The 144,179-nt window shown below is 43.4% G+C and overlaps 2 protein-coding genes across 3 annotated transcripts; both read right to left on the bottom strand.

Moving 5' to 3' along the window:
• Positions 1-6,664: 6,664 nt before the first annotated feature.
• LARP1B (La ribonucleoprotein 1B) lies at positions 6,665-43,392 on the bottom strand. Of its 2 annotated transcripts, none has more exons than XM_073641565.1 (19): positions 42,444-43,392; positions 39,407-39,459; positions 39,026-39,085; positions 35,924-36,044; positions 28,962-29,096; positions 24,396-24,515; positions 24,134-24,293; positions 23,912-24,056; positions 22,574-22,748; positions 21,484-21,650; positions 19,898-20,248; positions 18,762-18,888; positions 18,084-18,220; positions 17,067-17,173; positions 14,700-14,860; positions 11,875-12,019; positions 8,717-8,826; positions 8,368-8,495; positions 6,665-8,176 (listed from the first exon to the last, which is right to left on the bottom strand). In XM_073641565.1, the coding sequence occupies exons 1-19, from the start codon at positions 42,727-42,729 to the stop codon at positions 8,003-8,005; spliced, it is 2,862 nt and encodes a 953-aa protein (XP_073497666.1). In that variant the 5' UTR covers positions 42,730-43,392; the 3' UTR covers positions 6,665-8,002. The 2 variants fall into 2 exon arrangements, with proteins under 2 accessions (XP_073497666.1, XP_073497674.1); XM_073641573.1 differs by having other exon boundaries at positions 43,327-43,345.
• Positions 43,393-58,422: 15,030 nt separating this feature from the next.
• On the bottom strand, positions 58,423-114,940 carry ABHD18 (abhydrolase domain containing 18). The gene is made up of 13 exons (XM_073641554.1): positions 114,804-114,940; positions 99,364-99,470; positions 96,918-97,002; positions 96,357-96,457; positions 93,338-93,416; positions 91,855-91,922; positions 91,028-91,045; positions 84,855-84,993; positions 81,302-81,391; positions 77,319-77,420; positions 71,430-71,763; positions 66,659-66,821; positions 58,423-59,788 (listed from the first exon to the last, which is right to left on the bottom strand). The coding sequence occupies exons 2-13, from the start codon at positions 99,453-99,455 to the stop codon at positions 59,737-59,739; spliced, it is 1,323 nt and encodes a 440-aa protein (XP_073497655.1). The 5' UTR covers positions 99,456-99,470; positions 114,804-114,940; the 3' UTR covers positions 58,423-59,736.
• Positions 114,941-144,179: the final 29,239 nt, after the last annotated feature.

Raw genomic sequence — 144,179 nt, 5'->3', positions numbered from 1 at the left:
TACATTTTAGAGGGGACTTGTACTTGCACAGACAATAAAGACATTACAGAATAACACAACAGCTACCAAGAGGAGTGAGGGCCCTGCTCATAAGCTTACAATCTGAGGAAATGGAGGAGACACAAAAAGATGAATGGTAAAGAGTCCTTGTATGGTCTAGCTATCAATATAATAATGAGGGTATTCAAATAACGCTCCATGAACTGGTTACCAGCCAGTATATGTACAAATACATCCACAGAGGGCTAATTTAGGTGTATGGAGGATGTGTGAAAAGATGCTACGAGGGTCCTGATCTTGAAGAAAATTGTGTATGGGCAAAGCAGGAATAGTTAAGTGAGGTGAGGCAATAGGCCAGTCTAACGAAATACATTTTTAGGCCACGCTTAAAACTGGGGGTATTGGGCATTCATCGAATTGTCCTGGGTAGTGCATTCCAGAGAATTGGCGCAGCATGCAAGAGGCCTTGGAGACTGGGGTGGGAGGTTCAGATTATTGAGCATGCAAGTTTTAGGTCATTAGCAGAACAGGTAGGGTGGTAGACTGAGAAGAGGGAGGAGATGTAGGGTGGTGCTGAAGCACGGAGGGCTTTGTGTTTGAGAGTGATACTTTTATATTGGCCTCTGTAGCAGATGGGCAATGACTGGCACAGGGTAGAGGCATCGGTGTAGCGGTTGGAAAGGAATATGATCCTGGCTGCTGCATTCAGGACAGATTGGAGAGGGGAGAATTTACTAATCGGTCTCCCTCTTACTAAAAAGTTGCAATAGTCCAGACAAGAATGATTAAGAGCTACAGTGAGAGTTTTTGCCAAGTCACAGGTAAGAAAAGGTCGAATTCTAGAGATGTTTTTGAGGTGTAGGTGACATGAGTGGGCAATGATCAGATGTGAGGAGTGAAGGAAAGATCTGAGTCAAATAAGACACTATTATGATTAGTTCGGAGATACACAGAGGAGACAGATTATGGACGGCTTTGTAGTTTGAACTGAATTTGTTGGGGAATTGGGAGGCGATGGATTTGCAGAGGGTAGAAGCAGAAGAGAAAAGGTAGATTAGTCATGCAGCAGAGTTAAGGACGGACTGGAGAGGTGCGAGTGTGTTCGCTGGGAGGCCACAGAGGAGGATATTGCAGTAGTCGAGGCAGGAGATAAGGGCATGCACTAACATTTTAGTAGATTCAGGGTTGAGGAAAGGACAGATTCTAGAAATATTTTTTGAGTTTGAGGTGGAAAGAGCTTGGATGTGCGGTTTGAAGGGCAGAGGCAAGTTTTACGCCGAGGCAGCGGACTTCCAGTACTGCAAAAAGTGTGATGTAATTTATTGTGATAAATCAGGTGGGGGAGCTAAGTGAAATGGAGGAAAAATTCTGTCAGTTTTTTCCATACTAAGCTTAAGGAAGCATGATGAGGAGGATATAGCTGCTAGACACTCTGGGATTCTGGACAGCAGAGAGGTGATATCTGGGCTAAAGAGGTAGATCAGAGTATCATCAGCGTATAGGTGCTACTGGAAGCCACCTATATGCTGAGTGAGTGAGATGAGAGATTGGAGGGAATTTCAGCATGGACATGCTGTTCAAGATTACAGGTAAATGGGAGCAGCGATATGGAGCGATAACTGCACGTAAAGCTCGGGTCAAGGATTCTCTTAAGGATAGGTGTGATTGTGGCATGTTTTAAAGCAGAAGGGAAGGTACCACAAGTTAGCAATAGGTTGAAAAGATAGGTTAGGGCCAGGAGAAGCGTAGTGGTGAGGTTGACGACGAGGTGGGATGGGGTCAAGTGCACAAGTGGTGAGGTGCTCTTTGCAGAGGAGATGTGTAAGCTCTCCTTCTGTGATGGTGGGGGAACTAGGAACTAATTAATTTACATGGATGTGCATGTGCTATCTGAAAACATACTCACCTGAATTAAGTCTAGAGCAGAGTTCCAATTAGCCTATTAAAAAGTTGTCCATTTTGATTCCTAAATTCGGGTTCCATATGTGGTCTGAACAGTGGCTTGCGAAAGTATTCACCCCCTTGGCTTTTCACCTATTTTGTTACATTACAACCTGTGTTTAAATATTTTTGTAATGCGATTTGTGTGTGATACATCAGCATTAAATAGTCTAAGTTGGTGAAGTGAGAAAAATATAGGCCTAAATTACATTTATGGCATCAAATAACTAAAAATTGACATGTGCATATGTATTCAGCCCTTTTGCAATGAAGCCCCTAAAAATTTCTGGTGCAAGCAATTACCTTCATAAGTCACATGCTTAGTGAAAGGAAGTCCAACTGTGTGCAATCAAAGTGTCACATGGTCTGTCAGTATAGAGACACCTTTTCTGAAAGGCCACAGAGACTGCAACACCATTTAACCATTAAGGCACCACTAACCAAACACCACAATGAAGACCAAGGAGATCTCCAAACAAGTCATGGACAAAGTTGTTGAAAAGTGCAAGTTAGGGTTGTGTTATAAAAAAATATCCCAATCTCTGATGATCCCCTGGAGCACCATCAAATCCATTATCAAAGAGATTAATCAGAGAGGCAGCACAGAGACCAAAGGTAACCATGATCTGTCCACAATAAGCCGTATACGCCATAGAGGAGGCCTTTATGGAAGAGTGGGCAGAAAAAAGCCTTTACTTACAAAAATTGTAAGGCTTGTTTTGTGTTTGCCAAAAGACACGTGGGAGACTCCCCAAATGTATGGAGAATGGTGCTGTAATCAGAGGAGACCAAAATTGAACTTTTTGGCCACCAAGGTAAATGCTATGTCTGGAGTCAAACCAACACCGCTCATCACCCCAAGTGAAACATGATGGTGGCAACATCATGCTGTAGGGCTGTTTTCAGGGGAAGATGGATGGTGCAAAATAGAGGGATATTAGTGAGCAAAACCTGTTTCAGTCTGTCAGTGATTTGAGACCGAGATGGAGGTTCACCTTCCAACAAGACAATGACCCAAAGCATACTGCTAAAGCAACACTCGAATGGTTTAAGGGGAAACGTGTAAATGTTTTGGAGTGGCCTAGACAAAACCCAGACCTTAATCCAACTGAGAATCTGTGGTCAGTCTTGAAGATTGCAGTTCACCAAAGGAAACCATATAACTTGAATCAGCTGGAGCTGTTTAGCCTTGAGGAATGTGCAAAAATCCCAGTCGCAAGATGTGGAAAGCTCAGAGACAGCTGAAAGTCACTGGATAATTTCCGCAAAAGGAGACTCTAAAGTACGGACTTTAGGGGGGTGAATAGTTATGCACAGTGAAGTCTTCAGTTATTTTGTCCCATTTGATGTTTGCTTCACAACAAAAAGAAAACTAAATGTTCACAGTTGTAGGCATGTTCCTTACATGAACTGATGCAAACCCTCAAAAAAAAAAAAAAAAAAAAAAAAAAAAGACATTCCAGGCTGGGAGGCAGCAAAAACTTTCGCAAGCCACTGTCTTTACCATCCATCTTTGAAAAGATGCAAACAAAATTTGCAACTTCTTGCCAGCTCTGCTGAAGTGGGTAGATCAGAGATATGATGAGGCATGTCAACACCTGCTCAATTCATAAAAAAAAAGTGGCTATAAAGGAAGGACAGGAGTAAATTTTCTGGTTAGGTGCTGATGCAGGAATAAGATGCAGCAAATGCATTAAGACTGGCATACAAAATTCCAGCCGTAGTCAGATTTTTGGTTTACATATACACAAGTGTAATGTGGATCCATACAACAGCAGAGTTGTACAGCATGTTAACATTGAGGCCGCAGCTACTGTGTAGCCATATCACATCAATTTGCCAGCTTTTAAGTGAGACTTGCAGAGGGACTGCTGAAGCTTCTGCTTTGGATCTTAAGTGGATTGAAGAGGTACAGAGATGGCAGATTTGCAGCACTTTACAACATTCACATACAGTTTTCAAACACCAGTCTTTGTGGAAATGTGTATTAAAATCACAACATGCTGTGCACAAAATCATAATAGATTCCCTTTAAATGTGTCAGGTCATTTTTGCCTACCCTACTAAGAGGATCCTGAAATAGGGCTTGGGCAGCCCTTTCAGGATATGCATAATTTATTCATGTACGTTGACCCATTGTGCTGCTGCAAGCCCCTGAAAATTTATTGTTATGCGCCAGCAAGTCAAGCGCATGTTAATAACAAATGAATATTCACCCCTTCCACAACCCATAATCCCACCCATAATCAGTGTTTGCAGTTTTGAGTTAATGATATGTCCGTGCCTCAGGGTGGGACTGTAGGATGGATCTTTCCTTGGTGCTCTAGGCCAGATCAGCAAGATAAGACCTGCCCACAGGCCGCCCCGAAGCACAAGTATGTTCCTCATCATAGAGACAGCTAGACACGGAGACAGATAGGGTGGGTCTGTGGACAGGTCTTTTCTTGCGGATCTGGTTCAGAGTACCAAGGAAAGACCCTGCCTACAGTCCCACCCGAAAGCACAGAGACCTATCATTAACTCAAAACTGCAAGCACTGATTACACAAGACGAATTTCTTCACCTTAGGTATTATATTAATCAGTGCAGCAGCCACAACATGACACAGCAGGATTTTGCCAAGTAAACTACAGGCAGACAGGTGCGCTTTAAGGACGGACTGGAGAGGTGCGAGCGTGTTCACTGGGAGGCCACAGAGGAGGATATTGCAGCTGTTGAGACGGGAGATGATGAGGGCATGCACAAACATTTTAGTAGATTCAGGGTTGAGGAAAGGATGGATTCTGGAAATATCTTTTTTTTTTGAGTTGGAGGTGGCGAGCGGTTGGATGTGGGGTTTAGAAGGCAGAGGCAGCGGACTTCCAGTACTGCGAAAAGTGTGATGTCATTTATTGTGATAGATCAGGTAGGGGAGTTAGGTGAAATGAAGGAAAAATAAGTTCAGTTTTGTCCATACTAAGCTTAAGGAAGCATGATGAGGAGGATATGGCTGCTAGACACTCTAGGATTCTTAACAGCACAGAGATGTGACATCTGGGCAGGAGAGGTAGATCTGAATATCAGAGTATAGGTGGCTTCTAGTAACACCCATACACAGAGTGAGCTAAATGAGAGATAGCATGTTCATGCTGAACTTTGCTCCTGTTCAAGGATGTTAGAGGTGAACAGGAGCAGCGATATGGGTTGAGAGGTCGGGTCAAAGATTCTCTTCAGGATAGGTGTGATCGTGGCATGTTTTAAAGCCGAAGGAAAGGTGCCAGAAGTTAGTAATAGGTTGAAAAGATAGGTTAGGGCCAGGATAAGCATAGTGGTGAGGTTTGCAAGGAGGTGGGATTGGGTCAAGTGCACAAGTGGTGAGGTGCGCTTTGGAGAGATGTGCAAGTTCTCCTTCTGTGATGGTGGGGGGAAATAGGAACTAATCCATTTACTTAGATTGATTTATGTGCATGTGCTATCCAAAAACATATGTCACCTGAAGATTTTACCAAGTTGCCAACACTGAGTTTTTTGTTCATTTGTTTCACCATGGGTCAGCGGTTCTTCCTGGAGTGGCAACACAATATTGTGAACGATTCCATTATCAAACACAATGAGGCAATAACCTTTTTCTTTTCTACAGTTAGGTAGGTGGAGGGTTTGTTGCCTAAATACAAAATGACTCCTAAAAAGGCAGATCGCTCAGAATGGATTAAAGAATCATTCCAGAATGGGTTTTCAAAGGGACTACTCCATCTGGTGATCCAGTCTCCTCTTTAAAAAGGGGGAAGTGCTGGCCCAAGAAAAAATAAATAAAACTACACACCCCTAGTTGAATGAAGTCCTAGAGAAACTTCTGCAAATGGCAAAAGCTGTGAAAAGCAAAGTTATAGGTTAAGTTTGCATGATTTAAGTTCAGGCTAAAAATGTACTACGTGATTTATGCCACAAACTTCAAATCATTCAATATAAATTACATTCCTATAAGATGTAAATGTTTTGTTAAAACACTATTTACTAGCACTGTACAGTAATTGATGCAGACTTCGTGCAAATGCAAACTTTCCCCAGGGTAGTTTCTTGCAACAAATACTATTCAAACACTATAATGCCACCCAGCAAATTGTAAGCCGCCCCAGTGTCTAAAATGCAAATTAAGAAGGGGACGATTTGATTTTGGTGCAAACTTCTGCAGTAAAGTTTGAGAAATTTGGTGCATTTTTTTTTTGCTTCACAGTCTAAGTTGCTAAGTTGACAAGCAGTTTTCGTCTACAGTGTAATGTGACTGATCAATGGTTCAAGCTGTTTTTTAAAAAGTGTTAGAGTAATTCAGTACATAACCACTAAAGGGAAAACTCAGGTTAACACTATTAATGGTTTGAAAGCCAGTGTTATTCCAACTTTTAGCCACATGTCAAGATAAGTATAAGAAAATTACTGAAAGTGCAAAAAAAAAAAAAAAATGGGGAAGTCAGTGCTGCATCACATGTTTTGTGATTTTTAGTCTTGTGCTAGCTGCTATAAATAAAGGGCATGGGTCAGAGTATTAGGACATCTAATCTCAAGTTGTAGGACATCACAAGCTACGCAATACAATTTCCACAACTCTAAACACTGATGACACCTCATGGCTAGTCAAACATTTAGGATGGTATTATGCATAAATAAGCAAACGAGTTGCATAAAAATATATATATTTTTTATTTATAAAAAAAATGCCACAATCACATTTAATACCAGACCAAACCCATCTATGCTTTAATCATTTCTACACATACAGTTAGTGCAGAAATGCATTTCCTTATTATATGCAAGATAAAGCAGGAGGATAAAATGTGAAGAAATACTCTGTGCACCAACTGTATTTATTCACTTAAGACCGTGAGATAAAAGGCATCTGTAAGAGCTCCAGGAAGAACGGGAAATAAACAGTTGGCTTTGCTCAGATACTTGCAGTCTGCTATATCCTACTGCTTCCAAAATAAATGTCTACCTTTGATCACAAGTCATTAATAGACCCAACAGTGTGGGAATTCATTTCTTAGTTGTACCAGTCCGGCCTTTGGAATATGGAGCTGTGCATTAGACAAACTGCTCAAACATTGACTTGATAACATGGATCGTGATGACACAAACCTCTAGCTGGAGCTTAGTTTACGCATAAGATCTCATTATTGGGTGTACTATATTGCCAGCTTACATCACGTTCCCCTTTATAGAAAAAGGAGTAAACCAATATAAAGAAAAAAAAAAAAAAAAAACACACACATGAACCGGATATATGTATATTAAAAAAGAGAAAGTAAAAGTTGTAAAATCACAAGATTTTTATTAAAAAAAGGCAAAGGAATATCCCAGTCAAAAAGAACCACATGTGCAGTCTGCATATAAAAGCCCTAGAATTAGACCAATTTTTTATTACTGAAAAGAATATCAAGCAATATACTGCACATGAAATCTGCTTAGAAAACATTGTCATGGTACATGATTGTCATTTGCAATGCCATTAATTGCCTTAATGTGAACATAATTTACAATTAACCCATGCTGAAAACCACATCATCTTCCCAATGTATTGCCATAATTAGCCTATAGAAATTTGGTTTATTCAGCTTTTTATTCCCATATCATAGCACCTGGATTTCTAAATCTAACGACAATTGGGAAGTTAGGATGGAAATGAAAAGTCATGGATTGAGGTCCTATTATAATGCAGAAAATGTCTGTATTCCTTCAAGTTCTGTACGGTATGGATATCCCCAAATGGTGAGGACAGCACAAGTATGGCTACTTTAAAAGGTTCCTAAGCACTTGTTAGAAACAATCGGCATCCTGTGACTTGCATGTGCACAAAGAATGCAGAAACCATTTGTGCCTTCTCATGTATAAAACACTCAGCTTGCAATCCAATCATACCACACATAAAATCTTATTGCTTGCCCCGATCATGCCAATCAAGCTTTCACAAGTCAGAAGCACCTCTAGCTAAGATACTGCTTTTTTTTGCTTGTGTTTTTTTAAATCTGACGTAGTTTGCAAAGTTAATTTGTCCAGATTCATTTCTTCGATGACCTTACCCCAGCTGTTAAACGTTTGCTTTGTTGCGGTAATCAGTAGGACCCTGAGAATGCATAGCAGCTGAGTGCTTCGTGACAGCACCTGTTCTTGAAGACCCTAAACGGGGTCTGCGACGGCTCGTCTCTTCATTTCCAGAATTTGATGGACGCCTGCGTAGTCCACATTTTTCAGCGATTGGTGGCTGTAAAAACATAGAAGATTCAAATGAAAACATGAGCAGATTCATGACAAGTTAGTCTAGATCTGAAACACAGAATTAGTTATCTGAGCAGCAGAAGTAATTGTCAATTCTGGACACATTTTTATGTTATCAAGTCTATGAGCTGTACATTGATGGATACACCAACAATAAGAAGCTTTTCAGTCACTAACATCAATTCTGAAGTCTTCCAGTCTCTTGAACTTGCTCAGATGATTCTGTAACGTTGGGTTGACAGACATATTCTTAATTTGAGCATACTTGAGGAAAGCCCAAAATTTCTCTAACCCATACAGCTGACCTGATTAAAGAGGATAACAATTAGTTACCATTGTACTGGGCAAGCATTTCTGAATAAAATTATGCCTTAGTAATGAATTATTAATCCAGAATATGGTTTATCATTTTAGATTTTCTGGATATGTAAAGTTCAGATTTTAATATATCTTATGCACAAATCGTGTTCTATGTAATGACATGTCAAACCCATTGTAGATTGGTCAATATAAAATTTTAGATTACCCGTTTCATAGTCTTTCAGAGTCTCGTCTTGAAAATCTTTGAATATATCTGGTCTGAGTTTCTTTTCCAGTCCGTAGCTATAAAATCTGAACAGGCATTCCAGACCATACCTGTATGCAGGAGAAGACTTAGGATCTTTGTATCAAGTGCTCAACACAATCAGTTTTCACAAAAGCTGCAGGCAAATGCCAGCACTTTACGGCTCCATGTCACCAGGGCAATTAGAAAGTAACAATCATGGCAATCAGGTTTTTGAACACACTGCTATTATTTTGAACACTACTTACTGTACATACGAGTTAAGCAAAAAATCTTTATACTAGTTTTTATTTCATTTCCATGCATTGGGAACATTGCACACTGTTTTCTAATTCAAAACATGGAGAGAAGTGTACATAATTCTTAACTACTTTACAGAAAATACCCCAAACTCAGAATATGTACTTATTAGGTTTAGTGATTCACAGGAATGCCAACTCCTCAAATCTAGTTGTATACCCACAATTTTTTAGAAATGCTTCACATCTATGTTGAAGCAGGTAATGGAGAAACAAATGGGTTAATTCTGCACTGCCATGTAGAAAGTATGAGGGATGCCAATCCGAGTGCAAGTGGTTGTCCTGAAGAAGTTTGTACACTTCAAAACACGTTGACTAAATAAACCACTTGCACTCGGATTGGCATCCCTCATACTTTCTACATGGCAGCGCAGAACTAACCCATTTGTTTCTCCATTACCTGCATTTCATCCCCTTGTGGGTCTGCAGCAGCCTAAGCGTTATTAGTGGTTGTGTGCACACAACCACACCAGGTGAGCACCATCAAATTATTCTTTCAATATGGTTACCCAGATAAGACCCTATTTTTGCACGTTGTGTCTTTCCTGTCCCTTTACTCACATCTATGTTGCATAGAGTCAACCAACTTCTGGAACCTGTCAACTGTTATTTCAGCCTAGGATGGTTTGACTATATCCTAAAATTGTTTGGCATTTGTTGGCTTTGCCTCAGAAACGGCATTTTTGATGTCCCCCCCCCACAAGTGTTCTATCAGATTAAGGTCCGGGGATTGGTCTGGCCACTACATAACCTCAATTTTGTTGGACTGGAAACAAGATTTTGCTCGTTTACTGGTGTGTTTAGGGTTGTTTTGTTGAAACATGATTGACCTCACTAATTGAACTCCACACTGCTATTATTTTGAACACATCTTTTAATAAATTATGCAATTACACAGACTCAAAAACATGTAGATCATGAATGCCAAGTTGGTTTTCTCAGAATCTACTGCACCAACTGGTTAATCGTTTGTTTTTGGTATAAATTATATTACCACATGTCAGTGATTAATCTGGTTATATTGGACTGCTATTATTTTGAACACTGCTGTATATATCCCACCAAGGACAACATCTGCAAGGAGTTTGTATGTTCTCCCCGTGTCTGCGTAGGTTTCCTCCCACACTCCAAAGACATACTGATAGGGAATCTAGATTGTGAGCCCCGATGGGGACAGCGACGATAATGTATGTAAAGCGCTGCTGAATATGTTAGCGCTATATAAACATAAAGATTATTATTTCTGTACACAAATTAGTAGATGGGACCCAACAACCAGTGTGACATGGCTGTAGTGTTGTGCTCATAGAAGAATGGTTTGCAGGTGTAGTGTTGCCTGCCCCCTCTAACTGCACTGCAGGCTGGAGGGTCCCATGTTTCATGTCAGCACCATGTCTGCACACTGTGGTGGAAGCTGGGTACATGAAGTTGGCTACCTGCTGAAGTGAATGCATAGTATGCACACTGTTGTCCATCTAAGGGTCAGCAAATTTATAGGTCTTTAAAATAGAGAGCCATTGTATCCCTTTCATTGTTATTGGGTAATTAAAGGAACAAAAAAAAAAAAAAAGCTAGGGGTGTGTTTTGGGCTTCACAGCTCAATATGTGCAATGAACAAGCAGAATGTTGTAGGTCATTCAGGAATTCCAGGTTTATTAAAAAGATGTCTGCAAACTCCCCCCAAAAAATTGAATTTGCCACTGAAATGAATGGGATGGGTGATCTGAAGGGATTGTCCGGTCAATTGAAAAAAAGTTAATACCTAAAGTGGCTTGCCTACATCCTTTCTAGTGTTCATGTGATGCTTTCTGTTGCATTTTATGGTTTTCAGATATTTGTAGACTTCTACAGCCTAGCAGCAGCACCTCCTGTTTGGAAGCAGTTTTCTGACTAAACAAATTACTGGTATCCATTGCAGTTCCCATCCGCCCTCCAACTCTCAACATTGCCTGCTCTAGATTTTGGAACCATACCCATTAGCCCTCACTGCAGGAATTCCCAACGCCAGTAATGGATGTTTCCACATACCTCCCCATATCACTGCTGCAGTCCCTGCCCCCGACTTACCAATGCCAGGAGAGCTGCAGCCAGGTGATTACATAACGCAGCTCTTGGGCAGAGCCAGCATGATGGCGAGAATAATACCTCCCAAGTGTCAGGAGAGGTGCAGTGACAGGATAATGACAGTTAAGGGGGGTGGGGAGGAAGAGAGAAGGTCTGATGGGAGTCTGATAATTGAAGGACAATATTGAGGAGGCAAGACCAAAAGGGTGTGGCTTGGAACACTGGATGGAAGGAAGCCAAGCCCCTTAGGTCACATCACGGCATGAGTGGCAGCAGCTTTCTCCTATGCCTATGTAAACTAGAACTACTGAATTTTCGGCCCTTAAAAAAAAAAAAAAAAGGGCAAAAAAGTGATGAAAATGCACTTAAAACATTGTTTTCCAAATTGCAGATATCAGTAAAACATTTTTCGTTCTGTGTATGATTTGTGTGCACACTGAATATATTTGAAGAGTCGTTGACTACTAATCTTCATACTAAAAATCAGGCCTGGTGCGGTGTAAAGATCCTCATGTACTGAACCACCAGCGCTCTTGAACACACAGACAACTGAAGCCAATCTGTGACCATTGTCAGCTGTAGTCTTGGACAGCACAAGTCAGAAGAAACCAGATGGAATGTCAAGGCGACCAGCGGCCACTGACTAGCTCGCACTGACATACTAATATATACATTTTTAGGTGCAACTAGTATGGGATCATAGTACCAAGCTGTAAAGTGGTGGTAGTGTTAAGGGTACAGGATTGCACTGCTAACCTGTAGTTCACTCTGGCTTCTTCCACAGCAAGCTGTCTAAATTCCTCGTACATTTTTTTGTTGAAGTGATCTCGGAGAAAGAAAGACCAAAAACGGAATAGAGTGTTCATCTCTGGGGATTGACCAATTCCCAGTCTTTTTCTTTCTGATAAACAAGAGGCAGATATAAGTTTAGACCTGGTTACAGACGTGACGATTTGAGATCTGATCCATCCTTTATCATCAATAGATAGAAATAAGCCTTGCAGGCCAACTGTTAACATAATTACTCAAAGACTAGAAATTTTGCCTAATGTGAAAAATGTTATGATTTTTCTTTGGAGAACAAACAATATTTACAAATATTGGTTTGTTAATCTTATCGGAAGAATAATAATCTTATATGGAAGCTGTGCTACATACATACGAATACACCACCATTCCAGATTTCTGTAGAGGAGATTTAGGATAATGTGCAGAGCATAACCATGCAAAAAGTTCATATACCTTTTATCACCACTAGAGGGTGATAAAGTTGCGGTCAGGACTAGTGATTCTTCAATGAATGCGGCTTGTGTATCAGGGAAGCAAGAAGTCGCATATCTAGGCAAAACTCAGCAAGAACGTAAAATATCTGCAAATTATTGACTTGATGTGTCCTTATCGATTCTGTGTTGCAAAACACTTACTGCACTTTTGAGTAGAATAAGCAATAGAGGGGGTAGAACAAAAAAAGCAGTACAGTGACATCGCATTTGACCCTTATGTTATCAATAGTGTCCAACAGATCCAGAAGGCTTTAATTTATGTGAGCAGAGCCTTATGTAAAATTGGAAGATTTATTGTTGTAATGAAATCTCTGTCCAGGATTAAACACAAGGTAAAAACATTTAAAAGTGAACCTGTCAGCAGGACTTAGCCCTATAATCTAAAGGCATGGCTATAATGGCGCTGATTAATCTGATACCTGATGTGAAGGGATCCGCTCAGTGGCTGCTGAATACTCACTTTATGAAGCTTTCAGAAAATGACAGTTTCATAAGGTGAGTATTCTGCAGCCAATGAGCGGATCCCTTCACATCAGGTATCAGATTAATCAGCATCACAGCCCCATTATAGCCATGCCTTTATTTTATAGGGCTAAATCTTGCTGACAGGTTCTCTTTAAAAAGAAGTTATCCAGGACTATAATTTTTTTTTTTTCTCATTGGGTTAAGAATAGTGTTGAGCGAGTATGTTCTGTTCAGAGTATGCTCGGGCCGAGCTCCGAGTATTTACAGCTGCTCGGTGATCAGGTTAAATCGCTCCCGTGTGCATGATTTGCAACTGTTTCACAGCTTTATTACATGTGAGGAATGTTTAACAGTTGCAAATCATGCACACGGGAGCGATTCAAACGTATCACCGAGCAGCTATAAATACTCGGAGCTCGGCCCGAGCATACTCGACGAAAGGGTTAATAGAACATACTCGCTCAACACTAGTTAAGAACTGACAGGAGTCAGCAACTACCTGCCTGATCGGCCCGGCACCTGCTGCTTCATTTAACCTAAATTCTAAAGCAGCTCTTAAGCCAAGTGCCCAAGATGCAGAAATGCTGCTGATTTTTTCTGCATCTCCCTGGCAGGAAAAACACATGCGGATTTTACATGCGTTTTTCCTGCCAGGTAGAAGCATTTGTCAAGCGTTTTTACATGAATTTCTGCATGCAGGTTATCAAGCACTTTTCCAAGCGATTTTAGCATCACTTGGAAAAGTGCTTGACATCTTGGTCACACTATATAAATCCATGCATGGCATGGATTTATATAGTGTGACCAAGTTAATAGTTAAAAAAAAAAAAAAAAAAAAATAGAATAAAAATGGTAAAAAAGACAAAGAAAAAAAAAAAAACCATACTCACCTGATGGCCCCCGGTCTCCTCCTCCGGTGTGTCCAGTCTCTTGTACGGCTCACGGTGGTGTAAAAGGACCTTCCATGACGTCATTTAGTCATGCGACAGGTCACGCAGCCGCCAACGTCAGCGGTCGCGTGACCTGTCCCATGACTAAATGACGCCATGGAAGGTCTTTTTACACCACTGCGAGCCGCCATGGAGCCAGGACGCACCGTACAGGAGACCGGGGGCCATCAGAAGGCAAGTATAATGTATATTTTTTATTTTAAATTCTTTAAACAAGTACTATGGTACCCGAGTCTGGATGAGAGAGTCTCCTCTTCTCCAGACCCAGGTACCATCCGCACATTGAATCACTTAATACCCGCATGTGCACATGTAGTCATGCGGATATTAAGCGATTCAATGCAAGTCAATGGCGGCAATTATGCCGCGTGTCCGCAAAATTAATGGACATGCTGCAGATTTTACCGCAATGATAATCCGCAGCAGAAATTTACGCAGCATGTGCACAGCACATGCTGATCATTGGGGACCATGGGGCACATATTACCAAGCGTTTTCGCTGCGGAAATTCTGTGGCAAAAACGCTTGAAAAACACGTAGTGGGCACGCAGCCTTACTCTTCTGAGCATGACTGCCAACGTCCTGCCTGCTGTCAGTCACGCCCCATGAACAGAACAGAAGCGAAGCAGCTCTGAGCTGGCAAAAACCTATAAATAAATTCCAGATGACCCCCTTTAAATATTACACAACCTATATTATAAATGAACAAGTGCATATCTTATGCTTCATATGACATTATTTTACATTCATTAGTAATATTTCTCTTTATCCAATTTTTCTAAAGCAATGACTTGGATGAATATCTGACTGTTCTAGAGTAGAGTAGTTATCAGTTTATTAAGGTGTATCACAGCCATTTAGCCAAAGACTAGTCAGTGCTCACCATTCAAGCATCTCCGCCGATATTTATGGTATGCTTGCTGCGTAAACCCATTTTCTTTTAAGAGTTCATGAGAAGGGTGCTGGAACTTGGGTAGAGCATGAGAGGTACACCCAAAGCTGCCTACAAGTACTGTCGCATCGAAGGGGGAAGCACAGGAACGGCTAGAAAGGAATTAGACACCATTATGGAAATCCTCAGCCCAATACAGAACTTTACATTTTAGGGTATGTGCCCACGGTCAGGAGCCGCTGCAGCACTGAAGCTGTGGAGTAGCCGCGCAGCTTCCACCCTCATTTTATGCAAATTAGTGGCGCAATTTTTACTTTTTTTCCCCCCACATGCAGACTTTCCTTATCAATGTTAATCTATGGGGAAAGTCCAGATGCGGACCCGCAAGAGAAATTGATATGTTGCAAGTCTAAAAGACACGCCACATGTCAGCTTCCGCAGGTGATCCACAGGTGTAAAGGGACGCAGAGTGGACATGGGATTTCTAGAAATCCCATCCACTAAGTTGCAACATCAGGATACTGTGGGTTTGATGCTGCGTAAACACGTAGCTTCAAACCTGCAGCGGCTCCTGATCGTGGGCACATACCCTCAAAAGATAATCTGTCACCAGGTCAAAAGGGTCCAGTTTTTGCTTATGTTATTTCCACAGTCCCTCTTAAGTATACTGTATTTCTTGAACCATATGGCAGATTTAAAGGAAGGTGGCCATTTTTTATGGTCTTTACGCGGGGGCATAGCTCACAGCATTCTCTGCGGCATGTCTGAAGGCTGCTCTGCATTATTACCCCGTGAGCAATGCCACATTAGTAAAGACTATAAAACTTATTTCATTCCTGCTGCTAAGTGCTAAGATCAAAATCTGGCCATGTAACCCACTTTAAAACAAATATTAACTCACAAATGTAGCCAAGGTCAGGGTCTGTTCAGTGAGCCATGTAAATAAGCCCCATCACTAGAGGAGCTGGACAGGATTTGCACCTTGAACTTGAGTCTTACAATAATTTGCTGTAGAACAAGCCTGTCTCTTTCAGACGTGAATATAGTTTAACACTTCGGTGCAGATACAGGGGCAAAGCAGTGGAGCACTTGTCAGCCCCTTCCCCAAGTAGATTCTCAGGGACCACATTGCTTGGGCTGCCAGCTGTGTTTTGACGGCCACCGGCCCTTTAGTTTCTTGCTCTGTGAGCACACGAACGCAGTGTTCACTACAGAACACTGAGGCACGAGCAATGGAAGATTACGTCCTGACACCAGTGCCAGCATCGGGACGTACTTTATGGGTAGAGTGAGCATGCGATTTGTATGGCCCCCAAATGATGGTATAAATATCCAAATGGCCCTTAGAAAAAAAAGTTGCTCACCCCTGCTTTAAGGGCACAGTGACAGGAAGTCTGCAAAGATGAGCACTGGGAATGAAGTCTCCTCATGAGACCTGTATGGTCTGCAGTCTGACAATTGTTGGCACCAATGAGGAGATACTGGGAGTTTTTGCATGTTTACGTGATACAAGTGTATGAGGCTGACCTGAAACTGATTGATCACTGTACTAAGCTTGGCGATTTATTCCTGTAATAACAGTGGTCTTGGCACTGAATTCATGTACTGACAGTGGTTGTGATCATGCAGCAATCTATACCATGCTTCATGTTAATCTCAAAATGTTTTCAGGATTTTTCAGTTAATGTTGAGGATTTGTTCAAGTTTCTGCTACAAAAACTCAGTATAAGCAAGTTCTGGAGTGTTCACACCTTTAGAGCAGCAACTCTCCAAATCCTTATCAAATAATCAAATATTGGTTCTGATTATGTATTAATGTACCGACAGTGGTTCTGTTCATGCATTCATGCAAGTACCCCTTTAACTTTTCTTGCAGCTCTTCATATGGTCATTCTGAATGGCTTTTGGTATATTAAAAAAAAAAAAAAAAAAAAAAAAAAAAAAAAAAAAAAAAAAAAAAAAAAAATTGTGCATCCCAGCTATAGAAACATTAAGAAGTCTTGCAATGCTTACCCTTCTATAGAGAGATAGTCACCTTCGGCTTGTATTTTTCACTTTTAGCTTAGCAGTAAGAACTAAGTGTAGAATGTAACAATTTATAGCTCTGGGAAAGAACAGCATGTTGCACTGATGTGTTGCTGTAAAATACTCCCCATATCACTGTAGAAAGCAAGAGTGTCCCATGACAAATCATTTGTCAAAGAAATGCATAAAATGGGAGTTTCCTGCCGTACTGTGAGTGTACTGAAAGGTGTAGTCTGTGGTGACAGCCCTTTAAGCATGACCAGATCAAACGGACATTCTGTTGAAAAAGCTAAAAAACATAAAATGTCAGTTCTAAGTCAAATCATACTTTACCTGACAGACGAGGTTGTCGCTTTGTGTTCCCTAGAATCCATTACCCAACCAACATGAGATTCAAGAGGTGGATTTGAACTGTAACGGGTCTTCCTCTTTCTTGGAGTCTACAAAAAAAAAAAAAAAAAGAGGAAAAAAAAAAAAAAAAAAAAGTCAAATTATGCGAGATCTAGCTTATTAAGAAGTGTCAACCAAAATGACTGTTCAAACCAAGCCCTTGGTGCACTTTTGATGTGGCTTAGCAGTTCAGGGAACCACCCATTTATCTCCACATTCCTGTGACCCCTGTAAAGCCCGAGTTGTCAAAGTAGAGGTGGTGAAGACAGAAAACGAGTAGGTGAGAAGGTGCACTGAACAGGTAGGCCAGACCAGGGGTGCATAGAGTGCCACTGCTAGCTTTGAACAATCATTTTGTGCTGAGAAGACTCCCTTTAAAGCTGATGCCTAGTACTCGTGTATGCTCTATATATTGGTTTTACATGATTTGCAATAGGTTATCTGGCTTTTTATTTGGTCTTCCCCCTCTGAAATGGTTCATCGAGTGAAGAATAAAATTTCACAAGATGCCTTTGAAATAGAGTGGAGTCTAAATACATTTTAATTGCTCCAACCAAATAGTAGCAATGATGGCTTTAGAGGACAGCAGTTCTGAGTCACTGATCTCAGGGAATGCCATGTTATGCAGATTCAGGCCGTTTCCCTGGCTACTAATGAGTGCCTTTGTTTATTTGGTTTCTTCTTTGAAATTGCAAAGCAATGTTTTATTGTTGTATTACTTTGGACCATTAATTAAAAAATCCTGAGGATATAACTTTGGTACATTTCCATTTATTTCTGAAGATATTGTACTGTCTATGAAAAAAAATTAAGGGGTGCCAATAATGGTGAGCAGCACTGTATGTGCAAAGCCACAATTCAATTATGACTGCTACATTTACATAGCCCACAAGCTTTGCAAGTCACGAAAGTTCAGGTGTTTCATGGAACCGTAGTATAATGGATTTTAGTGCATTTTACCTGGACATCAATAGATTTGGCATCCTTCACAACAGGGTAAAACCTTGGGGTTTTAGTGGGATCTTGAAGACGTGGTGTACGTGGGGTCTTTGGTCTTGTAGCAGGATGGGACACTGGAGATTCTGGACCCGCTGTAGCTAGAGAAGTACAGTGCTATTTGATCAAAATACATATGCCAGAAGTTCATAAAATCTCTACAATAGATACCAATAACAATTGTAAAGAATGAAAAAAAAAAAAAAAACACCACTGGTGATTTTGTTAACCATTTTTAGTGTTAAGCCTGAACAACATTAAGGATCAGTGGTTTTGGTGCATAATGCCAAAACTTTACATAACACTTCAGCAAATTGCGCTTTTTAACAAGTTATGTGTGGATTTTCATTTTTTTAAAGATCTAGGCTTTCAACTTGTGACTGAACCTATAGTGTTTTTTCATTAATGGGATGAAAGTCTGGCTTGGCCTTCTGATCAGGATACATTAATGTATGGCAACAGTAATAATGCATGAACACGTGACCATCATAGGACCAAGGCAGAGTACTGGTAAGTGCAGTCAGTGTTTAACTGCTTACTTTCAGAGAAGTATCCATTTCAATAAAAATAAATAATCTGCTAGGGTTGTATTATAGTGATGTGAGAAAATCAGATTAAAAATAATGCAGGCAATTCCATTACCTTCTAGAAAAATAGGTATATTCGGTGGAGAATGAAAAACCTCTGGATCAGTCGGAATTTCTGGAGCAAGACTGTCAAATTCTTCTTTACTGATGAAATGAAGTTTCCTGAAATGCTCCATTTCCTGCTGAATTTTGAAAAATTACAAGAACATTAGATCTATGCTGTACAAGTTACTGAGACAAGATGTTGAATTCTGTAGGGTTTGCATACATTAGCATGCATTACAGCCACAGACTGTTGCAGCTGCATAATTAATACTATAAGTAGACTTGGCCATATTCTATAGTATGCATTGGAGGATGTGGCCACCTTCAAGGATGAGCCACTGATCCAACTGGATCATATGAGGCATAGGCGCAAAGATCAGCAAGTGTTAGCCTTGTTGTCAGTTGAGCCCATGAACTGATCAAACCATATGCAACGTCCCTCACATTTTACACATGTAGCAATAGTGAAATTCCTGTATATAATGCTTGCAGAGTGCATTCTAATGTCAGCTGAACCCACCACTATCAGCAAGTTCAGCTGACAGTGTAATGTTTATGGGGCACAGGAAAACTGATTGTCGGGGAAGATGTCGATACTTTTGATCTTATGTCTAATGGTGGCTTATCTCCAGGAGACCACGTCTGGCGATAGCTCTCAGAGAACACAAGAGCACTGACCAAGCAAGCGCCCTGACAGCAATCTAATGTGTATGGCCAGCTACTTTTAGTATGAGCAGTTTATTGTCACAAAACTAAAGGCCCCAATGTCTTACCCCACCTGTTCCGTTAAAGGCCCACCACCCCTCATGGATTGAATATATAAACATCAGCGTTCCCTGCATCCGTAGGGCATAAGATGGCAGCAATCTTGTGATTTAGTCAAGTATACGCTTTCTCACCTTGGGGAATCCACTTCTGTGCGGTCCCTGTGAAAGCACTGGACACATTCAGCTACTGTTAAGCAGAAGTTGTTCCAGAAAGGGAAAGTCAAGGGAGAATTCCCATGGTAAATCACTTCACTGCTGCCACATTATGTCCTATAATTGCAGAGACTGTATAATCTGCATACGGGGAAATATATGGTTAGCAAGTGTTCTGCTTTCAAATGCTTTGCTCCTTACGATAACTCAAAATCCTGTTCAATACCTTTTTTACTAGATTATCACTTTGCCCATCATCTATCGTCCATAGATCTTGTTCATAGTAATATAGACCATCATTTATAACCTTGGCTAGTTCAGAGGTTATCTTGGCTCGAGAAACATGATTTCCAGTGCGATCTCCTCCAGGGTGCTTTTTGACAGGAGGGGTCTGTGTTACAATGAGGATTTTATTAATGTCCTGATCATCAATTTCAAAGTCTGAATCATCAGACCAATCTGTGAAGTTGTTCTTGCGACCCTGTAGAGGCTCCATCTCCTCGTCAAACACAAAGTCAAGTTCTTCTTGCTCAACTTCTTTAATTTGAGGTTTGGTCGACACTTGAGGACATTCCACCTGCATACAACAGTAGAAAACTCATGACTAAAGAGCTCTACTACAGAACATTGCTTCACAAGAAAAATTATTAAATATTGTAATAAAAAGGAAAAAATATGTAAAAACTAAAAAGGGCACCGCAGTGGACAATTATTTAATAACTATTAAGACAAGTGATTGCATAAGGCTAAGTGCCCACGATGCAGAAATGCTGCATATTTTTTACGCTTCTCCCTGGCAGGAAAAACACATGCGGATTTTAAATGCGGTTTTCCCGCCAGGTAGAAGCGTTTGTGAAGAGTCTTTGCATGCATTTCTGCATGCGGGTTATCAAGCACTTTTCCAAGCGATTTTAGCATCACTTGGAAAAGTGCTTTTGTGACCAAGTTAGTTAAAAAAAAAAAAAATAATAATAATAATAAATGAATAAGAATGGTGAAAAATAAAAAAAAAAATAAAGTTTATACTCCCCTTCCGATGTCTTCCCGGTGTTTTGTCTGCTCCGTCCGGTGTCTTGCACTGCTTGCGGGGGTGTGAAGGACCTGCGGTGACGTCATTGAGCCATGTGATGGGTCACATGACTCAGTGACGTCATGGCAGGTCCTTCACATCAACGCGAACATTGCAAGACACCGGACGGAGCAGACAAAACACCGGGAAGACATCGGAAGGGGAGTATAAACTTTATTTTTTTTTTTAAATTCTTTTTTTTACAGCTTCTATGGTACCCAGGTCTGGATGAGAGTCTTCTCTCCTCCAGACTTGGGTACCATCCGCACATTGAAAAGTGTGATATCCGCATGTGCAAATGCAGTGATGCGGATGTCACGCGGTCCAATGCAAGTCAATGGCGGCGATTACGCTGCGTGTCCACAAAATTAATGGGTATGCTGCGCATTTTTGAGCGCAGCATAAACGCTGCGGAAAAATCCGCAACATGGGCATTGAAAGTGCGGCTTGTCATTGAGTACCATGGGGGGCGGATTACCAAGCGTTTATGCTGCGGAAATTCCGCAGCATAAACGCTTGTAAAACGCTACGTGGGCACCCAGCCTAAAAAAAATAAGAATAAAAAAAATTTAAAAAAAAAAAAAGGTACACTGAGCAATGGAGCAAGTAAATTTCTCTGGAAACCATCTTTCGGTCACTGGTTCTATATACATAATTTTAATAATTTTAGAGCACAATATAAGCATTTCTAGATTTTACCCCAATGATAATGTCGCCCGAACAGCATGTACTTCGCAGCATACCTTTGGTTTTATTGGAGATGTTCGGTGTCTTCTCTTCACCTCAATCCATGGCTCAGACTCTAACTCTGGTAAACTTGCAGACAAGCCTTTTGACATGGTTAGTAAATTGCTTGACTCTGCATTCTGTAATAAAGGACTACCCTTCGTTGGAGAACTAGGAGCAGATCCTATTTAGGAATTAAAATGTTAAAATAAGCCTTCAGCATGTATACACATACAATAACTTGTATAATCTAGCACATATGCAGATACAGGAGTTTCCAAGTTCTGAAAAAAACTAAAATAAACAAAAAATTAGAGATTGTCCAGGACTTAATAGCCTATGCTAAGGCTAGGTCATCAGTTTATATATTAGATTTGTGGGGTCCAACAACCACCACCCCAACTGATCACCTGTTTGCATCTCCACTCCTATTGAACTAAATAGCCAAAGCTGCAGTTACCCAAAAACCAAACTACTCAATGTACAGGGCTGTGCTTTGTACAACGTGTACATCTTGAAGAGATAATTGCTGAATAGAGGGGTGCTTGCAAACAGACCCTAATCTGATATTGAATACCTATCCTAAAGTCCTGGACAACCTATTTAAAATAATGTCCAATACATTTACTATAGCTCCCATACTCTGAGGACAAGGAGTATCTTTTGGACATTTATTTTTTTTAATTAAGCACAAACAGAAAACTGCCATTTGTTCCAGGTGCTTCTTACTAAGGGTTTGGTCACATTCTCTCTTGCCTAGAAAGAATTAAGTTTTTTAAAAAAATAAAAGGACTTTGGAAACCTGAAGAGGGTTGATATCTGCTCAAGACCCTGAACCGAGACACAAAAGGGGTTAATGAAGTGACTTGTTAATTCTTCAGGCTTATGCAGCTCTGAAGACGCTCTATACTTTACAATACAGGTCAATGTGAAGGCTCAAGAGACACACCAAGCACGCAGCCCTGTCCAGTGTATGGTCTAGTAAATATGAGGGTAGTATAAGAAATCATCGTTCTTCCTACAGCCCACAAGAGCAATGCTGAAGACGTCCTGATTTATAATATAGTCAGTGGTTTTTACCATAACTTTAAATACTAAAATGCATACCAGAGTGATGCGCCGGCATCTTTACAGGTATAAATTCAGGACAGTTGACGAGTTTAGAAAAGTCAGTTTGTCCAAGTTCTTTCGATGGCGTAGTAGGAATTGGCCACTTTTCTGGATCCACTTTTCGTCTTATTTTTTGGTTTATTACCTCCACTTCTGTACTGTTCTTTAATGCCTGAAACAAAAGATTAGCCAAGCTTCCTCAGAAATCTGTTAGTAATAAATTGTAATCTGTAAATCTCTTATGCAGGTCTGCGATTTCAGGAAATAAGCCATGCGGCCTAAGCAGTCTTTCATGTGTAAAAAAAAACCTCAAGCTGGTAGTTTCTCAATGATGTGTGAACACTTGCCTATTTGAGCAATGGACATGCTCATAGTGCTTCTAGTGATAAAAAGTGCCTCTAGACATTATTTACTTCTGTAAAGTTCAGCAGTTTGATTACTTAGAGGGGTTTCCCACAGACAAATTATATTATTATTCCAAGACTTATTAAAATGTATTAAGTTCTACAATTGGATGCATTAAAAAAAGAAAAAAAATATATATGTTTTTATGCCAAGAATCTCATATGTGCCCCTGCTGTGTACTGTGTAATGGCTGTGTCTGACCGTTCAGGAACATGGTTTTATCATACCACAGCTCCTGGGCAGGGGAGGAAGCAAAAAAATAAGAGTATACAGACATTACAACAGGGGATCACAGCTTCTGGTTTGTGAGGTAAAACAGGGTTTAAAGACAGGCAGGGAAAGGTTTTACCTCAAAGAATCAGCTGTGATCCCCTGCTGTCCTGTCTGTATACTCTTTTGCTTCCTTCCTTTTACTTTAAAAACTACATTTTTTTTAAAGTGCTTAGTTACCCTGCACAGGGCTGGGACCTCTACTACCTCATAGACCAGTGAGGAGCTTGAATGAAGCGGCAATTTAGCTGCCAAGCATGATAGGGGGGTGGGGGGAAAGGAAGTGTTCTTGTAGTTTATGGAGCTGTCCACATGTTCGTGATTTCTGCGGAGAGAGAGGTCTGCACCAAAACATGTCCGATTTTCATTCGGGTCAGGGATCAAACACTACAATGGTAGTCTAAAAATTAATATATATATATATATATATATATATATATATATATATATATATATATATATATATATATATATATATATATATATATATATATATATATATAAACAGTCTTGCACACACAAATAATGCAACATTGATGGTAGATACAAAATGGAGATGAAAAGCAGTCTTTTTTGCTTAGGAAAAAAACTCACATTACAGCTAAACATGCACTGAACATTAATAATGGTTGTGTGCTGACGATGACAAAAAGACAATACCTCACAAATAAGAGCAATATCTGTAGTCAAAGTCTGCACTCGATAAAAACCTGCAACCAGAGCAACAGGTAAAAATCCCTGTGAATCCATCTGCCTTCTGAGAAAGAAGTCCTTCTCCAGATTCTCTGAACTGAAGTAATATTCACTGAAAAGTAAAGCATTGGAATTAATTTCAATCCAAATCCTTATTCAACCATGGTTTACGCTAAAAATGTTACTTACATCTGACGTTTAAGATATTCCTTCAGCAACTTTTCATGAACTTGATATACTTGCATCCCCAATCCGTCATCATAACAGTACACCATGCTGGTAATATTTTCAGAAAGCCCAGCCTCAAAAGGCACAGAACCGGTGCTGAAGGGACGCATGCCATGGTGACCTTGATGGAAAAAAAGTTAAAGGAAAGAATCATTTTGCGTTTGATGGTTGTGTGTAATGTATATAACCATGGATGTACTAAACGCATGGCGAAATCACTGACCATTGCCCCTGCCTCGTCCTCTTCCTCTCGATCGGCCTCTAAAGCCATCTCTCATTCTGCTAGATTCCCTTTGGGTGCTCAGGACATCATCCTGGTCAAGTCTACTCTCTCGCTGCCAACCTGTAGAAAACCGTAATTGAAATGTCACAAAAGAAACATCTATAATAATAAAAAAATAAAATCTCTCTATATCTATCTATCTATACATACTAGTGACAACACATTAAACGAGCAACTCCATATTAAGCAATGTTATATCATAGACAAGATGTGCTCCTTCGTTAAAATGGTACTCAAAAACAAAAATTATAAATCTAATTTTCTGTACTTGTAAATATTAACCAAAAAGAGAACACCCAAAGAGTTCTACCAAAGTATATCAAGAACCACAAATCTCAAATACATGATCAGTGGTAAAACATCTGCAGCAAGTTACAGATGAATATCACTGAAACAACCACTTCAAAAAGAATGAGAATATACAAGGAATGAAGTCTTAAAAGGTTGGTACAAAAGGTCTAACAACTTTATTAGTGCAAAATATACACAAAATCTACAAATACAAAATGGTGAATGGTATGTGTAAGAGGGTAGAGAAAAAAAATAGCAGCACGGGCACAAAGACACCAAGACCCAAATGGCAATTATTAAAAATAGATGTAGATATATGACGAGAAGGGGAAAAGCAAGGGAAATAGTTATCAGACAGTGCTATGGAGCTCCATAATGCCCCATCTCCTAATGATATAGCACAAAGATTTGGGCTAAAGAACCACTCAATAGCCTTGTGCCCATTGGCTGTTCTGTGATCCCAAACGAAATCCCCAGGACTTCCCTTGAGAAAGCTGGACTTTTCCCGCGAAACGCGAATCGGGGAGGGAAGAGGAACGTGCCTCCCTTACCACCTGTCTGGGCGCAACTTCTATTCAGAGGTATAACCATTTGGCAATTTAAATATTCGTTGGGGATGCATGGGGATTTCGTTTGGGATCACAGAACAGCCACTGGGCACAAGGCTATTGAGAATGGTTCTGTAGCCCAAATCTTTGTGCCATGTCATTAGGAGATGGGGCATTATGGAGCTCCATAGCACTGTCTGATAACCATTTCCCTTGCTTTTCCCCTTCTCGTCATATATCAACATTTTTAATAATTGCCATTTGGGTCTTAGTCTTTTTGTGCCCGTGCTGCTATTTTTTTTTTATATCTCTACCCTCTTACACATACCATTCACCATTTTGTATTTGTAGATTTTATGTGTATATTTTGCACTAATAAAGTTGTTATACCTTTGTAACAACCTTTAAAGACTTCATTCCTTGTATATTCTCAAAGTATATCAAGGCAGCATGGCTGTGTCAATAAGGACAATACAAAATCAACTCAAATAGGTGTATACATAATTACAAAAAGCAATAAAGTTACATACAGGGTGGTCCAAAAGGAGAGAGCTTCCATTGTTGTCAAAAAGGCTCCAGGGCGCCCAAGAAAGACCAGAAAGCGCCAGGACCGTATCTTAAAACTATTTCAGCTGCAGGATCGGACTACCAGCAGTGCAGAGCTTGCTCAGGAATGGCAGCAGGCTGGTGTGAGTGCTTCTGCACGCACTGTGAGGCGGAGACTCTTTGAGCAAGGGCTGGTTTCAAGGAGGGCAGCAAAGAAGCCACTTCTCTCCAGAAAAAACATCAGGGACCGACTGATATTCTGCAAAAGGTACAGGAAGTGGACTGCTGAGGACTGGGGCAAAGTCATTTTCTCTGATGAATCCCCTTTTCGATTGTTTGGGACATCTGGAAAACAGCTTATTCGGAGAAGAAGAGGTGAGCGCTACCACCAGTCTTGTCTCATGCCAACTGTAAAGCATCCTGAAACCATTCATGTGTGGGGTTGCTTCTCAGCCAAGGGAATCGGCTCACTCACGGTCTTGCCTAAAAACACAGCCATGAATAAAGAATGGTACCAGAATGTCCTCCAAGAGCAACTTCTCCCAACCGTCCAAGAGCAGTTTGGCGCCCAACAATGCCTTTTCCAGCATGATGGAGCACCTTGCCATAAAGCAAAGGTGATAACTAAATGGCTCATGGAACAAAACAGAGATTTTGGGTCCATGGCCTGGAAACTCCCCAGATCTTAATCCCATTGAGAACTTGCGGTTAATCATCAAGAGACGGGTGGACAAACAAAAACCAACAAATTCTGGCAAAATGCAAGCATTGATTATGCAAGAATGGACTGCTATCAGTCAGGATTTGGTCCAAAAGTTGATTGAGAGCATGCCAGGGAGAATTACAGAGGTCTTGAAGAAGGGGCAACACTGCAAATATTGACTTGCTGCATTAACTCATTCTGTCAATATAACCTATTGGTACTCATAATATGATTGCAATTATATTTCTGTATGTGATATAAACATCAGACAAACACTAATAAAAACCAGAGGCCAGCAGATCATGTGAAAATATAATTTTGGGGTCATTCTCAAAACTTTTGGCCATGACTGTATATAGAAACAATAGATGATTATATAATGGAAAATGTAGACCTAGAGAAGATCATGCCGCTCCTCAGCTACCCTGCACTCCAACGCATGTTTGGAGTTTTAACAGTTTAGTCCAAGTTCCACTTTTACAGTGGCGACTATATAGTGTTTGGTAAAAATTAAACTCCTACAACACCCACCCCCTCCCCTCTCTCTATCGATTTCAAGGTCATATTTGGTGAAGTCCAAAGCTTCTAGCAAGGATCAAGACCTGAGGCATCCATAGAAGAAAAATCGAGTGATAAGCCCACCACACCCATGGCTTCTGAAAAACCTGTGTTTTGGAACGGATTGCGTGGGTCTCCTGCAGGCACACAATATTGAAGTGTTTTGTACGGAGGCATCTTATTGCTAAACGCCTCTTAACCTTATCACCAAGCTCCTACACAGTCAACAAAAAAGATTAACAAATTCATCCCTGTGCCAAGGAGCTTCTAATATGTCAGCCAAGGGAATAAATAAATGGAGCTTGCATCAGGATAAGAGTCACACCAAGACTGGCGGCCCTTACCCACACCACTGAGTGAAGTAAATACAACAGCAATTACATAAGAAATAGAGCTGTAGAGGGGGTGAGGGAAATCTCCACAACTGCAAGTGTCCGATCATATTCATGCTTTGCTGTGTGAACTGCAACTTTTTACACTATCAAAGCACTGCCCGGGAAGCAGAACCCAATAGCCAAGAAACTGGTCCATTGGCCCCTTGTTGGTTTAAGAAGCTGGAGCAGAGGCCATGTGTATGTAGATGAGTGGAATCAAGTGCAGAACCAATGGGAATCACCTCCCAATGGGCGCAACCTTAAGCTGTGGCTCCAGACCCTCAGGAAGGCCAAGACTCAACAGCGGTGGATTCAGGATGCATCGGGCCCAGAAGGTTTTATAGGGAACCCTAAAGCTGGGACAGTTCCCAGTTAGTAAAAATAAAAAAAAAGTATGGTTGGAGTGGATGGCATACACGCTTTCATGGGGCTCTGGGTGCCATCTTCTCAATGCCAGGCATTAACCGACCCCCCCCTTCCTTGAGTAGCGGAGGTTTATATTAATGCAGAAATGCTTGGATTATGCACTTAAAAATGCAACCAATTTGTATATCTATTCTTTCAGGCTCCCTATATAGAGAAAGTTGCACCCAAATTAGGAAAAAAAAGTACAGTGGGCACTGTACCCCACAGAAAAATGCAAGACGGGTTGGGGGGGGGGGGGGGGGGGGGATATATTTATCTCCAAGTATTCAAGTTTTAATTTTGTCAAATCTGACATACAGTCTAGAAATATGGGCCTTTTCACTTACTGCCAAAACTAAGGGGGAATGGCTTATAGGGTATTAATGCAGAGCAGTCAAAAGACACGGCCCTGGAGAATCTTGTGAGTCATGCCTCCTTGAAAAAGTCCAAAGAAATTTGCACTAAATTAAAAAGACCCATATCTCTGGGACCGTACGGTGGATTAAAAAAACAACTGAAAACACCACAGAAGCAGTGGGAATAAAAGCAAAAACTGGCCACTTTTGATCTGGTGACAGGCACTCATTTACATTACATGAATGTTGACAATGCCTGTCGACTTCAGCAGTACTGACCAACTGATGTGTATGGGAGACCTGACTTCTGCCTGAATATATTTTAATTTTTGGTAAGCAAATCAAGCAGTTTAAAAAAACGGATCAGTCTGAAATTCTCAGGAGATAAGCTGCTGCCAGTGGCCTTCTCTCTTCCGTTGAAAAACACACTCAGTTAGGCCGAGAACTTATGAACACTAGGATATTACAAATCGTAATTTTATTTTTTTATCTTTCCATTTTGACTACAAGAGCCTATAGCTACAGCTTGCCAAAAAAAGGAGGATATTCCAGCCTCCCTCAATAAGTGAAATCTAGCTGCCGCTTGGACACTCCCGAACTGGAAAACGGACTTCCAGGAGAAGTCAGTGCCTGGAGTTCAGCAACTGACACTAGGTGTCCAGTACAAACTCGAACTTTACAATTCAGGTTCGCTCATCTCTATTAAGTACGAAAAGTTTGCTCACCGTGAGAGTAATGTCCTCGCTTTGGTTTTTTGCTTGATTCGGGTTGAACCTGTGACACCAAGTGATCATTCTGGGTTTCCACATGGTCTGTTTTCTTGTCCACCAAGCACAAAGGAACCCATCTTTGTTTGGCAACTGAAGATAAAGTGGAACAAAATTAAAACAAATATTAGATATAGAATATATAACAATCTGTCCAGGAAGATATTTTTTTTTACCAAAATGTTATCACTAAACATGCAATATATGAGCAACGACTGGAGTGATTTTGGACAATGTTTATGTGCATTGATGCATTTGTAGGTTTCAGCAAGACATATCAATGCACCTGAACAACATTGTCCAAATAACGAAACTATAAAGAAAGTCCTATATATTCGTTTTACTAATGTGTCCTCAGCCACAAGCAATCATTTTAGCATAATACACAAAAATCACAGGTCATCGATCAATGGTAACTTCTATTGATCAGATGCTGAAGATTTAATAAAGTTCTGCTAAATGAAATAATTACTGACCAGATCTTCCATCACTGCTGATTTCTTGTTACCAAATAGTATAGCGCTTAAAAGGGGTTGCCCACTTTATATTACTGTTACGTGTGGGAAACAAGCTTTTCTGTCACTAATATATAAGTATTACAGGGACCTGTTGGTGCAGCCTCTGCTGCTGGTGAGGCAGCATGTGACCACATTTTTGTGGACTGGTTTGACGGTGCCATGTCACCTTGGCAGAGCCCCTAATGTGCCAGCACAGCAGACCCTCCCCATCCCCCCACTTTACAAACTGCATCTCTCAATTCATCTAAGCGTGCAGTGAGCATGTGGACACGAAATGTGCCTCACAGTTTTATATTTTTGGGCGATGAAGAATGAATAATTACGTTTTTATCATCAAAGTTTTGTTATAGCCCCAGATTTTACATTTTCGCATTGGGAAATGGCACACAATTTTACTGAATGTAGAAATACCCCATATGTGGCTGTCCAGTACTGCTTAGCCATATGTCAAGACTTGGGAGGCATGGAGCGCTAATATTCCTAGAATAGTATGCAGACTCCCTAAGTGCTAGAAGAGCAGAACTTTGGGAATTCATCTACAGGTGTAGTGAGGATTTTAACTCCATGGGTGTTTTCCAGAAACAAGCAGCAATGGAAAATGCAAATCTGCCATTGTAGTGGTGACCAGTGCATTATGCTCGTGCTTCTGGAGACATGCACCCGTAAATTAGGTGCGCTCTCATTGATACAGAAATGTCAAATATGTGGATGCTAACTGCGGTTTAGGCACACTGTGGGGCTCAAAAGGGAGGTGGACATTTGTATTTGGGAGCACGCAAGGAGCCATTTCACTTTTCCAGAGTCTTTGTGCTACCAGTAGCGCGAGAGCACCCCTATATTTCCGTTAACAGATGACGGACCTGAGTGGGGACTTGCTTTTTTTGTGGATTGAGTCAAAGTTTTTATTGGAAACATTTTACATCACATTTATCTGGCGCTCTACGCCATCTAAATCTCAGAGTGACATGATTCAGATGAAACACCCGAGGAATCCATTCCCTATAATGGAGGCAGCAGTTACTCTGGACTCAGTCTGGCCTCTTTTTAGCGGTGTCCTTTTCAGGCTTCACAAAACTGTGGCAGACGGCATTTATGCACACCTAATAAAAAGACGGACATCGCCAGACTGCGTCCACAGTGCCTCCATCTGCCTCATTATAGGGAATCTTCTGCTGGGGGGGGGGGGGTTCTGTCTGAATCAAGTATTTCAGAGATTTACATGGAAACCCCGATGTAAGCGCTCAACGCAAAGCGCAGGGCCTTACTGCAATCTTTGGGAGACAAAATGAACAAGTCAACAACAGGTGAAGAATTGGTTTTATTTTTTATGCCATTCCTTGTGCGGTACAAGTGATTGGCTGCTGCACATTAAAAAGACTTTTTGCCAAAACTAGTTTTTTGCATCCGCCATATTTTGAGAGCTATAATTTTTTCCATATTTCTGCTGACCGTCACAAAGGCTTGCTTTTTGCCAGACGAGTTAATGTTTTTATTGGTACCATTTTTTGATCGCTTTCTATTCTAATTTTTGGGAGGCAGCACAAATACCAACAATTCAGGATTTTTTATGCTGTTCTGAATATGGTAAAATTGATAAGGCAGCTTTTATTCTTTGAGTCAGTACAGAGATACCCCATTTATATTTTTGTGTGTTTTGGCGCTTTTACACAAAAAAACACATTATAGAATAATTATGCTTGCATCGCTTTAGTCCGAGAGCTGCAACTTATTTTTCGGCTGATTGAGTTGGATGGCGGCTCGTTGCAGACGTGGCAATGCCAAATGTGTACTTTAATTTTTAATAATATTTATTTATGGGTACAATATATTTTTTATTTTAAGATCATTATTTTGTGATTTTTTTTTAAATATTTTTACAACTTTTTTCAGTTATTGCAGCATTTAGGGGGTTAAAGTGAAGGGAGAGCTGTGGGCACCGCTCCTTGCACTGAGTGCCGGGTGTCAGCATCATTCTACAATTGAGAGGTCTTTCCTTATCAAATAGAATGATGAAATTTCATATGGGAACAAAACTTAAAGGGCTTTTCCCATGAACAAAGTAAATTTAAATTAAGAGATTTTAGAATAAAATTAGCACATAATCACAAATGGGGCATACTGGACTAATATGTTGTGTAAGAACAGTAAAAAGCATATGGCCCAATGGCTTAATTTAAATATGTAACAAAAGGATAAAAAAAAAAAAAAAAAAAATCAACCTTAAATAATAGAGAAGTATGATGCCAAGTGCCCCTGAAACACAATATGATACCCCCACATGCAAAGTATGATGCACCACACAGTCCTCGACAGTATAATAGGCCTCACACAGTCCTTGGTGTCGTGGGCCAAATACAGTCCTGCTCACCATTATTGGCACCCCTTCATTTTTTTTTTTTTTTTCATAGACTGTACAACATCTTCAGAAATAAAAGGAAATGTATTAGGTTATGTGCGCACGATCAGTATTTGCTTGCAGAAATTTCTGCACTTCAGCAAAAACGCTGTGGAAATTAGAGCGTTTTTTTGATGCGTTTTTTCCAATGCACTGTATAGGAAAAACGCAGGCAAAAAAAAGAGAAAGCATGGACACACTGCTTATTTAAATGCACATTAAATCCTGTCAGGAAAATTCCTGATCATGTGCATAGATCTTCCAAATTCTCATTGAAAATGCTGGGATAAGGTTTGCAATGCGTTTTTTTTTGGGACCAATTCCGCTCAGATTTACCACATCAAAAATGCACATACCCTTAATGTTATATCCTCAGGATTTTTCTCATTTGTGGTCCAAAAGTAATACAACAATAAAACATTCTTTGAAACGGCAACATGGAAGTAACAGAAGAAAACATGTGCAGCAATAAAGGCACCCCTAATTAATACTTCGTTGCACACTCTTTGGTATTGCTGACAGCCTCCAAACGTTTCTTGTAGCCATCTATAAGCTTCTGGCACTTCTCAGCTGGAATTTTCTCCCACTCTTCCTCTGCAGTTTGTTCAAGCTCTTGAATGTTTGCAGGGTTCTTTTTCCTTATGGCAGATTTCAGCTGACCCTAAAGATTTTCAATGGGATTCAGGTCAGGACTCATTGCTGGAAATTTTAAAACCATTCAGTTTTTCTTTTTCAACCATTCCTGTGTACTTTGGGTCATTATCTTGTTGGAGAACCCTTGATCTTCGACTCAAACCAAGTTTTCCTACACTGGTGGGACATTTCACTCTAAAAATCTCTTGAAAATCCTCTGATTTCATGATTCCTGTGATAAGGTCAAGGCCTCCAGTACCAGACGCAGCAAAGTTACCCCATAGCATTATGGATCCTCCACCATGCTTAACCACTTTACAGCCTGTGCCGTATTAGTACGCACAGGCTGTAATCCCCCGGTTCAGTGAGGGCTCTGGGGCTGAGCCCGCACTGAACCGGGCACATGTCAGCTGATTATTACAGCTGACATGTGCCCGCAACAGCCGCAGGTGGAATCACAATCCACCCGCGGCTGTTAACATGTTAAATGCCGCTGTCAATCTCTGACACCGGCACTTAACAGCGCCGCGTCGGAAGTGCGTCACTTACCCAGCCCATCGGTGACCCCGTCACGTGATCGCAGGTCACCGATGTCCAACTAACAAATGCAAACAGCAGTCTCTCTTCGATTACCAGCAGAATTGGTGCCCACAGTGAACCCGGATCAATGAGTATTAAGTGTCCTCAGGATAAAGTGACTAAGTGCAAAAAAAAAAAAAAAAGGCTACACGATATACCCTGCCTAGCAGAGGAGGTTGGCACCCTAGGTGAAGATGGCGATGTGGCGCCCCCGCTCCTCAGAGGCTCTCACTCACTGGCCCTGCTGCTACGTTGCATCACAGTCCGATGCAACCTCCTCATAGAAAGCAAAAAAAAAAAAAAAAAAAAATAGATAAAAAGGAAGACTTCTTAGATGATCATGGATGTAGATCCCATAAATAGCCTCAAAGGCAAGCCTCAATTCTTTTCCCCATAAACTGGTTCCTCAGGAGGCAAAAAGATGTGTGGTATGTCCACAGGCATATCTGTTACAGCCAGATCATGTCTCCGTATTGATAATGCAGTGAGTTGTCATGAGGGCAGGCATTGCCAAAAAGCTCTATTTTTGTTTAATCTGTCCACAGAACATTTTTCCAGAAGGATTGTGGTTTGTCAAGGTACTCTTTGGCAAAGATCAGTTGTTCCTTTTTGTCTTTTCTTCAGCAATTGTTTCTTCCTTGGCCTTCGCCCATAAAGCTCTGCTTGGTTTAGTGTGCGGCGTATGGTACTTGTTGAAACCATGACCCCAGACTGTTCCAGGTTGGCCTTCAGGTCTTGGACGGTGTTTGAGGGCCAGTTTTGGTCGTGGGCCAGAGTTTGACATGTGTGATTTACACCATCCAGTCTTTGATTGATAGCTCTGGTTTTATAGTGCCAGAGAAGGGAGGAGAAAGAGGGGGAGGGGGAAGCAGGTGGGAAAGTATATAAATGATTGGCCCCACTATGAAGCACTCAGCGACTGTCAGCACAGAATGATTGTTCAAACCAAGTCCAAAATAAAACGAGAAAAAAAAAAAAACACAGCGCAGTGGGGTTTCATCCAAGGGAGATAAAAAGGAGTTTAAAAGGTTACACTAACCTTATTTAGTTGTGTATATACAACATTTAAAATCACTTATAAATCCATCTGCTGCAGATCCAACGGGTCATCAGACTTTGTGGATAATCTGGGATGCTGGTTTCCCATATAATAAATCCAACTCCAGACCGAAAGTACATGTGGTTTTTCGTAAGTCACACGTTTCAAAGTACGACAGACTTCATCAGGACAAGAAAAGCCTGGTGGGAAGGTGTATTTAAAATGATTGGCTTCGCCATGAAGCACTGAGCAGCAGGACTTCGTTTGAACAGTCTATGCTGACAGTCCCTTTAAAACTTGTTAGTAACCGTCAGCTCTCGTCACTGATATTAGAGGCAGGTGCCGGCTGTGTAGACAGCCATCTACAAGGTATGATGCAGGGGATCTGACACTGCACGCAATAGTACATCCAATGTTGGGAAGGAGTTAAAGAGAACCTGTCACTAGAATTTACCCTTCTAAGCCGTCATGAAGCTGAATAAAATGATACCTGCAATCCAATGTTCTATTCCAGAGAAACATTTTTTCTTATACACAAGTGACCTGTTCAAGGTTATGGGCCGGTCACCAAATTCCCTGAGAATCAGCCTCTATAGCTTATTTTCAATAAAATGGGGCACTTCCGATGTAATTAACACAGAACAGTAGATCTGAACTTTGTCTTAAACACATTGCTGTATTGCAAAAGTATTGAAATACTGGCAGCCTGTGAGATGGAGGCTGAAGACGAGAGGAACCTGCAGATGTCAGTTAATTACACAGCTCTGCAGTGAGATCAGGAGAGCAGCCATTACACAACACACTGGTAAGGGCATGTGCACACAATCCGCTGCGTGTCTATGCAGCGCCAAACCCGCAGCGGCCAGATGTTACAGCATAGTGGATGGGATTTATAGAAATTCCATGTCCATTCCGATGCGCATCTCGGCACCTGCGGATCACCCGCAGAAATTGACATGCGGCGAGTCTTTCCAGACCGCAGCATGTCAATTTCTTTTGCGGGTCTGCATGCGGACTTTCCCCCCCATAGGCCTAACCTCTGAGGAAAGTCCAGAAATGGGGAAAAAAAAAATTACATAATGAGCGGAAGACGTGCGGCTATTCCGGAGCCTCGGGACAGTGAGCACATACCCAAACGCTCTTTTTTTTTATTAAAAATAAGCTCTGGAGACAGATTCCCATGCAGATCAGTGTCTGGCCCATAGTCCTGAACAGCTCATTTACATATAAGAAAAACATAAGATTTCTCTGGAATAAGACACCCAGATATCTGCGATCTGATATTTTATTCACCTTTCTAAGACCTACATGTCCAAATAGATGGCTTAGTAAATAGTATAGAGGCCAGAGCAAAGTACTGCAGTGCGCATGCGCTGGCGCTCTTTGGCCTTTTCCAGCGCACTGCAGTACTTTGTTCTTTCCTCGACCGGGCATAGTGAAGTACACCTGCACAGGAGCGCGATGCTGGACATTGTGTGGATGACGTAGGACAAGTCATCCACACAAAGCAGTGAAGGAGGACAGCAACTGCAAGAGGAGGCCTCGAATCAAGACCAGCAACATTCACCAGACCGGACCGCACTGCACTATAGGGGAGTATAATAAAAGTTCTATTTCTTGACTTGCAGATACTGGCCTTACCACATATGAGAGGAAAAAAAAAGTGACAGGTTCCCTTTAATTCTACGGATATTCCCTTTAATTATACTTAAGAGGGGTAAAATAATGGAGAATATATTTGAATTATGCTGAATACCTTTTTTCTTTGTTACAGGAGACTGAACGTCCAACTCACAGTTTTCTTTGCTTTCATCGCCATCAGTCCCCTTTACCTGATTAGGCGATATGTTTTGTGAGTTGAAGGATAAGTGTTGGCGCTAAAACAAAAAATGAAATTAGTAAAAGCAAAGACAAGTCTGGTCAGGAACATCGTTGTGTTTTTAAGTAAGATTCTTTTAATGGAATTTGGTTACAGCCAGGCTTGGACTGGCCCCATCGGAGAATCCGCCAGTGGGCCCCTGTGCAAGAGTGGGCCCCACCCTCTTATATGAGCAGTACTTGGCACTATATACTTGAATCACTATGTACAGACAGAGGCAGCATCTTATTCATTTAACAGTCTACCCAGTTAATTGTTATATAAATTTGTGATTGACGATAGGGTCACATTTGGATGTAACTGAAAAGTGGGGCTGTGACGACAGAACATTTCTTCTTAATTATGGCAGATGCAAATTAAGTACATCCAGAATGATTGACTATTGAATTTGGTGTTTCTTTCTAAGGTTGGTCAAGACACATGGACTTTTGTCAAGAGTCTGAATGTGGACTTTTCTTGTAAGTGGAGCTGATATTTGTTAATTGGTGAATGGCTGTTATTTACATCTTATTAGTGATGGGCTAACCCGAACAGTAAAGTTCGGGGGTCTGTACTGAACACCTACTGTTCGGGCATGTACTCCCTAACATGGACTTCACCAGAAAGTCTGTTACTGTTCAGGTTCGGCACCGGGTGTTCCTCGCCTTGTCATCTGCATGACAGCGCAAGAAACAGCTCTGATCGGTGGCAAGATTAATACCTCCTGTCAGACGACAGCGTGGGAATGGGGAGCCCAAACATCGGGTGTTTGCCTCGCTGTCATGCGCTGCCTCTGATTGGTGGTAAGATTAATACCACTGGTCAGAGGGCTGCGGTTCCCACGCTGTCAGGTGACAGTGTGAGCCCGCAGCTGTGACCAGAGGTAAAAAGTTTACCTCTGGTCACAGGTCGTCAGCAGATGGGCTACTATACCCATCAGCCTACGCCTGCTGTCGCAGATAACAGCGAGAGCAGGCGCAGCTGATGGGAATATTCATCTGCCAGCGCTATAAATTAAAAAAAAAATAAAAATAAAGTAAAAAAAAATACAGGGGAACCCCCCCCCCCCCCATTTTTGACAACCAGCCAAGCTAAAGTAGTCAGCTGGGGGCTGGTAAGGGGCCATGGACAATGGCCCCCCAGCCTAAAAATAGTCCGCAGCTGCCCCAGAAAAGGAACATTAAATACGTATCTGGCCAGCACCTAACCACCATCAGACGAAGCATTTCAGTGCGAAACACGCGTCGGGTGTGGTGGGTCCCTGGAGCTACTAAGTTAATTCATAGGCTCTTATGGTTATGTGGTTCCCTGCTGTATCTATTAATATCCATATATATTGTTGTCACTGTTAGGTATTGTTACCTCTATGTTAAATTATATGCTATGATAATATGTCAGGCGAAAATACTGTTTAGGCGATAGATATGGCATAGACATATGTTATTTAGAAGCATTTATGATTCCTCTGAGTATTTTTGCAACAGGGGCTTCATTGAATAATTAATAAGTAGCATATTATTGATGGTTATTGCCGCCCAGGTGTTCCCACCAATGGTTTTCTCACTTGCCTTGTGTGTGTTTTTACTGTGTTCTGTATCAAGAATAGAGGGGCCCCCACGCCGTTATTTATTTATTTTTTTTTACTTAAAAAATGATGAAAAATGGTGTGGGATCGCCCATGCTGGGGGCTGATATTACCTGCCAGGGAAGGGGCCATTAGTCAAAGATGTTCCCTGGCTATTAATAACAGCCCACAGCTGTTTGCTTAGAGTTTACTGGCTAGATTACAGGGGGACCCCCCCAAAAAAAAATTGGACATAGGATCCCCCTATAAAGTCTAACCAGCAATGGCTAGGCAGACAGCTGTGAGCTGATATTAATAGCCAGAGAAGGGGCCTTGGATGCTGCCCCCTCTGAGTCTAAAGACATAAGCTCTCAGCGGGGCCAAATCTGTCACTTAGCCGCGCTGTTCCTACTTGTCCTGTGGCAGTGGCAAGTGGGGTAATAGGGATGGGGTTCATGTCAGCCTTGTATTGGCAGCTGACGAAGCCCAGGTTAGCAACGAAAAGGGGTCTATAAGACACCCGCATTACTAACCTCCATAGTCAAATTGGGGGAAAAAACAAAACAAAACTCTAACACCCAGAATAAAGTACTTTATTTTAAATAATGACAGACTCCTTATTGATAGTCAATTTACCAAAAACCCAATGTCTCCTGTAAAAAAAATAAATAAAAAACCATACTCCTCACCTGTCCAAAGTTCTATCCCACGCCGTAATCCATGTCTGGGAAAAATATTTCCAACCTGGACAGTGCAAAGATGCGACAGTCCTGGCTGAAAACCACAGAGGAATGAGCTGCTGCGAGCTCAGCCTCAGTGACTAGCGGTGATGTCAGAGTGCACCGCCGGTCATGGAGGCTGTGTTCCCAGTCGGGACGGTCACATCTTGGCACCGTCCAGGTTGAAAAATATTTATCCCAGACATGGATTACGGCGTGGGACAGAACTTCGGGCAGGTGAGGGATATATATATTATTTTTTATTTTGTTACAGAAGACAAGGGAATCTGGGATTAGGTGTTAGGTGAGTATAACTGTTTGTTATTTTTAAATTAAAAAAAGTGTGTGCGTGTTTTATTTCAAATAAGAGACTTTATTCTGGATGTGTATTTATTTACAATATATAGTAATGGAGAGGCGTCTTATAGACTCTGTAATTTTGCACCACCTTGTGTACTTGCTGGGACTGTTCTATATGTTATTCTCTGTTTGGTGCTTCAATAAAGTATTACCACACTGTTTCACCCTCACTGTGTTGTCCGAGTAGTATACTGCCCACGGGAGACCCGGTGTCTCCACAGGGGCCCTGGAGTACGTTACTGGTGGGCCCTCGGCACCCCAGTTCGACACTGATTACAGTGGTCTTTTTGAGTGCCCCATTCCCAAGAAGCCTACCAAGGCTGTTAGAAAAACTTAAGGTCATAATTTAATGCTTACCACAGGACTGGCAGTCTCACTTGGAGTTGGCCAATTTGCGAGATCACTGAAATCACTAGCCTTCATGAAGAGAAAAATAAAATAATTAAAAATAATCTTTGTGCTAGAAACGTTATGGAACTCATCATTTTAAGAAAATAAAGTGACAAGAAAATATAGTCCATGCAAATAAACAGCTTTGCACAGAATCCCTTTTCTTTTTTTTTTATCTATTTTTTAAAGTTTTATTCCACACCATCTTTAAGTCCATGCTTGCTGTCATTGTAGTCAACATTTTTGTTTTCAACTTAAAGGGAAGGGGATGTTCTGCTTTAGAAAATTGTATTTTGTGAGAAACGATATTCTAAATAAAATTTAAAAAAATAAAAATAAAAGATGTACCTTCTGAGAAGCAGGTTTTCGAGCCTGGACAATTCTTGCTGAGCACTGCAAACCTGAAAACAAATGAGAACCACTTACGGCATATATACACACACACAAATAGTTGTTGACCTGGAGCAACCACCTCTATTAAATGCAAATATGATTTATTATGTTCTGTCTATAGCTTTATGCAAAGTGGACCATACATACATATAGTGGCATTAATTCCAGAGTACTTTACAGACATCACTGTCCCCATCGGGGATCACAATCTAAATCAGTAGGTCTTCAGAGTGTGGGAGGAAACCCACGCAAACACGGGGAGAACGTACTAACGTCAACATCTCCTACAGATGTTGTCCCTTGTAGGGTTTGAATCCAGGAACCTAGTACTACAAAGCAACAGTGCTAACCACTGAGCACCATGGGGTACTATATAATAGCACAGTTCTTCAACATGGCATTGGAAATGGACAGTGTTGTCGCTCACTGCTTTGGAAGAGACTCACTGGCAAATACAGCAAGTATAATAGGAACACGGGATGAAACTTACAGTCATTACATAAACTGACATTTTACTGGCATTCTAATATTACAGAGTTATACTCCGTTACCACAAGAAAATTATGAACTCCTCAATAGGCTCTAATCTCACCCATGAGATGTATAATCCTAGCTATATACCTAAGGCCTCATTCGTACCTTTTATTCCTCCCATGGATACAACACGTATCCATTATAAAGGGCTGTTCACATGTCCATGTTTTCAACTGACCGTCTGTCCGTTTAAAACACATGGAGACAAGTCCATTTTTTCCAGAAGCACAGAGGAAGAGGGCCAATACAAGTCTATGGGTCTGTGAAAAATACGTATAGCATCAGTTTGTCATCTATGTGCCGTCCGTGTTTAACGCTGCAAAGTACAAGAGAAGCCTTGTCTCTTTATCTATCTGTGAAAAAACACTGATGACACTCATGTCCAACATTCACAACACAGACGGACGTGTTTAAACACGGAAATGTGAATGAGGCCCAAGACTAGGATTGCCACAATGTGGCCAACCATACAAGTTCACAGCACACCAATATGTAGCAGATCTCTTCTGGCTGTCAAATACTGGTCACTGCAGAGGCATAGTGACCACACCGATGCCACCACTGTGCTGTCAACTCTATGTAACCTCCGAGGACCAAGCATCCTCAACTCCACGCTGATAAATTTTAGGTTGAGCGCAGGCTGTGACCAACTGTCTGCAGAATAAGTTGGTTAAGTTCCACAAAGCAACCAGTTTTGTAGCCACACTACTGCAGAGGAGAAAAAAAATAAAAATAAAAATGTAAAGTTGGCTGTGACACCATAGTTGGTTGAGCACATCCATTTCGTTTTGATCCACTGAACTTGAAGAGCTACCAATAATTTTAGCTACACTTGTGTAGTATCGTGCAAGTCTGTTAATATACTTACTGATGGCAGTCTTCACCGGTTTGCAGGGATCACACTGGGGTTTATGTGCAAATCGGAAATCACTTGTACAATGTAAACCCATGGAGTGGCAGAAAAAGGTTGCACACATTCAAAACTCAGACTTTTTGTTGTGTGTTAGTGATTTTCACAGATAGCACTAGTACCCATCGTAGCGAATGGGGTCATTTACAAGTTCATGATTCTGCAGAAAATTGTGGATCCATGTCTAATTTAACCAGTGTCAGATTAAAATCTGCAATGCAAGTCTGTACATTAAAAAACAAAAAATCCACTGGACTATTAAACGGTGGGAAGGCTTTTTTTCCCCCCCATGCAAAAGAAAAACTCATACCAAACCCTGAAAGAAATCACTGATTGAGCATTTTTTCTGTTTTTTCATGTACGAGAAAAATTGACAGTTAGAATGAGCCTTAACATTGTAAATGCTACTTCTGGCTCAGACAAACCTCAGTGTGATCCAGCAAGTTAGAAGAGAACCAGAGGAAGATGGCGATCAGAAAGTATATTACCACACTTACACAGGTTTAACTTATAAACTATTGGGAGTGATCCTTTATTGGCAATCACTGGATACCTATGCGGTAACAGGTCCTCTTTAAAGTGCACCTGTCAGCAGGTTTGTGCTCCGTAAACTACATACACTGTCAGGTGTGCGACATTACACTGATTAATATGACACCTTGGTTGATTAAATCAGTTTTGTGGTTCTTGTGTAATCTTTACTTTCAGTTTGGAGATGATATGCTCGTGCTTCGGGGCGGCCGCTCTATCTGGTGCTCTGCTTACATATTCATCTGTATGCTCTTATGTCAGCTCACTGTGCCTTCACTGACCAGCCTCCTGTTTTACCTCGACCCGCACTACTAGATGCATTATACAGATGAATATGTAACTAGAGCACCAGATAGAGCGCCCCCCCCCCACAGGCTGACCTGAAGCACGAGCATATCATTATCTCCAAAGCGAAAGTAAAGATTACACAAGAACCACAGGACGAATTTCATCAACCAAGGTATCATTTTAATCAGTGTAATGTCGCCCACCTGACAGTATGTAGTTTACGGAGCACAATCCTGCTGACAGGTGTACTTTAAGGCCCAACAGCCTCATCACACTAACCAATCATCCCCTCAATTACTTCAGCAACACCCATTGACTTTAAAGTGAGTCAAGTCGCTGCAAGAAAAGGGAACTGCCCATTCTAGGTGCCAGGGTATACAAAACTATTTATGGCATATCAGATTATAGCTTATCTAAATCAATCTGTGATAACAGTAGCGCTGTCTTGCTCTATTGCGTGATGGCCGACGACTAACAGTACTGATACCATAAAGCTCCACCGCCATCCAATAGAAGCGCTGCTGCATTTATCAGTTATCTTTACTACTGCCCCTATACATTAGATAAAAGTTGACGAAAACAGGAGATTTTGTTCATAAAGGATAATTGGCTCTTTCGTTCAACGAACACTTGTTATTGGTCAAACACTTGGCTGCAGCATTATCCAAAAATATTAAATTATCCAACACGGCCACTGTAGTCTCAGATACATACACAAACACGTCTTACCAGTCTGATCGCGCCCACCAAACACAAGGGCGCTGTTTGCAGAGGCTGTGTTTGCTCTCTTGGTCCAGGGATTGGTGCTGGGTGCCTGCACCTTGCTGGGTTTGGTCTGGTGGTCCCTTCTGCGACGCTCTGGGGGATGCAGGGAGGATTTCTGCAGGTCACTCTTCTTGTTACAGATCTGTTCCAGGGGTTCTAAGGCTGGGGATACAGGATGGTGGCAGCCACTGGCTCCATCTTCATGGTGGGCACAGCTGGGCATAGTCTGCTGGGGCACTTGGGATGCCATTCTCAGGGCTCAGTGTATATGGTGGCTACTAGGCTACAGCACTGCCTGTGTGTAATACATGCAGGGATGGGGAGAAGAGGGTTGGTGACGCCCGGGACACGGACCACTTGTGGGGAGAAGTTTTTGCACTGTCCCAGCACTCTGCATGTACAGCACCCAGCAGAGAGGACGGGCACAGGGTGCGGGCGAGGAGGAGGAGGAGGCGGGGGCCGGGGTGACTGCGCTGCTCACAGCTGACAACACCAGAAACAGGAAAAGCTGCAGCAGCCCCTGCACACAGCCCCCCTTACACCGTGCACACAGCCAGTACACAAGCCCCCCTACACCGTGCACACAGCCCGTACACAAGGCCCCCTACACCGTGCACACAGCCAGTACTCAGCAGCCCCCTACACCGTGCACACAGCCAGTACTCAGCAGCCCCCTACACCGTGCACACAGCCAGTACTCAGCAGCCCCCTACACCGTGCACACAGCCCCACACTCCAAGCACCAGTAACCCGCTGAGCTCGTGCACCCGCAAACTGACCACCCGGGCGTCTAAATAAGCGCAGGCGTCACGGAGCACACAGCGCGCTCACGGCAGCGTTTATTTACTTCCACACTCCACGCTGGGGTGCCCCGCCCATCGCTAAGTGCGCCTGCGCAGTGAGCTGTATGTCAGCACTCAGCTGTCAGATGTCAGTGGTGTGTGCGGGCGGTGCTGTGTCAGCCTCTCCACAACGGTGACCTATGGGAGCCATGACCGCAAAGTACGAAGCGGCTCTGTTCATGAGTAGTTGGTGCGTTTATTGGTTAGGTGCGATCTAATGAACCCGAAAGCAGATTTCGGGACATTTAACAACGCCTAAAAATAAACTAAACCCCCCCCTTCTGTGTGGTTTAGGCTGGGGTGAGGCTGTACTCAGGGGTCCTGTGGTTATTACCAGTTGTGGAACCATCCGGGGATACTAAAAATGAAAAGTCCCAGTGCAGTTCATGTGTGTGGGGAGCCTCATATAATGGTTGCTGTTACCTCCTTTCCACTTTTAAGCCAGAAATCTGCATTTTCTGTCCAGACAAAAGAAATGGATAGCAACCGGGTGTGGTTTTGTTTTATTTTTTTTTTACATTGAAGTGTATGGGAAACAGACTATGATGGCTGGTCTACAAAAAAAAAGAAAAATAGAATAAATAATAATTATCGGGGGGGGGGGGGCTGGGAGTTGGTGGGTACAAGGTTTTAATTGTGATCTACGCCTGGTTGCCTTTTCCCAATTCACATGAGGCTGGTTTGGCACATGGAGAGGTAGGACATATAGTGGTTAGGAACCATCCATAATAAAAGGTCACCTTGACATGGTTGGATGGATTTTGCGCTAAATGATCAAACAACGCTAACTAAGAACCTTACGTTTTTTACTTTTACAGCAATAATGGAGTTCATGTGTTCATTAATCGCAGTGTCATGATGCATCATGAATGTATAATGACTAGTCATCAGGGAAAAACTGATACAACTCTGACCAAACTGAAATAAACCTCAATTTATTTCGTAAAAGAAAAAAACCTGATGTCCGAATAAGGCCATAATAGCATTTATGCTCCCTAGCAGCCACGTGGACTATAGACAGGCTCTGATGATTGTGGATCCTGTGTTATCTATGTACAAGAGTTACTTTTCATTGTAATCCTGCCTGTAAGAATAAGGCCTCATTCACACATCCGTGTTTAAACACGTACATGAAAAAATTGCACCGGTGTCATCAATGTATCTTGTGTCCGTTTTTACCATCAGTGTGTTATTGTGTTTTTCATGGATGGATAAATAAATGACAAAGCTTCTCCTATCCTTTGCAATGTTAAAGCGGTTGTCCAGCATTGGGGTACAAGTCAGCAGTCATTCTATGCGACTACAGACTTGTGAATCCTCACAGCGCATGAACCGCCGAGAGTAGGTGGTCATGTAACCACAAGTATGCAATTTGTATACTTACAGCCACATTACGACTAGACGTGTACGTCCTTGCTCAGTACACTTGCATTGAGTGAGGTTGCGCACTTCTAGTTGGCATATGACCATATGTATGAAAATCCCATACTTGCGGTCACATGTCCGACACCCCCAGCATCAGAGAATTTTCACAGCGCATGGATCACGCACTGTGAGGATTCACAAGTCTGCAGTCACAAAGAGTGACAGCATACTTGTACCCCAAGGCCGGACAAGCCCTTTAAATATGGACATGAATATGAATCTAGGTTTTCCGGCAGCCGGGGCAAGAATTCTGTTTTGCCCCGTTCCCCCAAGCACATATGAGATTTGCACACTTACAGTCACGTGCCGACGAGCTGCTCTTCCTAATTCTTTCAATGTCCAGTGAAAAACTGAGAGAAGCAGGAAGAGAAGCTCGTTGTCACGTGACCGTATGTATGAATGAAGTGGCCATAAGATGACTGCTGGAACCAGCAAGAAGAGCTGAATCCTGACAGTGAGTAAATTACACGCTGTTAGAATTGGCTACAGGGCTTCATTTTATAATTAAGGGGCTTGTCCAGGTTTGAGATGAAAGTCTGCCTTCACTCTATGTGACTGCTGGCTTCTGAATTATCACAGCGCATGCACTGCCCACTTTTAGGATTCTCCCTTGCACAAGTATGTCATTTGTATACTTCTGGCAACATTCCAACTAGACATGTCCGGCTTCACTCAATTCATTTTCATTGAGTGAGGCCACGCATGTATAGTCGGCATGTGACCACATGTGTGCAAACCGTTGGCACCAGAGAATCCTGACAGCATGCTGTGCTCACTGTGAGAATTCAGAAGTCTGCAGTCACTTAGAATGACGGCAGACTCAGCACAAACTTGGACAACCCCTGTAATGCTCCTAACATAAATAAAATCATGAGAATTAGTCAGTATCACAAAAAACATTTACATCCAGGACCCTGATGGATGACGTTGTCTCTGGAGTCGTTCTCTTTCTTTTCTTCATCTTGTCCAGACTCCATGATGAGTTTTCTCATCCACAGCCATCTCTACAGACTTCCATCTTCTCCGATCTTCTGCAGCACATCCCCACACTGTGCCCTTAAAGATAGCAGAGTCATTATAATGCTCCTGAATAAAAATATCTGCCCTACACTGAGCCGCTGAATAAATAATTACTTCTCACAATATTCCCTGCACAAAATATTACCTCCACACTGTCCCTCTTATGGTACATGCCCTCGACGCTGCCCTCTCCTTACCATACTGGGCCCCCTCTCACACTGTGTCCCCCCCTACAGGGCACAGTCTCTATACTGTGCCCCCTCATCACACTCCCCCTCCTTGTTATACCTTCCCCTCCTGGTTGTGCCCTTAGGCCACGGCCCCACTATCAGTATTTGGTCAGTATTTTTTCTCAGGAGTGGGAGCCAAAACCAGGAGTGGGTGATAAATGTGGAATTGGTGACTTGTTTCTATTCTACCTTTTCTCTGATTGTTCCTCACCTGGTTTTGGCTCCCACTCCTGAGAAAAAATACTGACTGAATACTGACCAAATACTGCTAGTGGGGTCGTGGCTTTACACTGTTCCCCCATGCTACCACCCTCTCCCACACTACTCAGTCTTTATTCTGTGCCCCCTCACACTTTTCTCTCCCCATGCTGTCTCCTGACACTATTCCTCTCAATAGTCTCCTGACGTTTCCCCCCCCCTCCTTTATACATTTACCCTGTCACTCTCCATACTGCCTCCTCACACATCCCCCAAATCCCCATACTGTGTCTGTACACATCTCATCACTCTCGCTCTCCTTGCTACTTATACTGTGTCCTCCCATACGGTTTCTTTATACATGCCCCCCATCTCCCACCTTCCTCCTCATACTGTTTTCAAATTTCTCCCGCTCCTCATGTTGTGTCTGCACCTGTCCCTTCCTTGCTCCCCAAACTTGTGTCATCCAATTCCCCCCCTCTGTTACACTAAATCTACCCCACCCTAAATCTCCCGTTACATTTAATCTTCGGTGTCTTCAGCTCTACAAGTGTGGAGCACTTACCACCGATGCTCTTCACGCTTCAGCGCGGCAGCGAGTGACAGCAGCGTGATCCCATGACCTAATCACGCTGCTAATGTCGCTCTGAGCTAACAGTCAGAGCTTCAATTGTGATTACAATTGATCAAAGAATGCAGCCAACTCCATATCTGGCTTCACGGCTTGATCATAGATGCTGGCTCCTGATTCCCAAGAAAATCCCATTAACACAAGATTGTGAAAGAAACGCACAAAGCACTTTTATTGGATGTCAAATCAACAGAATTTTATTACAAATCGCAATATTATTATTTCATTCAGTGTCTGAAATTTAGAACCAGCCAATTACTATGAAAAAGACACTGAAAATGGCAAACCTCCGACTCACGAAGAATCATCCTTCAGCACTCAGGAGAGGAAAACCCCCTGTGGAGGAAACCTCTAGGGAACCATGACTGGAGGACTGTCCTTCCCTCAGGCTTAGAAGGTTATTGTCAATACATAAGAGCAAATTGTACCAGAATTTGTACATTGTATCATAATTTACAGTGAGACATACTATACATCCACTATAGATATGATAGCAGTGACATCAAACAGTCACAAAAGTTACACATTACATCAGCAGAAAACAGATAGTAATGGAGAAGGTTAAAGCAGGTGCCCTGTGCGAGCGCAGTGTGGAGAAGCCTAATGCGACATCTCCAGGCCATACATATAAAGGTGAAGGCCGTTAGTACTGGACGTGAGGGAGATCTGGCCGCAACATCTGTCACCCCGTTGATCACTAGGGTTAGTTTGATCTGGCTGGCTAGGCGGCATGGCTGATCTGGCTGGCTTGGCGGTATGGCTGATCTGGCTGGCTAGGCGGCATGGCTGATCTGGCTGGCTAAACTTCCTTCCTCCCTTATAGATTGTGGAGTGATGAAGCTCCAGGTCTCCAGATACATCAAGTACGGCACCGAATACGGTTGAATGACCTGTGGTTCCAGAATCGTCTTTTATATCTATGCTATATGTGCTTATGACATCAGCAAAGTTCCCGTAGTTACCACAGGTGTTTATTACTCATGCTTCATCGGCTAGAAAGTCCATCCCAGTGTTCCAAAGAATTAACCCTTGAATGACTGGCATTGTGGCTTTCTCCAGAAGCCTGTAAAATAAACTTAGAACAACTTTTAAATATGTGACCAGTCTAACTAGTGAGCACGTCTACAGATCTATTGTGTAACAAGCACAATAATTCCCTTAAGCTAGAGGTGGGCAATTCATTTTCCCGAGGGGCTACATGAGAGACTGTGACTGTTGTGGAGGCCGCACCAATAGACTGAAATTAATTCTGCTCAATATTAATATAAACATAGTAATTATAATTATTTATATTAATTGTATCTCTTAATATTGAGCAGAATTAAGTATGCTGACATCCCCTATATACCGCATGAGCCCCCCACAGCCTCCCTTCCCTATATACAGCATCAGCCCCCACAAGACCTCCCTATATAGAGTTAGCTCTACATACATACTATATATATATATATATATATATATATATATATATATATATATATATATATATACACACATACACAGGGTGGTCCCAAAGCAAGTGGACAGAAAGTGTAATAAGGTTATGAAGGGGGAGATTTATCAAACACTAAATTGCAGCCGCCTGTCTGGATCATCCTCCAATAAACCATGAATTAGACGTGGACGATAACCTTTCCACCCAATAGATTTCAGGATTCGCATGATAGAAGCTCGTGAAATTCCCAATTCCAAAGAGGCTCTTCTGATGGACTTTTTTGGACTCTGAACAAATGTTTCAGCAATAAGTTGCTTACTATCTTCTGTACAGACTGTTTTGGGTCGACCAGTTTTCGGAGCATTAAGGATTGAGCCAGTGGCATTGAATTTGTCACGAATGTGGTAAATGGTTTGTCTCTTTGGGGCTTGAGTACCAAATGTTTCAACCCAATTTGCTCTAACGGTTTCAGCATTTTGAGATTTCCAATACTCTGTTAAAATCCATTTTCTTTGATCTGTATTTAAATTATTTGCCATTATGTGTTATCTGAATTATCTGAAAAGAAAACACCATATTTGATAAATCTCCCCCTTCATAACCTTATTACACTTTCTGTCCACCTACTTTTGGACCACCCTGTATATATACAGTACCGACCAAAAGTTTGGACACACCTTCTCATTTAAAGATTTTTCTGTATTTTCATGACTATGAAAATTGTACATTCACACTGAAGGCATCAAAACTATGAATTAACACATGTGGAATTATATACTTAGCAAAAAAGTGTGAAACAACTGAAAATATGTCTTATATTCTAGGTTCTTCAAAGTAGCCACCTTTTGCTCTGATGACTGCTTTGTACACTCTTGGCATTCTCTTGATGAGCTTCACCGGAAATGGTTTTCACTTCACAGGTGTGCCCGGTCAGGTTTAATAAGTGGGATTTCTTGCCTTATAAATGGGGTTGGGACCATCAGTTGTGTTGTGCAGAAGTCTGGTGGATACACAGCTGATAGTCCTACTGAATAGACTGTTAGAATTTGAATTATGGCAAGAAAAAAAGCAGCTAAGTAAAGAAAAACGAGTGGCCATCATTACTTTAAGAAATGAAGGTCAGTCAGTCCGAAAAATTGGGAAAACTTTGAAAGTGTCCCCAAGTGCAGTTGCAAAAACCATCAAGCGCTACAAAGAAACTGGCTCACATGAGGACCGCCCCAGGAAAGGAAGACCAAGAGTCACCTCTGCTTCTGAGGATAAGTTTATCCGAGTCACCAGCCTCAGAAATCGCAGGTTAACAGCAGCTCAGATTAGAGACCAGGTCAATGCCACACAGAGTTCTAGCAGCAGACACATCTCTACAACAACTGTTAAGAGGAGACTTTGTGCAGCAGGCCTTCATGGTAAAATAGCTGCTAGGAAACCACTGCTAAGGACAGGCAACAAGCGAAGAGACTTGTTTGGGCTAAAGAACACAAGGAATGGACATTAGACTAGTGGAAATCTGTGCTTTGGTCTGATGAGTCCAAATTTGAGATCTTTGGTTCCAACCACCGTGTCTTTGTGCGACGCAGAAAAGGTGAACGGATGGACTCTACATGCCTGGTTCCCACCGTGAAGCATGGAGGAGGAGGTGTGATGGTGTGGGGGTGCTTTGCTGGTGACACTGTTGGGGATTTATTCAAAATTGAAGGCATACTGAACCAGCATGGCTACCACAGCATCTTGCAGTGGCATGCTATTCCATCCGGTTTGCGTTTAGTTGGACCATCATTTATTTTTCAACAGGACAATGACCCCAAACACACGCTGTGTAAGGGCTATTTGACCAAGAAGGAGAGTGATGGGGTGCTACGCCAGATGACCTGGCCTCCACAGTCACCAGACCTGAACCCAATCGAGATGGTTTTGGGGTGAGCCGGACCGCAAAGTGAAGGCAAAAGGGCCAACAAGTGCCAAGCATCTCTGGGAACTCCTTCAAGATTGTTGGAAGACCATTTCCGGTGACTACCTCTTGAAGCTCATCAAGAGAATGCCAAGAGTGTGCAAAGCAGTCATCAAAGCAGAAGGTGGCTACTTTGAAGAACCTAGAATATAAGACATATTTTCAGTTGTTTCACACTCTTTTGTTAAGTATATAATTCCACATGTGTTAATTCATAGTTTTGATGCCTTCAGTGTGAATGTACAGTTTTCATAGTCATGAAAATACAGAAAAATCTTTAAATGAGAAGGTGTGTCCAAACTTTTGGTCTGTACTAATATATATTATATATATATTATATATATATATATATATATATATATATACACATATATACATACATATATATATATATACATACACACATATACACACACACATATACACACATACACATACACATACACATACACATACACATACACATACACATACACATACACATACACATACACATACACATACACATACACATACACATACACTGCTCAAAAAAATAAAGGGAACACTCAAATAACACATCCTAGATCTGAATGAATGAAATATTCTCATTGAATACTTTGTTCTGTACAAAGTTGAATGTGCTGACAACAAAATCACACAAAAATCTTCTATGGAAATCAAATTTATTAACCAATGGAGGCCTGGATTTGGAGTCACCCCCAAAATTAAAGTGGAAAAACACACTACAGGCTGATCCAACTTTGACGTAATGTCCTTAAAACAAGTCAAAATGAGGCTCAGTATTGTGTGTGGCCTCCACGTGCCTGCATGACCTCCCTACAACGCCTGGGCATGCTCCTGATGAGCTTGCGGATGGTCTCCTGTGGGATCTCCTCCCAGACCTGGACTAAAGCATCCGCCAACTCCTGGACAGTCTGTGGTGCAACGTGACGTTGGTGGATGGAGCGAGACATAATGTCCCAGATGTGCTCAATCGGATTCAGGTCTGGGGAACGAGCGGGCCAGTCCATAGCTTCAATGCCTTCATCTTGCAGGAACTGCTGACACACTCCAGCCACATGAGGTCTGGCACAGTCCTGCATTAGGAGGAACCCAGGGCCAACCGCACCAGCATATGGTCTCACAAGATGTCTGAGGATCTCATCTCGGGACCTAATGGCAGTCAGGCTACCTCTGGCAAGCACATTGAGGGCTGTGCGGCCCTCCAAAGAAATGCCACCTCACACCATTACTGACCCACTGCCAAACCGGTCATGCTGAAGGATGTTGCAGGCAGCAGATCGCTCTCCACGGCGTCTCCAGACGCACGTCTGTCACATGTGCTCAGTGTGAACCTGCTTTCATCTGTGAAGAGCACAGGGCGCCAGTGGCGACTTTGCCAATTCTGGTGTTCTGTGGCAAATGCCAAGCGTCCTGCACGGTGTTGGGGTGTGAGCACAACCCCCATCTGTGGACGTTGGGCCCTCATACCACCCTCATGAAGTCGGTTTCTAAGCATTTGTGCAGACACATGTCAGAAGCTACAAGTAGGCACCGACTCCACCCCTTCGCACCAAAAGCATGGGGTGTACCGGGTGGTCCAAGAATATGAGCGAGTCTTTAGCAAACACCCACTAGACTTTGGGCAGGTAAAAGGGGTCCAACATCATATCCCCACAGGAGATCATCCGCCCATTAAAGAGAGGTACCGGCCTGTACCCCCAGCTCACTATCAATGTGCCAAGGGAATGTTACGGGAGATGAAGGAGGTTGGGGTGATAAGAGATAGTTGTATCCCCTGGGCAGTTCCATTAGTCCTCGTTACAAAGAAAGATGGTACAATGAGGATGTGTGTTGAATTGATTATAGGAAGATTAACCGCATTACACATAAGGATGCCTACCCATTACCCAGAATTGAGGAATCATTAGCTGCACTGAGATCCGCTAACTATTTCTCCACTTTAGATCTCACCAGTGCGTATTGGGAGGTTCCCGTGGCAGAGGCGGACAGAGTGAAGACCGCGTTTACGACACAAATGGGCCTCTGCGAGTTCAACTGCATGCCATTCGGGCTCTGCAACAACCCGGGAACATTCCAGCGGTTAATGGAGTGTTACCTAGGACACAAAAACTTCAAAACCGTTCTGCTGTACCTGGACAACGTAATCGTCTACTCAAAGACGTACGAAGACCACTTAGAACACCTGGCCGAGATGTTTGAGGCTTTATCTGGTTTTGGCCTAAAAGTGAAGCCATCCAAGTGCCACCTGATGAAGCCCAAGGTGCAGTACCTAGGCCAAGTGGTAAGCGCCGAAGGTGTAGCACCAGACCCTGAAAAAGTCACCGTGATCAAGGAAGTGCGGTAGTTCCTCGGGCTGGTAGGATACTACAGGAGATTCATCAAGGGTTTCACCAAGATAACGGCACCCATGCAGGACCTCTTAGTGGACCAGTCCAAAAAGGCCAAGAACCCGAATCCTCCATTCGAGTGGGGTAAAAAAGAAAAAGAATCCTTCACTCGGCTGAAGGTGGCTCTTACGGGAGACGAAGTCCTGGCCTACCCCGACTATGGCCAACCCTTTATACTCTATACGGATGCCAGCAACATGGGATTGGGAGCGGTGCTGTCCCAGGTACAAGGCAGAGAGAGAGTGATTGCCTACGCCAGCCGGAAGCGCCGTCCCACGGCAGCGAACCCCGGCAACTATAGTTCCTTTAAGTTGGAGTTTCTAGCCATACACTGTGTGCAGAATTATTAGGCAAAAGAGTATTTTGATCACATGATACTTTTTATACATGTTGTCCTACTCCAAGCTGCATAGGCTTGAGAGCCAACTACCAATTAAGTAAATCTGGTGATGTGCATCTCTGTAATGAGGAGGGGTGTTGACTAATGACATCAACACCCTATATAAGGTGTGCTTAATTATTAGGCAACTTCCTTTCCTTTGGCAAAATGGGTCAGAAGAGAGATTTGACGGGCTCTGAAAAGTCCAAAATTGTGAGATGTCTTGCAGAGGGATGCAGCAGTCTTGAAATTTCCAAACTTTTGAAGCGTGATCACCGAACAATCAAGCGTTTCATGGCAAATAGCCAACAGGGTCGCAACAAGCGTGTTGGCCAAAAAAGGCGCAAAATAACTGCCCATGAATTGAGGAAAATCAAGCATGAAGCTGCCAAGATGCCATTCACCACCAGTTTTGCCATATTTCAGAGCTGCAACGTTACTGAAGTATCAAAAAAGCACAAGGTGTGCGATACTCAGGAACGTGGCCATGGTAAGGAAGGCTGATAAACGACCACCTTTGAACAAGAAACATAAGATAAAACGTCAAGAATGGGCCAAGAAATATCTTAAGACTGATTTTTCAAAGGTTTTATGGACTGATGAAATGAAAGTGACTCTTGATGGGCCAGAGGCTGGATCCGTAAAGGGCAGAGAGCTCCACTCCGACGCCGGCAAGGTGGAGGTGGGGTACTGGTATGGGCTGGTATCATCAAAGATAAACTTGTGGGAACTTTTTGGGTTGAGGATTGAGTGAAGCTCAACTCCCAGACCTACTGCCAGTTTCTGGAAGACCACTTCTTCAAGCAGTGGTACAGGAAGAAGTCGGTATCATTCAAGAAAAACATGATTTTCATGCAGGACAATGCGCCATCACATGCATCCAACTACTCCACAGCGTGGCTGGCCAGTAAAGGTCTAAAAGAACAAAAAATAATGACATGGCCCCCTTGTTCACCTGATCCGAACCCCATAGAGAACCTGTGGTCCATCATAAAATGTGAGATCTACAGGGAGGGAAAACAGTACACCTCTCGGAACAGTGTCTGGGAGGCTGTGGTGGCTGCCACACGCAATGTTGATCGAAAACAGATCAAGCAACTGACAGAATCTATGGATAGAAGGCTGTTGAATGTCATCATAAAGAAAAGTGGCTATATTGATCACTAATTTTTTTGGTTTTTGCATGTCAGAAATGTTTATTTCTAAATTTTGTGCACGGATATTGGTTTACCTGGTGAAAATAAACAAGTGAGATGGGATTATATTTGGTTTTTATTAAGTTGCCTAATAATTCTGCACAGTAATAGTTACCTGCACAAACAGATATCCTCCTAAGATAGCCAAATCTAAAAAAAAAACACTCCAACTTCCAAAAATATTAAGCTTGGATATTTAGGAGTCTTTTGGGTTGATTGAGAACATAGTTGTTGCTCAATAATAAAAATAATCCTCTAAAATACAACTTGCCTAATAATTCTGCACACAGTGTAGTCTGGGTTGTAACAGAGCGCTTCAAACACTACCTGGCTTCAGTGAAGTTTACCATTTTCACAGACAATCCGCTGACCCACCTTGAAACGGTGAAGCTAGGTGCGCTGGAGCAGCGATGGATGGCCCTGGCTGTCCAACTACGAGTTTACCATCAAGTATCGGGAGGAGCATAAAAACGCTAATGCTGATGTGCTGTCCAGGATGCCCGACTGGCCAAATGGAGAAGACCCGGAAGAGCTGGAGGAGATAGCTACCGGCTTTCCATTATCACGGGGTGATCCAGTGCTCCTACTGTGTGAGGGACAAGTGCTCCGCCAACAGAGAGGCCACGTTTAACCCATTGCCCCACCATGGATGGGCAGAGAAGCAGGATAGCAACCCGGCTGTCCACCTAGTAAAGGAGTTGCTGACACAAGCTGACTTGCACCCTGGTCCAGATGCTCCACAGGAGACCCAACAGTTGTGGAAGGAGAAGGGCAAGCTGTTCATCTACGAGGGAAAGCTGTGTCAGAGAAGCATCAACTCCCGGACACACGAACTGGTCTGGCAGTTGGTAGTCCCTAAGTGGAATGCGCCAATGGTCTTAGAGGTGTACCATGATGGAGGACACTTCGGGTGGAAGAAGTTGGAAGTCCTGCTACGTGAGCGATTCTACTGGGTTGGCATGAGGAAAGCAATCGAGAGATGGTGTCAAGAATGTGGTCCAAGCAACCTGAGACGGAAAAACAGTGATAGCCAGAGGGCTCCCCTGAAGCCCATAGTCACCAAACAACCCCTTGATCTGGTAGCCTTGGACCACGTGAAGCTAGCCCCAAGCCGGTCAGGCTATGTCTACACTCTCACCATAGCAGACCACTACTCCCGGTTCCTGGTAGTAGTGCCAGTGAAGGATCAGACGGCAGCCAAAGCGTTTCAACAACACTTTTGTCGCCCACACGGTTACCCCGAACAAGTGCTTACCGACCAAGGCACAGCCTTTGAAGCAGAAGTGTTTCAGGAGTTCTGCTACTTGTACGGCTGCAAGAAAATAAGAATGACGCCGTATCATCCCCAGACCAACGTTGTTATGCGAGAAAATGAAGCAGGTAGTAATAGACCTGTCGAAGACGCTGCCCCTTGAAGAGCGTAGCCTGTGGCCAGAGAAGTTACCGGATTTCGTAGACCTATAAAACCACATCCGGGTGAACTCCAGCAACTGTACACCCGCCTACCTGATGAGGGCAAGACCTGGCAAGTTACCCATTGACTTAGACATGGGAGTTTTAACACCCGAGACTACATCACCAGATGCAGACTGGGATACAGAGCTGAATCTACCGCCTGCTAGTGGTGAATCTGTCAGTCTCATGGTGAGTTTAGGAGTTCGCAGAAGGCAATCTGGTATACCAGTACTACGTAGGTCCACAAGTAGCGTAGTGAATAGTGCACGCACCACACCAGAGGTAGACACTAGGGACCCGGGTAGGTCATTAGCAATAACTGTACTGCGTAGATCAACCCGTAGTACCAGAGGTCAGCTCTCTGCCCGTTATAGGGACTAAGGTGTAATAAGATAATAGTGTATAGTATATAATTGCAACCGTTACGCATGAGAGCCTACAGAGACTTCCTGTAAGAACTTTTAAGCAATCGTGAGTGCATATAGTTATTATATTTATGGACAAATGGACCACAGGACTAGATGTGGTCAGAACAATATTGAGTAAAGTTAATTGTTAGCCTTGAAAATAAACCGCAGGCGTGGCCGAAAACAGGCCCACCGACAGAGTGCCCTGAAGCCACACCCAGGAACGATACACAAAGTATATCCACCAACCAACCTTAAGGTACCCAGAAAGACAATTCCCGGATAGCAGCGTAAAGAATAAGCGCCACAATGACTACTCCCAATTTTTTTTTTTTGTTCTGTAATTTTTGCCTTAATGAGACTTTGTAAATTTTTGATAATATAAATAGTTATTGTTGTTAATTGTTTAACTCTAAAGGTGTCCTCAGTCCGGGAGTACGGAATTTAACTAGAGGGGAATGTGGCACCCCAGGAGTCTGGTTGCCACTGCCTCACTCACAGGGGGTGATGCCATGCCTGGAAGCTAGGAGGGGGGTCCCCTTATCAGGTAACACCAGCATCCAACACTTTTCCTGGCTCCAGACCAGAAGGGGGAGCTCTAACCCAGTCTCTGGGGAGCTTCCCCTTTAAATTGGGGCCCGTAGGCGGGGGTTAGGAGAGTCAGTTGGGGACAGAGGAGAGTGAGTGTTTATGGGGCAGCAGCGGGCCCATCATGCTGTGTTTTTGGGGCAGCAGCGGGCCCATCATGCATGTTCAGGGAGCTGTAGACCCATCATACTGTGTATAAGGGGAGCTGTGGGCCCATCATACTATGTATAGGGGAGCTGTGAGGGGCATTATATTGTGTATTGGGAAGCTGTGGGCCCACCACACTGTGTACAAGGGAGCGATGAGCCCACCATACTCCGTATAGGGGAGCTGTACATTGGGGGACTAAGGGGACATTATTAAATGTTAAGTGGACACAAGCATTATTGTTATAGGGGCACTCAGTATTGTGACCGTCAAAGAAGCACAGAGGGCATTACCACTTTCTAGGGGCAAAATGTAGACACTTTTCTACGGTACAGGACATTAATATTTTCTAGGGGGCATTGAAGCATTATTACTATGTAAGGGGCACAGTGGTGGGCATTACTATGTGGGGCAGTAAAAGGAGCACTGTTATTGTGCAAAATAGCATGTGCCGTAATAGGGACACATACAGAAGCCGCTGAGCATCAGTAGTTTGTGCAGGTTGGGAATAGATGAGGACGGTGCTGGAAATGTGAGAAGTCAAAATGTGTCTGTTGTAATCTCTGCAGATGAGTCGTGGCTGCAAGTTTACAATGTCTGCCTGGGCAAGACTGAAAAGTGAACGACTCCATCAAAAATAATGTCAGCTGTAAGTCACTATCTGGAACTGTACTGTAATCTCTTACATGATCTCATGGGCTGGTAGCTACCACTATATGGTCATTGTATGGCGGTAATAACAGTGTTGTTCTTTTTGTAGACATTTATTTTCATTAACAGCCCTGTAATCTGCTGAGGTTCCCCTACACCCACGATTAGGGTGCGCAACCATAGTTGTAATCAGGGTTACCGGTTAGGGACCCACTCAGATGTTTTGACCCCTCTGAGCTGAACCCCGAGATGCGCCTCTGAGTTGCATAAATGCCGCAAAAAATTTGGAATATCAAAAACTCACCAAATACTCAAACCTACAGTGTAAAAATCGGCTGCTGCGCTTGCTTGAAATCATTGTTTATCTAAACATGCTGATAAAAGTCAATATCGAGCCTTTAAGGAGCCTTGCTACATAACTTGGGATAAAAGCCAAACCAGAATCTCAATTTGCAGACACTGTTTCAGGGTATTGCTCCTCGTCAGTGCAAAGTATGAGGTCTGATTTGGCTCATCTCATACTTTGCACTGATGTAACGCAATAAATACCCTGAAACACCGTATCTGCAAATTGAGATTCTGGTTTGGCTTTTATCCGAAGTCATATGGTAAGGCATTTTAAAGGGTCAATACTGACTTTTAGGATAGCTACTTTCAGGAGGCGGCACTAGAGTTCTAGTTGTCTTCTTCTCTGAAGAGGCAATTTGCAGGTTTAATTTCCCAGAGGAGCATGCAAGGCATACAAGTCTCCTCACTCTGACCTCACTCTACACAAGGAGAAATGTTACTCCTTAGAACCAAGGGAAAACTAGACACCCCATTATCATATTTGGATAAGGAACGATTTCTGGCAAACAAACAGATTTAATCACTTTAAATATGGCAGATATGAACTGAGTCCAACAACAAATATTGCCCTGTTTTCTTGATTTCATTAACTACAAAACACATCGTTTTAGGATTTTTTTATTTTATTCAAGATTATTAATTTCTTGATCAGTGAAGAAATGGTGTGCCATCATACCGCAGGGAAATTCTTCACAGCAAATAATTTACATTCACAAAAGGTACATCTCATTTTTACTTCTCTGAAACGTGATATATTAGATCTTTTTTAAAAAAAAAGTGGGTATAAAATGTTAAAAATGATTAAAGTACAAGTGCCAATGTTCACACCCTTTAAATTTGAGAAATAAGTAGTCCAATCTTTTAGCATCCAAAAGCTTTTTTTTATCATAACCCGGAAACAAAAAGAGGACTTCAGGTAGAGATAAAAAAAAAATAAATTCTGAACCAAAAGGAGGTACATTGAATTAAGGGCTGGGTGATTAATCAAATTAAATCGCCACTGGCACGATTCAGATTTTTATTTTGCAGAATCGAAAAAAAGATGATTTCAGCTTTCCCCCTCTGCTCCTATTGTAAGTCATAGGTGGAGCAAGCGCTGTACGAGAAGAGAAGAGCTGTACGTTGTGACTGGGCAGGACTGCTCAAACCCGAGTGGTGAGGAGAAGCTGATAAAGAACTAGCAGGTGGTGAGCTGTGCTGGACCTGTAGTTCTCTCTGTGTTGCACGGTTTCTATTAACCCCCTAATAGCCAGAGCACAGCTCGGAAGGCTGTTTAAGTGCAGGTAGAACAGCAAATAAATGATTGCAACATCTCCATAAAATCTTCTCTGCCCCCTCGACTCAGTGGTAAAGTGTGATACCCGTTCACCTTTCTGTGTATGAGGGGCTAACCCTTAATCCCCCCTGCATCTAGCGTGTGCGTTTTGCTTCCATTGCAAAAGCAAAAGTTAAGGATTACCCTCTCACAAGTGCCCCCTTTTCCTTTGGCTTCTCACCTCTGCTCCATGCCGACAATAAAAGTAGTTTCTGACCCCTAGCTTCTTAGCTCCCACCACCCCCTCTTCCTCTCTCTGCCCAGCCCTATCAAACCTCAAAAAAAAAAAAAAGGAGGAGGATGTCGGCATGATCAGAATTTTACTCCAGCCACAAATTGGAGTAGGAGTTCTGCTATAACTTACGCCAGTTTTTGGCACAGATTACAGTAAAGTCAATGGGCTGTAAACTGCTTCGCACTACTAAGCCCCACCCCAAAAAAAAAAGATTTTATTTTAATTTTGAAAACTCGCCCAGCCCTAGTTGAATTAAAAAGGCAGCTGTAGCCTAATCCTAAAAAGAATGTCCTCTTGTCTGTAGAAGCGGAAACATAGCTGAAGAGTACTGATCTTCTCTCAATCAAAACCGTGCTTAACTCATGATATCACCAGTCTGTAATACGAGGACGGAATGGATGTTGATGCACAAAATCACATAGGATATTTCTGAAGAAATCGATTGAAGGCATCGTAGATGGCTTGCCTGTGGGGGAGGGGGGAGAAAAAACAGCTATAAAATCATTGCATTCAACAGAAGAGAGTAGCACGAAGGCGAGCTGCACCAAGAATACAGAGCGGTCGTGGCTGGCAACTACTGGAGGAACGCAGATGATCTTAAATTATACATTGCTGTTAAAAATGTCCAATGTCTTCCAGAGAAGGCATCACATCATCTGACGTGACTTCTATGAAAAATATAAACTATTTCCTAAAACAACTTTGGAGCATATTTTGTTGCAACTCTGCATTATGCCGTTCCTCTAATTCCTCCAAGAAATGTATAAATAGATAACTGGGTGTTACCTGCACAGTCTGAAGTCACCCAATCAGTAGTGACGGTAACAGACTTTTAGGGACATGGCACTTTGGCAAGAGGAATAGTAATGATCAGTATACACTTTAGTTATACATTTTCTAACAGTAATAAAAGAGGAACGGCACAAGGCAAACAATGTGTCACGCAGTCACTTGTGATTATAGGTGCTAAACGGGTCCCGAGAACTAGGGGCGCCCTAGTCTATTCCTGTCCCCCGGATTACTCCTGAAGGTGGAGACGCCGTGCCTTACTATGCTCCTAAATCAACCCTCATCTGTCCCCTCCCCCACCCAGGGAGGTGAGAAGCCAAAAGTGTATAGGAATACACTAACCAGACAAACAAGGGAAGACAGACCGGGATAAATTAAAACAATTACATAAAATACACTCCCCAAACAGAGTGGAACACAGGGTAGGTAAAGGAAGGAGAAACCAAATAGGAGAGGAAGGGGATGTACACACAAACAAAACTCCAAGCAACAATCATCTGAACAAATCTCTAAACGCCTACTCCAACCACGAACTACACCTCCAACTCCAGTAAGAGGCCGTAAGAACACTGCCAATCCTTAAGTGCCAGAGGCAAGCATATATAGCAGAGGCGAGTGGTCAACACTGAACAGCTGAGACAATCCAGATAGGGAAGCTCCTGGAGCTTCAACTGAACAGATTAACCCTTGCACGGCTAGCAAGGAAAAAAATCTGCACGGTTCAATAAGATGGAATCGCATTTATTGTTATTTATCAGTTGACAAAAGCTGTATGAGGACTTGGTTCATATGGGTAGAGTTGTAGTTTTTTAAATGTCATCATTCGCTTTACCACATAAAATTTATTAAGAGGCGAGAAATGGTGAGGGGGTAAAAAAAGAAAAAAAGGCAATTCTGCTACCATATTTTTGGATTTTGTTTTCATGGTGTTCAGTATAAGGTTACGTGCACACGATCAGAAATAGTAGCGTTTTGGACTCAGCGCATTTCCGCTGCATCCAAAACACTGCATCCAACATTGCAAGCACACTGGATGAGATTTTTAGAAATCCCATGACCACTGTGCTTCTATCTAACGCTGCGTAAACTCACCCGCGGTGTGGGTTTCCGAGCCGCAGTATGTCAAATTCTGTAGCAGAGACGCTTGTCTCCTGTGCGTATTTTGCCCAATAGACTGTCATTAGATGCGGTAAATCAGCATAGTTCCAAAACACGTGTTTAACCCCTTAACAACATCTGACGTACTAATACGCGTCTGTGCCCTGGGACTTAAGAGCCAGACCAGTATTAGTACGTCATGGCGATCGCGCACGCACACAGGCTGTGCGGGCGCGATCGCCGCCGGGTGTCAGCTGATAGTATCGGGTGTCAGCTGTGACAATGTGCAGGGAGCGGTCCTGCACCGCTCCCAGCACATTAACCCCCGCGATGCTGCGATCGAAGTCGATCGCAGCATTGCGGGGGCAAGGGGAGGTGATCGCAGATACTCACCTCCTCTTCCGGCTTCCATCGCTGTCTGCAAAGGCTTCCCGGGTGTTGCCATGACGGCCCGATGTCGTCATGACAACATCCGGGTCACCAGACAGCAGGAAGATTGTTTGGACATGCGCAGTGAACCTCCAAACAATCTTCTCCCTGTCCAGCGCTGACAGCCTGCATGGCACAGGGATGGTGCTCCATCCCTATGCTATGCAGGCGATCAGAGAAAAAAAAGTGAAAGTCTCAGAGTGGGACAAAGTAATAAAGTATATAAACTTTCAGAAAGTGAAAAAAAAAATAAAAAAAAAAATTGCAAAAATATAAAAAAATAAATAAAAACAATCCACCAAAAATAAAAATATAATGTACCCATCAATAATTATTATAAAAAAAAAAATAAAAAATAAAAAAGTACACATATTTGGTATCGCCGTGTCCGGAACAACCTGACCTATAAAACTGTCCCACTAGTTAACCCCTTCAGTGAACACGGTAAAAAAAAAAAAAAAAAAATAGCAAAAAACAATGCTTTATCACCATACCGCCAAACAAAAAATGGAATAACACGCGATCAAAAAGACAAATATAAATAAAAATGGTACCGCTGAAAACGTCATCTCGTCCCGCAAAAAACAAGCCGCCATACAGTTCCATCATCCGAAAAATAAAAAAGTTATAGCTCTCAGAATAAAGCTATGCTAAAAAATATTTTTTTCTATAAAATTGCTTTTATTATGTAAAAGTGCAAAACATAGAAAAACGATATAAATGTGGTACCGCTGTAAACGTACTGACCCGAAGAATAAAGCTGCCTTATCAATTTTACCACACGCGGAACAGAATAAAAAAAAACAATTCCTGAATTGTTGGTTTTTGTTTATTCTGCCTCCCAAAAATCGGAATAGAAAGCGATCAAAAAATGTCACGTGCCTGAAAATGGCACCAATAACAACGTCAACTCATCCCGCAAAAAACGAGCCGTCACATGACTATCTGCCAAAATCTGGAAAAATTATAGCTCTCAAAATATGGCGATGCAAAAACTAGATTTTACAAACAATGCGTCTTTTAGTGTGTGATAGCTGTCAGTCATAAAAACCCGATATGATTCTGGTATCGCTGTAGTCTCACCGACCCGAAGAATAAGGTCGTCTAATCACTTATACCGCATGCGGAACGGCGTCAAAAATAAACTCTTGGGTTAGGATTGGGCTAGGGTTAGGGCTGGGTTTGGGGTTACGGTTGGGCTAGGGTTAGGGCTGGGTTTGGGGTTACGGTTGGGCTAGGGTTAGGGCTGGGTTTGGGGTTACGGTTGGGCTAGGGTTAGGGCTGGGTTTGGGGTTACGGTTGTGCTGGGGTTACGGCTGTGCTAGGGTTACGGCTGTGCTAGGGTTACGGCTGTGCTAGGGTTACGGCTGTGCTAGGGTTACGGCTGTGCTAGGGTTACGGCTGGGGTTAGGGTTACGGCTGGGGTTAGGGTTACGGCTGGGGTTAGGGTTACGGCTGGGGTTAGGGTTACGGCTGGGGTTAGGGTTACGGCTGGGGTTAGGGTTACGGCTGGGGTTAGGGTTACGGCTGGGGTTAGGGTTACGGCTGGGGTTAGGGTTACGGCTGGGGTTAGGGTTACGGCTGGGGTTAGGGTTACGGCTGGGGTTAGGGTTACGGCTGGGGTTAGGGTTACGGCTGGGGTTAGGGTTACGGCTGGGGTTAGGGTTACGGCTGGGGTTAGGGTTGTGATGGGGTTGGGATTTTTTTCAAAAGTAAGAAAAAAGATGACGATATGGCGACTAGTGTTGAGCGCAAGTGCTCGCTACTTGAGTTTGCATCGGGTGCTCTGGTATGCATTGAGTATCGTGGGTATTTGAGTGACATGCTCGAGTCTCTGCCCCATATGCTTCACGGCCAAAAAAACTTTACGGGAATTGCCTGCCATGCACGAGCGATCCCCGCATGTTTTTTTTTGGGTGTCTAATAACCGTGAAACATGCGGAGCAGGGACTCGAGCATGTCACTCGAGCACACGCTGTACATGGTGCATACCTGAGTACCCGATGCAAACTCAAGTAGCGAGCACTTGCGCTCAAGACTAATGACAACTTATTCAATTTGATGACCTAATGTAAACAAATTCTGTGTCGTACCTCTGGGTTCAAAATGTTCACTATACACCTTAATAAAATCCTTGAGGGGTATAGTTTCCAAAATGGGGACGACACTTGTGGGGGAGCTCCACTGTTTAGGCACATCACGGGCTCTCCAAACGCGACATGGTGTCCGCTAACAAATTGAATGGAAAATCGGCTCAAATTGTTAGCGGACGCCATGTTGCGTTTGGAGAGCCACTGCGTGCCCAAACATTGGAGCTCCCCCACAAGTGACCCCATTTTGGAAACTAGACCCCCCAAGGCACCTATCTAGATGAATAGTGAGCACTTGGAACCCCCAGGTGGTTCACAAATTGATTTATAAAAATGAAAAAGGGTTTTTTTTTTTCACTTTTTCATTTTTACGAATCAATTTGTGAAGCACCTGGGGGTTCCAAGTGCTCACTATGCATCTAGAGAGGTGCCTTGGGGGGGTCTAGTTTCCAAAATGGGGTCACTTGTGGGGGAGCTCCAATGTTTGGGCACACAGGGGCTCTCCAAACACAACATGGTGTCCGCTAATTATTCAAGCAAATTTTACAATCAAAAAGTCAAATGGCGCTCCTTCCCTTCCAAGCCCTGCCGTGCGCCCAAACAGTGTTTTTTCCCCACATATTGGGTATCTGCGTGCCCAGGGGAAATTGCACAACAAATTTTGGGGTCCATTTTTTCTTGTTACCCCTGTGAAAATAAAAAAAATTGAGTCTAAAGTAACATTTTTGTGAAAAAAGTTAAATGTTCATTTTTTTCTTCCACATTCAAAAAATTCCTGTGAAGCACCTGAAGGGTTAATAAAGTTCTTGAATGTGGTTTTGAGCACCTTGAGGGGTGCAGTTTTTAGAATGGTGTCACTTTTGGGTATTTTCTGTCATAAAGACCTCTCAAAGTGACCTCAAATGTGATGTGGTCCCTAAAAAAATGGTTTTGTAAATTTTGTTGGAAAAATGAGAAATCGCTGGTCAACTTTTAACCCTTATAGCTCCCTAACAAAAAAAAATTTTGGTTCCAAAATTGTGCTGATGTAAAGTAGACATGTGGGAAATGTTATTTATTAACTCTTGTGTGACATATCTCTCTGATTTAAGGGCATAAAAATTCAAATTTTGAAAATTGCTAAATTTTCCAAATTTTCGCCAAATTTCCGTTTTTTTCACAAATAAACGCAAGTGATATCGAAGAAATTTTACCACAATCATGAAGTACAATATGTCACGAAAAAACAATCTCAGAATCAGGGGGATCCGTTGAAGCGTTCCAGAGTAATTACCTCAAAGTGACAGTGGTCAGAATTGTAAAAATTGGCCTGGTCATTAACGTGCAAACCACCCTCGGGGCTTAAGGGGTTAATGTAGAGCGCAGAGTTTTGGATGCAGCGAAAATAAGCTGCATCCAAAACACTACTATTCCTGATTGTGGGCACGTACCCTAACCTGGGAACTTACAGATCAATATTATTCCAGCAATAAACTTATACTGTACACATTTTTCTAAAATATTTCATAAGATTTAAAACACTAGAACATTGTGACAAATATTTATTTTTATTTATTTATTTATTTTTTTTGAGACCCATAATTTTGTATTTTTTCTAAAATGGAGAACTTTAAAGTTTTTGAATGGCAAATCATAGTTTTTATTGACACCATTGTAGTGCAATTTTTTAAGGAGTTGTAATGACTAATAAAGAGGAAATCTGTCTTTAAAGTTTTTTTTCTTCTTTACGCCGTTTGATGTATGGGTTAACTTGTATATCATGTTAGATCAGATAGTCACAGATGTGCTCATACTAAATATGCTTATTTCCCATTTTTAGAATTGTAGAAAAAGGAAAAAGAGGGGCGACTTAAACCTATGGGGGTTTGTTTTATTACTTATTTTTTTAAAGCCTTCTTTAGGAACTCGTATGGTCGCTTGCACAATATTAGTATTCAGTTCAATATTAAATTCATGTGCACCATTGATAAATTTGTGCCAAACTTGGCAGGGCCTTCCAGCAGGTCCAAAGGCAATACAGAAATTCAGATAAGCCGAGGCACCAAACGGCAAAACAAAAAAACACTATGAATTTTTTTGGGACTTGAAAAGGGACAATTTTGGCTGAAACGTTGCCTGCTGTGTCCTCCTGTGATGTTATTTTAATAATTGACATGGAATAAAGAACAAGGTTTTTGTTTTTCTTCCCCAAAACCTACTGTTTGGTGCCTCGGTGCAATATATTAGTAGCACAATATTTGGTGAAATTAACAATCTCCTACTAACATCTCCCAAAGATGGTGAAGACAACATCATTCAGTAGACCCCTGAATGCCACGGTAACCATTAACAGTTGTGTCGCAGGGTAGTGGGTGGGCAGTGGGCATATAAACAGACCAGCTTCCCAGGTTAACACCACTTATATGCTGCCATTCAGAGATAGATAGCCACATCCAAGAGGTTAAACAGCAGCAAACACAGTTGTAACCCATACCATAGTAGACGGAGCAGGCTCAGCTACTGAGCCAACATCATATACCCATACCTACCGTGACAAGGGGTTAATATTTAAAAGAAACTACATAAAAATTCTCATTATAACCTATGAGACTTAAACATGACTCATTCACCTCTGCAGACATATGTTTTAGTAAAAGTGATACATTTATCAAGAAACAACAATACAGAAGCATCATCTCTTACTCCTAGAAATGTCTGAGTAAATTGACGACTGACTGATGCCCTCCTCTATGTCCTTACCCAGTCTGGCACTGGTAACACCAATTGGAAAGGATGCACCCAAACTTGTAACACCCCGTTGTCAATTTATTCACACATTTCAGGAACTAGTAAGAGGAACAATACGATGCAGAGTTCTGTAGGAAGACTCTTGAGAATTATTTCATGTGGAATATAAATACTTATTATATATGTAATAACAGCATCATTACCTGAACAGCCCTTGTTTAAAGAGGTAGGCACTGATATGGCCGCCGTCTAAATATCGGACTTCGCACCCCGGCCAAACCTCCTGGAGGCTACGTACACCAACCCTTGGCACATAGGCATCCTCTTTGGCTTGAACAACTATGATTAAGGATGGGTCCACTGGAACTGCAACAAATACAGGATTATAGATTATTACAGTCAAGTAGTTTATCCGCATGGAGATGTGAAACTTTGTCAAATAGCATTAAGAATTTTGCTGAAAGGCGTTGTCTACATTATCGTTTCATAGTAAACCGTTAAAGGGGGTATTCCCAACTCCAAGATCCTAGCCCAACATGTAGTAGGTGTAATAGTAATATTAGCAAATATCTCCAATTAGAAATGTAGTATGTTTTTTCTGATTAGCTATGTCTCTTTCCTCTTGTGCAGGCATTGCAGGACCTTAGGTATCCATGGTTAAGACCACTGATAAAGTCACAGTTAGTTAGCTAGTTGCTAGTGGTCATAACCATGGATACCTAAGGTCCTGCAGAGCCTGCACATGAGGAAAGAGATAGTGAATCAGAAAAACTACTACATTTCTAATTGGAGGTATTTGCTAATATTATTACACCTACTACATATTGGGATAGGATCTTGGAGATGGGAATACACCTTTAATAATAAGGATTCCCAACCCGTCTCCCTACAGTGCTACCTGGGTTCCCCACCAGTCATCTTACTGTTCGATCCAGACGGGCATCCACTAGCTGCAGTGATCACATAGAACAGGATCGCCAGAGGCTGGTGAGGAGCCTGGGCAGCATTGGAAGGGAGCAAGTGAAATATTCCAGGTATAACAAAAACAAACTTTAAGCACTTGCATTTTATTTAGAGACTACCTTTTTTTTTTATTACAGACAGATTATACCCTACATGTGTAGCAGCCCCCGCCCGCCACCAATTGAAAAAGGAGTTGCACGGCATACGTCACTTAGCAGGCAGATGTGCTGACCTTCAGCCTGAGCACATTAATGCAGCCATCTATGGGGTCAACAGAAAGTCTAGGAGTCTGTACAAGAGGGGATCATAGACTTTATATTGAGCCTGTACACAGTGCGCATGGTCAGGCACAAGCTCAGCTCTTCTGTCTGCCGCTTTTTGAGTGATCAGACCCTGAATGAGGGTCTCCACTGAACTGAAACATGTTAGGTAGTACACTAAATAGAAAATAAAAAAATTATATGTATGCTTTAAAATATCTTTGGTTTTATGCATTTTAGCCATACGCACGCTTAATTGGGTGGGGTTGAAGAGTATGAACAATCAAACTTCGTTAAATTACTATATACATTAGAGTAAGGTGCTCAGTAATATTTATAACTACGTGCCTGGAATAATTAAACACCATCTATACAGATATTTTTTTCATCAGTCTCTGAGGGTTTTGTTTTCTCTTAAATTTTTGCAGTATAAATTTTTAGCATGTATTTATTATTTCTATACAAAAGTTTCATTTCACCTTTGTATATTTATGGCTATTTAGCTCCGGCATATACAGTCATGGCCAAAAGTTTTGAGAATGACACCAAAATTATATTTTCACATGATCTGCTGGCCTCTGGTTTTATTAGTGTTTGTCTGATGTTTATATCACATACAGAAATATAATTGCAATCATATTATGAGTACCAATAGGTTATATTGACAGTTAGAATGAGTTAATGCAGCAAGTCAATATTTGCAGTGTTGCCCCTTCTTCTTCAAGACCTCTGTAATTCTCCCTGGCATGCTCTCAATCAACTTTTGGACCAAATCCTGACTGATAGCAGTCCATTCTTGCATAATCAATGCTTACATTTTGCCAGAATTTGTTGGTTTTTGTTTGTCCACCCGTCTCTTAATGATTGACCACAAGTTCTCAATGGGATTAAGATCTGGGGAGTTTCCAGGCCATGGACCCAAAATCTCTATGTTTTGTTCCATGAGCCATTTAGTTATCACCTTTGCTTTATGGCATGGTGCTCCATCATGCTGGAAAAGGCATTGTTGGGCGCCAAACTGCTCTTGGACGGTTGGGAGAAGTTGCTCTTGGAGGACATTCTGGTACCATTCTTTATTCATGGCTGTGTTTTTAGGCAAGACCGTGAGTGAGCCGATTCCCTTGGCTGAGAAGCAACCCCACACATGAATGGTTGCAGGATGCTTTACAGTTGGCATGAGACAAGACTGGTGGTAGCGCTCACCTCTTCTTCTCCAAATAAGCTGTTTTCCAGATGTCCCAAACAATCGAAAAGGGGATTCATCAGAGAAAATGACTTTGCCCCAGTCCTCAGCAGTCCACTCCCTGTACCTTTTGCAGAATATCAGTCGGTCCCTGATGTTTTTTCTGGAGAGAAGTGGCTTCTTTGCTGCCCTCCTTGAAACCAGCCCTTGCTCAAAGAGTCTCCGCCTCACAGTGCGTGCAGAAGCACGCACACCAGCCTGCTGCCATTCCTGAGCAAGCTCGGCACTGCTGGTAGTCCGATCCCGCAGCTGAAACAGTTTTAAGATACGGTCCTGGCGCTTGCTGGTCTTTCTTGGGCGCCCTGGAGCCTTTTTCACAACAATGGAAGCTCTCTCCTTGAAGTTCTTGATGATGCGATAGATTGTTGACTGAGGTGCAATCTTGTAGCTGCGATACTCTTCCCTGTTAGGCCATTTTTGTGCAGTGCAATGATGGCTGCACGTGTTTCTTTAGAGATAACCATGGTTAACTGAAGAGAAACAATGATACCAAGAACCAGCCTCCTTTTAAAGTGTCCAGTGATGTCATTCTTACTTAATCATGACTGATTGATCGCCAGCCCTGTCCTCATCAACACCCACACCTGTGTTAATGGATCAATCACTAAAACGATGTTAGCTGCTCCTTTTAAGGCAGGACTGCAATGATGTTGAAATGTGTTTTGGGGGTTAAAGTTCATTTTCTGGGCAAATATTGACTTTGCAAGTACAGTAATTGCTGTTAAGCTGATCACTCTTTGACATTCAGGAGTATATGCAAATTGCCATTACAAAAAATGAAGCAGTAAACTTTGGAAAAATTACTATTTGTCTCATTCTCAATACTTTTGGCCATGACTGTACAGTGCTGGCCAAAAGTATTGGCACCCCTGCAATTCTGTCAGATAATACTCAGTTTCTTCCTGAAAATGATTGCAATCACAAATTCTTTGGCATTATTCTCTTCATTTAATTTGCTTGCAAGGAAAAAAGAGAATAAAGCAAAAATCAAATCATTGATCATTTCACACAAAACTCCAAAAATGGGCCAGACAAAAGTATTGGCACCCTCAGCCTAATACTTGGTTGCACAACCTTTAGCCAAAATAACTGCGAACAACCGCTTCCGGTAACCATCAATGAGTTTCTTACAATGCTCTGCTGGAATTGTAGACCATTCTTCTTTGGCAAACTGCTCCAGGTCCCTGATATTTGAAGGGTGCCTTCTCCAAACTGCCATTTTGAGATCTCTCCACGGGTGTTCTATGGGATTCAGGTCTGGACTCATTGCTGGCCACCTTAGAAGTCTCCAGTGCTTTCTCTAAAACTATTTTATAGTGCTTTTGGAAGTGTGTTTTGGGTCATTGTCCTGCTGGAAGACCCATGACCTCTGAGGGAGACCCAGCTTTCTCACACTGGGCCCTACATTATGCTGCAAAATTTGTTGGAAGTCTTCAGACTTCATAATGCCATGCACACGGTCAAGCAGTCCAGTGCCAGAGGCAGCAAAGCAACCCCAAAACATCAGGGAACCTCCGCCAAGTTTGACTGTAGGGACCGTGTTTTTTTTCTTTGAATGCCTTTTTTTTTTTTCCTGTACACTCTATGTTGATGCTTTTCCCAAAAAGCTCTACTTTTGTCTCATCTGACCAGAGAACACTCTTCCAAAAAGTTTTAGGCTCTCTCAGGTAAGTTTTGGCAAACTCCAACCTGGCTTTTTTTTATGTCTCGGGGTAAGAAGTGGGGTCTTCCTGGGTATCCTACCATACAGTCCCTTTTCATTCAGACGCCGATGGATAGTAAGGGTTGACACCGTTGTACCCTCGGACTGCAGGGCAGCTTGAACTTGTTTGGATGTTAGTCGAGGTTCTTTATCCACCATCCGCACAATCTTGCGTTGAAATCTCTCGTCAATTTTTCTTTTCCGTCCACATCTAGGGAGGTTAGCCACAGTGCCATGGGCTTTAAACTTCTTGATGACACTGCGCACGGAAGACACAGGAACATTCAGGTCTTTGGAGATGGACTTGTAGCCTTGAGTTTGCTCATGCTTCCTCACAATTTGGTTTCTCAAGTCCTCAGACAGTTCTTTGGTCTTCTTTCTTTTCTCCATGCTCAATGTGGTACACACAAGGACACAGATTGAGTCAACTTTAATCCATGTTAATTGGCTGCAAGTGTGATTTAGTTATTGCCAACTCCTGTTAGGTGCTGTTAATTACACGAATTAGAGAAGCATCACATGATTTTTCAAATGGTGCCAATACTTTTGTCCACCCCCTTTTTTTACGTTTGGTGTGGAATTATATCCAATTTGGCTTTAGGACAATTCTTTTGGTGTTTTTTTCATTGAAGACAAATTAAATGAAGATAATAATATCAAAGAATTTGTGATTGCAATCATTTACAGGAAGAAACTGAGTATTATCTGACAGAATTGCAGGGTTCCAATACTTTTGGCCAGCACTGTAGGTCACAGAAAATGTAGTTTCAAATCTCGCTTGTAGAGAGATTTAGAAATTGGCATACCAGAAAAGTTGGCCACATGTGTACATTCATCCATGACTCCCTTCATAAATAACAGTGACTCCCTCTGCAGAGCTTCACTTCTTTTTGCCTGTAGGCTTTTTAGCTGACTGTTTAGCCCACCAGTCATTGCCCGCCTGATATACGTCCCTTTGGGGTCACTTTGAAACATCAGTTCATGGTCATTGTTACTTGAGGCTTGTGTAGACTCCGCAGATAATGGTTTCCGGGTGCTGTTAAGGCGGAAGATACTAGCAGCAAATTTTAAGTTGGTCAGGCTATCAACACTTTTTGGAGAATTTTTCACAAAGTCTTGTCCCATCTTGAAAGAATCTGTCTGAATATAGGGGAACATATACAAAAACATAAGACAGGCACCATACAAATGTATCAAGTGTATCACATTATGTTTGGGACATACTATTGTACTAAACAAGTATAAAACAATACATGTGATTTCTTTATACATGCCGTAGTAAAAAGATTCTGTACATATCCTGTCCCTGGCAATGTATAGTCAAGCACAGCACAATCTGGACATGCCACCATTATATCTGCTTTGCCATGTTGTAAATATTCCACTAAACGTTTCCCATCCAAAGTCGTCCTTTGTACACTTGTGTAAACACATACAATTTTGACAGGATCTAACTAAAATCTTAAGGGCCAACTGTCCCTGGTTGTGGGAATTAGAGGCCAGAGCGGTTGGCTTATAACCTACCCTTATATACTTAGGTATACTAATAGACCATAGACTGAACATGAGTCAACAGTGTGATGCAGCAGCAAAAAAGGCAAACACAATTCTGGGATGTATTAACAGAAGCATACAGTCTAGATCACGGTTTAGTCATTACCGGACTTTACTGCTCTTTGGTCAGACCTCATCTGGAATACGGTGTCCAGTTTTGGGCACCACATTTTTAAAAAAGACATCGACAAACTGGAGCAAGTTCAGAGAAGAGCGACCAGAATGGTGACCGGTCTGCAAACCATGTCCTATGAGGAACGGTTGCAGGATTTGGGAATGTTTAGCTTGCAAAAAAAGAAGACTGAGAGGAGACTTAATAGCTGTCTACAAATATGTCAAGGGCTGTCACATTGTAGAAGGATCATCTTTATTCTCATTTGCACAAGGAAAGACTAGAAGCAATGGGATGAAACTGAATGGGAGGAGACACAGATTAGATATTAGGAAAAACTTTTTGACAGTTAGGGTGATCAAGGAGTGGAACAGGCTGCCACGAGAGGTGGTGAGTTCCCCTTCAATGGACGTCTTCAAACAGAGGCTGGACAGACATCTGTGAGATGATTTAGTGAATCCGGCTTTGAGCAGGGGGTTGGACCAGATGACCCAGGAGGTCCCTTCCAACTCTACCATTCTATGATTCTATGATCATTAGCTAGAGAAGCAATGTAAAATGTACCAGGCAACCAACTAATTCCACCCCATCAACTACAATGAACATTATTCCCACATGTATGCAGTACTGGAGAAGACGGCTGTGAGCCAACTATTATCTTATAAAAACACAATCTTTATTAAGACTAAAGATATTGGCTAAAGAAACAAAGAGGAGATAGGCTTGTTGTAGACAGAGAACAATGGCCCCCTGATACTGTACTCAAGGTATTCCTGTGGCATTTTTTCTTTTTTTTGGAGAGAGGAGTTAAGGTATGGTGGCCGAGAAACTGAACTTGGGCAGCAGGGTGGCTCGGTGGTTAGCACTGCAGCGCTGGGGTCCTGGGTTCAAATCCCACCAAGAACAACATCTCCAAGGAGTTTGTATGTTCTCCCCATGTTTGTGTGGATTTCCTCCGGGTTCTCCGGTTTCCTCCCACACTCCAAAGACATTCTGACAGGGAATTTAGATTGTGAGCCCCAAAGATGATGATGATGTCTGTACAGCATTGCGGAATATGATGGCGCTATATACGCAATGCATAATAACAACTGAGGCTTTCAACGTTTTTTTTCACAACATTTTTTTTTTTTTATTGCTTTTCCCATACGGGCTCATTTTATATTTTAATAGATTGAACTTTCAGGCTATGTTCACACACTGTTTTTTCAGCTTTTTTAATGTAAATTTTTTGCTGCGTTTTACAGTACCAGCAAAGTCTATGAGATTTCAGAAATCTCATTCACACACCTTGGTTTTTGTTTCATCAGGATTTTATGCTTTGCACGTTTTTTTGCAGAATAGAGCATGTCACTTCTTTCAGCATTTTTCACCCTTTGGAAGTAGTGGGTGGTGAAAAAACGCACCAAAAATGGAGGTGTCAGTTTTTTCAGCACTTTTTGTGCCAAAACCTGATGAAATACAAGGAGATTTTTTTTTTCACTGAACTTTATGTAGATGCATAAAGAGACAAAAGGACAGAGAAAAAAAAACAGCAAAAAAACAAACAAAATCCTGAACAAAACTTTCTGGCAAGAGATCAGGTTTTGCTGTGAACATAGCCTTAAAGGGAGTCTGTCAACCCCAAAACTCCAATTAAACAGCTAGAATAACCTTATGGGGAACTTGACCCTTGTAAAAATCATTCTGGACTACAGATTTTACTGCGGCGTTTGTCCTGATAAAAACGCTTTATTTAATGTTTAAACTGGACCGCCCCAGTGCACCCTCAATTAGCATGGGATGCACTGCCCCCAGAGTGAGAGCTGTCTTAAAAGGGGTCTACCAAGACAACCCTTTCTTGATCTAACTGTTTTGCCCTGATAAAATTAAAAAAAAAAAAAGCCTATGCTCCCCTCCGCTGCCGGCGCCATTCCAGTGTCGGGATGCACGTCCCGGGGATCTCGTGTAGTCTTCGCCTTAGTACGAATTGAACATGAAGAGGCAGTCCAGGCTGCAGCTGATCTCGGACTTCCTCTTGATGTACAATTTGTACAAAGTCGGGGGACAGTGACGACAGCGCTGATTGGGCGCCGGGCTCACGTGTCATAACAACCGCATGAGAGCCCCAGGATCGCAAGTGCTGACACCGCTGGAATGGCGCAAGGGAGGGGAGTAGAATCTTTTTTTATTTTATCGGGGCCAAACATTTAGCTCCTAGTAGTAGACAACCCCTTTAACTGAACTGCGCATGTGCAGTGATCCTCTCTGGAGCCCAGTGGAATTCAGTGTTTGCAAAAGCGCAATCTCCTTCCTCGACCCTGACTGTAGTGCCCACTCGCTACACCGTTTAACACCAGTCAGTGTAGTGAGCGGCTGCTACAGTCAAGAGTTAGGAAGGGCTCCAAGCATGGAAGTGCACAAGCACAATTCTGTTAAGGCAAAGCTCGCTCTGGGCAACCAAGAGCTGTCAATCAAGCTAAGGGAAAGTGCACCACATGCTAACCAGCACCAAAGCTGTACCATGGAGCCCTGATTACCTAAAACATTTTTCTGGACAGTTAAACCATTAAAATGTATTGTACAGGCATGATTTTTATAGGGACCAAGTTCCCTATATGAATGTACTAGCAGCTTTATTAGAGTTTTGAGGGTGACAGGCTTCCTTTAAGAAGGCAGCGATCATAAATCAGTTTTATATTTCTATTTATTTGAACAGGGAAATGTGAGAAGTCAATTCAAACGTGGACTTTTTTTTTCTTCTTAGCCATAAAAAAACATTTTGCTTTATTTTTTTACTAAGGTTCCCTATATGGGACTTGATCCTGCAACTTTGTTCTGTTCTGTATGCAGCAATACTACACTGTAGTATATAAAAGAAGTGACAATCTGGAAGTACAAAGATGGCTTCACTTAAGGGGTTTTCTCACGAACAAAGTTAAATTTAATCAACAGATCTTTAAATAATAATAATAATTATTATAATAATTTCCACAATTGCATGCAATTAAATAAAATGTCCCTGTGCTGAGATAATCTTATAAATGTGCCCCTGCTGTGTACTGTGTAATGGCTGTGTCTGACCGCACAGGAACATGGTCTGATCATACCACAGCTCCTGGGCAGGGGAGGAAGCAAAAGAGTATACATATATTACAGCATGTGATCCCAGCTGATTCTTTCAGGTATAACATGGCTTATAAAACAGGCAGGGAAATAGGCAGTGTCTCACAAAAAGAATCATTTGCGATCCCGTGCTGTAATGTCTGTAGACTCTTGTGTCCTCCTCTGCCCAGGTAACATGGTATAATCAGACCATGTTCCAGCACTGTCAAATACAGCAGGGGCACATTTATAAGATTATCTCAGCACAGGAACATATTTTTAACACGTTCAATTGTGCAACTTATTTTTATTCCAAGATCTATTGAGTAAAATGTACTGTGTGGGAAACCCCTTTAAATGCAGCTGGTAATCTCTGACCACTGTGTTAAAGTGTTTCAACTACAAATTTCAGAGTTCGCTTCAATCACTGCTTTTAAAAAGGCAGATGGTGGCTGTATAATACAGCTGGCACCTGCGAAAGCTCAGCTCATAAGCCCACATCTATACACTGTCGAATATCAGGAAGGTGTTAAAGGAATTATCCAGTTCCTTAGAATTATTTGACATCAGTATTAAATTGTAGGGGCTCAGACTCTCCGCATCCCTTCCAACCTGGTGTTTGAAGGGGCCACGGCGCTCCATGTAGCAGTTTTTACAGTTTACAGTAAAAAAGTTTACAGTTTTCTTAAACATATCCCAATTAATGGGTGTAACTAGGCAAAGCAACTACTTAAAGGGGTTGTCCACTACTTTCACATTGATGCCCTATCCGTATGTATGATCAGCTGGGGTCCCGCACGAGGCACCCCTGCCAATCAGCTGTTAACAGATAACAGCTGATCAGCGGGGGTGCCGCGTGCGGGACCCCGGCCAATCAATGTGAAAGTAGTGGACAACTTCTTTTATGCCTGCTAAACAGATTCTTAGTGGGATTGTCATAAAAGAATGATTTTTGTAGCATTGAAATTGGACACTAAAGATTTTTACCAGGTCTATGTCCTATACAAGGTGCTGTGCTTGGTTTGAAAAATCATTTTATGCTGACAGATTACTTTAAACTGAAGTTATTAAAATTTACCATTATACTAATTATTTCTTTAGCACCAATATATTCTGCAGCAGTTTACAATTCTGAGGGTACTTGTACAAACAAGATAAATTATATGTTACTCTGTAATGTTATAACAGATACCAAGAGGAGTGAGGGCCCTGCTCACAAACTTACAAATCAGGAAACAGTGGGGAGAAAAGGTAAAAATAAAGTGCTTGTTGTGTAAGGTGCAGACATCAATATAATTAAATACGGGAATTCAAATAAAAATGCAATTATTTTTCTGTAACTGTTGGTCTTTCATTGTAACAACACAATTTTGAGGAGGTTTATTACATTACTACAGTAGTAAGACCATTAGATGCATACAACAAACTGCATTAATTGGGTATTCCCATGTCCAATATTTTATCTCAACATGTAGTAGATGTAATAAAAATAAGCAGCAAAATTAGAAATGTAGTATAATTCTTCTGATTCGCTATGTCGCTTACCCCATGTGCAGGGCATTGCAGTAGCTTCGGTATCCACGGTTATGACCATTAACAACTGTCACTGTATGAGTAGTCATAACCATGGACACCTAACTTAATGCAATGCCCTGCGCATGGGGTAAGCGCCATAGCGAATCAGAAGCAATATAGGTAATTTCTAATTGGAGGTATTTGCTAATATTATTACTAAACCTATTACATATTGGGATAGGATCTTGGAGATGTGAATACCCCCTTTAATCTGTGGCATTGTTTTCAGTACAAAGTCTTTTGGCTTAAGTATTTCGAAATACAAGTGTTTCACCAGGCAATTGACTACATTTTCCAACCAAGACTTATAAAGCCATTGTTATTGTGGCACTAAAAAACAAAAAAAAACAAACACATAAAATGTACCTACCCCACAGTACTCCAGTAGATGCATTATCTCCTCCTCGTAGACTGACTGTGTGCAATATTGTTTTTCAAGTTCTCTCCAGTTTACAGCTTTACTTAGAACCCCCTATGTCAAAGAATACGATTGAACAAAAAAAAAATCATAATGGAGTACAAATTAATCCACATCTTGCTTGTAAAGCTTACAAAATTTAGATTGTATTATTCTAACTGCGGAAAGAGAGAGAAAGTGGATTAAAAAAGCAAACAAGCAGTTTATAGACTGCATTGGTATAAATCGTGAATGTTAACCTTGTGACTGTAAAAGGTGGTGATTATACACATTAGGCCACGGCCCCACTATCAGTATTCTATCAGTATTTTTTCTCAGGAGTGGGAGCCAACACCAGGAGTGGGTGATAAATGCAGAATTGGTGACGTGTTTCTATTATACCTTTTCTCTGATTGTTCCTCACCTGGTTTTGGCTCCCACTCCTGAGAAATAATACTGACCAAATACTGATAGTGGGGCCGTAGCCTTAGACTGATTGTTCACTAACCCGGTGGATCAAATGATTGTCTGGTGAACAATCATTTCACATAACTTAATTTTAAAGAGGACCTTTTACCAGTATGACCATGTTAAACTGGCCACATCACAGAATGAAAGCTGAATAAAACGTAGATTATTATTTTTTTTAATTTCTCCCCTATGTTCCAGAAATATTAGCATGTAAAGTTTAGATTCTAAATTGGAGGGCTGCCTGATACCACAAGAAAGGATGCGCTCTGACCCTCCCCACACTCACTGCAGACATGAGATCTGGCAGTGTTTGTAATGATACACAGCTCAGCTCTGCTGTATCTTTACACAATAGCTGCAAAGATCAGTGAGGAGGGCATGTTATTTTCTCCTCTGCATAATGCTGCCTGCTTATGATTGGTCTTCCTTGTGCAGAGGAAGAAGTACATGCCTCCAGAGAATCTCTGGTAACACCCAGTTGTACTTGAACATAAAAAAATAACCTAAAAACCTTTATAAGCCAATATCTCCACAATGAAAAAGAGAAACTAAAAAATAAAAACTATTTCTTACTCAGGTCTGCAGCTATTATTCCAAGGTGAGGCCAGTTTAATATGCTCAAACTGGTGAATGCAGCTCACATTCAGGCCACAGCCCCATCAGTATTCGGTCAGTATTTTTTCTCAGGAGTGGGAGCCAAAACCAAGTGAGGAACAATCAGAGAAAAGGTATAATAGAAACAAGTCACCAAATCTGCATTTATCTCCCACAGCTGAGAAAAAATACTGACCAAATACTGATAGTGGGACCGTGGCCTTAGAGGACCTATCATCAGAAAATGAGCAACTGTTTAAATCAGGTTTTTGTATTACATGTATTTTTATTAAAAATAGAGGATTTGTTAAAAAAAAAAAACCTAAATTAGTGATCTTGAAATTCACATTGGCCACTGGGACTTTTATATACACTCACTTTCTGTCCTTTCATAAAGCATTTATGAAAGTGTTTCTTATCAGAGGCAGGATTACTATGACAGGTAACACCTCTATACACAGCTGATAGCACAGGTTCCACCAATCACAATAGGCGATGTCACCGCTGACCCAGCTACACAATGAACCATTGCACATGTTCATTAGGTACTTCAACTTAGACACCGCCGCCATCATTGTGTGGACGGCGCGTGCTACATATAAAATTCAGCATCTCCGCCATCATTGTGTGGGCGGCGCGTGCTACATATAAAATTCAGCATCTCCGCCATCATTGTGTGGGCGGCGCATGCTACATATAAAATTCAGCATCTCCACCATCATTGTGTGGGCGGCGCGTTACATATAAAATTCAGCATCTCCGCCATCATTGTGTGGGCGGCGCATGCTACATATAAAATTCAGCACCGCTGCCATCATTGTATAGGCGATGCGTGCTACATATAAAATTCAGCACCTCCGCCATTCATTCTGTGGGCGGCGCATGCTACATATAAAATTCAGCATCTCCGCCATCATTGTGTGGGCGGCGCATGCTACATATAAAATTCAGCATCTCCGCCATCATTGTGTGGGCGGCGCATGCTACATATAAAATTCAGCATCTCCGCCATCATTGTGTGGGCGGCGCATGCTACATATAAAATTCAGCATCTCCGCCATCATTGTGTGGGCGGCGCGTTACATATAAAATTCAGCATCTCCGCCATCATTGTGTGGGCGGCGCATGCTACATATAAAATTCAGCACCGCTGCCATCATTGTATAGGCGATGCGTGCTACATATAAAATTCAGCACCTCCGCCATTCATTCTGTGGGCGGCGCATGCTACATATAAAATTCAGCACCGCTGCCATCATTGTGTAGGCGACGCGTGCTACATATAAAATTCAGCACCTCCGCCATCATTCTGTGGGCGGCGCATGCTACATATAAAATTCAGCACCGCTGCCATCATTGTATAGGCGATGCGTGCTACATATAAAATTCAGCACCTCCGCCATTCATTCTGTGGGCGGCGCATGCTACATATAAAATTCAGCATCTCCGCCATCATTGTGTGGGCGGCGCATGCTACATATAAAATTCAGCATCTCCGCCATCATTGTGTGGGCGGCGCATGCTACATATAAAATTCAGCATCTCCGCCATCATTGTGTGGGCGGCGCGTTACATATAAAATTCAGCATCTCCGCCATCATTGTGTGGGCGGCGCATGCTACATATAAAATTCAGCACCGCTGCCATCATTGTATAGGCGATGCGTGCTACATATAAAATTCAGCACCTCCGCCATCATTCTGTGGGCGGCGCATGCTACATATAAAATTCAGCACCGCCGCCATCATTGTGTGGGCGGCGCGTGCTACATATAAAATTCAGCACCGCCGCCATCATTGTGTAGGCGACGCGTGCTACATATAAAATTCAGCACCGCTGCCATCATTGTGTGGGCGGCGCGTGTTACATATAAAATTCAGCACCGCCGCCATCATTGTGTAGGCGACGCGTGCTACATATAAAATTCAGCACCGCCGCCATCATTGTGTGGGTGGCGCTAGCTTGTGCAGGATTTCAATAAAATTGCCCCGGAAGCAGCACATATCGAGAGTTCAGCTCTGAACTGAGCAGAGATCTCGATCTGTGCATGCACCGCCTCCAGCGCCATTTTATTGAAATCCTGCACACAGGATGCTAGCTCCCACTGCGGAGGTGCTGAATTTTAAAAAGAAAGCAGGTCACTGAATAATCAGCAACATGCACAAGAAACAGAGGATGCTGGTGGGGGGGTGGAGAACGAGAAGAAGACCCTGCTCTCAAGTCCCGCCCTGAATAACACTGGAGCACACAAGACCATTTTTCTGAAAACTTCATAAGGCGAGTATTCAGCAGCCACTGAGCGGATCCCTTCACATCAGGTATCAGATTAGTCAGCATCACAGCCCCATTATAGGCATGCCTTTAGATTATAGGGCTAGGTCCTGCTGACAGGTTTCCTTGAAGTGCATATTTGCCTTTACAGACATTCCACCTTCGTAGGGAAAAGGATGAAAGATCTTCATGGGAACATATTCTTCCCAAATTTCATTAAAAGAAAGACATTTTGTTTAATCAGATGAAAATTTTTATCCGCAGTGGTCTTCCTTCCAGTTGATGAGCGTGTGTTATAGCTCAGCAACACAAACGCTCATAATGGCTAGTTTCATTAACTTTAGTCTAATGTGTATTGGATCCTTTACCCTTGCAACAATGTAAACTGTGGGACAAAGCTTCCAACAGCAGCGTCTATGTGGCTTTAAATGACCATAAGGCTGACATCATTTTGAGCCCCTAGATAGTTTGTCACTTTCCCTTTCTTTATAGTGGAATAAGGAGTCACATTAATCAGCTAGCCTGCGCATAAAACTTTTTTCCCTTGAGTGTTAAGTACATGGGGGCCAACAGTAATGTTGAATGCAATCACAAATGTACAGGGGACAGAAAATAATTACCGTGGTAAAGACTGCAGAAGCGGTCGACCATGACAGGCATGGAACTAATGGTATTGGTTTAGGCCAGTTGGTTACTGCTAAAGAAGCCATCTGAAATGTAAAGTAAAAATCAATAGAAAGCAAGTCAGATCAAACATTCTACCCACAGGCAGTGGGAGTCGGAGAATCATCAATGGAGGATGGCTAGTAAAGACTTGGAAGACTACTGGAGCGGACGGGGTATTTAACAGAAGGGTAGCAACAATTTTGTCTACATGTGTTAAGCTTCAAAGTAAGAAAAACCCACAATAGTCGCTGAAATCACTTGAAATTCGCAAAAGTTATTTTCAATTTAAATTTACTGAACAACATATAATGAAAATCAGACATTACTTTTAAAAAATTGTGGTTTAACAGAAGATTTAAAAAAAAAAAAAGAAAGAATGAAAATGGCCTGGACAGGTAGGATTGTATCCTTAACTTACTATTTTTGCAAACACGACTTCTGTAACTTTCAATGAGACTTCTGCACCTGTCCACAGGTATTTTGCTCCACTGCTCGTAAAGCTGAAGTGACTTGCCAAAATAATCCAGTTTTGTTTCATCTGTCCAAAGAACATTCTCCCAGAAGCTTTGTGACATGTTAATATGCATTGTGGCAAATTCCAGTCTCGCTTTCTTTTAGGATTTGTTTCAAACAGTGGTTTCCACCTTTATCTTTTTCCATGAAGTCTACTTTGGCCAAGACATCGACGGAGGATGCGATCTGACACTGACGCTCCTTGACCTTGGAGTTCACCTCTAATTTCTATGGTTATCATTCGTTTTATAGGTCTCTAAATGTATCAATTTTTCTCTTGATGTCACATGCAGGGAGGTGGCTACAGTTCATAGACCCTAAACATCTGAATAATATGTGCAACTGAAGAAACAGGAACATCAAGCTGTTTGGAGGTGGTCTTCTAGGCTTTACCTTTTACATATTTGTCTAGAATTTTTCATTATAATCTCCAGACACAAATTTGTCCTTAGCTTCCATGTTCAGTGTGATATACACCATGATACCAGACAGCACAGTGACTATTCACACTTTAAATAAGCAGCGTGACTGATTACAAGTTTGCAGACACCCGTGATGCCAATTACAGGACACATCAGTTTAACGTGTCCCTATGGTCAAATAGTTTTTAGCCTTTTCTATGGGCACCATCATTTTTGTTCAGGCCAATGTCTTTACATTTATTTTCTGTTGAACCACAATTAAAAAGCAATGTCTTATTTTCCGACATGAATTGATTTTCAGTAAATTTCCATTGAAAAATTACTTTTTTCAGCTTCATTATGACCATTGTGTGTTTTGCTTACTTTAAAGGCCCCCTTAACATGTCCGGGTTTAAGCACATACGTGAAAAAACGGTACTGGAGTAATCAGTGTGTCCATTTTTATAATCAATGTGTCAATGTTTTTCTGCTATGGATAAAGAAAAAATTTAAATTACAAAACTTCTCCTATACTTTTCAATATTAAACACGGACAGCACATGGATGCCCTCTGTGTGCTGTATGTGTTTTTCATGGACCAATAGACTTGTTTTGGCCTTTGTCATCCATGCTGCCAGAAAAAAAATGACATGTCTGTATGTTTTGCAATGACACACGGTCTGTGTAAAAACAAGGACATGTGCATAGCACAATAGGTTATAATGGGTACATGTGGTATCCGTGATAAAACCGTATACCTTATGTGCTGGAAACACAGACATGTGGAGGAGGACTTACAGAAGGGAATCAACAATTTTGTCCATGTGCGTATAACCAAAGTTATTATTTTATCTCTCTTGCGATGTGGAATTTTCTTTATTTAAAATCCTGTACAACCGGCTTAAAAGTAGTAATAAAATAGACCCAAGTTTACTACTTTATTATCAAGGTGCTTGAAGGGGAATAAAAATCAAAAATGGTCTTCGGGTAGGGCTACACGGTGACTTTGGCAGAAACATCTGCCATGCAACCAAAATTTGTTAGGTGTTGCTGTTACATTGCAGAGCAATACATGTCAATAAAGTCACATTGCAATAATGAGGGTACTGTAACAAGCAAATCCTAAAAAAAATCTGATGTGGTTGGTCTTCTTGAGACTAACTTGTCATAGTCACAACGTGAATCTTGTCAAGATGGTAAGGGTGAACTCATACGTGGCACTTTTGTGAAAGTAGGTTGCTATTTCTGCAGCAAAATTGATACAACTGCCATTATTGGATAACTCAATGACTGACTTCAGAGGTATCTCAGCTTTAGGGCACAGTCAGATGGCCGTGTAACATGGACGACGATCGCATCGCAATGCTTGGAAAGGTCACTACAGCTGGGCTGACAGCAGGGTGTCGGCAACTGCAGATGTATTTTCAGATAGACAAAGCTTAACTGTGCTGTACTGTGTTATAATCACACTCCGCAGTGAGATCAAGAGAGCAGACTGTCAGTCATTACATGCCTCACTCCAGTAATGCCCCCTTTTTATTTAAAATGAGGACGGCATGCAGATTCTTGGGAAGATTTATGTCAGGCCCATAGATCTTAACAGCTCATTTACATTTTAAGAAAAACGTGGATTTCTCTGGAATAAGACATTCGATTGCAGAAATGAAGGTCTCACTGTATTCAGCTTTCTATGACCTTCATACCAATGTAGACAGTTTAGGAGGGTTGAGCCTACTAATAGATTTCCTTTAAAGGGATTTTTCCATGAACAAAGTACATTTTAATTAATAGATCTTGGAATAATAATAAAGTTCCACAATTGGATGCGCTACAAAAAGAAAAAATATATGTTTTTGTGCCAAGAATCTTATAAATGTGCCCCTGCTGTGTACTGTGTAATGGCCTTGTCTGACCGTACAGGAACATGGTCTGATCATACCACAGCTCCTGGGCAGGGGGAGGAAGCAAAAGATTATACAGACATTACAGCAGGGGATCACAGAGGATTCATTCTGTGAGGTAAAACATTTACGGACAGTTTTTAAACATGTTTTACGTCACAGAAAGAGCTGTGGTATGATCAGACGATGTCCCTGTACGGTTAGACACAGCCATTACACAGTGCACAGCAGGGGCACATTTATAAGATTATCTCAGCACGGGAACTTTTTTTTTTTTTTTTTTTAAACATCTAATTGTGGAACTTATTTTTATTCCAAGATCAATTAAAATGTACATGGGAAAACCCCTTTAAATCCAAAATATATCCAAGTAATAGAAGCTACTGAGACACTTTAATGGTTCTCATTTTTATAAATACTGTTTTTTTCCACACTGCATTTTTACTAATATGACCATTTAGGCTCAGACCAATGTTTGGAAAAATATGTCGATAATTGGATTTTGGAAAGGTGAAGCAATTAAGCATAATGTAGGCTTATACCAATAATATAGGCAGAGAGATATAAGCTCCCAAGCAAAGCACAGAAGGTGGAAGAACGTATTGCACTTTTTTCATGGAGTTTTGTATTACATACAGATCAGAATGTATATAAAAAAACAAAAAAAAAAAACAAACATGTAAAGAACTTACATGTCCTCCCATTGAAATGCCAGTCATTCCCAGAGGGCCATATCCTTCTCTCTCCAGCCAGTGTAGGAGGACAGCCGACTCCAGCACCAGAGCACCACCCATTACAAACAAGTCAGAAACGTTCTTTAAGCTCGATCTCCTATTATTGCAGGTAAGAGAGCACAATGATAGTCAGATCACAGTAGACTTGGCCTTTTCCTTATTACTGCTATTGTCAGCCTCCCTTTTGTCCCCCATTCTGATCCTTCACATGTAAGGCTCAAAGGCTATGGACAGTTTTTGGGGAATATATATATATATTTTTTTTTTTACTTAACAGAATGTATTTTTCACGCAAAGCATTTTTGCAACAGGGTTTTTGACTGTTTATCTGCCACAGCCTCTATCACTGTACATACCTGACTGCAGAAGGAGTTACAATTATTTCTTGTTGGCTAGTCGTAGGCAGTGCATTCACATTGTGATGGTCACTCCTGTCAGCCTCTACACCTCTGTTGTATTCCCACCTGTTTCCTGCATTTCATGTGACCACTGCGCTCGCTGACTGACCTCAAGTCTGCTGGAAGGGGCATGTGATATTATTCACATCTTGTCCCTCCTGCATCCCCTGCTTCTCCGATCTCTGCTCCCTCCTGAACGCATGATGCTTATGCACAGCTGCCCAGATTAGCAGGGTCTTTTCCTCCCAATTCTGTATTGAGCCATGGTCTGTCCTGGTGTCTGCTCTGTGGGGGTCAAGTGGAAAAAAAGGCAGTACAAACACAGAGCCCATGCTGAACATTCCTTCAATGTAAAACCTCCCAAAAACACAACAAGAGGGTACTCCCTCTGTTGGGAGAAAAGGTTTAATCTCCAGAGAAGACCGCTTCCTCAAATTCTGGTCAAAGCGGGAACAGTCGATGCTTTAAGAAAAAAAAAAAAGCTTAGATGCTTTTTTAGAAAATAAATTGTTATGTGAATGTATCCAAGGAGTAACGTTTCTCTTGCGGAGAGTGACATGTTACTTTCAGTCTCCTCACCTTGACAAGCTTAACATGTGGCTACACAGCCCCATAGACAGCAAGCCGTCATGTTCTATGTGTTCTGACACCTTAATAGTAGGACACGTTCAGTATTTGGTCAGTATTTTACATCAGTATTTTCAAGTTAACCACTGCGCACCAGAGCCTGTTTTTGCCTTCGTGACCAGGCCAATTTTTTCAATTCTGACCACTGTCACTTTATGAAGTAATTACTCTGGAACGCTTCAACGGATCCACCTGATTCTGAGATTGTTTTTTTGTGACATATTGTACTTCATGATAGTGGTAAAATTTATTCGATATCACTTGCGTTTATTTGTGAAAAAAATCGGAAATTTGCAATTTTCAAACTTTGAATTTTCATGCCCTTAAATCAGAGAGATATGTCACACAAAATAGTTAATAAACAACATTTCCCACATGTCTACTTTACATCAGCACAATTTTGGAACCAAAATATTTTTTTTTGTTAGGGAGCTATAAGGGTTAAAAGTTGACCAGCGATTTCTCATTTTTCCAACAAAATTTACAAAAACATTTTTTTAGGGACCACATCATATTTGAAGTCACTTTGAGGGGTCTTTATGACAGAAAATACCCAAAAGTGACACCATTCTAAAAACGGCACCCCTCAAGGTGCTCAAAACCACATTCAAGAACTTTATTAACCCTTCAGGTGCTTCACAGGAATTTTTGGAATGTGGAAGAAAAAAATTAACATTTAACTTTTTTCACAAAAATGTTACTTTAGACCCAATTTTTTTTATTTTCACAGGGGTAACAAGAAAAAATGGACCCCAAAATTTTTTGTGCAATTTCTCTTGAGCGTGCTGATACCCCATATGTGGAGGCAAACCACTGTTTGGGCGCACGGCAGGGTTTGGAAGGGAAGGAGCGCCATTTGACTTTTTGAATGTAAAATTTGTTTGAATAATTAGCGGATGCCATGTTGCATTTGGGGAGCCCCTGATGTGCCTATACAGTGGAAACCCCCCACAAGTGACACCATTTTGGAAACTAGACCCCTTAGGGAACTTATCTAGATGTGTGGTGAGCACCTTGCACCCCCAGCCGCTTCACAGAAGTTTATAATATTGAGCCGTAAAAATAAAATTTTCACATTTTTCCCACAAAAAATGTTTTTCATTCCCTAATTTTGCATTATCATAAGGGTAACAGGAGAAATTGCACCATGAAATTTGTTGTGCAATTTCTCCTGAGTACGCCGATACCCCATATGTGGTGAAAACCACTGCTTTGGTGTACGGCAGGGTTCAGAAGAGAAAGGAGCGCTATGTTGGCTGGGATAGGTTGCAGACACCATGTCACATTTGAAGAGTCGCTGACATGCCGAAACCCCCACAAGTGACCCCATTTTGTAAACTACACCTCTCAAGGAATTCATCTAGGGAAGTAGTGAGTATTTTTTAATTTTTAAATTTATACCATTGGGCAGTGAAAAAAGCATAATTATATTTTTACCACAAAAAAATGTTTTACCCTCAGATTTTACATTTTCACACAGGGCAATGGGTAAAAATGGTGCCGAAATGTGTCACACAATTTCTTCTAAAAGTGGCAATACCCCATATGTGGCTGTATCGTACCCCTTAGCCATACGGCGAGATCTGGGGGGGGGGCGGAGTGCTATTTCACAATTGGAGAACAAATTATTGTAGAATAGGCATTTGGATTTGGGAGCACAAAATTTTCTGAATTTCTTTTGGGGGGCAAGGGCCATTTCGCTTTGCCAGAGCCTTTCTGCTACCAGTAACTTGGAAGTCCCTTATATTTTTAACAGATGACGGACCTGAGTGGGGACTAGCTTTTTTTGAGGACTGAGTTGAAGCTTTTATTGGGAACATTTTACATAACATTTATCCGGCGCTCTAGGCTGAGCACTTACATCGGGGTTTCCATCTAAATTTCCAAGTGATGTAATTCAGATGAAACCCCTGCAGGATCCATTCACTATAATGAGGCAGCAGAGTTACTCTGGACTCCGTCTGGCCTCTGTTTAGCGGTGTCCTTTTTTTCAGAAGTGCACAAAACTGTGGCCAACCGCACTTTTATGCACGCCTAAAACAAATAACACCGTGGGATCCCAGGCCAGACGGCATCCACAGTGCCTATATCTGCCTCATTACCAGGAATCTTCCGTCATGGGTTCCGGCTGAATCACATATTTCAGAGATTTACACGGAAACTCTGGGGTAAGTGCTCAGCGCAGAGCGCAGGATAAATGTAAGGCTCTGCGCCTTACTGCGATCTTTGGGAGACATAATAAACAAATCAGTAGCAGGTGAAGAATTGGTTTTATTTATTTTTTACGCCGTTCCTAGTGTGATATAACTGATTAGATTACTTTATTCTTCGGGTCGGTGCGATTACAGAGATACCAGATTTATATCGGGTTTTTATGACAGCTGTCACACACTAAGAGACGCTTTTTTTTGCAAAATCTAGTTTTTGCATCGCCATATTTTGAGAGCTATAATTTTTCCAGATTTTGGCCGACAGTCATGTGACGGCTTGTTTTTTGCGGGACGAGTTGACATTTTTATTAGTACCATTTTTGGGTACGTGACATTTTTTGATCGCTTTCTATTCCGTTTTTGGGAGGTAAAGTTAACAAAAACCAACAATTCAGGAATTGTTTTTTGAGGTTTTTTTTATGCCGTTCTGCATGTGGTGAAAGTGATCAGGCAGCGTTATTCTTCGGGTCAGTACGTTTACAGCGATACTACACTTACTGTATATTTTTTTATGTTTTGGCGCTTTTACACAATAAAACCATTTTATAGAAAAAATATTTTTTTTGCATTGCTTTATTCTGAGAGGTATAACTTTTATTTTTCGGCTGATGGAGCTGTATGGTGGCTTGTTTTTTGCGGAACAAGATGACGTTTTCAGCGGTACCATTTTTATTTCCATTTTGCTTTTTGATCGCATTTTTTTCCACTTTTTGTTTGGCAATATGAGGAAAAAGCATAGTTTTTTTCTCCGTTTTTTATTTATTTTTATTACGGTGTGCACAGAAGGAGTTAATTAGTGTGACAGTTTTATAGCTCGGGTTGTTTCGGACGCGGTGATACCAAATATGTGTACTTTTTTAATTTTTGCATAAATATACGGATTTATCGGTTTAATATTTTATTTCTTTATTTTTATTTATTTTGTTATTTTTTTTTAACAGTTTAAAAACTTTTTTTTTACATTTTTACTTAGTCCCTGTATGGGACATTAATTTTTATTTTTCTGATCACTGATCTCATGTAATGTAATAGACATGTATTACATTACATGAGATCTTCCCTGACTGTTTCACAGTCAGTCTCCTGCCTGGCTTCAGCTGCAGGCTGAGCCAGGCAGGACACCATATATGGCAGATCTGGAGGCGGTCATGTGACCTCCAGCTGCCATAGCAACGTCAGGTCCTGGAAAGTATAAGGAGGCCGTCGGAGAGGTAAGTGGACGACCCCCTCTCCTCCTGCTGTCTTCTATATGCCGCGATCACTATAGATCGCGGCATATAGAAGACAGCAAAGGGTTAACATCACTGGGACCTGATCCAATCAGGTCCCGATGATGTTCCCTGTCAGAGCTATCGCTCTGCACCGCTCCCGCAGCGCTTGCAAGACCCTGGGGGTCCTGAGCGCTGCGGGACCACCCACCATTTTTAAACGTCCGCGCTGCACAGAGCCCAGGCAGCGCGGACGTTTATCTACAGTGGGCGGTCGGGAAGCGGTTAAAATCAAGAGTGGAACAATCAGAGGAAAAGTATAATAGAAACACATCACCACTTCTGCATTTATCACCTACATATACTGATCTAAAATACTGACCAAATACTGAATGTGTGAACGTGGCCTAAAGTAGGAGGGGGGGGGGAATCTGCTCTTTTAGGGCAGACTGGATCCTGCATTATAGATATACCTATATCCCTTTCCTATATCCTCACCCATCCCTTGGTTGAACTTGATGGACATGTTTTCTCCAAAAGTGCCATCTACGTAAATATCAGTAAGTATGGGTTAGTGGGCAGACCGGGTAGGTCTAACCAGAATGGCAGAGCCTCATGCTGATGTTCTCTTCCATTGTACTATAATGTGCTAATGTCTGGAAGCCTTGCTACAGTTATGATGCAAGGACTGCATGGTCTAGATCAGTGTTCCCCAACTCTAGTCCACATGGCGCACCAGCAGACAAAGTTTCCAGGATTTCCTTAGTATTGCACAAGTGATAATGCCAGCACCAATCCAATGCTAAAAGACATCTTGAATACATGATCTTTTGCAGGACCTTGAGGACTGGTGCTGGAGAAAATGGATCTAGACAAGTGAAGGCAGAAGTTCCAGTGCTTACCAGTTCACATGACACATGGGAAACTGGTGGGTTGACACAAAACAGCGAAGAATTTGACAGTAGTGATCCCCTCTGTGCAAGTGCACTGGCCAGTACTAGCTAACATGGTAATTATTAGTGCAAAACCCCCTTTTAATAGTGAATCTGTCAGTGAGCTCATCTGACAACATGGTCTATAATCCTTATCCTTCATCTCTCGATCCACCTTCTAAGGAGACCTATTGACGAATCCAATGTAACGGTGCTTTTGCCTTAAAATCAGCCTAGCAGATCATTAATGAAAGGAAAGATAAAAGGCTGCAGAGCGCCATCAGACAAGCTTACTGATGGACTTGACTGCAATACTGATGAACATTTTGCTGGTGTGTAAGCAGATTACTACATACATAGGCTCTGATTCATTAAGACCGGTGATTTTGAGGAAGCTTAGCGGAGTCAGATGCTTCGGATTCATGAAAAGGTGCACGCATCTTCAAGAATCTGTAGTGCCTCATGAGTGGCTTGCATCTCCATGCGCCTAACCAGAAATCTTACTCCACTCAGGGATTGGAGTGAGATTTTTGGTATAGAACACCACAGCTTGTCATGAATTAAATGAGCTATGGTGTCACATCCTTGTCATGCCCTGGCTCAGCCCATTTTGGTGACACTGGAAGAAACCGGCATGAAAATGCAAACATTTTGAGACTTTTTCAAAGCTCTACTCCACTGTTTTAGAGTAAACGTGTTTGATGATAAACTTCAGTAAAACAGAAATGGTAAAATATAAAACACATGTAGACTTACAATTGGTCCTTTGGTTTTCTGTAGCCATTTAAGAAACCACGTCAAGGAAAAGTATAAAAGGTAGTTTCTTAATAGGCATTACAATAAATTATAATGTATATATATTTTAGGATCACTGCATTTTTTTATGATGCTGCAAATGGAATTTCCTACAGTAAACTTTAATACTCATACAGTGGCATAAATCACATATAGGTTTCCATGTTAAACATACCACGGACCATATGACTTCCTGATTTGCAAAAATACCTGTTATAAACAAGAAGACAAATGACACGCTCTCTGTAAATAAAACAAGCATAATTATAAGAAGTTATGAATCTATCACATGTTACACACATCATATTAAGTGATAAGCGAAACATTAGGTGTTCCAGCCACAAGAACGCCATCTGGTATGCTAGACTAAGAAAATATAAGAAACTTGATTAACTTTACATGCTATGCACTGTACATGGTAATCAAATGCCATAATTACGGCAATTTAAATAGTTTGTCTTATTAGCCACTTTTATTAGTTGTTTAACTTAGTTACTTTGGACTAGATGTTGAACTGATGATTAACGTATGCAAATGCTGCCAAACAGACCCTGCTGAAGATGATGGGCCATTTAAGTTTCATTTGCATGCATGTCATTTTAGCGGAAAAAATAAAAATAAAATCAAAGCTGTGCTTTATCTTTTGTTGAACACGGTGGCACTTATGACAGAACCTCTTACACAAGTCGGAGCGTTGCCTAAGATGTTAATAACAAGATCTTTGGAGACCAACAGATTATAACATGTTCTTTACAAAAAGATAAAGGATATAATAAGGATTTTCTAACATCAGGGAAGCAATACCAGCTTCTTTCAGCATAGGACGGGCCATCAATGTTCGCCTTCTCCAGAAATACTGCAAGTGAGGATAAATAAACATATCAGCAGAGATCTATTTCTTATGGGGTCACAGCAATAAATAGGTACACTTTAAGCAAATCATTTTAAAAGCATACTAATGTAACATTCAGATTGCCAACAGGTTTTTGAATGATTGGTGCGGTCTCATGATCCAGACCCACACTAAGCTGCAGCACGTGAAACTGCAAGAAAACATTTTTACAAAAAAAAGTAAATAAGTATTTTAAACAATATGCGGCCATCCACATTTAGGGTATGTGAACACGTTGAAAATTTGGATACAGAAATTTCTGCATCTCTTGGCAGGAAAAATGCAGCAGCAAAAATGCATTCATTGCCGCACTTTTGAACAGCAACGAATGCTATAGAGATAGAGAATAGATAAGTCTAATGAAAACACTACATGTCTCGATATATGGCGAGAAACACAAACGCAATTTTCATACAAAAATCGGAGTTTTTTTCACCACTAAAACAAAAACTAAACTATACAAAGTTTGGTATCTACATACTCGTACTGACCTGGGGAATTATATTGAAGGGTCTCAGTTTCACCATATAGTGAAGATTGTAAATAAAAAACCCAAAATAAGTGGCATTGCACGTTTTTTTGTAATTTCACCGCACTTGGAATTTTGTTCCTGTTTTCCAGTACACGATATTGTAAAATGAATGGTGTCTTTCAAAAGTACAACTCGTCCCTCAAAAAAGCCCTCATATGGCCATATTGACAAAAACAGAAAAAAAGTTATAGATCTTGGAAAACGGGGAGGAAAAAACTAAAACTGGCCACGGTTAGAAGAGGTTGTCTACTACTAGGACAACCCCTTCTCAGTCACTATATTTCCCCCATATAAAATAATAGCAGACTATACTCCCCTCTGCTGCAAGCATTGTTCCAGCGATCTTGGGACCTGGTCTACTGGGGTCTGCTTACGTCAGACAAAGCTGACATATAGAGGAAGTCAGAGAGCAGGAGCTCTCACTTATCTGGCTGTCTGTTTCATCAAAAGGAAGGGAGAGTAAAGTGGCTGCTGGACTGGCGAGACATAATGTCACATGAGTCCTGGGAGACCAGGCACAGACATGGCTGAAACAGCACTCTCACTGGAGGAGAGCATAGTCTGATAGTCTATTATTTTACATTGGGGGAAATTTAGTTGATTGAGAAGAGATTTTCCAAGTAGTAGACAACCCCTTTAAGTACTTTGTGAACATGAGCCCCTAATTGTACACGCACGGGACATGTAATGACTGCAGCACAGAGCCAAAGCCACAGAGAGGCTTCAAGATATAGTATGCAAATGGAGAAAATTGGCACATGATGGTATAGTAAAGTCATCATGGGCTATATACAAAAATAATCTGCAACTATATGAAGTGAAAAAACAAAAATCGTATAAGACTTACATGATCACCTGTGCCAGCTAGATGGATGCATACAGGCCGGTACTTGCTCTTCCATTCTTTAGGCACTATAAATTGAAATCTTATAAAAAATAAAATAAAAAAAATGTAAAACGATTATATGCAATTGCATAAAAACATAAGCATGCCTGTTCACAGAGAGCAAAAATACATTGTAATTATACTATTTATTTCACTGACATTAAAAAGCCAGTGGAGTTACAGATATACAAAAAACAGTTATCAACGGCAGCAATGCTAGAGTTAAATATAGTCATCACTAGTTCCCACAACATAATGGAGAGATGATCATCATTAAATCATGTGAGGCCTAACAGACTAGGTCTCAAGTGACATCACGACGTGCCCAGGAGATTTTAGGAGAAGAATATCGGCCACAGAAGTGAAATCCAGCTGCAACAAAGGACCGAACCACAGGTCGGAATATGGTACGGTTTCATTTTGAATTTGCCAAATTGCTGGGATTTTACCAGGAAATTTGATTGGCAGCAAAGATATTCTCTGCGAAAAAAATGTCCCTTATGTTCTGGGGTCTCTCCAGACCGTAGAGCATAAAAAAGCATAATATATAAAAAAAAAAATACTTCCAACTCATACCTTACCGTTCATCTCTCCAGGCACTCTGCTCTTCACTTCTGCTACCCTACTTGAGAGCAGCATGATGTACGGGCAAAAACCGCGATTTCATTAATGTATCACATACGGAGCTTCTTGCTGCAGTTTTGATATAATCACTTTTCTCTGCTGCAGATCTACCAGCTCTCTGAATGCGGAGCTTTGTATAACACCGCCCACACCACTGATTGCCAGCTTTCTGTGCATACTGTGCATAGGCAGGAAGCTGCCAATAAGTGGTGGGGGTATATAGAGCTCCTGAATATGGAGGACTACACACGTGGTCAAAATTGTTGGTACCCCTCGTTTAATGAAAGAAAAACCCACAATGGTCACAGAAATAACTTGAATCAGACAAAAGTAATAAATTAAAAATCTATGAAAATTAACAAATGAAAGTCAGACATTGCTTTTCCACCCTGCTTCCACAGAATTTAAAAAAAAATTAAACTCATGAAATAGGCCTGGACAGAAATGATGGTACCCCTGAAAATAATGTGACAAAAGGGACATATTAAATCAAGTTGTGTCCACTAATTAGCATCACAGGTGTCTACAATCTTGTAATCAGTCAGTGGGCCTGTATATAGGGCTACAGATACTCACTGTGCTGTTTGGTGACATGGTGTGTACCACACTCAACATGGACCAGAGGAAGCAAAGGAAAGAATTGTCTCAGGAGATTAGAAAGAAAATTATAGACCAGCATGTTAAAGGTAAAGGTTATAAGACCATATCCAAGCAGCTTGATGTTCCTCTGACTACAGTTGCACATATTATTCAGAAATTTAAGATCCATGGGACTGTAACCAACCTCCCTGGACGTGGCCGCAGGATGAAAATTGATGACAAATCAAAGAGACGGATAATACGAATGGTAACAAAAGAGCCCAGGATAACTTCTAAAGATATTAAAGGTGAACTTCAAGCTCAAGGAACATCAGTGTCAGATCGCACCATCCGTCATTGTATGATCCAAAGTGGACTTCATGGGAGACGACCAAGGAGAACCCCATTGTTGAAAAACAAAAAAAACAAAGCCAGACTGGAATTTGCCAAACTACATGTTGACAAGCCACAGAGCTTCTGGGAGAATGTCCTATGGATAGATGAGACAAAAATGGAAGTTTTTGGCAAGGCACATCAGCTCTATGTTCACAGATGGAAAACTGAAGCATATTAAGAAAAGAACACTGTCCCTACTGTGAAACATGGAGGAGGCTCTGTTATGTTCTGGGGCTGATTTGCTGCATCTGGCACAGGGTGTCTTGAATCTGTGCAGGGTACAATGAAATCTCAAGACTACCAAGGGATTCTAGAGAGAAATGTGCTGCCCAGTGTCAAAGCTTGGTCTCAGTCGCAGGTCATGGGTCTTGCAACAGGATAATGACCCAAAACACACAGCTAAAAACACCCAAGAATGGCTAAGAGGAAAACATTGGACTATTCTGAAGTGGCCTTCTATGAGCCCTGACCTAAATCCTATTGAGCATCTTTGGAAAGAGCTGAAACATGCTGTCTGGAAAAGGCAACCTTCAAACACGAGACAACTGGAGCAGTTTGCTCGTGAGCAATGGGCCAAAATACCTGTCGAGAGGTGCAGAAGTCTCATTGACAGTTACAGGAATCGTTTGATTGCAGTGATTGCCTCAAAAGGTTGTTCAACAAAATATTAAGTTAAGAGTACCATCATTTCTGTCCAGGCCGATTTCATCAGTTTAATTTTTTTTTTAATTCTGTGGAAGCAGGGTTGAAAAGCAATGTCTGACTTTCATTTGTTCATTTTCATAGATTTTTAATTTATTATTACTTTTGTCAGATTCAAGTTATTTCTGTGACCACTGTGGGTTTTTCTTTCATTAAACGAGGGGTACCAACAATTTTGACCACGTGTGTATATGGCAGCAGCTTTACTAGTCTTCTAGCAATAATCCAATGATAAAATAGTGATTTTATTAAAACCACAGAAAAAAACAGCCCATTCCAGTGACAAGTCACTGCAATCAGGGTCTGAGTCTCTACATTGTGCTGCTCTCAGATTAGGTGGCAAAAACCTGGTCACAGATTCCTTTTAAGGTTCAATCAGACAATTCATTCACAAGGAACCGCTTCGACACCGCTATTCATTAGTTAATTGCTTTGGGTCCGGGTTTTTAAAAACTGGACAATTATTTGTTAACCCCAGAGAAACATACGGCTAGCCACACAAAGTTACAGGACTCCTATCCAAGTATATTGGAAATTTTGTAATACATCGTGGGTCAGAGTATGTTAAAGGAGGAAAATGCTTGTTTCATACTAGATGTACATTTTAGCTAATCAGGGGGATGGTCTTGCAGTGACATAATGCTAAGGTTTTACACCTTCTGATGAAAAGACAACTTACCGAGCTGTTACTGTTTCAGGTGGCATAACATCCGGCACATAGTGGAACAATGGTGAGGTAAAATGCCCATCAAATATCTTACAGTCAGTTTGTTCTTCCACCTAAATATCAGAAACGACATGTAACCTCATTCTAATGGAACGACCTGCCAAAGAATTATAGCAGTAATTTGCCAACAGGATAGGCTGCCAGTACAGGAGAAGTCTTGTCAGGACTCTAGGTATGTGCCAGACGCCTTTACTTTAGGTTTTATGCTTCTCTACTATCTAGTACATGAAAATCTACCCAATTCACAATGAACCAGCATTCACCATCACATGAATTGTGATTCTACCCATGAATAACTGGATAGAGTAATAGCCTAATAAGGTTGCGTTAGTAAGACTCCAAAAACCCTTTAAAATTCAATGGGACTCATCAGGATTTCACATGTCACAGATCAATGCATAATGGAAGCCATGACACATGTCTTAACATAGCCCATACCCACCCCCACAAAAAAAAAAAAAAAAAAAATCAATGATTAATTTCGAGAGTGTTTTAGAAGGCAAACAGCATTACCGTGTCAATGTGCACTGGATAATCTTTTAGCACCAGGTTCTGGCATTTCTCTCTGTTTCCAATGATTTTTCTAAATTCGAATAACCTTTTAACAGTTAAAAAAAAAAGTTGCAATGATATTACAGATAGACAGTCTTCAAAGCAAGTAACTGGGGAAAAAAAGTTAAGTCCACAAAATTCCCCAGCACTAATCTGTTCTGTAGTTTAACAAACCACACAAAAAAAATCTGTCATCAAATATTGTTCTACTTTTGCACATTTATTATTTATCAGGGCTTGTTCACACGTTGTGTGCTGTTGTGGTTTTTTACACATTAAAAAAAAAAAAAAAAAAACTGTTTTCTTTCCATATGGAAAAACAGTGTTTTCAAAGCACATTCAAACAGTGTTTTCTGTACATGTTTTGTTACATAATAAAACATGACAATTCTTTCACCATTTTTACTCCTGATTCTCTCCATTAGGCTGTGTGCCCACGTAGCATTTTTCAAGCGTATATGCTGCGGAATTTCCGCAGCGTAAACGCTTGAAAAACGCATGTATATCCGCACCCCATGGTCCCCAATGGGATTCCGCAACTTCTATGCACATGCTGCGGATTTTTCCGCAGCGTTTATGCCGCGTTCAAAAATCCGCAGCATGTCATTTAATTTTGCGTTTCCGCAAGCGGAATTGCCTTAGTCCAATGCATAAAAAACGCAAGGCAATTCCGCATGTGGAAAACGCGTGATAAACGCGTGAAAAATGCGCGATAAATGCGTGCGGAATTCCGCATGCGTTTTTCCGGGAGAGGACTTGCATTTATGCAGCAGAAATTTTCTGCTTCATAAATGCAACGTGGGCACATAGCCTTAGGCTATGTGCACACGATGCGTATTTCATGCGTTTCCGCGGCGTTTTTGCAGTTGCGTAAACGCCGCGGAAACGCATGAAAAACGCATGGTAGAAGGGAAGCAATGTTCCCCAATTGAAATCCGCATGTGCTGTGCCCATGATGCGGATTTTTCCGCAGCGTAAGGCTATGTGCCCACGTTGCATTTATGCAGCAGAAAATTTCTGCTGCATAAATGCAAGTCCTCTCCCGGAAAAACGCATGCGGAATTCCGCACGCGTTTATCGCGCATTTTTCGCGCGTTTATCACGCGTTTTCCACATGCGGAATTGCCTTGCGTTTTTTATGCATTGGACTAAGGCAATTCCGCTTGCGGAAACGCAAAATTAAATGACATGCTGCGGATTTTTGAACGCGGCATAAACGCTGCGGAAAAATCCGCAGCATGTGCATAGAAGTTGCGGAATCCCATTGGGGACCATGGGGTGCGGATTACCATGCGTTTTTCAAGCGTTTACGCTGCGGAAATTCCGCAGCATATACGCTTGAAAAATGCTACGTGGGCACACAGCCTAAACGCTGCGCTCAAAAATCCGCAGCATGTCATTTAATTTTGCGGAAACGCGGCGTTTTCGCCGCCATTGACTTGCATTAGAACGCGCCAATTCCGCAAGACTGCATCTGTACTTGCGTTATTGGCGCGTTCTAATGTGCGGATGGTACCCGAGTGTGGAGGAGAGGAGAGTCTCATCCACACCCAGGTACCATTAAAAAAGCTGTAAAAACAAGAATAAAATAAAAAATATATATATACTTACCATCTGTCGGCCCGCGCAGCGCTCCTGCTTGCTTCCCGGCACTTGCAGTGAGTTGTAGGACCTGCGGTGACGTTAGAGTCATGTGACGGGTCACGTGACGCTGACGTCGGCAGGTCTTTCAATTCAAAGTTGCCGGCAGCTGGGAGAACGGAGTGAGCAGGACAGCGCGGGCCATCGGAGGTAAGTATATACACTCTCTCGGGTCACACTATATAAATCCATGCCGTTTGCATGGATTTATATAGTGTGACCTAGTTGTCAAGCACTTTCCAGGTGATGCTAAAATCGCCTGGAAAGCGCTTGTCAATCTGCATGCGGAAACGCATGTGAATCTGCATGTGGATCCGCATGTATTCTGCAGGAAAAACGCATGCACAATCTGCATGCGTTTTTTCTGCCAGGGAGATGCAGAAATTTTCTGCTTCATTTCTGCATCGTGTGCACATAGTCAAATCAGAGGCTTAGCCGCAAAAACAAAAAAAATAAATCCCCCCCCCTTCCCACCAAAACAAGCAGGTTTTCAACTTCAATATTCCAGGTATAGGGCCCAGCAATTAGCAAGTGAGCCCCTATCTTAAACTAATGGTTTAAAATGAAGGTCCAAGCTTAAAACATTTATGTTGCAATCCAGAAAGGCTGACAACCTGCAGAGGATATAACATAACATACAAAGTCTAGTAAGTGATAACCGATAATACTTTTCAGTTCCTTACTGCCGTTGTGTAAACTTTAGGACTAAAATTTATAAGTCATACGTAGGGAGAAATCAAGCTTTACATTATTCCAATAGACGTACTGTTTCAAGTCTTCTGGTTTGCCCCATCCTCGGATGAAAAATTTAGTAAGGAGTAACCGCCTGTAGAGAACATCTAGTTTACTCAATCCCATTTGTATAATTCACATCTGGAAATGAAAGAGAAAATACATTTATAGTAACTGACCAGCATTTTACAGACATCTGAATGAGGCTCAAGAGTAAGGCTGTGTGCCCACGTAGCGTTTTTCAAGCGTATATGCTGCGGAATTTCCGCAGCGTAAACGCTTGAAAAACGCATGTAGATCCGCACCCCATGGTCCCCAATGGCATTCCGCAATGTCAATGCCCATGCTGCGGATTTTTCCGCAGCGTATATGCTGCAGTCAAAAATCCGCAGCATGTTCATTAATTTTGCGGAAGCGCCGCGGAATCAATGTGCGGATGGTACCCAAGTCTGGAGGAGAGGAGACTCTCATCCAGACCTGGGTACCAAAGAACCTGTAAAAAAAAGAATAAAATAAAGTTTATACTTATCTTCTGATGTTTTCCCTCCGTCGCGCTGTTGTCTGAAGGACCTGCCACGTCATTGAGTCATGTGACCCACCACATGACTCAATGACGTCACCGCAGGTCCTGCACACAGCAGCGTGAGCCGCTCAAGCCTCCGGACGGGGCAGAGAATGCATCAGAAGGTGAGTATAAAGTTTATTTTTTTATTTTTTACCATTCTGAACAAGTTGTCAAGCACTTTTCCAAGTGATGCTTGGAGAAGTGCTTGATAACCCGCATGCGGAAATGCATGCAAAGACGCCTCACAAACGCTTCTACCTGGCGGGAAAACCGCATGTAATATCCGCATGCGATTTTCCCGCCAGGAAGAAGCGTAAAAAATATGCTTCAGGTCCGCAACGTGGGCACATAGCCTAAGGCCACACAGTGCAGTTTTGATCAAATTAAAAACTACACAAGTTTCTTTTGCAGAAGAAAATATACCGTAGTTTTGACATTGCAATCGTGACAGCATAACCAAAATGTAATAACCCATCTGTAATGATATTACTGATTATCCTGAAAGCTGCTGTATTACTCAGCAATGCACCACAGACAGGCTCTTCTATACCTATTGTGACTGACCTGTATGCAAAGATGAAAACCTGCTGGAAAAATGCCACCAGCTTCATACAGGGAAAAGTATTAGGGTATGTGCATCCGGTCAGGAGCCACCTGCGGCCCCGACACTGTGGAATAGCAGCGCTGCTTCTACTCAGTATGCAAATGAGCGGCACCATTTTTTTTTTTTTTCACATGTGGACTTTTCTCTTAGACATTAATCTATGTGGAAAGTCCACATGAGGACCCGCAAAAGAAATTGACATGCTGCAGATCTGAAAGACACGCTACATATCAGTTTCCGTGAGTGATCCGCAGGTGCCCAGATACGCATAGCGGGCTATGCTGTAACATCTGGCTGCTGCGGGTTTGATGCTGCATAAACACTCAGCTTCAAACCCACAGCAGCTCTGGATCATGGGCACATACTCTTAAAGCACCTCTCCAGCATCTGTTTGTTTTTCAGCGCTGGAGTGGCACTTTAAAAGTAATCCCCTTGGCCCCGGTCATATACTCACCCTCCGGCTTCATAGTTTTTTCAGCACTTGTCTGGTCTCCCCACGCCATCTTGTGACAGTAGCTTCTGACTGGCCAGAAGCCAGAAGCTACGTCACAAGTTCTCAATGCTAGTCTATGTGAGCTAGAACAAGGCTGTCATAGACCTGTATTAAAAAGTGACCTCCCCGCCATTCCATAAAATACTACAGCTGGTGGCGGGTCACTTTTCACCGGATACCAACCGGAGCGATGCTGGAAACGGATGAAGACGGCAGACTAGCATGAGACAGTGGGCAGGTGAATTACATTTAAGGCACCACTCCAGTAGTGCAATAAAAACAACAACAACAAAAAACCCACAAAACACAACACCACCACAGTAGTTCACCACTTGATACTCTGCTATTCACAAATTTTCAATTTTCGGGCAGTGTACTAAAGACTCACGCGGACCTCACATTGCTCAATGTGAGTACATAATGCACTAGTCCTCTCCGTTTTGTGGACAAGGCAATGCTAGTCTCAGAGGTGGCCATAGAGATGCACGTAGACCTAGCCCTAGTATTAACAATTCACGTGAACTCTGTCTAAGGGCTCTTTCACGAGTCAGTGTGTCCGGTACGTGTGGTGACAGTTTCCACACGTACTGGAGACACTGACACAGGCAGACCCATTCAACTGGCTTCTGGGAATCAGTGGTACAGTTAGCGCTGTTCCCAAGTGCCGGGTGCTGAACACTGCCCTCATCATTGTTCCCTGCCGGTGCTGCGATCACCACAAGCAAGAGTCAATGTTGGGAGTAGTAGCGTCTCCACCCGCAGTGTCCCTGTGTAAAAATAAGAATAAAATACTAAAATCCATATACTCACATATCCGGAGATGTCCCGTGCTGCAATCCTCTAACCGCTGACGCTGGGGAGAATGAGCTGCTCCAGCGAGCGGCAGGACACGCAGCTCCGGGCCCCGCTTGGTTCAGCGGTAAAGAAAAATAAAAAGATAGATTTGGATTCTCCTAAGTGCATTAATGTTTATTACAGGAATTGTCTAATTCAGGGGTCTCAAACTCAGCTGGGCATATGGGCCGCACACTGAAAAACATTTAATTTGGGGGGCCGCATTATTTGCATGACAAAGTGACATTTTGGGTATGTGCCCACGTAGCGTTTTACAAGCGTATATGCTGCGTAATTTCCGCAGCGTAAACGCTTGTGAAACGCTAGGTAATCCGCCCCCCATGGTCCCCAATGAGAATCCGCAATTTCAATGCCCATGCTGCGGATTTTTCCGCAGCATTTATGCTGCACTCAAAAATACGCAGCATGTCCATTAAATTTGTAGACACACATGCGGAATTGCCTTGTCAATGCAATAAAAAACGCGCGATAAACGCTTGCGAAATTCCGCATGCGTTTTTCCGGGAGGACATGCGGAAATGAGGCAGAAATTTTCTGCTTCATTTTCGCAACGTGGGCACATAGCCTTTTACTGATACCACTTTATATTGCAGACATGGTCTCCCCTCCAGGTCCCCCATATTGCAGACATGGTCTCCCCTCCAGGTCCCCCATATTGCAGACATGGTCTCCCCTCCAGGTCCCCCATATTGCAGACATGGTCCCCTATCCTGGTCTTTATCTTGCAGACATCTCCCCCATCCGGGTCCCCGTCCCCCCATACTGCGCTCAGGGCCCCCCCCCATACTGCGCTCAGGGGCCCCCCCATACTGCGCTCAGGGGCCCCCCCCCATACTGCGCTCAGGGCCCCCCCCCATACTGCGCTCAGGGCCCCCCCCCCATACTGCGCTCAGGGACCCCCCCATACAGCGCTCAGGGTCCCCCCCCCCATACAGCGCTCAGGGTCCCCCCCCCCCCATACAGCGCTCAGGGTCCCCCCCCCCCCCATACAGCGCTCAGGGTCCCCCCCCCCCCCCATACAGCGCTCAGGGTCCCCCCCCCTCCCCATACAGCGCTCAGGGTCCCCCCACCCCCCCATACAGCGCTCAGGGTCCCCCCACCCCCCCCACAGCGCTCAGGGTCCCCCCACCCCCCCCACAGTGCTCAGGGTCCCCCCACCCCCCCCACAGTGCTCAGGGTCCCCCCACCCCCCCCCCCCCATACTGAGCACAGGTCCCCTGTGCTGTATTTCACATGACAGAAAGAAAAAAAAAAAAAGGATTCTCACCTGTCCTCCGTTCCCTCGGCATCCTTTCTGCACCTGTGGCCCGCAGGCACAGACCCCGAAACCATCGCGGCTCTCTCCAGCAGCCGCCGCCGACATCAGCGCTGTAATGCAGTGTATTCCTGCGCAGAGACCGGCTCTCTGCACAGCAATACCAGTGCCAGCCGCCGGCCTATCAGAGGCCAGCAGCTGACATCTGCGCATGGCAGTGACATCATACGCCGCTGCGCTGGGACGCAGATGTCAGCTGCCGGCCTCTGATAGGCCGGCGGCTGGCACTGGTATTGCTGTGCAGAGAGCCGGTCTCTGCGCAGAAATACACTGCATTACAGCGCTGATGGCGGCGGCTGCTGGAGATGGCCACGATCATTACGGGGTCTGTACCTGCGGGCCGCAAGAAGCAGCCGGAGGGGCCGCATGCGGCCCGCGTGTTTGAGACCCCTGGTCTAATTGGATGTCTACGCATGTACAGCACATAATCAGACCATTTAAGCAGTGCCTAAAGCCTCATTCAGGTGGTTGTGTTTCAATAGTGTTTTTCATGGGTAGAACACCTACCCATTATAGTATGTGGGGATGTTCACCTGTGTGATAGCAGACCAATATAATACTTTAAAAAAAAAAATAAAAAAAAAACAGAACAGTTTAAGAATATGGCCACACAGCGCAGTTTTGATCACTTCAAAATAAGTGTTTTTTCCCAAAAAAAACAAGGTTTTGACAGTGCATTTTTTGACAGCAAAACCCAAATGTAATTAGTCAATCAAGGTGGATCATGTGTTACTGATCCTGCAATCAGAACATGAACTGTCAAAACCACGCTTGGTTTTCTGTAGACTTTATTCCAAAAACATTTTAAAAAAAAAAAAGCAGAGAGAAAACTAAAGCATGTGGAAAACAACCATACCCGCCTAACAAGCGCCTCTTCCTGGTCAGTGGCAAACACTGCGATTCTGAACACAAGAATGTACCGTAATTGGGTTTTTTTTTCAGGCTCCCCCTACAAACATGGGAGTGAAAACACCAAAACACACACAGTTCAAGAGCATCATGAAAAGCACCGTGTCCATGAGTTTTCATCCACTTTGCTTGAACTATAAAACGCTGTCTACTTTCTATAAAAAAAAAAAAAAAAAAAAAAAAGCAGCGTTTTTGCCAAGTCAGAACAGATCATGTTCTTATCACTGCATTTTTGGAGCACATTTGAAGCGTTTTTTTTTTGTTTTTTTTTATACATTTAAATGCAACAATAAAAACTGCATTTTTACATTCTTTTTTTCCCTAAAGAAAGGTTTTCTAAAGAAGCCTTCATGGTAAAATATACACACAAAAAAACTGCATAGCCAACCGTGTATGGTGGGATTAGGTCACGTTCACACAATGCGTTCCTGATCCAATTTTTGTTGTCACGATTACCTGAAAACATAGTCAAATTGCAGAGTTTTTACAACATTTTCAGGTAATTACGGCAAAAACCGGAATTAGTCTTACCGGTAATGATGTTTCCAGAAGTCCACATGACAGCACCAAAGGAGGAGTAATCCCATATCCTGTGTAGGGACAGGAAGCACAAGAGGCTAAAAGCCCTCCCACCCCCAACCTCCTCAGTGATTTTCCAAGAACCACATTGGCTGGGTACAACAAAATTTTATTTTTAGACTTGCTTAGACATATGTTAGAATCACAATCAGTAGCAATATAGGGAGGGAAATAAGGGTGCTGTCATGTGGACTCCTGGAAACATCATTACCGGTAAGACTAATTCCGGTTTTCCAGTACGTCCCCATGACAGCACCGTAGGAGTATACCCAAGAACTCATAGCTTAGGGTGGGATAACTGCATGAAGTACCTTCCTACCAAACGCAGATCTCTGCTGTGAGAGAACATCTAGCTGGTAGTGTTTGCAGAAAGTGGTATGTCCTGACCATGTGGCTGCGGTACATATCTGTTCAATGGTAGCCCCTGCTCTAGTTGCCCATGAGGTGGAAATTGCTCTGGTGGAATGGGCTTTAACAGTTTCAGGGGAAGGCTGTCCTTCTGGAAGATATGCTAGATTAATCATGGATGTAAGCCATCTAGCTAAGAATGGTTTTGAAGCCTTCCTGCCTCTATTTTTTCCCCCAAACTGTATAAAAAGATTAGAGTCTAATCTCCAGTTCCGAGTGGCTTCCAAATAGGCCAACACTGCTCTGCGGACATCGAAATGGTGGAACTATTCCTCCTTCTGATTCCTAGGGTTTTCACAGAATGATGGAAGAACCACTTCTTGATTTAAGGTCATTGATGACATCACCTTTGGGGAGAAACTTCGATCCAGCTTCAGAATGATGCAATCATCCCGAATCTGCATACAAGGCTCGACAATGGATAGAGCCTGGATTTCACCCAACCGTTTAGCCGTGGTGATTGCCACCAAGAAGACTGTTTTCAGTGTCAAGTTCTTTATTCTCAACTTGTTAACTGGGCCGAAAGCAGGCTTACAAAGGACTCGAAGGGAAAAGATTCAGATCCCATGGAGGGGAATAAATTCTCTGGGTAGGCCTAAGTCTCCGGATTGCCTTAACAAACCTGATTATCCAGGGATGCGAGGACAATGATGTGTCAAAGAAAGCACCTAGTGCCGCAATCTGCACCTTCAAGGTACTTGGTCTAAGACCTGCGTCAAATCCTGACTGCAAGAAATCAAGGATCGCAGGGATGTCTGGCTGAGAGGTGTCTACCGTCCTATGGAACTGACAAAAGGTCTTCCAGACTTTTTTTTATATATGGCCTGAGTTACAGGTTTTCTACTAGCCTGCATAGTCTGGATCACTGGCAGATAAGCCCTTATTCTTCAGGATCTCCCCTTCAGAAGCCAGGCTGAGAGCTGGAGTTGTTTAAGATTCCGATGCAACAGTGGACCTTGCGTCAGAAGATCTTCCTGAAATGGTAAAATGATTGGGTCTTCCAACGCTAGATGACATAGAAGGGAGAACCAACTCCTCCTTGGCCAGAACGGGACAATTGCTATGACTGTCGCCCGATCTTCCTGAATTTTCCGCAGCATTCTCGGAATTAGAGGGGCAGGTGGGAAGGCATATGTTAGGCCTTCTCCCCAATATTGTGAGAGCATCTATTGCCAGAGGATGATCTCCTGGGTCGAGAGAGAAGAAAGATGTTGTCTTTGCATTCGTTCTGGATGCAAAAAGGTCTAGGTGCGGCTGACCCCATCTGCGAGTTAGTTGCTGGAACACCTCTTCGTTCAGTTCCCATTCTGAAGCCTTCATCTGACGCCTGCTGAGATAATCTGCCTCCTGATTGTCGGATCCCCGAAGGTGAACTGCTGAAATGGAGCTCACTATTTTCTCTATCCCTAAGAATATCCTTTTGGTCAGGGACTGGAGAAGTGGATGTCTTGGTCCGCCCTGATGTCTGATGAAGGAGACTGCCATGATGTTGTCCGACAGGATTTTTACATGTCTGTCTCTTAAGACAGCCCGGCTTCTCTGTAGGGCTTCCCAGATCGCCTGTAGTTCCCGAAAATTTGATGATCGGGTCTGAATTTCTGTGGACCATGTTCCTTGGAGATAAGAATCTCCCACTCGAGCTCCCCATCCTGAGAGACTTGCGTCCGTGGTCACTAAAAGATAAGGTTCCAGGATCCACTGCACTCCCGTCTGTAGATTCTTCTGGTCGAGCCACCAGTGTAGAGAGTCCTGGGCGTCTCTGGACAAAGACATCCTCCTGTCTAGGTAATTCTGATGTCCGTCTGTCACTTCCAGGATGCATTTCTGTAGAGGCCTAGAATGGAACTGGCTCCATCTGACGCAGGTGATACATGACGTCATAATTCCCAAAATACTCATTGCCTTTCGGATTGAAGGCTTCTTCTCTCTTGAAAAAGAACGAATCCTTTGTGGAATTGAGAGCATTTTGTCTTCCGGGAAATAAGACATTTGCCTTCGGGAGTCGAGCTGGACTCCCAGAAAAATGTGTGAAGTACTGGGGATAAGATTGGATTTTTCTTTGTTCACAATCAAATTCAGGTTGGTAAATGTCTGTAGGACAACTTACAGATGTTGCGTCATACCTAGAGGAGATCCTGCCACCACCAGGAAGTCGTCCAAGTACGGAATGATGGTAATATCCCTGAGTCGGATATAGGCCACCACCTCTGCCATGATCTTCGTAAAGATTCTGGGAGCAGATGACAGGCCAAAGGGAAGACATCGGAACTGGTAGTGTAGAATCTGACTGCCTGATGGTAGTGCAAACCTCAGATATTGCTGACTTGAGGAATGTATTGGCAGGTGGTAGTATGCATCTCTGAGGTCCAGGGTGCACATTACCGCATCTGCGTCTATTAGAGGAATGGTTGATCTTACTGATTCCATGCGGAATTTTTTGTAACGGACCCATCGGTTTAGGGGTTTCAAGTTGATTATTGTACGGAACTCCCCTGATGGTTTCTTTATTGAAAACAGAGAGGAGTAATGGCCCCGATGTTGTTCATGTTCCGGAACTGGCACAATAACCCTCTGATTTAGCAGCTTCTCTATGTCTGCCCGTAGACGGGAAAGAGGAAAGAAAAAACCTTTTGTCAGGTGGAATTTTTGAGGGGGATATTGAGAAAATTCTATCCTGTAACCCTGTGCTATAGTTGTTAGTATCCAGGGATTTTGAGTGACCCGATGCCAACTGTTTTTGAAAAACTTTAATCGCCCCCCCTCCCACACTCTGACAGTCATTGTCGTTTTGGACGGGAGCTAGTACTGGGCTGGTATTTCCTACCTTTGTTCCCCTTATTAAAACTCCAGCTTGTGGACCCCCCTTTTTTCTGAGTGTTATATTTACGGGAGGGGAAGGGTTTATGAAAGGGCTGCTCCTTCTTTTTCTCCTCGGGGAAGCCCTTCCTTCTATCGGACGCTTTTTCTAGAATGTCATCTAGTACAGGTCCGAATACTCTGAGCCCTGAAAATGGAATAGAGCACAGATTATTCTTAGAAGCTGTATCTCCCGATCATGTTTTTAACCAAACAGCTCTACGGGCAGAGTTGGAAAGCACATTATTTCTGGCTGCAAATCTGACCGATTCCGCCGAAGCGTCGGCCAAAAACTTTGTTGCCATCTTTAACAGGGGCAATGATTGAAGGAGAGTTTCTCTCGGGGTGCCATCCTATAGGTGACTCTCTAACTCTTCTAGCCAGATTCTCATGGATCTGGCAATAGATGTAGCAGCAATATTAGATTTAATGATTGCCGCCGAAGATTCCCAGGCTTTTTTCAAAAGTCTGTCCGCCTTCCTATCCATAGGATCTTTAAGTCCTGATGAGTCCTCAAAGGGGATAGAGGATTTCTTGACCACTTTAGCCACTGGGACGTCAATTTTAGGAACAGTGTCCCACACATTGGTGTCCTCTGGGTCAAAAGATAGTCGGGCGCGGAAGTCTCGTGGTATAGAGAGTCTCTTCTCCGCATCTTCCCATTCCTCCAGTATCATGTCCTTTACATGAGCATTAACAGGAAAAACCATGGATCTCTGGGTTTTAAGACCACCAAACATCTTATCCTGAATGTTACTGCTCTTCTCCGTTTCCTCTACTTGCATCGTAGAAGAATATCCATACCATCTGAGTGGAACATATATCTTTTCCGTTCCCCGCCCTGAGGTAGACTAATGGTCTCACTGTCAGAGTCGCCAGATGGGTCGATTTCACCCTCAGAAGATGGTGCTATATCTTCTCTGGGTCTTTTGGGTCCCGGGACTTCCTGGACTCCTGAACCTGGGGGCTGTAGAGACGTGATAGAAGCCTGAACTTCTTCTTTAATTATACTGCGCATCTCATTTAATAAAGCCCCGTGCTCCTCCTTTAGCATGGAGGCTCTACATTCAGCACATAGACGCTTTGTATATGAGTCGGAGAGTTTGATGTTACAATCCAGGCACCTCTTGGATTTTACTGTGGCCTTTTTTCCCGTATCCTTCTTTTTTTCAGAAGGAGGTGGTAACTGCCCAGAGACAACCTATAAAATATATGGAGGGCCTGGTAAGCGCAAGCCCCATTAGCCATATAAAAAGGGGTAATGGTTCACTTACATGACTTTGGGACGATCCAGGGAGGGTATCCAGGTGTGACACGTCAGTCATTGTATTGCCAGGGGTGCCAAAGCTGTAAGCCTGCCTATGCTGCTCCCCAGCCCCCCTTCTTATACCTTACCTGGTCGTCCAGTCATTTTCTCCTGCTCCCTGGCGTCTGGTCTAACCGCGGTTTGAATTTCCCGCGCGACTGCCACCGGAAGTAGTCATCTCCGGACTTCCGGTTTCGACGCCAGGCGTTCCTGGAGCCGGGAGAAGCCGGGCCCGCCCAAAGCAGGACGCCGAGAGCCCCGGCGATGGGGAAGTGGCACCCGGAGGCTCCAGAACACCGGAGGGCTGAGGGACTCCCGGCAGGGAGTGTCGGCCCAGGACCCGCTTAACGGCGGGAAGGAGAGAGCCGCAGCCCCCCCCCCCCCCGATCCCCCCGGGGTCCTCGAGGTAAAAACCTTTTCTTCAGTGCTCCTGCACCAGCGCTCCTCCTGCACTCCCTGTCCTGTGTAGGGACAGGAAAAAACACTGGGGAGGTTGGGGGTGGGAGGGCTTTCAACTTATTGTGCTTCTTGTCCCTACACAGGATATGGGATTACTCCTCCTATGGTGCGGTCATGGGGACGTACTGGAAAAACACATTAGGAACTCCGTGTAGCATGACCTTAAAGGGAACCTGTCACGTCCTAGCTACCCTCTACACTGCCCCCATTGCTTTGTTAGTGATGCCATATGCATCACTAACAAGCTTTTTTCATTCAAATTGGTGGTATTATACTGATTTTATAACGTTTTATATACTTTGTCCTACATGCTTGTTTTCAGTCATAGGGGTGTGATCCTCTCATTCAGTCATGGGCGGTCGTCGCGTTCAATCACTGCTGGCGCCCCCCACGTATTTGAATATCGCTCTCAGCAAGCGCTGATATTTGTGGGGTGCATGCAGTGAGGCTGTGTGATTACCAGTGCGGGGAGCAGCGAGACATAGCGCATGCGCAGTGAAGCTGCGAACTACACAGCCTCACTGTGCACGATCAGGGAACAGCGGCCGGACATTTAAAATTGCACATGCGCCCCATTAATATCAGCGCTTGCCAAGAGCAATATTCAAATACGTGGGCTCCGCCAGCAGTGACCGAATACTGCGCCTGCCCCTGATTGAATAGTAGGATCACACCCCTATGACTGAAAGAGCAGGGAGGATAAAGTATAGCAAATGGTATGAAATCATTATACACGGCTCAAAAAAATAAAGGGAACACTTAAACAACAGAATAAAACTCCAAGTAAATCAAACTTCTGTGAAATCAAACTGTCCACTTAGGAAGCAATACTGATTGACAATTTCACATGCTGCTGTGCAAATGGAATAGACAATAGATGGAAATTATTGGCAATTATCAAGACACCCTCAATAAAGGGAGTGGTTCTGCAGGTGGGGACCACAGACCACACCTCAGTACCAATGCTTTCTGGCTGATGTGTTGGTCACTTTTGAATGTTGGTTGTGCTTTCACACTCGTGGTAGCATGAGACGCACTCTACAACCCACAGAAGTTGCTCAGGTACTGCAGTTCATCCAGGATGGCACATCAATGCGAGCTGTGGCAAGGTGGTTTGCTGTGTCTGTCAACGTAGTGTCCAGAGGCTGGAGGCGTTACTAGGAGACAGGCCAGTACACCAAGAGACGTGGAGGGGGCCGTAGGAGGGCAACACCCCAGCAGCAGGACCGCTACCTCCGCCTTTGTGCAAGGAGGAACAGGAGGAGCACTGCCAGAGCCCTGCAAAATGACCTCCAGCAGGCCACAAATGTGCATGTGTCTGCACAAACAGTTAGAAACTGACTCCATGAGGGTGGTATGAGGGCCCGACATCCACAGATGGGGGTTGTGCTCACAGCCCAACACCGTGCAGGACACTTGGCATTTGCCACAGAACACCAGGATTGGCAAAGTCGCCACTGGCGCCCTGTGCTCTTCACAGATGAAAGCAGGTTCACACTGAGCACATGTGACAGACGTGAGTCTGGAGACGCCGTGGAGAGCGATCTGCTGCCTGCAACATCCTTCAGCATGACCGGTTTGGCAGTGGGTCAGTAATGGTGTGAGGTGGCATTTCTTTGGAGGGCCGCACAGCCCTCAATGTGCTCGCCAGAGGTAGCCTGACTGCCATTAGGTCCCGAGATGAGATCCTCAGACATCTTGTGAGAACATATGCTGGTGCGGTTGGCCTTGGGTTCCTCCTAATGCAGGACAATGCCAGACCTCATGTGGCTGGAGTGTGTAAGCAGTTCCTGCAAGATGAAGGCATTGAAGCTATGGACTGGCCCACCCGTTCCCCAGACCTGAATCCGATTGAGCACATCTGGGACATCATGTCTCGCTCCATCCACCAACGTCACGTTGCACCACACACTGTCCAGGAGTTGGCGGATGCTTTAGTCCAGGTCTGGGAGGAGATCCCACAGGAGACTATCCGCAACCTCATCAGGAGCATGCCTAGCGTTGTAGGGAGGTCATACAGGCACGTGGAGGCCACACACAATACTGAGCCTCATTTTGACTTGTTTTGAGGACATTACATCAAAGCTGGATCAGCCTGTAGTGTGTTTTTCCACTTTAATTTTGGAAGTGACTCCAAATCCAGGCCTCCATTGGTTAATAAATTTGATTTCCATTGATGATTTTTGTGTGATTTTGTTGTCAGCACATTCAACTTTGTACAGAACAAAGTATTCAATGAGAATATTTCATTCATTCAGATCTAGGATGTGTTATTTGAGTGTTCCCTTTATTTTTTTGAGCAGTGTAGTTGCACCACTTTTAATGAAAAAAGCTTGTTAGTGCATCACTAACAAAGCAATGGGGGCAGTGTAGATAGTAGCAAGGACATGACAGGTTCCCTTTAAAACGCCTTGTATATTCTGCACAAAAAACTGCATCTTTTACAGTACGTGGGAATATGGCCATGGGAGGCTGACTGCTGGGCTCCCACAGAGCATGGATACAGAACGTTCCTGACTATAGTAAAAGCAGTAGAAACAATGAAGCCCTGGTCACACACGTGCCTGTCCTACATGGTGTGCTGAGGAAGGCATGGCCATACAGCCCACATCTATGTGACAGCAGACAGCTCACTGCTTAGTGAAAGTACATCAGAACGGATTCAGATTTTATACCATCGATTACACTCAGTTGGTCTAGAACAACTCCTCAGATCCAGACAGTGAGAAATATTGTGACCTTCACATTTCACCCACTTCCAAGTCTCCTCCCTCAGCACAGCCCATCTATGGCCGCAGCCCAAGCAGTGTTATCCAGATCACAGCAGACAAGCTGTAATAGGAGACTTGTGGAAAAGCTTTATAGGGCAAACAGACACACTGTAGGATTACAGCACGTACACGGACAAGAAATAAAGGTTATAATACTCAAAGTAGCTGTAATATAAAGGAAAGTCTGCCTAAATGTGAGCAGGAGAACAGGGTTATAGTTATATAGGCAGGGGCTACAGGGAGACATCACAGCGCAGCTGCTACAATACAGCATAATACAGGTGAATAGGGTCACATAGGTTACTGTGATCAGCTACACACAAAAAGTCACAACCAGTTGGATTTTGGTGACTTGTTTGTCGAGGTTGCTCTACCCCATTCACTGCATATGGCTGCACTGTAACAACCGCACAGAGCGATCTGTGGCTGCGTGACCTACGTCATAGCCAAAAATCGCCATGTAGCCCCAAACCTAAAGACGAGCAACAGATAAGTCAGTACTGCTGCAATAAATAGATAAAACAGATCTGCATCCAATTACTAGGGCATTTAAGAAGCACGCCCATGAAACTTTTTGTTGCCTTACCAGTGTATAACAATATGTAGCCTAGTGCCTGTGCATTAGTATACCCACTGATCGCCATGTTCCCTGGTTTCCAGAGCCACTCTGGTCCTCTTCTGGGTCAAATCACGGCTATTGCAACTTGCTGGCTCACACAGGGGTTTGTGTGCGAGCCTGAAGTGGCCTTAACAATGTAAGCGTATTAAGACTCGTTCTGACGCCCTATAGACTTACATTGCAGCGCTGGGGTCCAGCGTTCAAATCCCACCAAGGACAACATCTGCAAGGAGTTTGTATGTTCTCCCCATGTTTGTGTGATTTTCCTCTGGAATCTCGATTTCCTCCCACACTCCAAAGACATCCTGATAGGGTAAGTAGATTGTGAGCCCCAATGGGGACAGTGCTGATAATGTCCGTAAATTGTCTGAATTGTAAAGCGCTGAGGAATATGTTGACGCTATATAAATAAAAAGATTATTATTGTAAAAGAGTCTGGCGGCTCACAGAGAGCTGGCATAGTGATATAGCCATTGCGAGACCCAGAAGACCGGAACGGTGCTGCGAACCAAGGAAGATGGCGATCGGTGGGTGTACTAATGCACCTACACTAAATTACATATGCGTTTTATTTCTATAATAAAACAATTAAAAAAGAGAACTGATTGCAGTATTGAAATAACAGCAGCTATCACAAGCCCCCCTGGCGTGAGAAGGGAAGTTGGAGACTGGAGGGGGCCCTGACAGCACTGGAAATGGAGGGGCTGGGGATTGGCAAGTATAATATATATATATATTTTTAAGAGTTTATGTTTTTATTTTTTCCTTTAAATCATACAGGTCAAACTCTGGCCTGCGACACCAGAACTGCAACCCCTCTGAGGGCCCATTGCTCTGTACGGGGGATTATGTGGGGCCCATTATACTGTATACTGCTTAGCCCGTGACTTTGTTCAAGTTTGTCATCCCTGATTTAAAGCTAAAAAAAAAAAAAAAACACCATAAGAAAAACCCAGTGTGAACACAGCCTAACATAATTGACAGTGCCGCCAAGAAGACAAATGATTTAAGGTATGTGCACACGATCGGTATGAGCAGAGCTTTGAACGTAGTATACCTTATGCTGTGTCCAAAGCGCTGCACGCTGGTGAATCCGCATGTGTTTATTGAACCATGTGGATTCAGCGCATCCAATACACTGCATTCCAATCCTCCGCAAGAGAAATTGACATGCTGCGTTCTGGAAAGAAATCCCATCCACTATGCTGTAACATCTGGACGCTGCGGACTGCATGCAGGGCAAGTGCGCTACGTGCAATCCGCAGCGATAACTGATCATGGGCACGTACCCTACGGCTTCAATGGAATGATGGTCACCGAGGGTTAGAATTTATTATTCAATGCCGAATTTCACACAAGAAAGTGGAATATGTTGCCCCCACACCCAGCTCCGCTGGACCGCAGCTCTACAGAACACAGCAGCAGCTGGCATCCGTATGGCTCCCCAGGGTGGCTAGTGCTGGCTATGGTGAGCATTACCAACAGCTCCCCTGGGCACTAGTCATAGTCAGTTTGCTCTAAGAGCTGGTAATGCCACCACAGACCCACATGCCCCTGGTTTGGAGCTGACCGTGAGTACAAAGCCGGGCACAGGTGAGGGCACTAGCCTCCACACACCAGCTGATGCCTCCCTGGGATAACACTGCCCCCAGAGCTGGGAAGTGACAGAACTAGACAGCAGAGCGGCATGGCATCCTGAGCGGTGCCCGGCACTGAGGGCACAGCACGTACTCACACGATACTCGGGCCGGGCGGGCAGGAGCCGCGGTGCCGGCAGGAGGCGCCTCTGACTGGGAGCAGCTCACTCACAGGAACGTCGCCTCCCCAGGAGTGGGCGGAGACATGACGTCATTCAGCGCATGTGCTTCGCTAATTAGACGCTTGAGATGTGAATGCGTCAGTGTACCCGTTACCGTACAATGGAGAAGCTTACACTATGTAACATTTCAAGCGTCCACAATCCTTATGGCAGCGGACTGCACCTGTGACCACAACACCAAGAAGGCGCTGACAATGCATGCACTGCATTGTGGGAGCTGTATTTTTTTAACAACAGCTGGAGATCACGGCGGTGTACGGCACCGGACAATCTGTGCGCTGTGTCCTAGCGGTATTGCTCACAGTGAAGTTGGCGCTAACGGGCGGAAGCATGCATAACGTCAAGTCACGTGCAAGGAGCTTGTCGTATTTGGCGGGAAAATAGAGTCGCTTAATGATACAAGGGGAGGCGGCCAGCTGGTCTGTCCTGTCACTATGCTGTGTGTACATGCTGAGCCTACGGTCTGTGTGAGGTGTCCGTGGCGTAGGGCTGAGCCTGCGGTCTGTGTGAGGCGTCCGCGGCGTAGGGCTGAGCCTGCGGTCTGTGTGAGGCGTCCGCGGCGTAGGGCTGAGCCTGTGGTCTGTGTGAGGTGTCCGCGGCGTAGGGCTGAGCCTGCGGTCTGTGTGAGGCGCCCACGGCTAGGGCTGAGCCTGCGGTCTGTGTGAGGTGTCCGCGGCGTAGGGCTGAGCCTGCGGTCTGTGTGAGGCGGTCTGTGTGAGGCGCCCACGGCGTAGGGCTGAGCCTGCGGTCTGTGTGAGGTGTCCGCGGCGTAGGGCTGAGCCTGCGGTCTGTGTGAGGTGTCCGTGGCGTAGGGCTGAGCCTGCGGTCTGTGTGAGGCGCCCACGGCGTAGGGCTGAGCCTGCGGTCTGTGTGAGGCGTCCGCGGCGTAGGGCTGAGCCTGCGGTCTGTGTGAGGTGTCCGTGGTGTAGGGCTGAGCCTGCGGTCTGTGTGAGGTGTCCGCGGCGTAGGGCTGAGCCTGCGGTCTGTGTGAGGTGTCCGTGGTGTAGGGCTGAGCCTGCGGTCTGTGTGAGGTGTCCGTGGTGTAGGGCTGGCGCCCGCGCAGTAGGGGCCCAGCCTGCGGCCTGTGGGAGGCGCCGAGCCTGCGGTGTCACGCTAGGTATGGAGAGAACCCAGCACATAATGATGGGAAAAGGGGAGGGAGTCCTACCACAAGGGAGAGTGGAGACGCCTAAACAGATCTAAACCATAAACCCCATCTCCCCTATAGACCCTAAATAGGTTCTGCACCTATCACCGAGCAGGAAAGCTGGCCCTAGCTGACCCTAAGGCTAGGCCCTAGGTAGGGAGCGGGAGGGGTGAACACTGAGTCAGCCCTACTACCAGCTAAAGTACAAACAGAGGAATACACTTAGCGCCAAGTAGACATCGGAGAAAGCATGGCAACAATCCACGAAGGAACTCCAAGGTAATTCTATCCGACTACTAGAATCCCAGGCCTGACTAGGTATAACACGCTATCACCAGCACCTCTCTGAGCAATCTGCATGTATTTAAGGACACAGCAGGGAAGTGCTGATTAACAAAGGTAAGGATACCTCAGAGTCCTAAAGGGAAAGGTATAATCCCCAAGCAAGTTGAGGATCACTGCTGGGTCCTAAAGAGAAGAATGATAAAAGGATCAGGGAGATGTTTGTAAGGCCAAACGCAGCGACCTTCTACAGCCTGACATTGTATGACTGTCAACCCTGACATACGGTCTGTGTGAGGTGCTCCCGGTGTAAGGCTGAGCCTTCGGTCTGTGTGAGGTGCTCGCTCTGTAGGGCTAAGGCTATGGTCTGTGTGAGGTGTTAGGGCTGAGGCTGTGGTCTGTGTGAGGTGCTCGCGGTGTAGAGCTGAGCCTACGGTCTTTGTGAGGTGCTCAGCGTGCAGAGCTGAGGCTGCGGTCTGTGTGAGGTATTAGCAGGGCTGAGGCTGCGGTCTGAGTAAGAGCTCACGGTGTAGCACCTGTATCAAAATAAAATAATCACAATTTTCCAAATAGTGTTTTGTTTTGTTTTTCCGACCCAGTCGTGATGGTTTGTGTTTTACTGGATGAGTTGTAGATTTTAGTGGCACCATCTAATTTACTATCAAATGTACTGGAAAATAAACAAAAAATAGAAGGTAATTCCTCTGTTATTGTATGGGCTTCAGCTTCAAGGGTTCCACTGTGCTGTAATAAAGACCTTTCCCCTGTGGGTCAGTATGACTACAACATAACAGTTAGGCTATGTGCGCACGTTCAGGATTTGATTGCAGAAATTTCTGCAGCGTTTCTGCATCTCTTGGCAGGAAAAACGCACATTTTTTTTACGTGTTTTTGTGCATCAATGAATGCTTTTTGGAGCTAAACAAAGATATTTGAAAAAAAGAAATGTGGGACATCGCTTTACTAACCTTTGGATTACCGTCAGACCTGGGGTGAGTATATTGGTTAATTTAAATGATTAAATAATGTGTCTTGTGTTTCAGATAAAGTGTTTACTGTGTGTGTGTATTTAACTCTTTAATTAGGTTTAGTAATGAAAGGGTCTGAATAACACCTTGTCATCACTAAACAAAGGGGCTATGTGTCAGCTAATCCCATAAACCCAAGCTCATTAGCATTTTCATTCAAGTCATTTCTGGGGCAGCTGAGAGCTGCTATTTTTAACCTAGGAAGGTGCCATTAGGCAAACATGTTCCCTGGCTATTAATAACAGCTCACAGCTGTTTCGTTAGCCGCTACGTACCCCCAATCAGCAACCAGAAGCGCTTTGGACTCAGCGTATTTTCGCTGCGCCCAAAACGCTGTTTTCTAATGCTGCACTTGTGTTGTCAGTACATGCGGATCCACCAAATATAATGAAATTTCAATCGGTCAAAATGTTGACATGCTGCGGGTGAGTTTGGGTACGTGTTGCTGGAAAAGGGAAAAAAAAAAAAAAAACCTCTTTAAATCTCGTAGTTTGCGAGCGTGAACGAGCTGCGTGTGTCCGGAGCGTAAGTGCGAACGAAAGTAAGTGTGTGACTTGTTTTTCAGTGGCTTTGGATTCAGGGAGTTTGGAAGGGAGGACTTAGGACTGAATTGCTGACTGTATTTCATTCTTTATTTACTTTACTTTTTACTTAATTAATCCACCTGACCTACTTATCTGATTCCCCCGTCCATACTTGATACTTAATTGATCCCCCGTCCATACTTAACTGATCCCCCGCCGATATCTAATTGATACACTTGCACATCCCTAATTGATCCCCATCCATACACCTATATATAAATAATTGTGTTTTGTACTTGTATATATATACTGACTGTATCCCCATATTTAGAATGACGTCCATGTTGGCCGGAGCCGTGCAGTGTACATCTTGCGCAATGTATGCATTCCGTGAGCAACCGCTCGAGGATCCATACTGCTGCGAGAGATGTGAGCATATCGTGCACTTGGAAGCCCAAATTCTGGATCTAAGTGCTCAGATAGCGGTACTGAGGAGCATCGACAACATGGAACGGAGTTTGCTGCTCACCGAGCAGACACTCAATGGGTCAATACTGGGGGTGGAGCATAGAGGGGAAGTGCAGGCTGAACAGGCAGGGAGCTGGATAACAGGAGGGATAGAGGGAAGAAGTATAGGAAGGCTGGTTCAGAACCGGCATTATTGGAGCACGACAGATCCTCTGACCGCCGGGGGAGTGTATGCTCCAGTAATGAGGGGGAGGGGGGAAGTGTAGGGCAGACAAGACAGGTTCTGGTAGTGGGTGACTATTATTAGGGGGACAGACAGGGCAATCTGTCACAAAGACCGGGATCGCCGAACGGTGTGCTGCCTCCCTGGCGCTCGAGTCCGGCACGTCGCGGATCGGGTTGACAGGTTACTGGGTGGGGTTGGCGAAGACCCAGCGGTCATGGTCCACATTGGCACCAATGACAAAGTGAGTGGTAGATGGAGGGTCCTTAAAAATGATTTCAGGGACCTAGGTAGGAAGCTTAGGGCAAGAACCTCCAAGGTAGTTTTCTCAGAAATACTACCAATCCCGCGAGCCACACAGGAGCGCCAACGGGAAGTTAGGGAGGTGAATAAGTGGCTAAAGAGTTGGTGCAAGGCAGAAGGGTTTGGGTTCATGGAGAACTGGGCCGACTTCGCGGTCGGCTACAGGCTCTACCGTAGGGACGGGCTGCACCTCAATGAGGAGGGTGCAGCGGTGCTGGGGAAGAAGATGGCTAATAGGTTGGAGGAGTTTTTAAACTAGAGACGGGGGGGGGGGGAAACCAAGGAAATAGGTGGGATGTGAGGCAAGCAAGGGGGAAGGGGAGAAGTGAATATAATGAGGGTGGAGAGGGGGGTGGGGATAGTACAGTTAGATCGTTAGAGAAGAATAGGATGCTAAATAACCCCAAAGTTTTATCTTGCATGCTGACCAACGCAAGAAGCCTGACCAATAAGGCGGATGAGCTGCGGGCGCTTATATCGGAGGAGAGGTATGACATCGTAGGTATAACAGAGACTTGGCTAGACGATAGCTACGACTGGGCGGTAAATTTATTAGATTATAGTTTATTTAGAAGGGACCGGAAACAGGGGAAAGGCGGAGGAGTCTGCTTATATGTAAAGTCATGTCTAAAACCCAGACTAAGGGAAGATATAGGAGAGGGAGAAGAGGGGGTCGAGTCCATGTGGGTAGAGATAGAGGGGGCAAAAAATAATAATAAAATATTACTGGGGGTCTGCTATAAGCCACCAAATATAACAGAGGAGAATGAGAATCTGCTATTAGGACAAATAGACAAAGTAGCAAAACATAATGAAGTGATTGTAATGGGGGATTTCAACTACCCGGATATTGACTGGGAAACAGAAACCTGTAGATCTCAGAAAGGAAAAAGGTTCTTGACAAATATTAAGGATAATTATCTCTCCCAACTAGTGCAGGAACCAACGAGAGGGAAGGCCGTGTTGGACTTAATATTGACTAATAGGCCTGATAGAATAACTGAGGTACAGATAGGGGGGCACCTAGGTAATAGCGATCATAATATTATCGACTTCAAAATGCCCTTCAGTAGGGTTATCAATAAGGGAACAACAAAAACATTAAACTTTAGGAGGGCGAAGTTTGATCAGCTGATAGAAAACCTTCAATTTATTGACTGGGACAAAGTTCTTAATCAATGGAATACGAATAGTAAATGGGAAACCTTCAAAAGAATTCTGAATACTCAGTGTGAGAGGTATATACCGTATGGGAATAAAAGGGCAAGAAATAAGAGGAAACCAATATGGTTGAACAAGAACGTAAAAGGGGCGTTAAATAGCAAAAAAGAGGCATTCAAGAGATTAAAACAGGAAAACAGTAAGGAGGCACTAATGTGTTACAAGGAAAAAACGAGAACCTGTAAAAAACAAATAAAAATAGCGAAGGAGGAAACAGAGAAACGTATTGCTAGGGAAAGTAGATCAAATCCCAAACTGTTCTTTACGTATATAATTAGTAAAAGGATTAAAACGGATAATATTGGACCAATAAAAAGTGAGGAAGGCAAAATCATAGAGAAAGATGAGGATAAAGCTAATCTACTAAATAATTTTTTTTCGACAACTTTCACAAAGGAAATAGAACTAACAGGAGAAATGAGAAGTGACAAGCTTAATCCTCCATTAAGTATGACAAATCTAACCCAAGTTGAGGTACAGAAACGACTCAGTAACATTAAAATAAACAAATCACCAGGACCTGATGGCATACACCCACGGGTACTAAGGGAACTAAGTAATGTGATAGACAGACCGTTATATCTTATATTTAAGGACTCTGTTGAGACTGGGTCTGTACCACTTGATTGGCGACAGGCGAATGTAGTGCCAATATTCAAAAAGGGAGCAAAAAGTGACGCCGGAAACTATCGGCCGGTGAGTCTGACGTCCGTTGTGGGCAAAATTTTTGAAAGCTTCATTAAAGAGGCGATTACGGAGCATCTTGATGCTAATAATCTTTTAATCCCGAACCAACATGGATTCATGAGGAATCGCTCCTGCCAAACAAACCTGATTGACTTCTACGAGGAGGTTAGCTCTCGATTAGATCAGGGGGAACCAGTGGATGTCGTGTATCTCGACTTCTCAAAAGCGTTCGATAGCGTGCCACATAATAGGTTGGTATACAAAATGAGAATGATGGGGCTTGGGGAAAATGTTTGCAAGTGGGTAGCAAACTGGCTAAGGGATAGAAGACAGAGGGTGGTTATAAATGGAATATACTCAGATTGGGTAAGCGTCACTAGTGGGGTACCACAGGGGTCTGTACTAGGCCCAATGTTATTTAATATCTTTATTAACGACAGTCAACGGGATAAATAGTAAAATATCAATATTTGCAGATGACACAAAGTTATGTAAAACAATTAATACAAAAGAGGACAGTGCAGACCTACAGAGGGATTTGGATAAGCTGGGTAGGTGGAGCATTAAATGGCAAATGAGGTTTAACGAGGAGAAATGTAAGGTCATACATATGGGAAGGAAAAATGGAAGTCACCAGTACTCACTGAATGGGAAATCATTGGGGAATTCAGAGATGGAGAAGGACTTGGGCATCTTGATTGATAGCAAACTAAATTGGAGTGCCCAAAGTCAGGCCGCTGCTGTAAGGGCAAACGGGGTAATGGGATGTATCAGAAGAGGTATAGCTGCAAAGGATGAGAACATTGTTCTTCCACTGTACAAAGCACTGGTCAGACCACACTTGGAATACTGTGCTCAGTTATGGGCCCCAATATATAGAAAGGATATAAATGAGCTTGAAAAGGTACAAAGAAGGGCAACAAAATTAATAAAGGGAATGGAGGGACTGCAATACCCAGAGAGGTTGGCAAAACTAGGACTATTCAGCCTGGAAAAGAGAAGGTTGAGGGGGGACATAATAAATGTGTACAAATATGTTAGGGGACAGTATAGAGATCTTGCCCGGGATTTGTTCAAAAGGAGGGATATTACGGTAACAAGAGGGCATTCACTAAGACTGGAAGAGAAAAGGTTTCAGCACCAGCATAGGAAGGGGTTCTTTACGGTAAGAGCAGTGAGAATATGGAATTCACTGATTGAGGAGACGGTAATGTTGGATTCACTACACCAGTTCAAGCGGGGACTGGATGCATTTCTAGATACCAGGCAGATTTCAGCATATACTTAAAAATAAAATTAAATAGTAGGTTGATACAGGGATTTATTCTGACTGCTGGTTTCAGAGTCGGGAGGGAATTTTTCCTCAGGTGAAGATTGGCTAAATCATTTGGGGTTTTTGCCCTCCTCTGGATCAACTTTAGCAATTACAGAACTAACAGGTCGAACTTGATGGACGCAAGTCTTTATTCGGCTTTACAAACTATGTTACTATGTTTACAAACTATGTGTCCATGATCCGGAGCCGCTGCAGGTTTGACGCTGCATGTTTATGCAGTGTCAAACCCGCAGCGTCCAGATGTTACAGCATAGTGGATGGGATTTCTAGAAATCCCATGTCCACTATGCGTGCATCTGAGACTGCGGATCACCCGTGGACACTGACATGCAGCGCGTCTTTCAGGACCGCAGTATGTCTAATTCTCTTGCGGTGTCGCTAGTCTCTGCAACAGAAATTTATGTTCCCTGGCTGTTAATAACAGCCCACAGCTGTTTGCTTAGCCTTTACTGGCTAGATTACAGGGGGACCCCAGAAAATATTGACATGGGGTCCCCCTATAAAATCTAACCAGAAAAGGCTAAACAGACATCTGCGGGCTGATATTAATGGCCAGGGAAGGGGCCTTGGATCCTGGCCCCCTCCGCGGCTAATAATATCAGCTGTCAGTCGCCCCAGAAATGGCACATCCATAAGATGCGCCAAATCAGGCGCTTAGCCTCCGCTCTTCCCACTACCGTGTAGCGGTGGCGAGTAGGGTAATAAGGTTGGGGTTCATGTCAGTCTTGTATTGGCGGCTGACATGAAGGCCAGGTTAGTAATGGAGAGGTGTCTATAAAACGCCCCCATTACTAACCCCATAGTGAGGTTTACAACGGTTTTTCAAAAAAGACACGGCCAGAATAAAGTCTTTTATTGAAATAAAATTACACGGTTTTAATTATTTATTACTCTTCTAATCCCTGAATCCCTTGTCTCCTGTAAAAAAATAAAAAACAACCATATCTCTCACCAGTCCGCCGTCATGATGTAATCCGAGTGTCCCACGGCGATCCGGGTCACTTCTACAGCAGCCACATCAATCACATGATGTGACTGCTGTAGAAGACAGCACTATACACTGACAGGAGAGTAATCACTCCTGTCAGTGAACATTGCTGTGCTGCAGGCTGAGCTCATCAGCTGATAAGCTCCGATGACCTCATTTACTGCATCAGTGTTGGTGGGAAAATTCGCGAGAATATTCCCACGCAGCACCGGTGCCGGAACGTGAGGTCCCGCAGCTCAGTCATGTTACGGATCCGGGTGGTGGAACCTCTGTGCTGCGGTGCAAGGAGGGACCAGAGGGGCGTAATTAGGTATCAACTCGGACCGACCAAGGTCGTACGGCAGCTCAATCGACTCCGTGACCAGGGAAGGGCCGAGCAGATGGACCAGGTGCTACTCTAGGGACCGACCTTGTATGAGAGCAGGTGACTCCCACGAGTCAGAAGGCAGGGACTGACTGGTACAGCAGATGAGCACGGCAGGCAGGCTGACGAGTGATCCAGGCAGGCACGTCAGGTAACAAGCAGGAGCCTCCAGGTAGGCGGGCTGGTGCTTCTAGGTAAGCGGGCTGGCAGGCACGGCAGGTAAAAAGCAGGAGCATCCAGGTAGGTGGCCTGGTAGGCACGGCAGGTGCTTCTAGGTAAGCAGGCACGGCAGGTAACAGGCAGGAGCCTCCAGGTAGGCTGGCTGATAGGCACGGCAGGTAACAGGCAGGTGCTTCTAGGTAAGCGAGCTGGCAGGCACGGCAGGTAACAGGCAGGTGCTTCTAGGTAAGCGAGCTGGCAGGTAACAGGCAGGTGCTTCTAGGTAAGCGGGCTGGCAGGCACGGCAGGTAACAAGCAGGAGCCTCCAGGTAGGCGGGCTGGTAGGCACGGCAGGTAACAGGCAGGTGCTTCTAGGTAAGCGGGCAGGCACGGCAGGTAACAGGCAGGAGCCTCCAGGTAGGCTGGCTGGTAGGCACGGCAGGTAACAGGCAGGTGCTTCTTGGTAAGCAGGCACGGCAGGTAACAGGCAGGAGCCTCCAGGTAGGCTGGCTGGTAGGCACTGCAGGTAACAGGCAGGTACTTCTAGGTAAGTGAGCTGGCAGGTAACAGGCAGGTGCTTCTAGGTAAGCGGGCTGGCAGGCACGGCAGGTAACAAGTAGGAGCCTCCAGGTAGGCGGGCTGGTAGGCACGGCAGGTAACAGGCAGGTGCTTCTAGGTAAGCGGGCAGGCACGGCAGGTAACAGGCAGGAGCCTCCAGGTAGGCTGGCTGGTAGGCACTGCAGGTAACAGGCAGGTACTTCTAGGTAAGTGAGCTGGCAGGTAACAGGCAGGTGCTTCTAGGTAAGCGGGCTGGCAGGCACGGCAGGTAACAAGTAGGAGCCTCCAGGTAGGCGGGCTGGTAGGCACGGCAGGTAACAGGCAGGTGCTTCTAGGTAAGCGGGCAGGCACGGCAGGTAACAGGCAGGAGCCTCCAGGTAGGCTGGCTGGCAGGCACGGCAGGTAACAGGCAGGTGCTTCTAGGTAAGCGAGCTGGCAGGTAACCGGCAGGTGCTTCTAGGTAAGCGAGCTGGCAGGTAACAGGCAGGTGCTTCTAGGTAAGCGGGCTGGCAGGCACGGCAGGTAACAAGCAGGAGCCTCCAGGTAGGTGGGCTGGTAGGCACGGCAGGTAACAGGCAGGTGCTTCTAGGTAAGCGAGCTGGCAGGCACGGCAGGTAACAGGCAGGTGCTTCCAGGTAAGCGAGCTGGCAGGTAACAGGCAGGAGCCTCCAGGTAGGCTGGCTGGTAGGCACGGCAGGTAACAGGCAGGTGCTTACAGGTAAGCAGGCGGACAGAGCCCATAGACAGACTGGTGGACTGGGCTGTAGACAGACTGGCTGGAGAGTAGACAAGCTGGCGGGCTGGACTTGTAGTCTGGCTGGCGGGCTGGACTGGTAGTCTGGCTGGCGGGCTGGACTGGTAGTCTGGCTGGCGGGCTGGACTGGTAGTCTGGCTAGCAGCAGGACCTGAGGGCTGAAGCAGAGCATAACACACAAAGCTACAACCTTGCACGGGCACCGCCATTTTGGAGGAGGTGCCCTTTATATGAGAGGACCTCCGGCCATTGGCCGGGGACTCCTTAGGACGGTGCGCGCGGCCCCTTTAAGAGGGAGGGAGCGCGCGCGCCCTAAGCACAGTGTCCGGGAAGCTGCGCATGCCGGCAGCAACAGAGGCAGGAGCGCCGGAGGACTCCGGGCAGGGAGCGCGGCGGTAAGTGGGACGGCGTCTCTACCTGTCAGGGGGCAGAGACACCGATACTACAAGTCGACTGATCTCCAGCTGATGAACTCTGTTGAACTCAGTCCAGGCAGTGCAGCGATATACACTGCCAGGAGCGAGCGCGCTCCCGTCAGTGTAGCGCCTGGGGACATAAGGAGGATGCCGGACAGGTGAGAATAAAGTGGTTTTTTATTTTAATATAGATTTTTACTTTTTTTTTCTTTTTTACACTGCGCACAGAAGCCGGCTGAGGAGACTACTTCTCCCCTGAGCCGCGCCGCTCTCGCTGTTATCAGCGGGAGCGGCAGTCGGATGATGGGAGAAGTAGTCTTCTGCCCCGACCCCGGTACCATTCTTTGTGCTGCAGAAACGCTATAAAGAATGGACATGCTGCGGATTTAAACGCAATGACAATTCTGAGGGGAAAATTCCGGATCATGTGCACAGCACATGAGGATTGTCATTGCATTAGCTGGCACATGGATTGCCTAGTGTTTTTGGTGTATTTCCGGTGGGAAAAAAACGCTGCGAAAACGCATAAAAAAATGCACAGTGTGCACATACCCTTATAGTTTTTCTGTAGTGTGCTGTTGCCCAATAAACTTGTTTTGTGCTGTCATCTCCAGGGCGCTATTACGTTTTCCATCGATGGAGCTGCCATAGCTTGTATTTTACAGGACAAGCACAGTTTTATCAGTTTGGTGGACTTTTAATTTTTGCATTGCTCATTACATTGTTTAGGGAAGGCAAAGTGACTGAAAAATACCAATTTTGTTTAACTGTTGTGGCAAGACGACTCGCTCGGTTCTCTCGGAGGCAGACTCAGGACACACGCTCTCAGGTTACGTTCCTGCTGGTTTATTATCTGGCATAAAACCAGCAGGGTTTCGCAGGAGAAAAGAAAACAATAAACAAAGTCTAGCTCAGTCCATAGATGAGCGGGTTCCGCCCGCTCTCGGTAGCATAAACTGCACAGTCCAAGTAACAAGCTCTGCAGCTTCCACAATACGGTCTGGAGACTTCCCTCTCCAGACCACACTCCCGAGAAAAAAAACAGGACTGAGCTTTTACACATTGCTCAGCCACACCCTGAGGGGAGGTAGGGGGAATGGCGTCCTGCCTTCTTTGCCATTCCCATAAAACCGCACACCCTTTAACAGAGCAAATCTACCAGCATATAACACATTGGCAGAAAAATAAAGTAGGTCTTAGTTCACACAGGAGAGCATCCTGAGTGACACATACCTCCCCTCACATATAAAACTAGTGACACTGTCACACTGTATATATATATATATTTTTTTTTTTTTGCATTAACCATACAAGATAGATAGTGATTTGTTATTAGTTCAGATGACCATATCAGTGGTAGGTGTGAACCATATTCTCCACAACACAAGAGAAGCAGCCTTACCACTGTTCTCCAAATGCCACTGAGGTGGATATCTTAGATGTAGGAGGCAAATGCATGGTGCCTGCTAGGTGCATGAATAAAAAATAGTCATCGATTCATCAATAGTGTTTCTGACTTTTCTTGTGCAGTAAAAGAATTCTAAGCCATTGTACATACATCAAGTATTTGAGTTTTTTTATCTCAGTATTTGTAAGCCCAAACTAAGAGTGGGTGGGTAAAAAATGCAGAAGTGCATAGCTCCCGCTTTGAGGGTTCAGTCCTGCCGTCCCTGCACCTTTTGTCCCGGCTTCTAAATACTCGCCTCTCAACGTCTTCATCACTCTGTTGGTCCTTCTTCTTGGGGGTGGGGCTGCTTTTCTGCTCAGTGCACAAATTAAATTACAAAGCTCACTGCTTCTCCTGTGACCAGTCTCTACAGGAGTCAAACTCACACCTCAATGTTCATAGGCAGCAGTGTGATCTATGAGCCACAACTCACAATGATAAACATAGGAGAATTTGATAATCTTGACCTGTATTGCAGGCAGTGAACCCAGAAGCAGATTATGTATGTACATAGAGATATATTGTATATTTCAATGCATTTTTATGTTCCCAGTATACTGAGGCGAAGAAAAAGTCAGATTTTTTTTTGTTCCTATGAAACTGCTAAAAATCATAAAAAGCAATTGCAAAAAAGTACTTTTATTTATTTTGTGAGTCTCCCGTGTAAACTAATTCACAACCCTCAACTTTACAGGCAGGAGCTAAAGTAACTGAGCCACAACCTCTGGTGATGTAAGGGGGAGAATTTTGTGTACTTGATCTGCATAGCAGGCTCTGACTCCACAGGCAGATTGTACTGATACGCTGTGCACAACAGAGTATTTCTATGTTTCTATATTCTAGAGGGAGAATAAAAGTGATTTTTTTTTTTATCCTATCAAATTATTAAAAAATAATGAAAAATGCTTAAAATAATGTCATGTTTAGTTTGCCTTTTTTTAAAAAAAATAACATCACAAGTCAGCAAATAACATGGACATATTTGGTGTCCCTGTAATTGTAATAACCGTCGCATCACAGTGATTAAATTATTTACTGGGATCAGCAAATGGTGTAAAAAAAATGGCGTGATTGATATTTTTTTCTGAATTAAACACATAAAGTAATAAAAATGTAACGCTGAGGCAGTGTTCACATATAGCGTAAATTCTGCATTTTTTTTTCTGCCTTTTTCTCTAATCCCCTCCACGACAGCACCACAGGAGGTTGGTTACCTGCCAAAACTATATCAAAGTGCCCAATCATAGCAGGACCTTGTTGATGGAGGAGGAGAAGTCTCATCTCATTAGATGGGAGTGCGCTGGGTGACTGTCTCTGGCTTATATTTGATCCTATCGTGGTTGTCCTGAGGAAGAAGTTTGTACACTTTAAAATGCTTTGACTAAATAAACCACTTACACCAGATTGGCATCCCTCATCCTTTCTACATGGCAGCGCAGAATTAACCCATTTGTTTCTCCATTACCTGCATTTTCATCCCCTCATGGGTCTGCAGCAGCCTAAGCGTTATTAGTGGTTGTGTGCACACAACCCGAACAGGTGAGCACTAATAAGTTATGTTCTCTATTGTTAGCCAGATAAGACCCTATTTTTGCACTTTGTGTCTTTCCAGTTCTCCCTTTACTTATGATGTCTTCAGTCAGGATCAAATATAAGGTAGTTCTAAGGTTCTAGTGATGGAGAGTGCATCTACCCTTAGAGCTGCATCTGCAGAGCCTGACGCGAACCCAGGCCCAGTGAGTATTGCAGGTATGGGTAGTTTCCTCTTTCGTGCAGGATCCGTCCTCATGTCATCTCCACTTTTCTTTTAGGAGGACAAGGATCCTGCGCCAAAGGCTAAAGATAAGAATACAAATCGCAAATTTCCCATTTGTAATAAACTCTCATCTGCCCATAAAAATACGTTATGCCAGCGGTGCACAGCAAAGATTTTTAAAGAGAAGCAACCCTCCCTGATGGAAGAAGTAAGAGGAATGGTGCATCAGGAGATTCAATCTTCCCTTGCTTCATTCTCTCAATTCTTTACTGGGGCTCTATCGAGGAAAAAAGAGGAAATATGACCCAAGGGATAGTTCCGATTCTGATACCGAGGCATCTGTCCCTGAGGAATGGTTAGAAGAAGAAGTTACTTTGAATTGCAGTTCAGACCAGGATGATAAAAATAATTATTTTTCATCTGAAGACATGGAGGAGCTCTTATTGGCAGTAAGGAATACAATGGGAGTAGAAGAGGACAAAATGACCCGGACAATCCAGGATGAAATGTTTGGAGAATTAAGATCAAAAAGGAAGATGGTGTTTCCCATTCATGATACTGTACAGAATTTAATTCTGGATGAGTGGGAGTTCCCAGAAAGACATCTAAACATTCTGGGAGAATTGAATTATAGATTTCCGTTAGATGAAGACATCGCCAAATGCTGGATGGAGATTCCTAAAGTCGATATCCAGGTGGCTAAGGTAGCAAAGAAAACCACATTACTGTTTGAAGGCTCTTCCCAGCTCAAAGATCTGCTAGAACGAAAGATGGATAGCCTGTTGAGATGTCTTGGGAGACATTGGCGGTCTCACTAAAAACTAATGTCGCGTCCACCTGTTCTCAGACTGTCGAGTATCCCAGGGCTCCTTCCCGGCCTTAATGCTAGGGGGCGCCCTAGCTATCCATGTTCCCCGGATTACTTCTGAAGGTGAAGATGCCAGGGCCACTTTCCTTGCTGAGCTCCTGAATCTGCCCTCAATCTGTTCCCTTCCCCCACCCAGGGAAGAGGGGAGTAGTGGTGTATGGCAATACACCAACCAGACTAATAAAGTAATATGAACAGGGATAAAGGAAAATACCAATCATGCAAATATGCTCACACAAACAACAGAGGAAAACACCAGGGAGTGGAGGATGGGAGAAAAACATAAGTAAGAGGAGAGGATTTGCACACAACCAAAACCATGCAACAGTCTTGGATACATCCACCAAACGCCTTCTCAAACAACAACTCTCCACTAACTCCTGAACCATGCAGCAATGAAGCTAGCTCTGGCAATGCCTGCTTCCAAGAGTCCAGTGTATATGTAGGAGAGGGGAATGGCCAACAGTGAATAGCTGAGAGCCTTAATGCAGGTAAGCTTCCAGGAGCTCTCAACTGAGCAGATTAATTCCTGCACTGCTAGAAGAAACCTGCACCATTTAATATGAAGGATAAGTCCTAGTCAGTGCAGGAGTAGGAAAAATGAGACGGCGCGGTCTTCTGGCTCCTCTGTTGCAGTAAACCCGTGACACATGTATTACAAGGACCATGTTCCATTGGTTACAAGTTACAATTGTAAGATCATATCAGTGGTGGCACCCCAAGAGAAGACTTGTTGGCCTCATTTCCTCTTCTTCAGAAGACGACAGGATTCCTAGCTGATACTTCAGCAGAGTCTGTTCAGATAGCTGCAAGATTTTCTTCCTATCAAATACAACAAGAAGAGCCCTCTGGTTAAAAATGTGGAGCAGGGATATTATATCTAAATCAAAATTGTGCTCTATCCCTTTTAAAGGAGAATACGTATTTGGTCCAGCTCTGGATGATCTATTAGAAAAGCGGCAGATAAGAAGAAGTTGGTTCCTGAACCAAAAACCTTCAAAAGAAGATCGTTTTGTCCACCACAGTCTCAGACCCCGCAATATAGAGTGAAAGGTAAATCAGGTCGCTGGAGTTATCCCAAAGGAGGTAGAGGAAGAAATATCTTTCAGAATCAACATCAAGCAAGACAATGACGCCAAACAGGAGGTAGAATTTTGGAGTTCTCTTAGTGGCAGAAAATATCTTCCAATCAGAAGATTCTAGAATCAGTCAGAGTAGGAACAAAAATAGAGTTCTCCTCTTTACCCCCTCAAAAGCTGGAAGTAACATCAATACCATCTTTGAAGTTACAGAAGATCTTAATCTCAGGGCTCCAGGACCATCGGGCGTAATTTCGTCAGTTCCAAATGCGGAACAGGGCAAGGGCCATTTATTCCCACCTATTTCTCATGAAAAAAACAAATGGGGCCTACAAAATCATCATAAATCTAAAGAGCCTGAATCATCATCTCAAATGCAGAAGATTCAAAATGGAATCTATAAGATCCACGGTCTCATTAATAGGCAGAGACTGTGTCATGGCAACTGTCGATCTACAAGATGCTTACTATTAGGCGCCCATACATCCAGATTATCGAAGATTCCTGAGATTTGCGGTATTTCTGGGTCAAGAAGTTCGGCATTTTCAGTTCAATGTCCTTCCTTGCAGGATTTCTTCAGCTCCTCGAATATTCACGAAAATCATGGCAGAGGTGGTAGTGTTTATCAGGAAGCAAAATATTTGCATTATCCCTTATCTGGGCAATTTTCTAATTATGGCTCCCTCTGTTTCATGTCTCAGAGATTATCTCCAGTCAGCTCTCCAGATTCTAACATCCTTAGGTTGGATCATAAATCAAGAAAAATCAAACTTTACTCCTTCCACCAAAAAAAAGTCTTCTTAGGAACCCTCCTAAATTCCCAGGATAAAATCTTTTCTCTTCCAGTACCCAAAGAGATGCATATAAGATCCAAAGTCCGAATCCTAAGAAACCAAAAGACGGTGTCGATAAGATTCGCTATGTCAGTCCTGGGGTCTATGACATCATGCATCCAAGCAGTTCCCTGGGCTCAGGCTCATACAAGAGTCCTACATGCATTCTTTCTCAATGGGACAGAGCTCCATGCTCATTCGGCAAAATAATCCGCTTACCTTACAAAGAGTGGTTGGGAAGCGGATATATCTCAGGTCACTTTCCAAGGTGTCTAGACATCAACGGGCAGTCCTCAAACATCAGAGAATTAAGAGCTGTGGAAGAAGCTCTCAGATCAGCAAAATCTTTATGCAGGGAACCCATGTCAGAATCTACTCCGACAATTTGACTACAGTGGTTCACCTATGTCATCGGGGGAGCACAAAATAAGGGAGCCTGCGAGAAGTTTCGGCAAGAATTTTTTTGTTGGGCACAACCTCACCTACTGTCCTTGTCGGCCCTTCACCTAAAAGGATCCGACAATATTCAGGCAGACTTCTTAAGCAGAACAGATATAAATCCGCGAGAATGGAGCCTCAGTACAAAAATTTTTCAAATGCTAACCAAGAAATGGGGTCATCCAGACATAGACCTATTTGCAAGTCAGCAGAACGCAAAATTAGATCTTTACTTCTCCCTAAACCCAAACAATGCTCTGTCAAAGGTAGATGCATTGCTCACCCTTGGACGTTCAGGCTGGCCTATGCATTTCCTCCAATTCCCTTGCTACCAAGGACACTGCAAAAAATCAGAAGGGAGAAAGTCAAAACTATTCTGATTTCACCTCTGTGGCCAAAGAAGAGCTGGTTTGGAGCATTGTACATCCTGAGAGCAGAGGATCCTCTTATCCTTCCTCCAAACCACAATCTTCTACATCAAGGTCCAATATATCATCCTGCCCCCTAGAGTCTATGCCTGCCAGACTGTCTTCTGAAGCCTCAATTCTGAAAGCTAGAGGTCTCTCAGATAGTGTCATACATACCCTGCAACAAAGCAGGAAACAGGTCACCTATGCCATCTACTGTAAGATATGGAAGACCTTCACCTCATGGTGTGCATCTACTCCCCTTGATCCATTTCGTCCTGACCTAACCAGGATATTGTACTTTTTGCAGGAAGGTCTGTCAAAAGGGTTAAGACCTAGTAGCCTAAAAAGTCCAAGTGTCAGCCTTGAGTTCCTTTTTTGACCAGAACTTGGCAAATCACCAATAAAGAGATTTATGACAGTGGCTTCCAGAATACACCTAAGGAAATCTAATGTAATTCCATCTTGGGACCTGAATGTTGTATTACAGGGTCTGACTATGCTACCTTTTTTAACTAATGGCCCAAATTCAGATGGATAAATTATCCTGGAAAGCGACTGTCCTCGTAGCCATAACAGGAAGTCGGTGAGATCCAGGCCCTGTCCATTAGGGAACATTATCTGAGGATTCTGGAAGACAGAGTAGTACTCCGCCTAGACCCATGTGAAAAAGTGTTTGCCCCTTCCTGATTTCTTATAGTTTTGCATGTTTGTCACACGTAAATGTTTCAGATCACAAAACAAATTTAAATAATAGACAAAGATAACACAAGTAAACACAAAATGCAGTTTTTAAATGAAGTTCTTTATTATTAAGGTAAAAAGAAATCCAAACCTATAGGGCCCTGTGTGAAAAAGTGATTGCCCCTCAATAAAACATAAACTAACTGGTTTATCACATCTTAAGGAGGCTGAGATCAATTTCCCTAGTCACAAACAGGCCTGATTACTGCCACATCTGTTCTCAATCAAGAAATCACTTAAAAAGGACCTGCCTGATAAAGTGAAGTAGACCAAAAGATCCTCAAAAGCTAGACATCATGCTGTGATCAAAAGAAATTCAGGAAGAAATTAGAGATCTCAATTACTTTGCTAATCAGTTTGGAAAAGGTGTTAAAGCCATTTCTAAAGCTTTGGGACTCCAGCGAACCACAGTGAGAGCCATTATTCACAAATGGCGAAAGATTGGAACAGTGGTGAACCTTCCCAGGAGTGGCCATCTGACCAAAATTACCTCAAGAGCGCAGCGACGACTCATCCAAGAGTTCACAAAAGACCCCACAACAACATCCAAAGAACCTCAGGGCTCACTTGCCTCAACTAAGTTCAGTGTTCATGGCTCTACCATAAGAAGGAGACTGGGCAAAATGGCCTGCATGGCAGTGTTTCAAGACAAAAACCACTGCTGAGCAAAAATAACATAAAGGCTCATCTCAGTTTTGCCAGAAAACATCTTGATAATCGCCAAGACTTTTGGGAAAATACTCTGTGGATTGACAAGACAAAAGTTGAACTTTTTGGAAGGTGCATGTCCCTTTTCATCTGGCGTAGAAGTAACACAGCATTTCAGAAATGGAACATCATACCAACAGTAAAATATGGTGGTGGTAGTGTGATGGTCTGGGGCTGCTTTGCTGCTTCAGGACCTGGAAGACTTGCTGTGGTAAATGGAACCATGAATTCTGCTGTCTACCAAAAAATCTTGAAGGAGAATGTACGGCCATCTGTTCATAACCTCAAGCTTAAGCGCACTTGGGTTATGCAGCAGGACAATGATCCAAAACACACCACAGTGAGAGCCATTATTCACAAATGGCGAAAGAATGGAACAGTGGTGAACCTTCCCAGGAGTGGCCATCTGACCAAAATTACCCCAAGAGCGCAGCGACGACTCAACCAAGAGGTCACAAAAGACCCCACAACAACATCCAAAGAACCTCAGGGCTCACTTGCCTCAATTAAGGTCAGTGTTCATGGCTCTACCATAAGAAAGAGACTGGGCAAAAATGACCTGCATGGCAGTGTTTCAAGACAAAAACCACTGCTGAGCAAAAATAACATAAAGGCTCATCTCAGTTTTGCCAGAAAACATCTTGATAATCACCAAGACTTTTGGGAAAATACTCTGTGGATTGACAAGACAAAAGTTGAACTTTTTGGAAGGTGCATGTCCCTTTTCATCTGGCGTAGAAGTAACACAGCATTTCAGAAATGGAACATCATACCAACAGTAAAATATGGTGGTGGTAGTGTGATGGTCTGGGACTGCTTTGCTGCTTCAGGACCTGGAAGACTTGCTGTGGTAAATGGAACCATGAATTCTGCTGTCTACCAAAAAATCTTGAAGGAGAATGTACGGCCATCTGTTCATGACTAGTGTTGAGCATTCCGATACTGTAATATCGGGTATCGGCCGATATTCGCGGTATCGGAATTCCGATACTTAATTCCGATACTTTTACAATATCGGATACCGGAATCGGAAGTTCCCATAATGCCTGCGCTCTGCAGTGTCTGTGAAGGATGACAAGTTGGATGGCAGCGCGATCCAGCCTGTCATCAGAATGCCATCCCAGCGGGGGAGAATTCTCCTGATTGTTTAAAAGCCGGCGGGCGGTATAAAGCCGCCGGCTTTTAAACAATCACACAGCCCCATACTGCTTCCCCGCAGCCTCCCACCCCGATCCTCCGCTCCCCTCGCCACCTCCCATCCCGATCGTAAGTTAGGACCGGGCGGGGAGCGCAGCTTCAAGGAGCGGGGAGTGAAGGACCCGGGCGGGGAAGCCGGCAGTGAAAAGACTTCACCGCCGGCTTTCCCGTTCTGTGCTGCGCTTTCCCGCCGGTTATTTCAAATGAACAGCTGAGGTATCAGGTGATGTCGATCAGCTGTTCATTTGAATTAGCCGCGGTGCCCTCAGAGGGTTCATGTGAGTTCATGCTTGACTGCATGAACTCACATGAACTTTCCCACGGCCGCACAGGTCAGCCTCACCTCCCAGACGATCAGACCGTCATGATTAGTGTGTGTGCGGGGTGTGTGTGCGGAGTGTGTGTGTGCGATGTTTGTGCGGGTGTGCGCGGTGTCTGTGCGATGTCTGCGGGTGTGTGCGGGGTGTGTGCGCGATGTTTGTGCGGGTGTGCGCGGTGTCTGTGCGATGTCTGCGAGTGTGTGCGGTGTCTGTGCGGGTGTGTGTGCGTGGTGTCTGTGCGATGTCTACGAGTGTGTGCGTGCAGGCAGACATAGGCCGATGTGACACTACTACTCCCATCGGCCTATGTCTGTCCCCCGTCCACTCCTGCCAGCAGGATCAGCTCGATGGGAGCAGTAGTTCCCATCAGACTGATCCTGCTATTTAAATTGCCCTACTGTGTCCCCAATAAATGTTAAATACATGTCATTGGTGGCCAGTGGTTACCTAAAAGAAATTAGTTCATACATTACCTGTCCCCACCGATCGCCACCTAAAATAAAGTAAAAAATAAAAAACTACACTTATACTCACCAAGACACCTAATTCCCCGAAGCCATCGATCTCCTGTAATAAAATATAAAATAATAAACCACAACCTTATCCTTACCCCTCCGTAGCAGTCCACGAGTGTCCCACGAAGATCTCCAGTTCAGAGCAGCCACATAGAATGTGACCGCTCTGAACCGCTGCCGCCGCTAGAATGACGGGGCCGTAAGGGTTCACCGGAGTTCAGGCAGCGCTGCTCCGGTTAGCTCCTTTACGGCCCTGCTGTATCGTGAGAAATTCCCACGGTACAGCAGTGCCGTAAAGGAGGTCTCCGGAGCTGCGCTGCCTGAATGCACTCCGGTGACCTCAGTCAGTGGCTCCCGCTGCCGGGAGCGGACGTGTTCCCGGCAGCGTGAGCTTACAGCAGCCATGCACAGCTGTCACCATCTCCAGATGTGACAGCTGTGCATGGGAGATCAGCGCAGGAACGTGGACAGGTAACTATTATTTTTAGTAAACTAAGAATTAAATAAAATTGTGTGTTTTATTTCAAATAAATTATTTTTTTCTGGGTGTAGTGTGTTTTTTCTTTTTAACACTTTGTAGGTTAGTAATGGGGGTGTCTTATAGACGCCCATCATTACTAACCTGGGCTTCATGGCAGCTGGCGCTGACATGAACCCCACCACTATTACCCCCTGCCACCGCACCAGGGCAGCGTGGAAGAGCGAGGCTAAGTGCCAGAGTTGGCGCATCCTATGGATGCGCCATTTCTGGGGCGGCTGACGACTGGTGTTTCTAGCCTGGGAGGGGGCCAATATTCATGGCACCCTTCCTGGGCTATTAATATCAGCCCCCAGCTGTCTGCCTAGCCTTTGCTAGCTATTAAAATAGGGGGGACCCCACGTCATTTTTTTGGGGGGGGTCCCCCATTTTAATAGCTAGTAAAGGCTAGGTATTCAGCTGGGGGCTGATATTAGTAGCCTGGGAAGCTCCGTGGGTTTTACCCCCTTCCCAGGCTTCAAACATCTGCCCCAGCCGTCTGCTTAACCTCCGCTAGAGACTAAAATTATGGGGGATCCCACGCCATTTTTTTTTTAAATAAATCCATTATTTTAACACTAAATGACATTTGAGGAGTTAATAAAGATGCAGTCCCTAAATTATTATTTATTTTTTAATTAATTTTTCCCAAAACTTTTGACGTGGGCTTCGCCATATTTTTGTATGCCAGCCAGGTACAGCATCCAGCTTCTATGAACGCGCCATTTTCCGGGGCGGCTGCGGACTGCAATTTTCAGCGGGGGGCAGAAAGCTTGGGCCTCCCTGCGCTGCAGATTCCATCCCCCAGCTGCCTAGTTGTACCTGGCTGGACACAAAAATAGGGAGAAGCTCCACGTTTTTTTTTTTTAATTATTTCATGAAATTCATGGAATAATTAAGAAAAAAGGGCTTCCCTATATTGTTGTGTCCAACCAGGTACAAATAGGCAGCTGGTGGTTGGGGGCAGCCCGTTCCTGCCTGCTGTACCTGGCTGGACCCAAATATAGTGCAAAGCCCCACGTCAATTTTTTTTTAATTATTTCAGGAAATTCATGAAATAATTGAAAAAAAATTATGTGGGGCTTCGCCCTATATTTGTGTCCAGTCAGGTACAGCAGGCAGGAACGGGCTGCCCCCAACCACCAGCTGCTTATTTGTACCTAGCCGGACACAACAATATAGGGAAGCCCTTTTTTTCTTAATTATTCCATGAATTTCATGAAATAATTTAAAAAAAAAATACGTGGGCTTCGCCCTATTTTTGTGTCCAGCCAGGTACAACAAGGCAGCTGGGGGCTGGAATCCGCAGCGCAGGGAGGCCCAAGCTTTCTGGGCCCCACCCGCTGCAAATTGCAGTCCGCAGCCGCCCCGGAAAATGGCGCGTTCATAGAAGCGCCATCTTCTGGCGCTGTACCCAACTCATCCAGGGCCCTGGTGCGGTGGCTCACTGGGTAATAAAGGGGTTAAGGCCAGCTTGGCATTGTCAGCTGGCCCTAAGCCCGAAATTCATGGGGTCACGCCAATATTAGACATGACCACCATGAATTTCTAGTAAAGTATTTAAAAAAAACACAAACACCCAGAAAAAAGTCCTTTAATTGAAATAAAGACACAATTCTTTATTGTTCTAAATTAAACCATACTTACAGTCACGCCCATTCCAGCTGAAGCCAACGATCTCCTGCAATAAAAGTAAAATAATAAAGCAACCTCATCCTTACCTTTCCATGGTTCCCAGGACAGCTTCAGCTCTGCTACATCGAGATGACAGGCTGGACCGCAGCAGAACGCTGCCATCCAGCCTGTCATCCCGCAGACACTGAGAAGCGCAGGCATGCTTGCGCTCCTCAGTGTCTCGCTGTGACGGCATCCAGATGAGCCGAGGTCATGTCCAATGAACTCAGCTCACCTCATGCACGTCACTGACAGCGTGGGAAAATTCTCCTGCACTCAGCGCTTCAGCGTGAGAATTTTCCCACGCTGTCAGTGACGTGCATGAGGTGCGCCGAGTTCATTGGACATGACCTCACCTCATGCACGTCACTGACAGCGTGGGAAAATTCTCACGCTGAAGCGCTGAGTGCAGGAGAATTCTCCCACGCTGTCAGTGACGTACATGAGGTGAGCCGAGTTCATTGTCGGCTCATCTGGATGCCGTCACAGCCAGACACTGAGGAGTGGAAGTATGCCTGCGCTTCTCAGTGTCTGCGGGATGACAGGCTGGATGGCAGCGTTCTGCTGCGGTCCAGCCTGTCATCTCGATGTAGCAGAGCTGGAGCCGTCGTGGGAGCCATGGAAAGGTAAGGATGAGGTTGCTTTATTATTTTTCTTTTATTGCAGGAGATTGTTGGCTTCAGCTGGAATGGGCGTGATGGTAAGTATGGTTTAATTTAGAACAATAAAGAATTGTGTGTTTATTTCAATTAAAGGACTTTTTTCTGGGTGTTTGTGTTTTTTTTAAATACTTTACTAGAAATTCATGGTGGTCATGTCTAATATTGGCGTGACCCCATGAATTTCGGGCTTAGGGCCAGCTGATAATGCCAAGCTGGCCTTAACCCCTTTATTACCCAGTGAGCCACCGCACCAGGGCCCTGGATGAGTTGGGTACAGCGCCAGAAGATGGCGCTTCTATGAACGCGCCATTTTCCGGGGCGGCTGCGGACTGCAATTTGCAGCGGGTGGGGCCCAGAAAGCTTGGGCCTCCCTGCGCTGCAGATTCCAGCCCCCAGCTGCCTAGTTGTACCTGGCTGGACACAAAAATAGGGCGAAGCTCCACGTTTTTTTTTTTTAAATTCATGAAATTCATGGAATAATTAAGAAAAAAAGGGCTTCCCTATATTGTTGTGTCCGGCTAGGTACAAATAGGCAGCTGGTGGTTGGGGGCAGCCCGTTCCTGCCTGCTGTACCTGACTGGACACAAATATAGGGCGAAGCCCCACATCAATTTTTTTTAATTATTTCATGAATTTCCTGAAATAATTAAAAAAAAATTGACGTGGGGCTTCGCACTATATTTGTGTCCAGCCAGGTACAGCAGGCAGGAACGGGCTGCTCCCAACCACCAGCTGCCTATTTGTACCTGGCCGGACACAACAATATAGGGAAGCCCTTTTTTTCTTAATTATTTCATGAATTTCATGAAATAATTAAAAAAAAAAAATATGTGAAGCTTCTCCCTATTTTTGTGTCCAGCCAGGTACAACTAGGCAGCTGGGGGATGGAATCTGCAGCGCAGGGAGGCCCAAGCTTTCTGCCCCCCCCCCCCCCCCGCTGAAAATTGCAGTCCGCAGCCACCCTGGAAAATGGCGCGTTCATAGAAGCTGGATGCTGTACCTGGCTGGCATACAAAAATATGGCGAAGCCCACGTCAAAAGTTTTGGGAAAAATTAATTAAAAAATAAATAATAATTTAGGGACTGCATCTTTATTAACTCCTCAAATGTCATTTAGTGTTAAAATAAAGGATTTATTTAAAAAAAAATTGACGTGGGGCTTCGCCCTATATTTGTGTCCAGTCAGGTACAGCAGGCAGGAACGGGCTGCCCCCAACCACCAGCTGCCTATTTGTACCTGGCCAGACACAACAATATAGGGAAGCCCTTTTTTAAAAAAATTATTTCATGAAATAATTAAAAAAAAATTGACGTGGGGCTTCGCACTATATTTGTGTCCAGCCAGGTACAGCAGGCAGGAATGGGCTGCCCCCAACCACCAGCTGCCTATTTGTACCTGGTTGGACACAACAATATAGGGAAGCCCTTTTTTTCTTAATTATTCCATGAATTTCATGAAATAATTTAAAAAAAAAATGCGTGGGGCTTCGCCCTATTTTTGTGCCCAGCCAGATACAACTAGGCAGCTGGGGGCTGGAATCCGCAGCGCAGGGAGACCCAAGCTTTCTGGGCCACCCCCGCTGCAAATTGCAGTCCGCAGCCGCCCCAGAAAATGGCGCGTTCATAGAAGCGCCATCTTCTGGCGCTGTACCCAACTCATCCAGGGCCCTGGTGCGGTGGCTCACTGGGTAATAAAGGGGTTAAGGCCAGCTTGGCATTATTAGCTGGCCCTAAGCCCGAAATTCATGGGGTCACGCCAATATTAGACATGACCACCATGAATTTCTAGTAAAGTATTTAAAAAAACACAACACCCAGAAAAAAGTCCTTTAATTGAAATAAACACACAATTCTTTATTGTTCTAAATTAAACCATACTTACCATCACGCCCATTCCAGCTGAAGCCAACGATCTCCTGCAATAAAAGAAAAATAATAAAGCAACATCATCCTTACCTTTCCATGGCTCCCACGACAGCTTCAGCTCTGCTACATCGAGATGACAGGCTGGACCGCAGCAGAACGCTGCCATCCATCCTGTCATCCCGCAGACACTGAGAAGCGCAGGCATACTTCCACTCCTCAGTGTCTGGCTGTGACGGCATCCAGATGAGCCGAGGTCATGTCCAATGAACTCAGCTCACCTCATGTACGTCACTGACAGCGTGGGAAAATTCTCCTGCACTCAGCACTTCAGCGTGAGAATTTTCCCACGCTGTCAGTGACGTGCATGAGGTGAGCTGAGTTCATTGGACATGACCTCACCTCATGTATGTCACTGACAGCGTGGGAGAATTCTCACGCTGAAGCGCTGAGTGCAGGAGAATTTTCCCACGCTGTCAGTGACGTGCATGAGGTGAGCTGAGTTCATTGGACATGAACTCGGCTCATCTGGATGACGTCACAGAGAGACACTGAGGAGCGCAAGCATGCCTGCGCTTCTCAGTGTCTGCGGGATGACAGGCTGGATGGCAGCGTTCTGCTGCGGTCCAGCCTGTCATCTCGATGTAGCAGAGCTGAAGCTGTCGTGGGAACCATGGAAAGGTAAGGATGAGGTTGCTTTATTATTTTACTTTTATTGCAGGAGATCGTTGGCTTCAGCTGGAATGGGCGTGATGGTAAGTATGGTTTAATTTAGAACAATAAAGAATTGTGTCTTTATTTCAATTAAAGGACTTTATTCTGGGTGTTTGTGTTTTCTTTTAACTTTGACTATGGGGTTAGTAATGGGGGTGTCTTATAGACGCCTCTCCATTACTAACCTGGGCTTGATGTCAGCTGGCATTATAAGCTGACATCAACCCCAACCCTATTACCCCCTGCCACCGCACCAGGGCAGCGTGGAAGAGCGAGGCTAAGTGCCAGAATTGGCGCATCCTATGGATGCGCCATTTCTGGGGCGGCTGACGGCTGGTGTTTCTAGCCTGGGAGGGGGCCAATATTCATGGCACCCTTCCTGGGCTATTAATATCAGCCCCCAGCTGTCTGCCTAGCCTGTGCTAGCTATTTAATTAGGGGGGACCCCACGTTATTTTTTTTGGGGGGGTTCCCCCATTTTAATAGCTAGTAAAGGCTAGGTATTCAGCTGGGGGCTGATATTAGTAGCCTGGGAAGCTCCGTGGGTATTACCCCCTTCCCAGGCTTCAAACATTTGCCCCAGCTGTCTGCTTAACCTCCGCTAGAGCCTAAAATTAAGGGGAACCCCACGCCAATTTTTTTTTAAATAAATCCTTTATTTTAACACTAAATGACAAGTACAGTAATCAACACTGTCACTGTACTTCATATATATGTGACTGACATGTTTCTATCTATCTAATCTATGTGTGATTCTCTATTCTTTCTATTCTAAATTGTCGGGTACAGATGCTGAATTGCCGGCCGGCTTTCTTAAAGAGACGGTGCATGAAAACACTATTATTTTTTTAAATAAATCCTTTACACTAAATGACAAGTACAGTAAGCAACACTGTCACTGTACTTCATATATATGTGACTGACATGTTTCTATCTATCTAATCTATGTGTGAAGCTCTATTCTGTCTGTTATAAATTGTCGGGTACAGATGCTGAATCGCCGGCCGGCTTTTTTAAAGAGACGGTGCACGAAAACACTAATATTTTTTTTAATAAATCCTTTACACTAAATGACAAGTACAGTAAGCAACACTGTCACTGTACTTCATATATATGTGACTGACATGTTTCTATCTATCTAATCTATGTGTGATTCTCTATTCTTTCTATTCTAAATTGTCGGGTACAGATGCTGAATTGCCGGCCGGCTTTCTTAAAGAGACGGTGCATGAAAACACTATTATTTTTTTAAATAAATCCTTTACACTAAATGACAAGTACAGTAAGCAACACTGTCACTGTACTTCTTATATATGTGGCTGACATGTTTCTATCTATCTAATCTATGTGTGAAGCTCTATTCTGTCTGTTATAAATTGTCGGGTACCGCTGCTGAATTGCCGGCCGGCTTTTTTAAAGAGACGGTGCACGAAAACACTAATATTTTTTTTAATAAATCCTTTACACTAAATGACAAGTACAGTAAGCAACACTGTCACTGTACTTCATATATATGTGACTGAGATGTTTCTATCTATCTAATCTATGTGTGAAGCTCTATTCTTTCTGTTGTAAATTGTCGGGTACCGGTGTATGCCGCTGATGAATTGCCGGCTTTTCATGTCATTCTACATTATTCTTAGTTGTTTTCCTTCATGTAGAATTAACCTACAAGGAAAGAAAGGGTTTATTTTCATTCCGATATTTGTGTCCCATTGACTTGCATTGGTTTCCGGTATCGGAATCGGCGATATCCGATACTTTTTGGGTATCGGCCCGATCCAATCCGATACGATATTTCCTGATATCGGAAGGTATCGCTCAACACTATTCATGACCTCAAGCTTAAGCGCACTTGGGTTATGCAGCAGGACAATGATCCAAAACACACCAGCAAGTCCACCTCTGAATGGCTTAAGGAAAACAAAATTAAGACTTTGGAGTGGACTAGTCAAAGTCCGGACCTTAATCCGATTGAGTTATGACCTTAAAAAGGCGGTTCATGCTTGGAAACCCTCCAATGTGGCTGAATTACAACAATTTTGAAAAGATGAGTGGGCCAAAATTCCTCCAGAGCGTTGTAAAAGACTCATTGCCAGTTATTGCAAATGCTTGATTGCAGTTGTTGCTGCTTAGGGTGGCCCAACCAGTTATTAGGTTTAGGGGGCAATCACTTTTTTACACAGGGCCCTGTAGGTTTGGATTTCCTTTTCCCTTAATAATTAAGACCTTCATTTAAAAGCTGCATTTCGTCTTTACTTGTGTTATCTTTGTCTAATATTTAAATTTGTTTTGTGATCTGAAACATTTAAGTGTGACAACAAGCAAAAGAATAAGAAATCAGGAGGAGCAAACACTTTTCCCCACCACTGTAAATAGCCAGCAGCTTTTGTTTTGGATAAAATATTTTTTAAGCCTGCCACCATGATAAGGTAAAATCTTTTGGCAGGGCCCTACTCTACTCTAACCTATTAAAAATTTCTTAAAATATCCAATACTCTTTTTAGGTATTTTTTTTATTTAAGGGAATGAGTCACATACTTTTTTTTTTTTAAATGACCTATAATATCACATACAAGGGACAAATACCGCCGGACCACAAATTACCATCACATAGTGACCGAATAATACCACATACAAGGACAAATACTACCACACCGTGACCAGACCACATATTACCACCACATAGTGGCCCTCATATGTTCTCCTATTCTGGCTTCATATGTTCTCCCATCCTGCCCCTATATGTTTTCCCATCCTGTTACCATATGTCCTCCCATCCTGACCCCATATGTCTCCATCCTGCCCCCATATGTTCTCCCATCCTGGCCCCATGTTTCTCCATCCTACTTCCAGACCTCATTTTATTTCCCATCCTAGCCAAAAGTGTCTGCATCCTGTCTCCATATTATTTCCGATCCTGGCTCCATGTGACTCTCTCCTGCACCCAGGCACCATATTATGTCCCATCCTGGCCTCATGTGTCTCCATCCTGCACCCTGGCCCAATATTATTTTCCATCCTTGCCCCATGTTTCTCAATCCTGCCCCCAGACCCCATGTGATGTCCCATCCTGGCCCCATGTTTATCCA

The sequence above is a fragment of the Phyllobates terribilis genome, unplaced genomic scaffold, assembly GCF_046119375.1.
Source record: "Phyllobates terribilis strain yellow unplaced genomic scaffold, ASM4611937v1 Scaffold_1__5_contigs__length_1240528914, whole genome shotgun sequence".
NCBI classification, from domain to species: Eukaryota; Metazoa; Chordata; class Amphibia; order Anura; family Dendrobatidae; genus Phyllobates; species Phyllobates terribilis.
The sequence above is the reverse complement of the archived record's forward strand: the minus strand, read 5'-3'. Positions and strand labels throughout refer to the sequence as shown.

What these genes read in the sequence shown, in the direction of transcription:
- LARP1B (XM_073641565.1), bottom strand. Translation starts at nt 42,729, where the DNA reads ATGGCATCCCAAGTGCCCCAGCAGACTATGCCCAGCTGTGCCCACCAT. An exon ending in AGGACGAGGCAGGGGCAATG is followed by an intron (nt 24,294 to 24,395) that starts GTCAGTGATTTC and finishes TTTTCCATCAAG; the next exon opens with GTCACCATGGCATGCGTCCC. An exon ending in CCAAATCTATTGATGTCCAG is followed by an intron (nt 17,174 to 18,083) that starts GTAAAATGCACT and finishes TTTTTTTTGTAG; the next exon opens with ACTCCAAGAAAGAGGAAGAC.
- ABHD18 (XM_073641554.1), bottom strand. Translation starts at nt 99,455, where the DNA reads ATGGGATTGAGTAAACTAGATGTTCTCTACAGGCGGTTACTCCTTACT. An exon ending in CTTCTGCAGTCTTTACCACG is followed by an intron (nt 77,421 to 81,301) that starts GTAATTATTTTC and finishes TCTTTGACATAG; the next exon opens with GGGGTTCTAAGTAAAGCTGT. An exon ending in TTTAAACAAGGGCTGTTCAG is followed by an intron (nt 59,789 to 66,658) that starts GTAATGATGCTG and finishes CCTCCCCCACAG; the next exon opens with GCAAGCCATCTACGATGCCT.